At 44.3% G+C, this 144179-nt stretch overlaps 1 protein-coding gene, 1 long non-coding RNA gene and 1 pseudogene across 3 annotated transcripts in view; 2 read left to right on the forward strand and 1 right to left on the reverse strand.

Annotated features, from left to right (window-relative positions):
* The window catches only part of LOC122545590 (NACHT, LRR and PYD domains-containing protein 3-like), a 24144-nt gene extending 6142 nt beyond the window's left edge, over window positions 1–18002 (forward strand). The window contains 6 exon segments of the mRNA XM_087999166.1: window positions 270–441; window positions 541–606; window positions 2741–4487; window positions 9672–9758; window positions 11232–11399; window positions 16271–18002. Of these exon segments, the coding sequence (XP_087855292.1) occupies window positions 270–441; window positions 541–606; window positions 2741–4487; window positions 9672–9758; window positions 11232–11399; window positions 16271–16358 (2328 nt within the window). The 3' untranslated portion in view covers window positions 16359–18002.
* Window positions 18003–33673: 15671 nt separating this feature from the next.
* LOC148146034 (uncharacterized) lies at window positions 33674–90494 on the forward strand. The gene is made up of 4 exons (XR_015760976.1): window positions 33674–33871; window positions 72045–72224; window positions 84313–84601; window positions 90258–90494. It is a non-coding gene; the product is annotated as an uncharacterized LOC148146034 (long non-coding RNA).
* LOC148146035 (beta-1,3-galactosyl-O-glycosyl-glycoprotein beta-1,6-N-acetylglucosaminyltransferase 3-like) lies at window positions 54717–65916 on the reverse strand (annotated as a pseudogene). Its single transcript, XR_015761034.1, has 2 exons — window positions 64510–65916; window positions 54717–55259 (listed from the first exon to the last, which is right to left on the reverse strand). The product of XR_015761034.1 is annotated as a beta-1,3-galactosyl-O-glycosyl-glycoprotein beta-1,6-N-acetylglucosaminyltransferase 3-like (transcript).
* Window positions 90495–144179: the final 53685 nt, after the last annotated feature.

Consider the following 144179-nt stretch of genomic DNA (forward strand, 5'->3'; position numbering starts at 1 on the left):
ACCAATCGAATATCATTAATGTAACAGCTTTTCACAATTACGACACTGCTGTTTATCATTTTCTCTCTTTCATTGTTTTCCTTTCTATTTCTTCTTTTTCTTGTTTCTTTCTGGTTTATTTCATTGTTCTTCCTTTGTTTGTTTCTTTCCCATCTTTCTTTTTCCCTCATTTCCTCCATCAATTCATTCTTCCATTCCGTTCCTTCATCTATTGTTTCCCTTTTCCCATTTCCCTTTCTATTTTACCTGTTCTTCTCTTTATATTCCAGTATATCCGTAATCTTTCAGAGCATCAACAGAGAAAGGAAGCAACAAAACATCTTCTGAACACAGTAACCAAAACCAATGGCTGCAGAGAACGAATATTTTGGGAAACATTGGTGAAAATGCAAGAATCAAAGCCAAAACTGAAACTCACTCTGAAAGAAATTCAGAGCAGAGGTATTGTACAGTCCAAGTATTTCTAGCAATCAAACATGGTTGCCTCTTTAATGGATGAGGCTGCCACACACTACTAATGAAATGAAACATCTTTCCCAGGTTTTGACTTGCTTTATAATGCACACATCGGAGAGATGGAAGGAGAGCTATCAGATCACCTCAAAGGTAAGTCAAAATAAAAGTAATCGTTAATCATAAAAACGTACCGCATTAATTAAGTTCTAACATTTTATTTGTGTCTCACATTTCATCACTGAGAGGAAACAAACCCTCCAAATTATTACTATGAACTGTTTCTATAAAATGCAATTCAAGTTACAACACAAAGCAAATGAACTGGAACTTGGGCATGGACAGTGTTCCATCTGCCACAAATTATATGTCACAAGTATGATATTGAGCTTTGTTGGAAATTGCTGAATGCTCATTTTGATATTCCCAGCTGCTCTGGAGCAGACTGAGCCCAACCTTCCAGTTTTAGATGCTGAACCACAAAGTCACATTCAGTTTTGCAAGTCAGTTGGTTTCAAAATCTTCCCTGGTACTTTGTCAGGCCATTATTTCTTTTCCCTTCAGTCACATCAGGGTCTGAAAAGAAGTCTTGCTTTTACTGTCAATACAAGGCCGTCGGGTGCCTTTATGCAAATGTAAACCTCAATATCGCCAGAGTCTCGGAGTCTACAAAGTCTGTATTGGGCTGGAGTCACATAGAGCTCCAGACCCAGTTAAAGCTTAAATCAAATACATGACAGACTGAGTAAAGATGATGTCATTTATAGGATCACAATTGGTTCTAGACTAGTTACTGATGAAGTCAGATCTGATGAATACAGAAGTTAGAGTGTGGTCCCATAGTGTGGATAGACTGAACTGATATGTATGTGTTGGTTGAAGAAGGTCTTGATTCATATGTCGGCTCCGCCCTGGGCAATGACTTGAAACGCACATTGACCTAAAAAAGGTGAGGATATGGGTCACGTATAGAAACAGAATCTTTAAACATCCAAGTGTCATATTTCTACCGACTGCATATGTACTAGAGTTCAACATGTATCAGATGTTGTTTGGGCATTGAATGAAGGCACAAATAGGGCTACAATGATATTAGCTTGACCTAATTGATCAACCAGGACTAGATAAGGAATTGTTTTTCAATAAGTCACATATCCCAGAAACACATTTCTGCACACAGTGCTGAAACATTGGATTTGTGAAGAGCCCATATTTGCTGAAATTAGATTAGATTAGATTAGATTACTTAGTGTGGAAACAGGCCCTTCGGCCCAACAAGTCCACACCGCCCCGCCGAAGCGCAACCCACCCATATCCCTACATTTACCCCTTTTACCTAACACTACGGGCAATTTAGCATGGCCAATTCACCTGACCTGCACATCTTTGGACTGAAATCTTACTGACGTAGAGTGGCTGTGTCAAAGACTGTACTCAATTGTCAGGCCAGGCAATTAGTTGACTTGGAAACATATTTAGGCTCATATCGAGATAAGATTTGCTTTGTTTATGTCTCGGACTTGTTAAAACATGAAATCAAATATGGGGTCAAGCTGGGTATAGGTAGATTCATATGAAGATTCAGAATAGATAGGGAGTCCATTCACATACAATCTTAGACTGTACAATGAGAGGCTTCAGTTTTCGCACTGAAATGGACAATGAATTGATAAAATTGGTGGAAGATCCCAATGTGATCCGTATACATCGACAGTGTTATTTTATAATTATGGTTCACATAGCACATTTAATTGTATCACTGGTTTGTCATCCTGTTCCCAACATTAAGCATTGAAAAAGTGAGTATTATACACAGTCCCTATTCAGCCAGTGGGCCATATGTTTATATTAGGTATAAATTGTCTGAGATTGAAGCAGACATCAATCTTATAAACACTCTGATACTATCTCCACTGGGGACAACAGACAAAACAAAAATGAATACAGTAAGTAATAATAAGTGAACAATGTGATAATATTTGGCTTCTCACATGTTCCAATGTTAAATTCTCCTCAAATGGAGATGACGATAGAGTGGAGGGGCTTGTCTGTTATAATGTAAAATCTACTATAATCCATCTGATTCTCCCTGATTTATATTTAATTTAATTCAATATTTATTCGATAAGATTAATTACTAGCACAGCGTAGTAAAATTTGGATTCGACTCACATATTTTGTATTGCTACCCAACTCAAACTCCTCCTTGCTTCTCGTTAATTGTTTTAATGTAGTTAATTAACAAATAAGAACAATGCCAACATAATTTTGATCATTGTCATGAAAGGTATACAAGATCAACACAAGCAACACCTCCTCCACCAAACCGAGCATGTGGTCAAACACACCATCAAAGGAGACAGCAAAATAACGACCATTTCCCTCACTGATCGATATACAGAGCTTATCATTATTTCCACTCTGCGTGAACGGAGACTAGTGGAACATGAGCTCCTTTCTAGAGGCAGGGAACATGAAGAATGGCAGCGGAAGTACGTCACCAGCGAACTTGAAAAAATCCGGATTGATCAATTATTCAAGAGCAGTTTTGGCCACTCCAGCCTGTCTGGCACCACGGTGGTTAGCGGAGTGGCTGGCATTGGTAAGACAACAATGGTGCAGAGGATGGTCCATGAATGGGCAGCAGGAAACATCTATCCTCAGTTCCAATTTGTTCTACATTTCACATTTCGAAATCTTAATGCCATCAACAGAGCCATTTCTCTGACTGAAATGGTATTGGATCAGTACCCTTATTTAGAAAAGATAATTGAAGATATCTGGATGAAACCTGAATATCTTCTCTTGGTTTTTGATGGATTAGATGAGTACAAACACCAGATTGATTTCACTGGCCGCGTGGCTGGTGATGTCTCTGCGAATCACTGTGTTGCGCCTGACTGCAGATGTGAAGTTTTTGAAATGGTGTACTCCCTGGTACAGCAACAGCTGCTCAGAGGTTGTTCTGTGCTGGTTACCAGCCGGCCGACTGCCCTTGACTCATTGGAAAAGGCCAATGTCAACCTTTGGGCTGAGATCCTGGGCTTTCTTGCTGATGAAAGAAAATAATTTTTCAGAAAGTTTTTTGTCAGTGAGCAACTCGCTACCAATGTCTTCAAACACGTCGAGGAGAATGAGATCCTGTACACCATGTGCTACAACCCTTCATATTGCTGGATCATTTGCTCAACCTTAGGCCCGCTCTTTACACAGCTGAAGTGCAAGCAACCTCTTCCCAAAACCATCACTCAACTTTTCTCCATCTACCTTTCCAATCTCTTGGACAACCACAAGCGAGATGTTGAGGACCAGCGGATGGTTTTACAGCGACTCGGGGAGTTGGCTTACCAGGGAGTTTCGAAAAGGAGAATTGTTTTTAATGAGAATCACTTCATTCAGCATCAGCTGGAGTCCAGCAAATTCATTTCAGGATTCATGATGGAGATCTTGGAAAGGGATGACACAGCTAAAAACATTGTGTACACATTTCTCCACCTTACCATCCAGGAATTCTTGGCCGCCCTGGCTCAGTATTTGAGTCCAAAGCATCAGAACGTGGTGGAAATGCTACACTGTGCTTTTAAGAAGGATGATGGTCGGTTTGAGATTTTTATTCGATTTTTAGTTGGTCTTTCAACACCCACTTCATCCCGAAATCTGGAACCATTCCTGGGTCCGCTGTCTCATCACACGACCAGTCAGGTGATAGACTGGCTGCAGGCCAATGTTCAGGCAGAAATCAAAAACATGGACAGAGTCACTGGAAAGAGGAAACTGCTGAACATATTCCATTATTTGTCGGAGTCTCAGAATAGAGCTTTAGTTCAGAAGACCATTGGATCTGTGGAGCGTTTGAACTTTGGGGACTCCAATCCAAAGAATGCACTGAGATTGAACCCAATGGACTGTTTTGTAATGTCTCATGTTGTACAACTTTGTGAGTCAGTGATGGAGTTGAATTTGGAGAAATGTTATATTCAGGAGGAGGGGATCAAACGATTGGCCCCTGCAATCCACAAGTGCAAAGTTCTAAGGTATGTATTGATCCAGGTGAAATTAGATAAAATATCTGCAATGACCCATTGATTTTCTCTTATAAATTCCACCTGATATGAATTTCATAGGATCATAGAATCTCTACAGAGCAGAAAACGGTCATTTGGACCATCTAGTCTGCAACAACCCTCTGAAGTGCATCCCATCCAGACCCCTCCCCTATCCCTGCATTTTAAAGGGACATGAAAGGCTACAGAAAAGATTTAGAAGGATGTTGCCAGGGTTGGAGCGTTTGACCTATAGGGAGAGGCTGAATGGACTGGGACTGTTTTCCCTGGAGCATTGAAGGCTGAGGGTGACCTTATATATAGAGTTTATAAAGTCATGAGGAACATGTTTAGGGTAAATAGGCAAGGTCTTTTCCTTGGGATCTGGGAGTGAGAGGGGAAAGATTTAAAAGGTACTTAAGGGGCAACTTCTTCACACAAAGGATGGTGTGGGTATGGAATAAGCTGCCAGAGGAAGTGGTGGAGGCTGGTGCAATTACAACATTTAAAAGGCATTTGGATGGGTATATGAATAGGAATCATTTAGAGGGATATGGGCCAAATGCTGGCAAATGTGATTAGATTAATTAAGGATATCTGGTCGGCATGGACGAGTTGGACCAAAGGGTCTGTTTCCTTGTTGTACACCTCTATGACTCTATAACCCATCTAGTCTGCACATCCCTAGAAACTATGGGCAATTTAGCATCAGTCCATCTAACCTGCACATAGTTGACTGTGGGAGGAAACCGGAGTACCCAGAGGCAACCCCCGCAGACAGTGGGCGAATGTGCAAACTCCACACAGACAGTCACCCAGGGGTGGAATCAAACCCAGATCCCTGGTGCTGTGAGGAAACAATGCTAACTGTTGAGCCACTTGACACTATAGTAGCTGAATAACAATTACTATTCGTTTTTTTTTCTGAGAATCAAGGAGTTTTCCATGCTTTTTATTTATTTTTAACGCTACTACCGCATTGACCTTGATACTGAGTGCTCTAACTATAACAAAAAAAAAGCACCAGGCTAACTTGGTTGGTCTTACACTGTGAGACATTCAAAGCCACAAGGAGTCTGGCAGAGTCTTTAACTAGTGCTATGACAAGGAAACAAAGAACCGAGCCAAATCATCGTACCTCTGTGTTCACAACAGAGTAAAATTAAAACCTTCAAAGATTTTAACCTCAGCAATTCCTAACCAGACTTTATAACCAATCGCAGACTCCGTTGATAATGAAACCTAGACGGTAGGTTAATAACTGAAACAACAACAAAAAAGCAATTTATTACCAATATAGGAACTTTAGCACAGCAAACTTAAACAACAAAGTTTGAAACCAATAACCTTGTTTTCAGGGCAATTCACACAAAAGACAGACAAATAAACACAGTGAAGGGATAATTAAAATAAAGTAACAAAACTGGCCAGATTAAGTGGTTTTCGTATCTTACTCTCAATGTATATTTAATGGTTTCTTTGTTAATTTTCTGAAGATATCAATCTGTGCCACCTTTGAATTCACTCTGAGAACTGAAATTCTGAAGTAAAGTGGAAGGTTAGGCAGGGAGCATTTAAATCTTCATGCTGTAACGTCAATAGCTAAGTTCATTCTCTCAAAAGCACAGTCCCAAAAACCAACTTAAACTGTGATCTATGGCCTATGTTTGACCATCTCGTTCTCTCCCAGAAACAAATGGAAATTGCTGTTGTGAGGAAAGCTCATTGGACCGAAATATATCTATCCACAGATGCTGCCAGACCTGCTGCGCTTTTCCCTCAATTTTTGTTTTTGTTTCTTATGTCCAGTATCCACAGTTCTTTCGATTTTATGTTCTATCCCAGGCTTGTACACAATTCCCAGGTACTGGCCTGATCAATTCCCAAACATTTCTTATCTAGTTCAATGTGCTGCTCTCCCACTGTGCTGAAACATCTACAGGATCCTATTGATCAAGAGCTAACCTGCCATTAACTGTGAGGCCCCACCTCACGAACAAACAGCAGCTTGTTTGTTTGTTTTGTTGAAACACAAGTTGCTGTTCACAATCCAAAGATCATTTCCAGCTCATTGCAGTTCACAGCTACAAATCAAAATTGATAAAATAATAAATTAAACGAAAAGTTGGCGAAGGTTTGAACACTAATCCTAAGAGGCCCTCAATTAAATGAACAGACCTGGTGTGAGACTAAACACAGTTCACTGACAGAGAATAGCAATGGAGATCAGGTGGCAAATCAAACTGTTGAACCCAACCTCTGTCACCAATTGTGTGCCATTGCAGAGATGAATATCATCCTTTGTAGTTTACTTTTACAAACCAAAGCTAATCTGATATTGTATTTGACCCAACCATTCACTAGATAAATAGTAAGTGAATGCTGTACCTAGTTCAATGCAGAATACGTTGCTAACACAGCAAGGCTGCCATTCATGCATCTGAAACTGTTACGGGTGAGGGTCAGGGTGGGTTTGAAATAGAGGTTCAACAGTCTGTGATTTACAGGAGGCATGATTTGCCCTTTGTGGTAGCACCAAATTCACCATTCACCTCAGCAGCAGGGAGATTGGGCAGCTCATCACCACATATTTTACATGACTGTTGGGATGAACTATTATCCATTCTGCTTGAAACTGAAAACATGGCATGTGATTGTTAAATGCATCAGAGAAGCAGGAATTTATTGATTGATTGATGTCTATAAGTCTTTTTCTTTGTTGTGTTATCCAAGCAGGGCAATAATGCCTCACAATTAACCATTGCTTTTACTCTTTGCTGGATTACATATGGATTAGTTCAATGGAATATAATTGCACAAATGTTTTAAAAAATTGAATATAAGACAATCAATTTTTTGTTTTGCGTTCCACTTGTCATAGAGTCAAATAACATGGAAACAGACCCTTTGGTCCAACCAGTCCATGCTGAACGTAATCCCAACTAAACTAGTCCCACCTGCCTGCTCCAGGCCCATATCCCTCCGAACCTTTCCTTCTCATGTATTTATCGAAATATCTTTGAGAGTCGTAGAGATGTACAGCACGGAAACAGACCCTTCGGTCCAACCTGTCCACGCCAACCAGATATCCCAACCCAACCTAGTCCCACCTGCCAGCACCCAGCCCATATCCCTCCAAACCCTTGCTATTCATATACCCATCCAAATGCCTCTTAAATGTTGCAATTGTACCAGCCTCCACCACATCCTCTGGCAGCTCATTCCATACACATACCACCTTCTGTGTGAAAAAGTTGCCCCTTAGGTCTCTTTTATATCTTTCCGCTCTCACCCTAAACCTATGCCCTCTAGTTCTGGACTACTCAACCCCAGGGAAAAGACTTTGTCTATTTAGCCTATCCATGCCCCTCATAATTGTGTAAACCTCTATAAGGTCACCCACAGCCTCCGATGCTCCAGGGAAAACAGCCCCAGCCTGTTCAGCTTCTCCATATAGCTCAAATCCTCCAACCCTGGCAACATCTTTGTAAATCTTTTCTGAACCCTTTCAAGTTTCACAACGTCTTTCCAATAGAAAGGAGACCAGAATTGCACACACTATTCCAACAGTGGCCTAACCAATGTCTGGTACAGCCGCAACATGACCTCCCAACTCCTGTACTCAATACTCTGACCAATAAAGGAAAGCATACCAAACACCTTCTTTACTATCCTATCTACCTGCGACTCCATTTTCAAGGAGCTATGAACCTGCACTCCAAGGTCTCTTTGTTCAGCAACATTCCCTAGGACCTTACCATTAAGTGTATAAGTCCTGCTAAGATTTGCTTTCCCAAAATGCAGCAACTCGCATTTATCTGAATTAAACTCCATCTGCCACTAATTGCACCCATATCCATCACTTCCTCAGGAACTACCCTCTGAGTTTAAAATAATTTCTTCTTGTGACTTTTTTAACTCTGTGTCCTCTCACCTTAAAAATGTGCCCCTAGTCTTGAAATCCCCCATCCTCGGGAAAAGACACCTACCATTAAGCCTTTTTATACTGCTGATGATTTTATAACCCTCTGAGGTCACCTCTCAACCTCTTATGCTCCAGTGGGAAAAAATCCCAGTCTATCCAGCCTCTCCTTATAACTCAAACCTTCCAGATCAAAGCTTCCTGGTAAACTTTTTCTGAACCTCCTCCACCTTAACAATATTCTTCTTTTACCTAAGTGACTATAACTGGACACAGTATTCCAGAAGAGGCCTCACCAATGCAAACTTCAAGGAATTATGTACCTGAATCCTTAGCTCCCTCTGTTGTACAACACTGTCCAAAGCCCTCCCATTAACTGATTAACCTCTCCCCAAGTTTGTTGTATCAAAATGCATTTATCTAGATTGAACTCCATCTGCCATTTCTCAACCCATTGACCCATTTTGTCAAAATCCCTTAGAAAATCCTCTTCTTTACTATGCCACCAATTTTGATATCATTTGCAAACTTACTAACCATGCCTTCTGTATTTTCATTCAAATAGTTTCTATAAGTGACAAACAAAACACAAGCCAGAACCGATCCCCGTGGAACATCAGTGGTGACAGGCCTCCAAGTCTGAAAAACAACCCTCCATATTGTCTCCTGCTGATAAGCCAATTTTGTATCCAATTGGCAAGCTTTCCCTGAATCCCATGTGTCCAATTTTGGGTTAAATTATATATTCTATTTCCAGGTCATAAAATGGGTAGTACATAATAAGGCCATCTGGCCAATTATGTCTGCACTGGCTCCTTAAATGGCCTACACACTTCATCCTATTCCCCTCCTCTTCCCTCAAAGCTATCACATGTTTTCTCCTTCAGATATATATCAAATTCCTCTTTTCAGAGTTATGCTGGGTTGTACTGTCAATAGCCTTTCAGTCAGTGAATGAGTAACAGCAATTTACTGAGTAAAATATATGATAAGAACTGTACACCTCTCATTTTTCACCAAACAATTAATCTATTGTTTGAAATATGTGTTCACTGGTCACCAACTAATTCAGTGAGAATAGTTATGCAAGATTTCAATCTATTTTCTAATACTGCACAACACTGTTCTATCTGCCCATGCCTCAGTGTGTCAATGAGAAACAATTGGATGGAGTTTCTGTAAGGTGAAGTTTATGTTATGTTAATCGGAGAGATTTCCCATTCCTTGATTGTTTTTTTCTCCTTGGCTGTTAGGCTGAATGACAATAACATTGGAGATACAGGAGTCAACATTTTGTCTGCATCATTGGCGCATTCGGAATGCAAAACAAAGCGATTGGAGTAGGTAATCTTCCCAACATTAACCCCAAATTTTATGTGCAATGATTTGTGGCAAGTCGGGAATTTGCTGTATCTTTGGCATGACCACTGTTGAAAATATAGGGGAAGGTGAGGACTGCAGATGCTGGAGATCAGAGTCAAGAGTGTGGTGCTGGAAAAGCACAGCCAGTCAGGCAGCATCCGAAGAGCAGGAGAATCGATGCTTTGAACTTAAACCCTTCATTAGGACTCCTGATGAAGGGTTTATGTTCGAAATGTCGATTTTCCTGCTCCTCGGATGCTGCCTGACCGGCTATGCTTTTCTAGCACCACATTCTTCGATCTTGCTAGACTGCACCTGGAGTATTCTGTTCTGTTCTGCACAACAAGTATATATTAGACTGCAATCAAATTTCAACAGGAAGATATTAGGGAGAAATTGAATCAGAATCTTTTTGTGGAAATTATGGTCACATGGTAACCAATGGAGATGTTTAAAATGCTGAATGATGGGACAGGGTCGTTAGCTAAAAGATCAAGGAAAGAGCATTATTTTAAAGCTACAGTTAAGCCATTCATTCAGGAGCCAGTTCAAACCACACTTCTTCCAACTAGAGAAGCACAATTTTCAGATTCTCAACAAAAAGAGTTGTTAAGATTCAGACGAAAGTAAAAAAGTTAATTTTTTTGTTCAATTAATACAATTTGGGCTAAGCTGATGTGTTTACGTCCCACGTTGTTACAATGCTTGAGGAGAGATGCAGGGCATCGGAGAAAGGAAGAAATGACTCATGAAAAGGATTTCATGGATCATGAACATAAGGTCTGAAGATAGATTGCAAACATTGGATCTGTCTCCATTAAGGAAAGGAAGCTGTGATGTAATTTGAATGAAGTATTAAAAATGATAATGACAGTGGAAAGAGTCGGTAGCAATAAACTGTTCACTGCCATGAAATGATCAAGTATATCAGCACAAAAATTCAAGAAATTGCCAAAAGAAGCAAGAACAATGTGAGATAATCTTTTCTGCACAGTGACTGGTTAAGGTTGGAATGTTGTGCCTGACTGACATCATGGCAGAGGCCGGTTCAACTGAAGTGTTCAAAAAGGAATTAAACTTTGGTCTGGAAAGGCCCAGTGCACAGGGATACGGGATACAGAGTGGCAGGAAGTGAATTGCTCATTTGGAGCCTCGAATCACCTCCTCCTGCACTGTACCCTGTTTGATTCTGTGAGGCTGTAGGAACGCATATTCTTTTCAAAATTAAGAGTAATGTCTTTCAATTAAGGAATAATAGTGTTAAAGACTAAAAGCATTAAAGTTAGTTGATTATTAGTTCGTCATTACTGAGTCAAATAAAATGAAAAGGAAGCTGATGGTTCAAACGCTTTCTCACTTTGTTATGCTGATCCAATTATTGCTTTTCCTTCTCAGTGGAATTTCTTTTATCTTTTCGAGCTGTATTGAAATTTGTAATTATCAATCTTTAGTTTGCAGGATAACAATCTGACATTTGCTTGCATTGAAGACCTGAGGATGGCATTTAGTCAGAGCGAATCATTGTCAATGCTATACCTGGATGGAAATAAATTCACAGATGATTGCATTCCGAAAATGAGAAACTTCATCATCAACTGCAAGAATTTGGAGCTGATTCAGTGAGTGCATACGTTAAAACATTAAACATTTCCATTGTATTGTAAACAATAATTTCCTTAAGTCATGTCCACAGCAAGTTCTTCAGGGGTGCTTAACATATTAATTCACCGGAACATAGAAAATCAGAGCAGCAGCAGGCCATTCAGCCCATAGACCCTGATCTATCATTATATATACCATGGATGATTATCCAACTTGAACCCTGTTCCTGTTTTCTCCCTCATATCTTTGACCCCTTTAACCCTTAAGAACTTTATCTGCCTGGCGTTATAGAGATGTTCAGCACGGAAACAGGCTCTTTTGTCTAACTGTCCATGTCGAACAGATACCCCAAATTAATCTAGTTCAGATGGAGTTTAATTTAGATAAATGTGAGGTGCTACATTTTGGAAAGGCAAATCAGGGCATGACTTATACACTTAATGGGAAGGTCCTGGGGACTGTGCTGAACAAAGAGACCTTGAAGTGCAGGTTCATAGTTCCTTGCAAGTGGAGTCACAGGTAGATAGGATAGTGAAGGCGGCATTTGGTATGCTTTCCTTTATTGGTCAGAGGACTGAGTCTAGGAGTTGGGAGTTCATGTTGAAGCTGTACATGACATTGGTTAGGCCACTTTTGGATTATTCTGTGCAATTCTGCTCTCCTAGAGGGAGGATGTTGTGAAACTTGGAAGGGTTCAGAAAAGATTTACAAAGTTGTCAGTGTTGGAGGCTTTGAGCTGTACAGAGAGGCTGAATAAACTCTGTTTTCTCTGAAGCATCGGAGGTTGAGGGGTGACCTTATAGAGGTTTATAAAATAATGAGTCCCATGGTTAGGGTAAATAGACAAGTTCTTTCTCTGGGATGGGGGAGTCCAGAACTAGAGGGCGTAGGTTTAGGATGAGAGGGGAAACATTGAAAAGGGACCTAAGGGGCAACTTCTTCATGCAGAGGGTGGTGCGTGTATGGAATGAGCTGCCAGAGAAATGGTGGAGGCTGGTACAATTATGATGTTTAAAAGGCATCCGGGTGGGCACAAGAATAGAAAGGAAATGGGACAAGCGCTGGCAAATGGAACTAGATTAGGTTAGGATGTGGAGCTGCCAGTGTTGGACTGGGGTATACAGAGTTAAAAATCACTCAACGCTATGTTGTAGTCCAACAGGTTTAATTGGGAGCACTAGTTTTCGGAGCACTGTTCCGGACAACCGCCTGATGAAGGAGCAGTGCTCCGAAAGCTAGTGCTTCCAATTAAACCTGTTGGACTATAACCTGGTGTTGAATGATTTTTGGATTAGGTTCGGATATCTGGTCAGCATGGACGAGTTGGACTGAAGGATCTGTTTCTGTGCTGTACATGTCTCTGACTTGTTATGGACCAGGCCAGACCCCCTCAAAACATTTCAAAAAAGTAGCCCAGACCCTCACATTGCTCGTTGTTTTAAGAAGGTGTAAAGTGGATATTCCAGGAGAGGTGCCATTGGTCAAACCACTTCATTTTAAACAAAACCAAATTTATTTACAAGATTAGTCAATGAAATAGAAGCAAAAGAGAACCGAATGCAGAATTAGATTAGATTACAGATTAGATTACATGACAGTGTGGAAACAGGCCCTTCGGCCCAACAAGTCCACACCGACCCGCCGAAGCGCAACCCACCCATACCCCTACATTTACCCCCTTACCTAACACTACGGGCAATTTAGCATGGCCAATTCACCTGACCTGCACATCTTTTGGATTGTGGGAGGAAACCGGAGCACCCAGAGGAAACCCACGCAGACAAGGGGAAAATGTGCAAACTCCACACAGTCAGTCGCCTGAGGCCGGAATTGAACCCGGGTCTCAGGCGCTGTGAGGCAGCAGTGCTAACCACTGTGCCACCGTGCTGCCCACTAAATAACCTCACCTATCCAAAAACCAAACAGACTTTACCTGTTCCCTATACTTGCAACAATCCCCATAAACACCTCGTGGCGCAAAAGGTAGCATCAAACACAGGGTCTTACAGGAGAGAGATGTCAGACAGAGAGGATCAGCACGAACCTGCTTCACGTAACTGTTTCTTGGATCAGCAGCCTCAAAACACTACCTGCCTGCTTTCAGTGAATAGCCAGACGTCCAAAAACCAAATGAAACCAGAGAAAAGCTGAGCTGGCGGAAGTGACCATTCCCCTTTCATTGCACAAATTCTTTTAAAAATAAAACCTTGTTAAAGGAGCAGCATCATCACAGACTCTATTTGACAACATTTGGCCCTAATCCCCCTCAACCCTTCGCATTCATAAACCCATCCAGATGCCTTTTATATGCTGTAATTGTACCAGCCTCCACCACTTCCTCTGGCAGCTCACTCCAATCTCATACCATCCCTCTGTGTGAAAAAGTTGCCCCTTAGGACCCTTTTAAATCTTGCCCCCTCAACTTAACCCTATGCCCCCTAGTTTTGGTATCCCCTAACCCTGGGGAAAACATCTTGTCTATTTGCCCTACCCATGCCCCTCATTGTTTTATAAACCTCAATAAGGTCACCCCTCAGCCTCCCACACTTCAAGGGTAACAGCCCCAGCCTATTCAGCCTCTCCCTCTAGATCAAACCCTCCAACCCCAGCAACATCCTTGTAAATCCTTTCTGAACCATTTCAACTTTCACAACATCCTTCCTATAGCAAGAAGCCCAGAGCTGCATGCAGCATTTCAAAAGTGGCCAAAGCAATGGCCTGCACAGCCACAACATGACGTACTAAAGCAAAGAAATACAGATATTATAAACCTGAAACAAAAGCCAAAATTGCTGAAGAAACTCAACAAGCCTGACAGCATCTGTGGAGAGAAAATAAAGTTAATGTTTCGAGTCCAGTGATCCTTCTTCACAGCTGACTCTGTTTTTCTCTCTCTGTAAACCTGCTGAGTTTCACCAGAAATTTCTGTTCTTTTTGAGAACAATATTTAACTTTTTCTTTCCAACCATTCAGTGTTTTAGCCAACAAGCACTCTCTCTGACAGGGAATTTCACAGACTCACCTCAACCTGAGTGAAGAAATTTATCCTCAGCTCAGCTCGAAATAGCCTACCCCAGATCCTTAGACATTGACCCTTGGTTCTGGACCTTGGGAACATCCTTCCTGTGTTTACCCTGACCTTTCCTGTTAGAATTTTGTAGGTTTCTAAAAGGTGCCCCATATTATTCTAACCTACAGTGAAAATAGTCCTAACTGATCCAGTCTCTCTTCATTCATCAGTCCTGCTATCCCACGAGTCAGTCTGGAAAACCTTTGTTGTATTCCTTCTCTGCATGAATGTCCTTCCTTAGATAAGGGACAAAAACCATACACATGACTTCAGGTGTGGTCTCACCAAGGCACTGCATGTAGGCAACTAGACAGCCCTGCTCCTGTCGTTGAATCCTCTTCTCTCTTTTTTTTTCTCTTTTTCTGTCTCTCTGTCTGTCTGTCTGTCTGTCTCTCTCTCTCTCTCTGCCTCTCTCGAACCCAGACTCTCTTTGCCTCAGCATGCTACTCTCTAAGGGGTTGTGGGGGGGGGGGGAGAGAAACTGTCACACATCTTCTTCTGGAATTTGTCTTTGCAAAGGAAGTGTGGAGAAAGATGCAGTGGCCTTTGTCAAGGTTCGTCCCGAGCAGTTCCATCACACAAGACTCTGTGCTCTACAGTCTGTTCCCCGGGACGCACAACGAGACAAACATCAACTGCTCCTGGAGGACCATCACCTTGCTGAAAGACACTCTTTGCTCTGCCTTAAAGTTGTTGATTGTTAGTTCCCATCTGAATCACACACTGCTGTTCACCCTCCCTTTCCAGGAGTTAATCCAGCTGTTCTTTGACACTGAATACTCAGCAATCTCCTTCCCTGTTCTAGTGATTCAACTCCCAGAATTTTCCTCAGTCACTTCTCACTACCACCCTCTGGTGGATGCTCTTTCTCCTGCTGAGCCCCATGGCCTCCGCGATTCCCATCTCATTAAGTTGAAACAAGTTGTTATCTCTTATTGGTTCCCTTTACGCGAGTTTCAGGTCTAGTCTGGTTGACAGTGTCCTCACGAATTAACGAATTTGGTCCCTTGTGTTGCTACTGAGAATCTGATGCTCCCCAGCCGGAATCTATTCTCCGTCCTTGCCATTTGAAGCACTTCTTTGAGATGGTGTTCAAAGTGCAATCAACATTTCAGTGTGAAGTGATATAAAATCAGCAAAATAAAAATCCTTGCCCATATCTGTCTTGATACCAGTCATTAGGAAGGAGTCATTACTGTGTTAATTACATGTGTTGTAAGCTTCAGTGCCAAAGTTGAAACCAGATATCCATCCCATTTTCATTTCATATTCATATCTGAAACATACATCTTTAACCACACATTGTATATCAGTCAGAACTATTTAATGTCTTCTGAAAATACCTCTGGGCCAGACCAGGTAAGATTCCCAGATTCCCTTTGGTGATGGACATGAGTGAAGCAGATGTGTATTTACAGCAATCACTGATTAGGTTCTATGAAAATGGTGACTATGAAACTAACTTTCAATTCCAGATGGTTTAATTATTTGAGATAAAATTCAGCCAGTTGAGATAAAATTCAGCCTAGAGCCAGTACTCTAGGTCACTGCATTACAAGTCCAATGCGATTTCCCCCTCCAACTACATCCTCAATTTACATCATTCCCCAAATATCAACACCTTAGTTTCTTACAGCACTGTCTGTGTGTGCAGCAGCTCATTAGATTCTCTTTCCCCCACCACTTACACCCATTTGTTACTGTGTAGCTGCTCACAGTTTGATTTCAAAATGTGTGTTTCAATTGGAAAATTATGAATGATTCTGTCATTTTAACTTTATTAATTGGTTGGTTATTAATCATTAATTTCTTTCTTAGATTATGGAGGAATCAGTTCAGTTCAGATGGAAAGAAGCAGCTCCGATCACTGAGAGAATGCAGGGCCGGTGTCCGAGTATTTGTGTGATCAAAGGATCAAGAAATTACCAACTATTTGGACTTGATATTACTGAGAGGTGTAAATCTCTCACCTCCATCAAGTGAAACACATGAGATATTACATTGGCTCAAGTAAAACAATTCCTGGAATTCCGAAATAGAATGGGAACGATGTGGAGTATTCAGTAGAAACTTTCAGTAGCAGCTGGTGTGTGTTGGTATGTGGGTGATATTCACCGTCGAGCACAGGGAGATGGAGCTGTGATTGTGAAGCTTTTATAAAAGAATCCGAGAGATCGCCATCATAGAAACAGGCCTTTCGGCCAGCGTGCCTATGCTTTCCAGTTTTCACCGTTAAACTAGTCCCTTTTGCCTGTGTTTGGTCCATGTACCCCCATATCTAACCCATCCGTACACCTGTCTAAATGTTTCTTAAATGATAAAATTGTACTCACTTCCACCACCTCTGGCAGCCCATTCCAGACACTCACCATCCTCAGTGTGAAGAAAACTGCCTTTCTATGCCCTTTTGTATCTCTCTCCTCTCACCTTAAACATATGCCCCAGAGTTTTAGACTCCCTTGAGGAAAAGCTGCTGGCTACCTACCTTATCTACGCCGCTCATGATTTTATAGTTCTGTATAAGGTCACCCCTGAATCTCCTAAACTCCAGGGAAAAATGTCCCATCCTATCTCATCTCTTCTTGTAGCGCAAACCTTCCAGTCCAGGTAACATCCTAGTAAATCCTTTCTGCCCTCTTTCTAGTTTAATAGTTACTTTCTATAGTAGAGCGACTAGAACTGTGTACAGTATTCCAAATGTGACCTCACTCATGTCATAGAGTCATAGAGATGTACAGCATGGAAACAGACCCTTCAGTCCAACCCGTCCATGCCGAGCAGATATCCCAATCCAATCTAGCCCCACCTGCCAGCAACCGGCCCATATCCCTCCAAACCCTTCCTATTCATATACCTATCCAAATGTCTCTTAAACGTTGCAATTGTACTATCCTCTATCACTTCCTCTGGCAGCTCATTCCATACACGTACCACCCTCTGCGTGAAATAGTTGCCCCTTAGGTCTCTTTTATATCTTTCCCCTCTCATCCTAAATCTATGCCCTCTAGTTCTGGACTCCCCGACCCCAGGGAAAAGACTTTGCCTATTTACCCTATCCATGCCCCTCACAATTTTGTAAACCTCTATAAGGTCACCCCTCAGCCTCCGATGCTCCAAGGAAAACAGCCGGAGCCTGTTCAGTCTCTCCCTATAGCTCAAATCCTCCAACCCAGGCAACATCCTTGTAAATCTTTTCTTAATCCTTTCAAGTTTCACAACATCTTTCCAATAGGAAGGAGACTAGAATTGCATGCAATATTCCAACAGTGGCCTAATCAATGTCCTGCACAGCTGCAACATGACTTCCCAACTCCTATACTCAATACTCTGACCAATAAAGGAAAGCATACCAAACGCTGCCTTCACTATCCTATCTACCTGCGACTCCACTTTCAAGGAGCTATGAACCTGCACTCCAAGGTCTCCTTGTTCAGCAACACTCCCTGGGACCTTACCATTAAGTATATAAGTCCTGCTAAGATTTGCTTTCCCAAAATGTAGCACCTCGCATTTGTCTGAATTAAATTCCATCTGCCACTTCTCAGCCCATTAGCCCACCTGGTCCACATCCTGTTGTAATCTGAGGTAACCCTCTTCGCTGTCCACTGCACCTTCAATTTTGGTGTCATTTGCAAGCTTACTAACTATACCTCTTATGCTCACATCCAAATCATTTATGTAAATGACAAAAAGTAGAGGATCCTTGTGGCACTCCACTGGTCACAGGCCTCCAGTCTGAAAAACAACCGTCCACCACCACTCTCTGTCTTATACCTTTGAGCCAGTTCTGTATCCAAATGGCTAGTTCTTCCTGTATTCCATGAGATCTAACCTTGCTAATCAGTCTCCCATGGGGAACCTTGTCAAAGCCTTACTGAAGTGCATATAGATCACATCTACTGCTCTGTCCTCATCAATCCCCTTTGTTACTTCTTCAAAGAACTCTTGTACACCTGCAACAAGGCATTCCAACTCCTGTACTCCATGCTCTGCAATTTGTTCGATTGTACAATAAACCTGTTAGTTATTAATTATTTCTTATTATTATCTATCTTCAGTTGTACATAAAGCTATATTCAATTTGTCATAAACATATGGTTGTTTGTATAATAAACATATGTTCAAGTGTGTAATTATTCCCAGCGTTAGACTTTAGTGACAGTCTGTGTTTGATACTGGGTCAGAGATTGGTCAGCGCTGTAGCTGTTCCCCTGTGGGAATGACAGGGTCTGCATCAACAGTGTGTGTAAAATCAGTCAGGATCAGGTCGTAGTTTGGAACCAGTGACCATCTGCACAACGTGTGCCTGTCCCTCTCTCATCAAATACACTGGCGACCCCGACACTTGCAGAGATCCCGCTAACAAAACTCTGAAAGAAATCACGTTTGTAAGGGAAGATTAATTAAGTAATCTCCCTCCCAGTCCCTAAAAGGCCATTTTTTGATGCTCCCACTACATTCACTGTAATTTCACTTTGACCATCTCTGGTCCCTATCTCATATCGGGTTGCAGGGTCGGGTCAACTTGTCAGTGTCAATTTTGTCGATTTGTCTGTTAAATGTTTGCCTCTAACACAGATCTCCACAAGGCTCCATTCAGTCTTAGAGTTCAACAAATGGTGCATCGTCCAATGGTAAAGACTGGAAAGGACCCAGCACCTCATTGTGCACCCGTGTGTTCAATTCAGGCTGCACTCAGCTAAATATTCAAATATCAGTCTCCCACACTGTTGACTATGTATTACTGTAGACAATACAAACGTGCACTCTGCTAACTGTCCACATGTCATTGTCTCACACTGTAGACAGCAATCACTGTTGAAAGTTCACACTTTGCACACGACAGAGTGTCCGTATATTAGTTATCAAATATTATAGATGTTGCATTACTGTAGATATTGTATTACTGTAGACAGTAAATACATTGCACACTGTGGACTGTCCATATATCAGTTATCTCATACTGTAGACATTGTATTCCACGCCAGCACTGTAGCTGTACTGGCACACCTTTATTAGGCATGTGACAATTTTTAGAGACTGATGTTGTCAGGATGCACAACCTTTGCAGTATACAGTGCGACCAGTCAGGTGATGGCAGCTTAGTGGAACAGGGAGGGTTGAACCAAGACCAGAACCCAGCCCGTGCCATCCCCACATCCACATACAAACCTCTCTCTCTGTCAGACTGACTTGTTAGAACCAGCCGAGATTGCTGCAGATCTGTTCCAGTCCCAGAGTCACAGCTTCTTGATGCTGTTCAGACTGAGCTGGAGGGAAAGGAATTGCTGGACCCTTCCCTATTCCAGCAATTATTTCACACAATTCCCACGGGATCAACACAAGGTATGAATGAGACTGACATGAACTTGTAAAGTCAGCAAGTTTTACTTTTTGATTGAGGTTCTGAGGGTAAACATCAATCCTTTTCACAGACGGCCATCCAGTGATTACACAGATCTGTTATACAAGTCTGTTAATTGTACAAATGACCATGAGATTCAGCTCTTCCTTGACAACAAGCTAAGGGACACTGAGGTAATGCCAATGGTACTGCAACATTATACAATATTGGGGTGAAGATATAGCCACAACTACTCCTCTGTTTTCATTGATTTGGTTCCAGTTTCTTCCATCTGTGGGAAATTTGGCATGGTGGCTCAGTGATTAGCATCACTGCTTCACAGTGTCAGGGACCTGGGTTCAATTCCACCCCCTGTCTGTGTAGAGTTTGCATGTTCTCCCTGTGTCCATATGGGTTTCCTCCTTCAGTCCAAAGGTGTAGAGGTTAGGTGAATTCACTGTGCAGTAGTGTCCAGGGGTGTACAATGCTAGGTGAATTGACCATGGTAAATTGGGGTTACAGTGTTAAGGTGATGCACTGAGTTTAGGTGGGATGCTGTTTGAAGGATTAGGACAGACCCAATGGTCCACCTTCTGCATTGTAGGGATTCTATGATTTAGACAGATTGGGCAAAGAGAATGAATGAGCAATTGACTTCTGAAACAGGCTGCATAAGGATAATAACAGAGCACAATTTCACACAGAATTACCACCATCTGAAATAGTTTAAGAGAAAAGAAAAAAAAATAGGAAATTCAGTCTCCTCACTTCAGGGACTGATTCTGAGCTGGCTACCCACAGCCAGTGTACTGTGCACATGTACATAAAAGGTGACCTGATAATGGGATACCAGCTCTGTGCAGAATCACAATTATTGTACCATCTACAACACTACCTGCATCCCCCTACACACCCCATTCATCCACCCACAAAATCAGCCACTAGAGATATGCAAATGTCAAGTTAAGATATTAATAAATCTTCCATGCTTTGGAAACACTAGGATCTGTATTTGGACACTCTATGCTGTTCTATTTGTTCATTACAATGCTGATTTATGTAAAAGAACATTTCACTGCTTTCTTGATCTGGTGCCTGAATTTGGACTATGTTGCCCCACAAATAAATGCATTTGTGCAACCACTTCAATTCATCAAAATAACTCCGACTTGTTCAAATACGTGTAAAGAATGATTTCATTCGATGGGATCAGTTCGAGGAATAGTATTGCAAATGAAATTTATCACATATGTGGATCACAAAATAACAAAGCTGCCAGAAATGGTAGAGAGTAAAATTATAGACCTCCTTCTGCTCTCCATCTCTGGATCACTGTGATTCTCTTCTTTGTTCTGACCCCTCAGTCCCTTACGGACTCGACTGGCTACTATAATGTGTCTGACTGTCAGAGCGTTGAGCAGCAGAATTAGATCAAATGGCAACAATGGATTAAGAACTGTAAGGAACCATTTAAATCCCACCCAGCTGGGATTCACTATAATAGATCGGCTTTGAAATACAAAACCACGGTAGGTTGTTGTTAGAACTACAACAGCATTTCTCTTTGTGCAATATTTAGTTTTTCATTTTCTGGAAGCAAATAGTGACAAAACGATCAAAGCTGAAAGTGATAATGAACCAAACAGAGCAAGAAGTGGCTGTTATTGACAGGACATAGTTTATGCTTCACACAGGAGTTTTATCCAAGAAAGATAAAGGGAAATAATAAACATTGATCTGCCTCAGTATGACCTCAGTGATAACAACCATCAGATCAGATACTGCCATGGCCACCAGGTAGCAAGAGGTGCAGGAAGACAGGCTACACTTTTCAGAGACAAAATATTAAGTGCCACTAAATTAACTGTTGCTAGGAAGAGAAAAGAAAATAGACTAAAATAGTTTGAAGCAAACATACTGTCCGAGTCCAGGTTATCATATCTGTATTTTGGGTACAAAAAGACATGGACTTTGAATTAAGCAAATGGTTAAACATCACAACTGTGATCTCATTTAATCTCAGACATGCCTATTCCAAGGTTTAATACACAGAGAGTTTATGGGATAAACTTTAGTCCACTTCCTGAAAGCTGATTGACATCTTTGTAAGTTTCAATGAGATTTTTGAACCTTGATTTAACTGACTTTGCAGTTTGAGCATTTCCCAGCCTGGTGTGGGAATTCAGGAAGCTGAAAGGAGGTAAACCCAGAATCAGTGAAAATGTAAGCACACTTCTTATCAGGCTGGACAAATTGGAATGGTTTTCTTTGACTTAGCTCACCTATTTTAGAGTCACGAGAAGCTAAAGCTGCACAATGTTGAAGATCGGATCCCATTCCGGTTGTATCGTCAGATCGTACTGGAATTTTAGACATTCCTAATTTTAGACATTACCTGGACCAGAATTCCACTCCAGATTCCATCACGTTACCCCATTTCCCATCACACCTCTGGATGATGACTTGAGTGGCCTCTTGCAGATGAGTAACAGAAGGTCCAAATACGAGGATGAAGCCCTGTATGGAAGAGTTGTCTTCTGACCAAAGTTTAAACACGTTGCCAAAGAACCATATCATGAGCAGTGACCTCAGTCACCAAAGTGGACCAAATGCAGCTGGACCTCAGTTTGCTCTGGATTCCCCATTTGGGTAGGAGTGGGAGCAGGAGAGCAAGATGAGCTGGGATGATGAAGCAAATAGAAACAAAACCAAAGCTTTTGAAACAGATTCAATTCTGTAGAAGGGTCACCAGGCTCAAAACATTGACTTTGCTTTCTCTCCACAGATGCTGCCAGACCTGCAGAGTTTCTCCAGCAATTTCTGTTTCTGATTTGATAATATCAATTTTTCTTTTGCAGGCATCGCTGGTTTAGATATCACTGTACTAAACAGTCATGCCAACTACAATCAGAACCTCACTTGTATACGAGGCAGTAAATCAAAACTCTAGAGTTAATTGAGACGAACCGACCAGTTTGAAAATATATGATAAAAAGTGACCTGGTATCTGCAGAAAGACAGTCAGCAGTATCAGTCCCACAGTAAAACCAGCATATTTACACAGTTTCTGTACAAACCCACTTACCCGGAATACCAATGATGGCCAAGATATGTCATATATTTTGTTGACATTGCGAATAATTCTGTGCATTTTCTGACTGCATTACTCTGCCTCGAACAACCCGACTGAATTAAACTTGGAGTCAATGAAGCCAATTATCTATATTCTCTGGAAATCTCCACAGGGACATTCAGATTGCAGCATTTTCAAAGATTTTGTGTACAGTTTGGGTAAACAAATTCTGGCAGCTATCCATGTCAGAACACTGATGAGGTAGAATATGATGATACTGAATTGTTAAGTAATACAATTGGATAATTTATGTGAATCAATGATTTTTTTTGTTGCAAAAGTATGCAGCATTTTATGAAATAATATGTGCAATACACTCCATTAAAGTCCATTTCAAATCATACAGAACAGAAAAGGCAAAGTGACCATAGTCCTGATCTCTCATTAGACAGAGGTCACTGATGGTGGTTTAACCTGAAGATCATGACATCTCAGACAAAGGGAAAGGTTGAGAAGGAGAGTCCTTCTTGGTAACCTCAGCCAGGGTGCCATTTGAACTTCTGCTATTAGTATTACAAGCCAGCTGCCCTGCCAACTGACCTAAACCAATGGCTCATAGTATTCAGGGCTGTGCAAGTTAGGTGCATTAGACTGGGGTAAATGTAGAGTAGTAGGGTAGGGGAATGGGGCTGGATGGGTTACTCTTCAGAGGCTCAGCGTGGACTTGTTGGGCCGAAGGGTCTGTTTCCACATTGTAGGGATTCTGGAAAAAAAAGGCAATTGTGATTGTTGGCCCTTATTTCAAGGAGGTTGGAGTATAAGAGTAGGGAAGTCTTCCTGTAACTGTACAAGGTGCTGGTGAGACTACATCTGGAGTACTGTGAACAGTTTCAGTCCCTTTATTTAAGGAAAGGCATCATTCCATTGCAGGCAGTTCAGTGAAGATTCGCTCAGATGGTCCCAAGAATGGATGGATTGTCTTATGAACAAACATTAAACAGTTTGGGACTGTACTCACTGGGATTCAGAAGAATGAGCCGTGATCTCATTGAAACATAGGCTTTGACAGGGAAAATGCAGGGAGGATGTTTCCTCTCATGGGAGGCTTGGCCAGTTCACCGAACCTGCACATCTTTGGAATGTGGGAGGAAACTGGAGCATCCTGAAGAAACCCACACAGACACAAGGAGAACGTGCAAACTCCACACAAACAGTTACCAGTTTGTTGATGGTGTTTGGGGGTGGCAGAAATGGGGCTTATGCAGTGTAGAGATACCTAACTCAATTCTGGTTTTCTTCCATTGACCAGTCCCTTCCCACTTACATCTATAATTTCTCTAATACTTTACATCAGTTTCAGAATTTTCAGTTTGCAGGCTCTAGCCACCTCCCCTTTACTGTGGACAAGCAATCCTTTCCCCATCCATCCCCATCAGGGTGGTCTCAGGGCTCTCTGCATCTTCCTGGAAAAATAGCCTGATGGGCCCTACCCACCACCACCCTCCTCCACCTGGCTGAGCTTATCCTCACCTGAACAGCTTCTCTTAATGGCACTCACCTTCTTCAGGTCAGAGAGGTGGCCATGGATACCCACATAGAGCCCAGTTATGTTGTCTCTTTGAGGTGTATGTGGACAAAGGAAGAAAAGCAGAACTGAGTTAGGTCTCTCTACACTCCATAAGCCCCATTTCTGCCACCTCCAAATGTCATCAACAAATATGTCCTCCCATCTCCTCTCCTCCCGTGTCAGCCTTCTGCAAGGACCATTCTCTCTGGGAGACTCTGTGCACTCTTCCTTCATTCTGCAACCCCAGAAGGTGGAATATCTGCCCATTTACTTCCTCCATCATCAATATTTCAGCGGCTAAACACACCTTCTAGATGAAGTCATGCTTAATCTGTACTTCACTCGATTTAGTTTACTGCAATCCCTGCTCAAAATGTGGTCTCTACTAAACTGGGGAAACAAAGCATAGACTGGGTGACTGCTTTGCAGAACATCCATGTTCTGTGTGCAAAAAAATGTCCCTGAGCTTCCAGTTGCTTGAAACTTCAGCATCCCATCTTGCTCTCTGGCCTACATCACTGTGTCAGGCTTGCTGCATTGTTCCAGAACAGTGCCTCATTTTCTATTTGAGAGCTCTAGAGCCTTCTAGACTCTGAGTTCAACAATTTTAGAACTTAAAACACCTCCCATTCCTTGCCCCAACCCCAAGTCTTGCACTTGCATGGCCTGCTATTACATACAACCCATTATTAGCCATTAATTTATCCCCCTAATAGCTATTTGATTTCCCAGGCTGCTCCACTTCTCCACTTCTCTGTTTATCTCTCTCTATGGGCTCCATCTCCACTTTACTCCTTCCCTCCCCCACCCCCAACCCACTCTCTTTTCTGCATTAAAAAACAACGCTTTCCTAGTGACTAGCAGCTCTGTGGAAGAGTCATTGGACCCAAAATGTTAAATCTTGATTTCTCTCCACAGCCACTGCCAGACTTGCTAAAGTCTTCCAGCAAATTCTGTTTTTGTTGGTGATATTAGATTAGATTACTTAGTGTGGAAACGGGCCCTTCGGCCCAACAAGTCCACACCGACCCACCAAAGCGCAACCCACCCGGACCCATCCCCCCCCCACTTCACCTAACACTACGGGCAATTTAACATGGCCAATTCACCTAACCTGCACATTTTGGACTGTGGGAGGAAACCGAAGCACTCGGAGGAAACCCACGCAGACACGGGGAGAATGTGCAAACTCCACACAGAGAGTCGCCTGAGGCAGGAATTGAACCTGGGTCTCTGGCACTGTGAGGCAACAGTACTAACCACTGTGCCACCGTGCCACCCAGACTTGCTAAGTCTTCCAGCAAATTCTGTTTTTGTTGGTGATATGTTGTGATTTGTTTAATTAAATGCTGATTGGAAGTTGCTGCTGTTCCAGACCAATCATGTGATGCTGAGTGACCGAGGGGCATCGCAATTTGCTGAAACACTGGGGTTTCCCAAAGTCCCAATGGAGGCTTTGATTACAGAACGTTTAGGGGATTGATGGCAGCGAAACCTCCAAGCAGCTTCCACCCCAGTGGATTCACAAATGGAAGTGTATTTAATTCTATCTTATCTTGTTCATTAAACTATACCTTGTACAGAATCCTGTACAATGATTTTTATTGACCTCAGTATCATTATGGTTATGGGGTTTTAGTGTGGGCTCATTTAATATAATTAGCATTTCTTACAATATGGTACTTGTGTGAATCAAGTTTCCTGTTACCTTCCCTGTTTTACTATAGTGTTAGATGTGGAGCTGCAGTTGAGCATGATTTTCTGAATTCCCATATCTGCAGAATCTGAGCCAAAATGTAGAAAGAAGCACGAGCCTGGGTTATGGCCAGAGCTACTTTTACACTTGGATGTTATTCATTCACCCTCCATTTGCCTAAAATAGTCACATTCGCAATAGTGTTTATCACATTGTACACAGATCCTCAGAACACGGTCACCGGGCATGTGATATCAGAGTTAATCACTTATACTTGCAGTAACCAGCAGTTTCCTTCTGCTATGTTAAAGTTTTAGGTGAAAGTGAGGACTGCAGAGGCTGGAGATCACAGTCAAGCTTAGAGTGGTGCTGGAAAAGCACAGCAGGTCAGGCAGCATCCGAAGAGCAGGAAAATCGATGTTTCGGGTAGGAGCCCTTCATCGGGAATGAGGCTGGGAGCCTCCGAGGTGGAGAGATAAATGGGAGGGGTGTGGGGATGGGGAGAAGGTAGCTAAGTGTACAATAGGTCAGAGAGGAGGGTGGAGTGGATAGGCGGGAAGGAAGATTGGCAGGTGGGACAGGGCATGAGGAAGGTGCTGAGCTGGAAGGTTGGAACTGGGGTAAGGTGGGGGGAGGGGAAATGAGGAAATGGTGAAGCCCACATTGATGCCCTGGGATTGAAGTGTTCCGAGACGGAAGATGAGGCATTCTTCCTCCAGGCGTTGGGGGGTGAGGGAGTGGCGGTGGAGGAGGCCCAGGACCTGCATGACCTTGTCAGAGTGGGATGGGGGAGTTCAATTTCTGCCGTCACTCATAAAAGATTTTATCTTTGTGACTTAGGCTGTGCAGAAACGTGAGCATAACTTCAGTACAACATGCACTAACTTCATGTCCAGAAGTTTGACTATCTGCGAACAATATTATGTCATTATTGGAGCATTAACACTTGCTTCAGTTCAAGTGGACAAGTAGAGGTCATTTTAACCTAGTTGCTGTGCTTAATTGGTTAAAGTAGTTTAATACTGAAGGGCTGTGCACTGATACTTTAATTTTGATTTCCAATTTCTTAAGCTTCGTTTTTAGCTAACCTGTGCTATTGCATTAGACAGTTTTGGGAATGTGGCCTGTGCCACCTCCACTGGAGGCCTAACCAACACCTTGGTTGGCCGGATTGGTGATAGCCCCTGCAGAGGTAAGCAATTCCTCTTGTTGCTTGCATGGTATTCCTAACTTATCTGCTTTAACACGCTCTATCCATGCAGTCACAGAGCAAGAGAAACCAACTTCCATTCACTGAGGGTGGAGCAAAAGGGAAGTTGGAGGGCTTGAGGGAGACTGGGGGGAGATGTGGAGGTCAAGGAACTATAGGAAGCAGGGGAAATGGAAGGATTGGTGAATGGGGGGAGAATAGGGAACAGGGCTGAATTCTGCCTGGGGAAAAGGTAAATGGAGATGGAGAAGAGGGACACTTGGAGGGAAGTCCCATGTGGAACCAAACCACCTTTGATCAACTATCATTCCTCCATCAAATACATCCACTGGCCATTCATCCTGCTGTCAGTGGAGCCTGTTTCTTTTTCTATAAATAGCTTCTATCAAATCTTCCCTTCACCTACTCTGCTGTAAGAAGAATATTCCTAGCTTCTCTTGGTTCCAACTATTCTTGCTATCATCCTTTATCCTCAATACCATTTCAGAGAATCCCCTTTTTGTGCGTTGCCATTCGTCCTATATTATGTTACCCAGTGTTGAGCAGAGTTCTCTGACTGGGACTTAACTAATGATTTTTCAAAATCGGGAGAAAATCTTTTGCTTTATTGTAATCTTTGCATCTATTTGCTCCTTCATAATGTCAGAAGTGAGAATATTTACTGATGACCGTACAATGTTAAGCACCATGTGCAGCTCCTGTCCTTACTGTACCCTGCAGCCACTTGTCAAGCTGTTGCTTCCAATTCTGGAATCTCCATCATTGAAAAAGACAAAGTTGACAGGTGCATTCACATTCGTGTCCTACCTTAATTTGGAACTAGATTGGTATTCCTGCATTGTCACTGAATCAAAGTCATGGAAGTCCCTGCCTAACATCAGTATAGATGCATCTTCACCAGATAGACCAGTTATTCAAGTTGGCAACTCACCAGCACTGTCTCAATGGAAGTGAATGACAAGCCTTGCTAGTGTTGGCCCTGTTGCTAAACTGTAAGTTAAAAACAAGATTGCTGGAAAATAATGTATCCATAACCTCTCAACACAAATGGAGCTCCATTTCAGGTGCATTGTTTGTAGATATGTTCCATGTTCAAAGTTATTGCACAGCTCTGGAGCAGGTGGGATTTGATCCCAGGCCTCCTTGACAAGAGACACGGATTTTACCATAAGAGACCTTCAAATTATGGATTTATGAGGTGCAATTTTGGATTGATTGTCTAATCTATGTTATAACTCGGTCTGTAGATGCACTTTTTAGTTCCTGTAGAGGGAAGTAAATGTTTTGCCTTGGGAGCAGAGCATGATAATTGGAGCTGTTCTGGGAACGTCCTTAAAACAGGTAAACATCTTACAACTCCGACAACTTTTCATAAGCTACAACAGGTTTCAAAACTAAATTGGTTGGTCAGCTTGTCTGAAACATCCTACAAAAGCAATAAAAATCATACTAAATATGAAACCTTTCTGCCTTCTCCCCATGCTCAGTAATTGGACTGCATTTTGCAGCTGAGGATGATGTAAAAATGCTGAAATTGTGTTGCTGGAAAAGCGCAGCATTCAAGGAGCAGGAGAATTGACGTTTCGGGCATGAGCCCTTCTTCATTCCACTGATTGCCTGATTTTACAATATCATCTCAAAGGTCTCTTCTGTTTTGAGCAATTGACTATGCAGTGATTGGGAAAAAAAAAATGATGTTTTGCAGTGCCCTTCCTGAATGACTTCTGGATTCTCACCAGAAGTGAAATTCATTTTGAGTATATTCTGTCTTCATTTAGATCTCCATCTAACCTGCATCTTTATGTCCAAGGCCTTTCCAAATGCTTGTTTCTTTTCAAAAAACTTTGAGCAAAGAGAGTTTTAACTACTTCAAGTTAAAGTAACAGTGGTGCAATATAGTTCGTATTTTGAAATACTTCCATTGGAAGCTTTGACGAAAGAAAGAGTAACAGGGATTTTAAAGCTTGGCTTTTTTTTAAAACTAAAGACAATTCTTTGAGAAATCTAATCTTATCTAAAAATAAAGTGACAAAGCTGATTAATGAGGGAAGGGCTGAAGATGTCATACTCATGGACTTCAGTAAGGCATTTGATAAGGTTCGAGCTGAAAATATGTTGCTGGAAAAGCGCAGCAGGTCAGGCAGCATCCAAGGAGCAGGAGAATCGACGTTTCGGGCATGAGCCCTTCTTCAGGAATCTTCGGGCTCATTCTTCGGGCTCATGCCCGAAACGTCGATTCTCCCACTCTTTGGATGCTGCCTGACCGGCTGCGCTTTTCCAGCAACACATTTTCAGCTCTGATCTCCAGCATCTGCAGTCCTCACTTTTTCCCATTTGATAAGGTTCCCCATGGTAGGCTGATGGAGAAAGTGAAGTTGCTGGGGCTCCAGGGTGTATTAGCTAGATGGATGGAGATCTGGCTGGGCAACAGGAGACAGAAAGTAGCAATGAAGGAAGTTCCTCAAAATGGAGAACTGTGACCAGTGGTGTTCCACAGGGATCCGTGTTGAGACCACTGTTGTTTGTTATATACATCAATGATCTGGAGTGATGTACAGGTGGTCTGATTTGCAGATGACACTGAGATTGGTGGGTTAGCAGATGATGAAGGGGACTGTCAGAGAATGCAGCAGAATATAAATAGATTGGAGAGTTGGGCAGAGAAATGGCAGATGTAGTTCAATCCGGGCAAATGTGAGATGATGCATTTTGGAAGATCCAATTCGAGAGCGAACTACACGGTAAATGGAAATGCCCTTGGGAAAATTGACGTACAGAGTGTTCAGGCCCTGAAGGTGGCAATGCAGGTCGATCGAGTGATCAAGGCGGCGTACGGCATGCTTTCCTTCATCGGACGGTGTTGAAGAAAATCTCAGATGCAGACCTTGAATTGAACAAGCTTATTACATCTCATAATATGTCATGGGTAGCAGCCAGTCCATAAAACAAATGGATCGCGACTGCATCGAAAAGCTCCAGTTCAGTGGGGATTTATAAATGGCCCAACGACAATTTGCTTAACTAGACTCACTACCACAATTAGCCACTAGATGGCCGACTTACACTTGCATGCAGCAGAGTTGAGACCTTGCCAAAAGTGGGTATTAATGGTGCATTGTTCTCAGGACTTGGGTCAATACTCTGTCGCTAATCAGCATTTGAAAACAGTCTCCAGATAAGGCAGTTCATGAGTCATGCGAGAAAGCATACTATCTCATAGGTGAGACAAGTCTATTTCTAGAGCAAATTATACAATGATGGAAGAGAAAGTTAAAAATCAGACAACACCAGGTTATAGTCGAACAGGTTTATTTGGAAGCACTAGTTTTGGAGTGCTGCTCCTTCATCAGGTGGTTGTGGAGTATAAGATTATAAGACACAGGTCTTTTTCAATATATCATTTCAGTTACATCGCACTGTAAACTTTTGCTATAAATTCTGTGTCTTACGATCTTATATTCCACGATCATCGAAAACGCTGCGAAGGCTAGTGCTTCTAAATAAACCTGTTGGACTATTACCTGATGTTGTGTGATTTTTAACTTTGAACCGAATGCAATAGTCTAAGTATGCTTAACCAACATAATATAAAGCTGCAACATGACATCCTGACTCTTGGACTCAATGTCCTGACCAATACTGAAAGTACGACACACACCTTCTTAACACCCTATCTACATGCGTGGCCACTTTCAGGGAGCTACAAACTTGAACTCTAATATCCCGCTATACATCGATATGTTCAGGGTTCTGCCCTTAACTATATACTTTTCCTTAACATTTGATCTCCTAAAGAGTAGCACCTCACACTTAGACAGATTAAACGCCATGTACCATTTCTCCGCCCATATCTGCAACTGATCTATATGCCGCTGCGTCCTCTCACAACCTTCTACAATATCCACAACTCTACGGATCTTTGCATCATCTACAAACTTACTAACCCACCCATCTACAACTCCATCCAAGTCATTTATATCTGTTAAAAAGCAGAGGTCCCAGTATGATTCCCTGTGGAACACCACTAGTCACCATTCTCCAGCCAGAAAAACACCCTTCCACAACTACTCTCTGCCTTCTATGGGCAAACCAATTCTGAATCCATGCGGCCAAGTTACTGTGGATCCCATGCATTATACTCTTCTGGATGAGCCTACCATGAGGGACCTTGTCAAAAGTCTTACTAAAATCCATGGAGACAATATCCACCCGCTCTACCCTCATCGATCACCTCCTCAAAAAATTCAACCAAGTTAGTACGACACAACCTGCCCTACACAAAGCCATGCTCACTGGCCCTAATTAGGCAGTGCTTTTCCGAATGTGCTTAAATCCGATCCTGGAGAATTCTGTCAATAGCTTCCCAATGACTGACAAAAGACTCACCAGTTTATAATTTCCTGGATTATCCCTAATTGCAGTCTTGAACAGAGGAACAACATTAGCTACTTGCCAGTCCTCCGGTACCTCTCCAGTGGCTAGTGAAGATACAAATGTCTTGGTCAAAGTCCCAGTAATCTCTCTTGCCTCACTCAAAAACCTGGCGTAGATAGCATCAAGCCCTTGCGACTTATCAACCTTAATGCTCTTCAAAAAACCCAATACCACTACTTTCTTAATCTCAAAATGCCCTTGCATATTAGCTTGCTCCACACTAATCTCACTATCCTCTAAATCCTTCTTCTGGGTCAATACTGACACAAAGTACTCATTTAGGATTTTGCAAGCCTCCAAGCACAAGTTCCTCCTTTATTCTCAAATGGTCCTACCTTCTCCCTCATTATCCTCTTGTTTTTATTTTTAATGTATGCCTGGAATACCTTGGAATTCTCTTTAAACCTATTTGTCAATTTCGTGGTCCCTTCTTGCTCTACTAATTCCCTGCTTGAATTCTTTCCTGCTTTCTTTATATTCTTTACAGTCCTTGTCCAATTTTAGCTTCCTAAACCTTCCATTTGTTTTTTTTCTTTTTGAGTTAATTCACAACCTCCTTCTTTATCCAAGGTTCCCTTACCTTGCTATCCTTATCCTTTCTCCTTACTGGAACATGCCGGTCCCAATATTGACCCGTTGGGAACTCCACTCCAAATCTTCCTCCAGCCAGAAAAATATACACTGACCATTGACTCTCTCTTTTCTATCACTCAGTTAATGTTGTATCCATGTTGCCCGTGCCTCTTGTACCATGACTTATAATCTTCCGCACAATTTGTTGTATGCTATCTTCTGGAAATTCATGTTAATCACATCAGTAACATTGCCCTCATTGACCCTTTCTGTTAAGTCATCAGAAAACTTCAGCAAGATAGTTTTACACAATTTCCCCTTGACATTTTTTAACCAACCCACCTTTTTTGATGTGTGAGAAACAGAGCTCACAATATAATAAATTTCAGTCTGAGTCAAATTCTGAAGCAGCAAATTTTATTGAAACATTCTTGCAAGAAGGGGTGACTAGCAGATAGCCACCCCCATCCAAAAATTACTCCACAATTTATACAGTTTAATTCTCAGTACTTCCCCATTTACCTCATTGGCCTTCAAACCTATCAATATTCCTCATTGTGTTCTGCCCCTGCCCAGCTGTGCTCTGCCCTTGTTTACTCCCCTACTCCAAGCCGGGCGACCCTCCCCCTATCAGTGACTTGGCTTGCCTCAGTGCTGACATGAGGGAAGTTTGCTGAGCTTAGAATATCTTTATGTTCTTTTTCAACTTATCTATTTGTCTGGAACCTCTTCCAGTGTTTGCAGGCATGTTCCATTCTTGTATGCACATTTTAGCTTACTCAGCTCTTTGCTGAAACCATTATACACTGGTGTAGGTTAGTTCATTCACCTTGCATAAGCAATTAAGCTTGCAGAAGTAACACTACTTTACCAATATCCCACACACGTGATTATCAGTTTTATCACAATAGTTGTTTCCAGAAGCTCTCCCAACACCAGTGTTAAACTGACAAGGCTGTCAATTCCAGGATTAATTTACAAGTCTTCACAGAACAAGGTCATAATGTTGATAACCCTGCAGTCTCCTGACACCTCCTCTCAGTCCAGAGGAGACTGCAATGTTGTGGCCAGTGCCCCTCTCACTTCAATCAGAATCCTTGGATGTATCTCATCCTGATCTGGTGTCCTGTTAACCCCGAGCGCCAACATCATTTGGACAGGTAATTGGATAGAAAAACTTTCCTCCTCAGTGTATCCGCACATTAACAGTTTACTGATTAGTATCATAGATGTTTTCTTACCCTCACTGGGAACATTTGAAAATAAACTCTCCAAATTCCCAACCGCGAGCTCGCGCAGAGTCGGTTAAACGGCCGCGCCTCGAGACCCCGCGTGAGCCCTCAGGGCGGGCCTTTACTCTCATCCAGCTCTGATTGATCAGAACATCTGTCAATCTCGTGCTTATAGCCAATAGAAGTGCGGTCCCGCGTTGGGAACGTCATCTGGAAGTGAATGTGGATGAAAAGAGAAATCGCTGGAGAAACTCGGCAGGTTTGGCAGCTTCTGTGGAGTTAAAACAAAGGTAACGTTTCAGATTCAGTGACCCTTCATCAGTCCTGAAAGTAGCTCGGGAAAAAGTGCAGTTAGTGGCTCTCACTCCTGCAATAGGTGGAGATGGAGCCCAGAAAGAGAGAGAAGAGACGCAGATAAAGGGGATGGATAATTGTGAGGCAGGGAGAAATAAAAGCTGATACAGGAGAAAATGTAGGAGCAGATTACTGCAGATACTGGAATCTATTGAAAACAAGTCACATTCCTGATGAAGGGCTTATTTCCGAAATGTGGACAGCACATGATTTCTGCATTTTTGGGGGTTTCTCTTGAGGGAAGGAGAGGATTAATAAATCAATGGCTGAAAAGGTGGTGCAATGTGCAGGGATTCAGTTTCTTGGATCGTTGGGATCTCTTCTGGGACATAAAAGATCTATTCAAAAAGGATGGGTTTCACCTGAACTGGAAAGGGACCAATATCCGACTGGAGAGATTTGCTAGTTCTACTTTCGGATCCTGCCAACATTTTCAGAGTGGTGAGGTGGGAGCTTCTAAGTAACAGTGCATAGACAGAAATATGAGGATGGTTCTGAATCAGAAAAGAGCAAGTTAATTCGAAAAGACAGACATGAGCGGTCAGAGAATGATTTAACTCTCAGGTAAGGCTGATAAGCTCAGCGCATGTATGGGAATGTGGGTTTGGGATGTCAAAGCTACTACAGGAGCTTGGTTGAGGAATTGACAAGAGAGGCAGCTCAACATTTCAGGCTTTATGTGTTATAGGAGGGATAGTAAGAGAGGAGAGGGAATGGCATATTTAATTAAGGAATACATTACTACTGCAATTAGAATAGATATTTCTGAGGGACTGTCATAGTGTTAAAGTTTTGGTTGGTGAAGAATTTGTTAAATGTGTTCAAGAAAATTTTCTTTATCAATATATAAATGTTCCTGTAGAGAATGAGCAAAACTTGAATATCTTTTGCAAAATAAGGCAGAGCAAGTGACTGGAACTAGTGATTGTAATGCTGTTAGTTTTAAAATAGCTATGGAAAAGGATAAATCTTCCAAAAAAGTTAAAGCTCTTAATTGGAATAAGGCAAATTTTAAGGGAATGATGCAATAACTTTCAAAAGTTGATTAGAGCAGACTGTTTACAGGTAAAAGTATGACTGACAAGTGGGAGTCTTTAAAAGTGTGATAATGAGAATTCAGAAGCATATGGTCCTGTTGCTGGAAGGGTATAAAGAGGGTAGAAACATGCTTAAAAAGGAAATCAGAAAGGCAAAAATGGAAAATGAGATAGCTTTGGCAAGTAAGATTTAAGATAACCCAAAAAAGATTCTATAAACACTTCAAGAGCAGGAGAGCAATGAGAGAGAGAGAGAGCGCGAGAGTAGGACCCTTTAAAGATCAACAATGTTGTCTTTGTGTTGAACCTCAGGAGGTGGGAGAGATGGTAACTGAATATTTCACATCAATTTTTACTGTTGAAAAGAAATGGGGGCTTGAGAACTCCGGGAAATAAATATTGATATTTTAAAAACAGTTCACATTACATAAGAGGAAGAACTGGAGGATGATGGCATAGGCATTGATTACCGTGTTTAGCCGGTTCATCTTCAGCCATATCTTTCCATTTTTTCTTATTCTTAAATTATTCAAAATAGTGCTGTGTCATTGTGACAAATGAAATGTTTTCACTTTTTTATTGTATTTTTTATGTAAAATGCACATGCCAATAAAATAATAATCAAAATCAAATCACACCAAAATTGGTGGTGTAGTGGACAGTACAGATGGTTATGTCAGAGTACAATGGAATAGTCATCATATGGGCCAATGTGCCAAGGAGTGGCAAATGGAGTTTAATTCAGATAAGTATGTGGTTTTGCATTTTGGTATGGCAAATCAGGAAAGGACCAATACACTTAATGGGAAGTGTTGTCAAATAAAGAGACCTTGGGGTGCAGGTTCATTGTTCCTTGAAAGTGAAGTCGCAGGTAGACAGGGTAGTGAAGTAGACTTTTGGTGTGCTTGCCTTTATTGTTCAGCGTGTTGAGTATGAGAGTTAGAAAGTAATGTTGCGGCTATACAGGACATTGGTTAGACCTTCTGGAATGCTGTGCGCAATTCTGGTCTCCCTGTAGTAGGAAAGATGTTGTTAAACTCGAAAAGTTTCAGGAAAGATTTACAAGGATGTTGCCAGGGTTGGAAGGTTTGAACTGTAGGGGGAAGTTGAATAGGATGAGGCTATTTTTCCTGGAGTATTGGAGGCTGAGGGGTGACCTTTATAGAGGTTATTAAAATCATGAGGGGCATGGATAGGCTGAATCACCAAGGTCTTTTTCCCAGGGGAGAGGAGTGCAAAACTAGAGGGTATAGGTTTAGGAGACGGAGTTGGATAATCAGAAGGACTTAGAGAAGGAATCGAGAAGTTTGGACAGTGCAGTGACACAGGATTGTTCCCAATTGTTAAACTTACTGTTGTTTCTGGCATTCTTACCTGCATTTCATTTCACTTAATTTTATGAAATCGGTCATTTCTTTCACGATCACAGCAGCTGGTAACATTTATATCACAACAGAACAGCTAACACTTTCATAGAGATTTTACAAAACGTGATTCACACCTGTCCAAGAAAGCAAATAAATTTTGAATACAGGTAAACAGGTGAGAATGTAAATTCGAGAATTTAGAGGACAACATGCTCCATTATAAAGATTAAATCACATACTTTTTTAAAATTTGTGTCTTTTGATTGCAAATGCATTTTCAGCAATACTTTACTTGGTCTGTTTCCATTCAGTTCATCCTGGCCTGATGCTGATGTCACCCACTTTTATCATGACAGATTAAATGAAGTTAATTTTGACCCATCAAGCATGCACTTACAGCAGGCAGTGAAGAAAGCTAATAGCTTGCTGGCCTTCATAACAAGAGGAATTGAGTATAGAAGCAAAGAGGTTCTTCTGCAGCTGTGCAGGGCCCTGGTGAGACCGCACATGGAATATTGTGTACAGTTTTGGTCTCCAAATTTGAGGAAGGACATTCTGCCTATTGAGGGAGTGCAGCTTGGATTCACGAGGTCAATTCCCGGAATGGCGGGACTATCTTACTTGAAAGATTGGAGCGACTGGGCTTGTAAACCCTTGAGTTTAGAAGGCTGAGAGGGGATCTGATTGAGCCGTATAAGATTATTAAAGGATTGAACACTCTGGAGGCAGGAAGCATGTTTCCGCTGATGGGTGAGTCCCGAACCAGAGGACACAGTTTAAAAATAATGGGTAGCCCATTTAGAAAAGAGTTGAGGAGAACCGTCTTCATCCAGAGAGTGGTGAGTGTGTGGAATGCTCTGCCCCAGAAGGCTGTGGAGGCCAAGTCTCTGGATACTTTCAAGAAAGAGTTGGATAGAGCTCTTAAGGATAGTGGAATCAAGGGTTTTGGGGATAAGCAGGAACAGGATACTGATTGAGGATAATCAGCCATGATCATAATGAATGGTGGTGCTGGATCGACGGGCAGAATGGCCTACTCCTGCACCTATTGTCTATATTATGTCAGATGACAATAACTTATTAAAAGACATGAATTTTAAGGGGTATCTTAAACAGGAGAAGGACCTGTTTACTCGGAATTATGATACTGGGCCGAAGGAAAGTGCAGCCTCTCAACCTGCACTAGCCGTTACCTCATGGCTGTGGTGACAGCAGATCTATTTATTATAATCACATAGGTTATTCTGTGGCAGATTCAATGTATTAATTTCCCCTGTCTTTCCTGGATCTCACCACTATGTGTAGTGTTCACAATGCTCTGATTCATTCAGCCAAAAACTGTTCTGTCTGGTTGACAGTTACCTCCTCCTTTGATCGATGTAATTGTCATCTGTTTCTAGAACGTGGATACACAGTAATGCGCCAAGAAAAATGCAGCTGTCGTCCTCTGAATAACATGCATTCTGGTCTATTTTTAAAAACATCCCCTTCTACTATAGATACGAACTGACAGAGGTAATTGCCAATTGTTTCTGTTATCCAAAGCAGAATTATTTTTCTGTGCCCGTTGGGTGGGATTTGACTGTTTTGATTGGGTTTTAATGCCCTTGGTTCCATACACTTTAATTCTGTCGCTCAGTACTGACAGTGAGACATATTTTTGTGACAAGTCGGGCCCATCAGAGACTGAAGGGCCATAGCAAAGGAGAGAATCCCGGTGACCCAGAGGTGGAAAGCAGAAGAAAGTCTGTGATTTTACTTTTGTTGTTATCCGACATTTTCATCATTCTGTGGTCGGTGCAAGAATGATAGAATTCTTTTATTATAACATTCGGGGAACATACCTGAGACATTACAACAGTTCGGAATTTATATTTGCAATGGTTGGCGTTTCACTGGTGAATTTAAATTGCTGCATAAACACTCAGTTCAAGTTCAGACTGCAAGTCAAAGAAATGAAGTATCCTGTCATATTAATTATCCAATTAATAAATAAACAAAATATCGGAGAGTAGTCTAGAGAACCCAGTATATACATCGCATGAATGAAAAAAAACTCACGAAGGCTATTGCGAATAACTAGAACCCAAGCATTGAACCTTATACCCAGTGTCATTACCTTCCACTCCAAACAATATACGTTCTGTTTGCTATGAATTCTCAATTCAAGTCAGTGTATTATCCCGATCCCATTTGCTTTGATGTTGCAAACTAACTTTTCATGTGGGACTTTGTCAAAAGATTTCTGAAAATCTAAATACCCACGTCCACTAGATCTCCCGTATCTATTCTCTGAGATAATACCAACTTAACAAAATTATTTGAGGAAGTGACAAAGTTGATTGATGAGAGAAGGGCTGTAGATGTCATATACGTGGACTTCAATAAGGCGTTTGATAAGGTTCCCCAAGGCAGGCTGATGGAGAAAGTGAAGTTGCATGGGATCCAGGGTGTACTAGCTAGGTGGATAGAGAATTGGCTGGACAACAGGAGACTGTGAGTAATAGTGGAACGGAGTTTCTCAAAATGAAGAACTATGACCAGTGGTGGAGTAGCAGTTAGTGAAGGGGACTGTCAGAGAATGCAGCAGATTATGGATAGATTGGAGAGTTGGGCAGAGAAATGGCAGATGGAGTTCAGTTTAGGCAAATGCGAGGTGATGCATTTTGGAAGACCCAGTTCTCAAGCAAACTATACAGTAAATTAGAATCCCTACAGTGTAGAAACAGGCCATTTGGCCCAACAAGTCCACACCAACCCAGTCCCCTACACCAATTAGTCTAGACTTCCCCTATCTAATGCACCTTGCTTACATATCTCCAAACACGATGTGTAATTTAGCAAGGTCAATTCACCTAACCTGCACATCTTTGGACTTAAGCCCTGAGGAAATTTACATACGGAGAGATCTGCATGTTCAGGCCCATATTTCCCTGAAGGTGGCAATGCAGGTCAATAGAGTGGTCAAGAAGGCATACAGCATGCTTTCCTACATCAGATGGGGTATTGAGTACAAGATTTGTCAGGTCATGTTATAGTTGTATAGGACTTTGGTTTGGCCACATTTGGAATACAGCATACAGTTTTGGTTGCTACATTACCAGAAGGATGTGGATGCTTTGGAGAGGGTGCAGAGGAGATTCACCAGGATGTTGCCTGGTATGGAGGGTGCTAGCTATTAAGAGAGGTTGAGTAGAATAAGATTATTTTCATTAAAAAGATGGAGTTTGAGGGGGGGGATCCTGACTGAAGTCGACAAAACCATGAGAGGTATAGACAGGGTGGATAGCAAGAAGCTTTTTTTTACCAGGGTGGGGGACTTAATTACTAGGGGTCACAAGTTCAAGGTGAGATGGGAAAGGGTTAAGGGAAATATGCGTGGAAAGTTCTTTACGCAGGGAGGAGGTAGAGATGGAATTGATAGCGCTGCTTAAGATGTATCTAGACAGCTACAGAATGGCCAGGGGACAGAGGGATACAGATCATTGGAAAATAGGTGACGGGTTTTAATTGAGGATCTGGATCAGCAGAAGCTTGGAGGGCTGAAAGGCCTGTTCCTGTGCTGTAATTTTCTTTGTTCTTTTTTGTTAGCGTGGTTTTGTCAGAGGGGCAAAATGCATCACAAGTGTGGTGAAATTTTTCAAGGAAGTGACCAGGTCTTTGGAGGAGAGTAGGGCAATTAATGTAGTTTGTATGGATCTTAGCAAAGCCTTTGACAAGATTATATTCAATTCCCTACAGTATAGAAACAGGCCATGCAGGCCAACAAGTCCACACTCACCCTCCAAAGGTTAACCCCCCAGACCCATTCCCCTACCTTTACCCCTGCCTAATGCACCTATCTCTATGGGCAATTTAGCATGGCCAATTCACCTAACCTGCACACCTTTGGACTGTGGGAGGAAAACAAGCACCCAGAGGAAACCCACACAGACACAGGGAGAATGTGTAAACTCCACACAGACAGTCACCCAAGTCTGGAATCGAACCCAGGGCCCTGGTGCTGTGAGGCAGCAGTGCTAAGCACTGAGTCACTGAACTGTCCCAAAGCCACACATAGGAGATTAACAACTAAAGTAAAAACACATGGAATTCAGAATAAATTAGCAAATTGACTCAGTCAGAGGAAGCAGTGGGATCAATTTTGGATCTTTTATTGTTTGTGATATTCATAAATGATAATAAAGAGTGTGTGTGTGTATGTCTGCATATGGGAGGAGAAAGTGAGGGCTGCAGATGCTGGAGATCAGAGCTGAAAATGTGTTGCTGGAAAAGCGCAGCAGGTCAGGCAGCATCCAAGGAACAGGAGTATCGACGTTTCGGGCATAAGCCCTTCTTCAGGATTCCTGAAGAAGGGCTTATGCCCGAAACGTCGATTCTCCTGCTCCTTGGATGCTGCCTGACCTGCTGCTCTTTTCCAGCAACACATTTTCAGTTATGTCTGCATATGTGTGTGTTCATGTATGTGGGTGAATGTGTGTGGTGTTGGGGGTGGGGGTGGGGGTGGTTGGGGATATTAAGTAAGTTTGTGATGACACAAATATTGACTGGGTGGTTGGCAGTGAGGAAAATATTCTAAGGCTACAAACAAAAATAGGTAGATTGGTCAAACAGGCAGATCAACGGCAGATAAAATTTAATCCTGATAAACCTGACGTGATACATTTTGCCAGAAGTTGCAAGACAAGGCAGTACTCAGTGAATGGGAGGACACCAGGCTGCATAAAGCAACTAAAAGATCTTAAGGTGCTTGTTAACAGATCTCTGAAGGTGGCAGGACTGGCTAATAGGGTAGTTAAGAAGGCGTAGAGGATATAGTCAAGATGTAGGTTATAAGAGCAGGGAAGTGCTGTTGGACTTTGTTTAGGCCATAGTTGGATTATTGTGTTTAGTTCTGGTCACCGCAGCATGGGAAGGATGTGTTTGCATTGGAGGGAGTGCAAAGGAGGTTCAGCAGAATGTTGCTTAGGCTGTAGCAATTTAGCTGTGAAGAGGGAGGCTGGATAAGCTCGGGTTGCTTCACTAAGAACAGAGATTGGAGTATCTATGAAGACCATAGACAAGGTGAATAGAAAGCAGTTGTTCCCCTTCTTCAAAGGGCCTATAACAGGGTGGTATAATTTTAAGCTGAAAGGCAGGAGGTTCAGAGGGGACATGAGGAAAATTCTTCCCACCTAGAGGTTGGTAAGGGACCTGAAATTGAAATCGGAAACCTCAGAAAAGTACTTGGAAGAGCACTTGAAATGACATAACATTCAAGGCTATGGGCCAAGTGGTAGAAAATGGGACTGATGTAGATTTAGTGTCATTTTGGTGGGACAAAAATGATGGTCCAAAAGGCCTCTCCTGTTCGATGTGATTCTGTTATTTGAGAATTCTGAGGATAAGGATCTGAATTTGTTCCTGTTTTTCTTTGTATTTGTTTTAGGAAAGTATTACCTAGTGTGAGTTCGAGCAGTTGTTGTAGTCAGCATCAGCTTTTGATTCTGTACCAGAGTTCTTATTCACAGATAGAATTTCCTAAATGGGTTGCAAAACTGAATTTAAAAATGTGTTGCTGGAAAAGCGCAGCAGGTCAGGCAGCATCAAAGGAGAAGGAGATTCGACGTTTCGGGCATAAGCCCTTCTTCTGGAATGAGGAGGGTGTACCAAGCAGGCTAAGATAAAAGGTAGGGAGGAGGGCCTTGGGGGAGGGGCATTGGGAATGCGATAGGTGGAAGGAGGCTAAAGTGAGGGTGATAGGTTGGAAAGGGGGTGGGGGCGGAGAGATCGGGAAGATGATTGCAGGTCAAGAAGGCGGTGCTGAGTCTGAGGGTTGGGACTGAGAAAAGGTGGGGGGAGGGGAAATGAGGAAGCTGGAGAAATCTGCATTCATCCCTTGTGGTTGGAGGGTTTCTCCAGCTTCCTCATTTCCCCTCCCCCTTTTCTCAGTCCCACCCCCTCTCCGGCCTATCACCCTCACCTTAACCTCCTTCCACCTATCGCATTCCCAACACCCCTCCCCCAAGTCCCTCCTCCCTGCCTTTTATCTTAGCCTGCCTGGCACACCCTCCTCATTTCTGAAGAAGGACTTATGCCCGAAACGTCGATTTTCCTTCTCCTTTGATGCTGCCTGACCTGCTGCGCTTTTCCAGCAACACATTTTTAAGCTCTGATCTCCAGCATCTGCAGTCCTCACTTCCTCCTAGTGCAAAACTGAATTAACAAGAAAAGCAGTGGGATAACCGTACTGAGTAAAACAGCTTTCAGGGTGGTTCTACAACATGACGTATTGATTGGCTGACTAGCCTCAGCAAAGTGAAGGTCATCGCTGAAAAGAATATTGAAAGATATTTCAATATTGATGGGACTGATAGTGGGTGAAATCTGCAAGTCTTATTGTTTGAATACAAGTTGGAATTAGCATGTGAGACCTAATAGGATCAGATTAATCCAGTCTTTGGATATCACATCATTAAAATAAACCTGCTGTCATTCAATGATTTTAAAAATAATGAGATACCACACAAGATAAAATAGTCTCTGAAACTGTCTCTTCTTCAATTTTGAGATAATTCTCCAATTCTGAGACATTGCCAGCAGCAGGAAGGGAGAGGTTATTTCAGAAACAACAACATGTACTTTCGAAGGCTAGTTATCTTGAAAGTATGCTACATCATCCTTCACATTGTTAGTGTGCCTGGTAAATCTTGTAACAACTTAAGTTATATAAATCTCTACATTTCCACTGTACACCTGATATGCCAGATCACAGTATGCTCACTAACTGAGTTTAAAGTGAATAGTTTCAGATAGGAGGCTCCTCAGTAATATGCAGTATTGTGGGTTTCTCTATGCTGTACAGAATGTGTATACACTGAGGCCACATTGATGGAATTTGGCTGAGCACTGACCCTATCTGGTCAAGAAAGTGTTCAGCAAGATGGTCTTTCCCTGTAGTAGTTTAAAGCCTGCTATTTCTCAGATGGGTTTTGTAATGACCCACTTCTCAATGACACCTGGTGTTTCCCATTACTTGATGGAAAGAGATGTTGTTAGTGGATCTTGCTCAGGCAGCTTGCTCCACATGGGAGCCCAGCTACAATATTAGCAAAAGGTGAGTTGAGCAGGTCATTATGGAGTGATAACTGATGGTGAGCATGGATGGCATTGACTATCTGCGTGTTTTCATCAATCAGTGGATGTGTGGGGACACAGTATTTGTGAGGACAGCTCACTGGGAGCGGTGTTAAGCACAGGGTTCCATTTATGATGTGTATTGTTGAATTATTTGTTTGTCAAAAAGACGTGTGAGTTATGCTATTTGTAGAAAGAGGCATAGTGCTGTGGTGCACAGTTTAACAGGACAAACACTGAGATCTGGAGTGTTGTGGTAGCAGCTGTCCCACAGAGGATCAAACAACTTTGTCAAACAGGATGCTTCCCATCTTGCCCTTTGTTGCTGTTATCCTTTGATGTTCCCCAAACGATAATGGTCTATGTGAAGATACTCCCATGTACATTTCCTTGGGATTGTTATTTCATTTTAGGCTATTAATTTGCATAAGTATTTATTATTGTTATTATTATTTTGTTGGTACTGATATTTTAGAGATAAATGCCCGGATATATTTTTCGACCAATTCACTGTGAGGCCATAGTGTTACACCTTGATGCAGTACTCCATCAACTTTGTGAAATCTCTGTTATTGGACCTGGTCCAGAGGCCTCACCACTGTGGAAATTGGTTGGTCCAAAAGGATTTTTCACAGGTGAAAGCCAAGTTGGTTTATGGTGACTGACGTGTGATTTCGGATATTTGATATTTTTGTGCTGCTCCAAGGCTCCAATTAGGATCAAGAACATTTGGCCCGACAGAGTGAAAGTCGGTGCTGCTAGTGTGTATTCCTGATGAAGAGCTTATGCTCAAAATGTTGATTCTCCTGCTCCTCGGATGCTGCCTGACCTGCTGTGCTTTTCCAGCACCACACTCTTTAATTTTAATCTCCAGCATCTGCAGTGCTTTCTCTCTGTTGTGCCCTCCAGTTGAACTGAAATTAAACATTGAGAGACTCGTGAGTTGGAAACTGTAAATGGATCACCAGTTAATTCATAGTCCATCAGTAGCACACTGCTAAAAGAATATGAATCATCTGTCAACCGTGATTTACAAGATGCTCTTTGCATCATGGTGTGGGACATCATTGCACCGATTGTCACATGGGATGTCTGTCCAAGCAGTGATGGTGATTCACACCACAGAGGCAGATTACTATAGATATATAAATTCCAACCATTATAATTGCTGTAGTACAAGTCAGTTCAAGATCTTGCTGGGCAATTTTAGCCAATCTGCTTCTTAGAATTTTTATTGCATCTTCCTTGTATTCTGGGTGGTTGAAAAGGAGGTGAGTGGGAATGACTGCTCGCCTGTGTTCACTTTATGGGTAGTTGTTCATGACGAGACCCTTTGCTGGTTGGGGATGGCTATTCAGGGAACTGACCTCACATAGGGCAGTTTAGTATGTTCAGCTCCTGTTTGGATGACAGTTCTGAGGTAGGGCCACTTAAATTGAAACATCACCTCTGATTTCTCTCCACCAATGCTGCCAGACCTGCTGAGCTTTTCTAGCAACTTTTGTTTTTGTTTTTGATTTACAACATCCTCAGTTCTTTCAGTTTTTATTTGTCATTTTTCATGTTGTTTGAATCACTGTGTGAAAGTGAGGTGATTTATTGAAGATCACATTTAGGTGCTGAATAACCCCAGATTGCTTTGTGGTTATTGATGGTTGGAAAGTATATCAGGGTGGGAGTAAGGTAGTATTGAAAGGACTTGTTATTGCCAGCTAACAATTGAAAGTTTATAAATGTTTGCAGTAACAACAACACTGAGCTGAACATTCCCCCAGTACATTGTATATGACAGGGCAGCTGCTGGCACAGCATGTTTTACATCAAGGGAGTAATGCAGTGGATCAGACTTTTTGATGGAATAACAACCTGTTACTTCAATTCCAAAAAAGTTCACTCGAAGAAAATGCTGTTGATGCTTGTGCAATGGCTTGGGGTGTTCAGCAGAGGGTATCATTTTAAACACAAGAGAAAGAGAAAGAGGGAATTAACCCCCAAAACAAAAGACAGTCCATTGGACAGAGACACAGACACAGAGATTACTCACAAATATACAACACACTGATACATTCCCAAGATGAAGCAAACCTCATGGGAGAGAGGGAATATGAGACACCATCAAGAGAGCTGGGACTAACTGGAATATGAGTATCACCACTTCAGTCTGTCCATGTCTTAACTTCTGTTTGTCCCTGTCTGACTTTTCCTCTCTCTCTGTGTCCTTTTGTCTGCCTCCCTCTGTCTATCTCCCTCTCACTGTTCTTCTCTTTCTCTCTGTCTCCATCTTTCTATTTCTCTCTATCTTCCCTATCTCTCCCTCTGCCCTTCTCTCTCTCTCCCTCTCTGAGATTCTCTAGCTCTCTCTGTCTCTGTTCTTCGCTTGCTCTCCTCCTGCTCGATCTCTCTGTTCTCTCTCTGTTCCTGTTTCTTCATCCCCACTCTTCCTCTCTTCTCTCTGTCACTTATTCCCTCTGTCTCTTTTTCTCTCATTCTCTCTTTCACCCTGTCTTTTTCTCTTAGATCTGAAAGTGCCTACACAATATTGCATCCCCCTATTCTGTTCCCATTTTACTCCCCTCCCAAATGTTTGCCCTTCCACAATTATTTTGCCCTCCCAAATATATTCCTCATCAAATGTGTACCCTCACAAATATTTTGCTGTTCCCCCATATCATGCTGAACCCCACTCCCTGGTGTAGAGATTAATGAGTTTGTCTGGACTAACTGGCCTGTAGCTGACTGCTTTCGTGCACAGCAAGATCGCAGTCCTAGAATTATGGAAGCTTCACATCACACAGATAATCCTTTCAGCCTATCATGCCTCCCTACCACCACAACCACCAACAACCCCCCATCCTCCCACCACACCCCCCATTAAATAATCCTGGTGCTGTCCAGCTACTCAGGCCTTGCCCCGAATGGCATTGTTACTCCCCTACCTGGGGAGACCGCTCTTCCGCCCTGTCTCATACTCTGCCTCTTTGTCCTCTCACCCCTCCATCTCTCTCTCTCCTACAACAGCCCCTTCCCCCCCCCCTCAAGCCCCATCAAACACTCCCCCTCTCCCTGGTTCTCTCTCACCACCTCCTTGCTTCCCATTCCTCCGCTCAAGAACTCAGGGGCATGGCTACTCCGCCTCCCCTCACAGACTCACAACCCCTGGGCTGAAGAACATGGTGAGTATGTTCAGAGACTAACTGGTCTTTTGACTGACTGCTGTAATGCACAGCAAGATTCCAGTCTGCAGCCAACCGATCACACATTCAATGAGAAAGGTACTTTATGCCCCTTCCACTCATCCCTCCACCCCCTGGCCTGGTTTGGACAACAGTGAGGGTAAAACCTGGGAGAGACAGGGGAAATGTGTATCCTAGTGCATTAACTGCATTTGGGAAGTCCAAATCTTCCCAATCCCCCTTCCCTGCCACTGGGACAGAGCAGAGGGGCCAGGGAGAAAGAGGGAGAGAAAATGCATTGAGAGAAAAAGAGAAGAACCAACAGATAGAGAGAGGGAGAGAGAATGAGATAATGACAGTCAGAGGGAGGGAATGAGAGAAAGAGAGTTCAAGGGAGGAAGAGATCGCAAGTGAAAATCCCAAGGACAGAATCAAGATGTCAGGCTAATAAAAGCAAGTATATTATCTCCATTCTTTATCTATCTTCAGAGACTGGTGTACATTAACCACAAATCTCTCTAATTGTCAATGCTTCCTTGGGTCCTATTGTTCATCGTGTATTTCCTTGTCTTGTTTGTCCTGCTCATGTGCATTACATCACCTCACCTCATTACTGCTGTTTCCTCGACATGAAGGATTACTTTCTGTTTAGAGATTTATTGTTAAGTTTCACCATTTTATCATGAAATTCAGTGGCACTGCTGTTACTGAGTCCCCTTTATCCATATTCTCTGAGAGTGAGGGACAATGGGGGGGTATATGGGCCAAACACATGCAAATGGGACTATTTAACAGTGAAAACTGAGTGGCATCATCAAATTGGGCCGAAAAGCCTGTTTCCATGCTGTAGACCTCTAGCACTCTATAAATCCTTTACAATCACAGCTCCATCTCCCTCTGCTTGACAGTGACTATCACCCACACCCCAACGCTCACCAGCTGCTACTGAAGTTTTCCACTGAATCTTGTTGAAACAAGGAAGACTCCACATCACTCCCATTTTATTTCAGAATTCCAGGAATTGCTTTTCTTGAGTCAATGTGATGTCTCATGTATTTTGCTTTATCCTTTATAGAGGTGAGAGAAATACACCACACTGTAATATCGAGTCCAAATAGTTGGCAACTTCTTGATCCTTTGATCACACAAATACTCAGACACCAGCCCTGCATTATCTCAGTGATCAGAGCTACTTCTTTCCATCTGAAATGAACTGATTATCCATAATCTAAGAATGAAATAAATGATTAATAACCAACCAATTAATAAAGTTAAAATTTCAGAATCATTTGTATTTTTCCAACTGAAATGCACACATTTTGAGATCAAACTGTAGCAGCTTCACTGTAACAAATGGGTGTAAGTGGTGGGGGAGAGAGAATCAAATGAGCTGCTGCACACACAAACAGTACTGTAGGAAACTAAGGTGTTGATATTTGGGGAATAATTAAATTGTGATGTAGTTGGACTGGGGGAACCTCACTGGACTTGTAATGCAGTGACCCAGGATACAAATACCGCAATTGGCAGAATTTAATCTCAAATAATTAATCCATCTGGAATTGAAAGTTAGTTTCATAGTCCCATTGCAGAACCTAACACCAATTCTGTAAATACACATCTGCTTCACTCATGTCCTTCACCAAAGGGAATCTGGGAATCTTACCTGGTCTGGCCCAGAAGTGTTTTCAGAAGACATTAAATAGTTCTAACTGATATATAATGCATGGTTAAAGCTGTATGTTTCAGACATGAGTGAGCAATGAAAACAGGAATGCTATTCGGTTTCAGCTTCGACATTGAAATTGGCAACACACACAATGAACACAGTAAAGTACTTCTTCCTAACAACTGGTAGCAAGACAGACATGGTCTAGGTTGTTTTTGCTGATTATTACATCACTTCACTCCTAAATGTTGATTGTCCTTTAAACACCACCTCAAAGATGTGCTTCAAATGGCAAAGACGGAGAACAGATTCTGACTGGGGAGCATCAGATTCGCAGTAGCAACACTAGGGACCAAATTCGTCAATTTGTGAGGAGATGTCAACCAGACTAGACCTGAAAATCGCATGAAGGGAACCAGTAAGAGAGAACAACTTACTTGTGTCCCGCTCCTCCAATAGATGGAGCCTAGAAAGAGAGAGAGAAGAGCAGTCTGGCAGACAAAGGGATGAATAATTGTGAGGCAGGGAGAAAGACAAGCTGATCATGGAGCTACAGGTGAAAATGGAGTTGGCTGTGCCTGAAGCAGCCCGTGTCATGACCAGGACCTGGGTTGTGGAGGGTCGATACAAACTTGATGGGCCAAATGGTCTCTTTCTGCAGTGTAGGGATTCTATGATCTTTGATAAGTTGAGTGATGATCACAGATAAGTACCTAATGCAATTAATCATAAAAGCAAACATTAAAAGTTAGAGCTACATAAACCCTGTTAATTGAGCTAAACGTTGAACTGGGAACTGAACTGAACTGCATTGCCAAAGAATCATCAATCTTGGAGAGATGACACATGAAGATTACCAGGACGGTACCAGAGCTGGAGAACTTTATGTAAATTTGTTCACAAATGGGAACATCATTGGTTGGGCCGGCATTATTTTCCTTCCCCAGTTGCCTAGAGGGTAGTTAAAGGTCAAGCACATTGCTGTGGGTCTGGAGTCACATGTAAGCCAGACCAGGTCAAATGGCAAATTTCCTTACCTAAAGCACATGAGTGTATCAGACGGGTTTTCACAACAATGTTTTAATGGGGAAGACTCCTTCCTTTTCCACTGAAATTGAATTCAATTCCCACCATCTGCCACGATAGGATTCAAACTCATGTCCCCAGAATATTGACTCGATTTTTTTTCTGCCCTTGCCCAGTCCCTTCCCACTTCCACCTGTGATTCCTCTGATGCCTTACTTTGGTTCTGGATGCTGCCAGGTTTATAGTGTTGTCAATCACAGGGACCCTGTTTCCAAAACTCATTCAACTTTCACGACAGAATAATCATCTCAATCCTTGTGCTCCTCATGTTGTGGCTCAGACTGGGAACACTTCACAGTTCCCATCTTCATATCCCGCAGTTTGACCTACACAGCTGTCCCACAGCGACAAATCACCTTTGGGTGTAGAAGGTTGGACTGGGCAAGGAATGGGAATTTTAATCAGTCACTAAGTTAGCTTGGAAATATGTGCTGCACATTATATTCCATCTACTAATTCCTTCCTCACTCAATGAAGTTGCCCATATCTTTGGTCCACAGCTTTCTCTCCCACTCACTGTAGATCTTTTCAGTGAACCTGGAAACATTACATTTGTTCCCTTCAGCTACTCATTGCTATCAATTGTAAGTGCCTGTGCCTTTAGCAGTGACCCTTCAGGCACCCCCACTGGGTACTAACTCGAAGAAAGTGAGGACTGCAGATGCTGGAGACCAGAATTGAAAAGTGTGGTGCTGATAAAGCGCAGCAGGCCAGGCAGCATCTGTGGAGCAGAAGAATCGACCTTTCGGGCATAAGCCCTTCTTCAGGAATGAGGCTAGTGTGCCAAGTGGGCTGAGATAAAAGGTGGGGGGGGAATTTGGGGGAGGGGCGCTGGGAATACGATAGGTGGAAGGAGGTGAGGGCGAGGGTAATAGGCTGGAGAAGGGGTGGGGGCGGAGAGGTCGGGAAGAAGATTGCAGGTCAAGAGGGCGGTGCTGAATCCGGGGTTGGGACTGAGATAAGGTGCAGGGAGGGAAATGAGGAAGCTGGAGAAATCTACATTCATCCCATGTGGTTGGAGGGTTCCTAGGAGGAAGATGAGGCGCTCTTCCTCCAGGCGTCGTGTGGCCAAGGTCTGGCGATGGAGGAGGCCAAGGACCTGCATGTCCTTCGTGGAGTAGGAGGGGGAGTTAAAGTATTCAGTCACGGGGTGATTGGGTTGGTCGGTGCGGGTGTCCCAGAGGTGTTCCCTGAAACGTTCCGCCAGTAGGCGGCCTGTCTCCCCAATGTAGAGGAGACCACATCGGATGCAGCGGATACAGTAAATGGTGTGTGTGGAGGTGCAGGTGAATTTGCAATGGATATGGAAGGATCCATTGGGGCCTTGCAGGGAGGTGAGGGGGGAGGTGTGGGCGCAAGTTTTGCACTTTTTGTGGGTGCAGGGGAAGTGGAGTGGAGATTGGGCTCGTGGAGGGTGTGGACCTGACGAGGGAGTTGCGGAGGGAGTGGTCTCTCCGGAACGCTGATAGGGGTGGGGAGGGAAATATATCCCTGGTGGTGGGGTCTGTTTGGAGGTAGCGGAAATGACGGAGGATGGTACATGTATCTGGAGGTTGGTGGGGTGGAAGGTGAGGACCAGTGGGGTTCTGTCCTGGTGGTGATTGGAGGGGCAGGGTTCAAGGGCGGAGGTGCAGGAAGTGGAGGAGATGCGGTGGAGAGCATCGTCGACCACGTCGGAGGGGAAATTGCGGTCTTTGAAGAAGGAGGCCATTTGGGCTGTTCGGTAGTGGAATTGGTCCTCCTGGGAGCAGATGCGGCGGAGGCGAAGGAATTGGGAATATGGGAGGCGTTTTTACAGGGGGCATGGTGGGAGGAGGTGTAATCTAGGTAGCTGTGGGAGTCGGTCGGTTTGTAGTAAATGTCTGTGTTGAGTCGGTCACCCGAGATAGAAATGGAGAGGTCTAGGAAGGGGAGGGAGGAGTCTGAGACGGTCCAGGTAAATTTGAGGCTGGGGTGGTACTAGCTCATCAAGCTGGAAATGACCTTGTTTACTGCCCAGCTAGTCCTCCACCCTCCAGGGCACAGCAAACACTGTGACATTCATGGTACAGTCTCTTTTAACATCGCAATGGTGTCACGAACCCACAGAAAACCCACAGAAAGCAGAGATGAGGGAGGGAGGCAGAGAAGTGAAGGGCAAAGAGAGAGAGAGAGAGAGAGAGAGAGAGACACACGCAGGGAGAGAAATAGGGAGACAGAAGAGGAGAGACAGACACACTGTCTATGCCTATGAGGGAGAGAGAGCTGTGAGGGCTCACTGGGCTGAATACATCCCTAAATGATGAAACAAAATTCAGAGACAGATCTCTGGTCAATGACAGTGTGGGGATGGCATTTCAAACCCATGGCCAAAGGAACAATGATGGGAACAATGTCGAGGTGAGTACTTCCTCTGTACCTAACACCATTCTGTCCCTGTCCTGGGAGTGTTTGAATAGGATGGAGTGGAGGGAGATTTACTCTTCTCAATCCCAGGATTGTTCCTGCCCTGGATGTATACAGTTGGCATTACATGTGGCATTACAGAGGCAACATTTCTCTTTGTATAGCTTCTGCTGTCATTGCCCTGTCAAGTTTGGTGGGAGATGGATAAAATGGAGATGTCTGAGTCCTTGAAGTATGAAGCAAGCTCCATTAAACAATCCCTGGATGTTAGACTAACACGGGACATTCACACACATAGGTCAGCTTCCGTCATTTGTACAGAAACCACCCTGAACCCCTTGATTAGATTCCAGTCTGAAACTCACTCCCGCATATCTGGTATTCTTTATACAAACCACCCTGAGACCATCACTTAGATGTGGACATTATTGCAGTGTTCTGATTTCTGTTCATTAAACAGCCATAATCATTCTCACTCAGTCCCATTTAGTTCCCATTTCTACAAGTAGATTCTATCTCATTTGTTTTCTTTTTGACTGTTTTCATTTCTATCTGCATCCAAATGATATCCAATGTCACTATTTCCGGTGTTAGTGTCTATAGTTAAAACATCTGACATCGCAATGTCCAGCATTACACTGTCCAGTGTCACAGTCTGATCTCACAGTATCTAGTGACAGTGTCCAGAGTGACAGTGTTGTAACCAGGGTGACCGTGTCAAGCGTTGGAGTGTCCGGACTGACTGCCACTCCCTGTATGACAATGTCCAGAGTTATTGTGCTCGGAGGTATGGTGTCCGGAGTGACAGTGTCATACAGGGAGTGATAATGTCCAGAGTTATTGTGCCTGGAGATAGTCTCCGGAGTGACACAGGAAAATGAAGCTGAACCAAAACCAAACTCCCGATCACTGGATTTGCAACACAGTGACATTCAACCATTCAATGACCCTCAAAATCGTTCAATTGTTCCTTACCAGAATTTACAAATAACAGATCTTGGATATCAAGTTTATAACTTAATAAATTGTTAATTTCTGATTATGTCACTTTAGCAGAACACAGATTATCATGAACCCACGCACCCCTCCAATTCGCACACCAGCAGACAATTAAGAGATAAACTTGTTTAAAATTTTAATTTGCCAGTTGATAACAGTTTCAATGATAAATAGTAGGCCATCATGAAATCCTTTGATGCTGGGTTGTATTACAGGCACAAGAACTATACACCATGTTTGAACTTAAAGTCACCAGTCAATGCGAACAAATTCTGCAGACCTGTGGAGACTAATACTCATTCCCGAAGACTCACATTCTTATCTCAGACCTTTTAACAAGTTAACGACTGGGGAAATAACTAAACAAAGTCAAACCAAAAAGAAGACCAGACCAGTCCAGCAACTTCCAAAGAAGCACTTCCTCCAAGCCCAAAATCCAGTCAGAGCGAGGTCACTCATGGTTTTTACTTTCTTTCTCACCATTCTCTGTGGTTACCTGCCCGGCAGCATTCCTCTTACTGACTGACCCATTCAATATCCATCCAGCTGTCAGTACCTGAGCAGAACTACATCTCGGTGCTGAAACGTCTGCTGTGTTCAGAGAACAGTAATTCACCTGCATTATCTTTCCTGGCCAGATCCTAACAGCAAACATCAGTCTTTTGTCTCTCCAGTTTTTTTTTTAAAGAAGAACTAGCCACTGTTCAAACTTCAATTCTCAATTTGGACTCACAGTTCCTAACCAAAATGAGAAAAATAAAAAAATAGTGATGGTCACAACACTGATCTTACAGTGTCCAGCTGTTCAGTGCCCACTCGTGCAGTGTTCCAGTAATGCAGTGTCCACTCGTGCAGTGTTCCAGTAATGCAGTGCTCACTCGTGCAGTGTTCCAGAAATGTAGTGCCCACTAGTGCAGTGTTCCAGTAATGCACTGTTCCAGTAATGCAGTGCCCACTAGTGCAGTGTTCTAGTAATGCAGTGTTCCAGTAATGTAGTGCCCACTAGTGCAGTGTTCCAGTAATGCAGTGTTCCAGTAATGCAGTGTTCCAGTAATGCAGTGTTCCAGTAATGCAGTGTCCACTCGTGCAGTGTTCCAGTAATGCAGTGTCCACTCGTGCAGTGTTCCAGTAATGCAGTGCCCACTCGTGCAGTGTTGAGTATTATTGGTGGATGTGTCCCTGTGAGACTGGGCACAAATAACCCCATCGACCTGTGGCCAACCACTTCAACTCCCCCTCCCACTCCACAATGACACTTCCTGCACCACCAAATCCAAGCTATCTGATGACTGGAGGAAGAACACCTCATCTTCTGCCTTGGGACCCTCAACCACATGACATCAACATTGACATTACTAGTTTCCAAATCTCTCCTCTCCCCCCACATCATCCCAGATCCAACCCTCCAAGTCGGCTCTCCCCTCTTGACCTGACCATCTTCCTTCCTAACTATATGTTCGACCTTCCCCACCGACCAATCACAATCACCCCCCCAGCTGGATTTACCGAGCACCTTTTCAGCTACCTTCCCCAAAAGCCCCACCCTCACTCTATTTATCTCTCAACCCCCGTGGTCCTCCACATTCCTGATGAAGGGCTTATACCTGAAACATCGGTTCTCCTGCTCCTCGGATGCTGCCTGACCTGCCATGATTTTCCAGCACCACACATTTTGACTCTCACAGTAACTAATGTTACAGTGCTAAGTCTCACAGTGTTACAGTGGATAGTATTAAGGTATCCAATCTCCACAGTGCCCAACACTATAGTGCCCAGCCTCACACTGTCTAGTGTTACAGTGGCCATGTTACAGCATGCAGTCTCACTGTGCCTGGCCTCCACAGCAGCCAGTGTTATAGTATACAGTCTCACAGTGCCCAGTTTCACAGTGCCCAGTCTCTCAGTGTTTCCGATATCTCACCCACCACCCCTACCACCATCACTGAGGTTTAATCTGTCCCAACCTCCAACCCAGCCCCAGTTTTACCAAGTGTCCTGTTTCGGAGATATTCCTCCATGCACTGTACTGCAGTGTTGTCCATGTTGGGGTCAAACTTATTTGCAAAAAAAATCTCTGACGGACCACCCACTGTAGATCTCCTGCCCCATACACACAAACCAAGTGGCGATACCTTCCTGTGCAGGGAGGGTATAGGGTATAGGGCACCCCTCGCAACGTCACCAGCCTCAAAGGACCACTTTACTGCCCGGCCAAGTGTCCTGGTGGCTCCTTGGGTGTATGGGATGGAGCCGGGTACATTGGGTATTCTGTGCAGGGTAGCCCACACATGCTCGTCCGGGCTGTAGGTGTCCTCTGACCACTTGAGGAAGGCCTGGATCTCGGCACTGTCAAACACATGGCCAACAAACTCTCTGGAGGCCATGAAGTAGGCGCTGCCCACGAAGATGGAGGTGCTGATGTTCGGCTGGTCTTTCAGTTGCGCCGTCCAGACGACTTGGTCGAGGGTATCATGGTGGTATTGCCAACGTTTCTAAAAGGCAAGCACAAGAGAGAGTGAGAGAGACGAGAAAGTAGAAATGATAGCTTTTCAACTTCGCCTATGGCTTTTTCCCTCCCCAACTCCTCTGCACTCTCCTCGCCCCCAGCTCCAGCAAGATCCATGCACACTCCTTCTCTCAGTTACTCACCTTACAGTGGAGAACAAGGCCATTCAGCCCCTCAGGCCTTTCTCACTCCTATTGCCTATTGCCAGTCACCTGCCTATTTCCCCATATCCCTGCCTCCTAAACCATCTCCCAATGCTCATTCGCTGAGCAAACATAAAACTCATCCTCAAACACTCCCAGTGCATCTGGCTCCAAAAATATGCTTCAAGCTGTGCCCTCTGGTCATAAAGGTTGAGAGCACCAGAAAAATAAATCCTTCAGCCCATCATGTCTGCGCTGGCAAAACAGGCTCCTTGCTACTCCAGTCTCATTTTTCCAGCACTGGGAACATTGTCTTTCATGCCTCACCAGTGCAATGGAGACACTTTCCTGTGGTCATCAACTCCTGGAATGGAACTTGAACACAGAGCTTTTGCGTTAGAGAGAAGAACATGGTGTGCAGGGATATAGTTCTTTTAAAGTTGCATTGCAGATAGACAGGGTGGTGAAGTAGGTATTTGATACCTTTACCTTCATTGGTCAGTGCATTGAGTATAGGAGTTGGGATGAAATGTTGCAGCTGTAACAGAGATGGATAGAGCTCTGAAAGATAGTGGAATCAAGGGTTATGGGGATAAGGCAGGAACAGGATACTGATTGTGGATGATTAGCCATGATCATAATGAATGGTGGTGCTGGCTTGAAGGGCCGAATGGCCTACTCCTGCACCTATTGTCTATAAGTAGGAGTATCTTTGACTATCTCTGATATGCCTTTGCCATTAACAAGTGTGATCTATTGTCTGTAGAGGACATTGGTGAGGCCACTTTTAAAATACTGCATACAATTCTGGTCGCCCTTCGAAAGAAAGGATGTTGTTAAACTTGAGAGGGTGCAGAAATGATTTACCAGGATGTAGCTGAGATTGGAGGGTTTGAGCTACAGTAAGAGGTTGAATAGACTGGGGCTATTTTCCCTGGAGTGTCGGATGCTGAGGGGTATCCTTACAGAAGTTCATAAAATCTGGAGGAGCATGGATAGATGTTGAAATGATCAGCCGGATGATAGTACACTTCACACAGCTTCCTTTATCACATACATGCAAGAAGACTCAACCAGCCGGGTCAAAGCTCACCCTTGCCTGGAGAGTCTGAAACAGGCAGTTGCAATCACACTTTTACACACAAATCAGCGTTCCCTTTTCACGAATTACATTTTGATTTCAAGCCTTAGCAACACAACTGATCAATCAGATCCTGATCTAGGTATATGACGTTTAGCATTAGATCATTGACCTTAGACTTCTACAACACCTGTTGAGTGTTGTTTCGGTCTTCCTGCCTTCTCACTTAACTGGAGCCAGTTTCAGTAAGCTAGCTAGCTTGCATACATGCTTGGCTGCACTTTTCTGTTGCTGCTCAGAATTGTTTAGCTGACCTCTTTTTCTGTTCTTGCCCCATTTTGATTCCTTCCACGTCGGCTGTATAGCCAAAGGTCTTTTCCCAAGGATGGGGGAGTCCAAAACTAGAAGCATAGGTTTAAGGTGAGAGGGGAAAGACCTGAGGGGTTACGTTTTCACGCAGTGGGTGATGTGTGCCTGGAATGAGCTACCAAGAGGTGGTGGAGGCGGCTGGTACAATGACAATATTTAAAGGGCGTTTAGATGTGAACATTAATAGGAATAGGTGAGAGAGATATGTGCCAAAGGCTGGAAAATGGGACTAGGTCAGATTGGGATGACTGGTCAGCACAGACAGGTTGAACTGAAGGGTCTGTTCCATACTGTATGATGCTATGACTCCATGCTCTCTGGTTATTGAGGTTTAGAGCACCAAAATAATAAGTTGCCCTTCAGCCCATCGTGTCTGCACTGGTCAAAAAGACAAGCTCCGAGCTATTCTCATCCTATTTTGCAGCACTTGGCCCATACTCTTGAGTGTCTCACAATAGCAATGAAGACATCTTCCTATGGCCATCAGTTCCTGGAGTAGGACTTGAATCCAAAGCTCCTCCCACAGAGTGAAGGACACCACACATTAGATTCTCTACAGTATGGAAACAGCCCATTTGGCCCAACAAGTCCACACCAATCCTCTGAAGAGCAACCCATCCACACCCATTACCCTACCCGATATTTACCCCTGACTAATGCACCCGAACACTATGGGCAATTTAGCACGACAAATCTACCTGGCCTGCACATCTTTGTGGATTGTGGCAGGAAAACAGAGCACCCGGAGGAAACCCACGCAGACATGGGGAGAATGTGCAAACTCCACACAGACAGTCACCCAAGTCTGGAATCGAACCCAGGTCTATGGCTCTGTGAGGCAACAGTGCTAACCACTGAGCCACCGTGCCACCCCTTCCACAAGACACAAAACACTTTATTTACATTGTGTCAAAAGATATCTTTTATCCTCGGTCCTTGTGGCATCATGCATGGGAGATATGGATCCTTGAGGAGAAAGTGAGGACTGCAGATGCTGGAGATCAGAGCTGAAAATGTGTTGCTGGAAAAGCGCAGCAGGTCAGGCAGCATCCAAGGAACAGGAGAATCGACGTTTCGGGCATGAGCCCTTCTTCAGGAATGTCGAAACATTGATTCTCCTGTTCTTGGATGCTGCCTGACCTGCGCTTTTCCAGCAACACATTTTCAGATATGGATCCTTGGTTACCAAGGAAAGGATAGATTATCGATGGTATGCAGGAATGTGGATGGTGGAACAGGATCAAACAGGCCAATGGTCTACTCTTGTTCCTTGTATGTATGGGAGCAGATCTTTTTTTTTCATTCAACTTACATCGGAACTTGCCATCATCTCATACAAATGTAGTTTAGGCTTCATTTGCGTTTCAATTCCTCAGATCTCCCTACCAGGCCTTTAACCCAAAATCTTACATCTGCATTCCATTGCACTTGTACAATCGGTGAACAGTGAAGTATATTTCCTTGTCTTCATTAGCGAGTGCTCACCCTGTACCCATTGAATAAACCTCACCCCAATCTCCTTTGTTCCAATGGGAGCATCGTTGACCTTTCCAACTGAGCCATCCAACTTAAACCCTGGCACCATTCTGCGAAATCTCCTCCCTGTCCTGAGGGCCCTCACATCGTTTTAGTCACCGGAAATGACCACAACAATCCAACTGGGGCTAAACCAATTCGACATGCAGCATAACTCAACCATTTGTTGGCATCAATGCCTCTATTTATGAAGCCTTCTGCTTTTCTACCCTCTTATGGCCTCCCCCATCTTCTAATGTTGATGAATGTTTATCGCCAGATCCCTCTAATCCTTCGCACTCTTTACGATTGTGCCATTACATTTCTATTACCTCTCCACATCCTTCTCCCAAAACATATCACCTTACACTCTTCTGTATTCCCCTCTGACTGGATGCTATCTGTTCATTGTGGTGACTCTGGACAATTCACATCATCCTCACCATTTGCCAATCCTCCAGGTTTATCATTGCCCCGAATATGGGCATTTTGCCACATACTCCAAGATTGATATCACTGACATATTGAATAAAAGCAGTCGTCTATTTAGGGCTGAGATGCGGAAACATTTAACTTACAGGATAGTGAAGTTATGGAATTCTGTACCACAGAAAGCTGTGGAATTTGAGTCATTGAATATATCCAAGAATGCGATTAACAAATATTTAGGTTTCAAAAGCATCAAAGGCATGGGGAGAAAGTGGTAGTATGGCATTGAGATAGAGGGTTAGCCAGGATCATATAGTATGGTGGGCCTCATGGAGGGCCAAATAATCTTCTCCTGCTCCGGGTCTTGATGTTTATATGTCCCAGCTGTGTGGATCATTCCCATCTACCAACCTACCAACGTCTCGTCCAAAACAAGATCCATGAATCAGAGCTTGTATTGTCAATTTTGTTGTCCAGCCATTTTTATCTAGTGCCTAGTGAAACACTTCATTGAATCCAGTTCAGACAACATTCTCTGCATTCAAATTCTCACATCAATGCATGATACGAGGTTGGAGACTTACTTTTTGAAAACCTGCACTGGCTTCGCTTCATTACTTTGATCTAAGGCAGGTTGGTGCGAATTGCAGCCATAATACCAGCATGAATGACAAGTGCATGATATAAAGTAAACTAGGATCCATGCGGTGTGAGCCTTGGAGACACAGGTTCAAGTCGCTTCTGCTCCAGAGTTGTGCGATAACGTCTTTGAACAGTTTCATCAGTAAATGTAAGACCATTAACAAGTCGGGACAGGAGTCGGCCATTTGGTCCCTCAAGCCAGCTTCACTAGGATCGTGGCTGATTCAACATTCCTCAAGTCCATGTTCTTGCCCTATCCCCGTAACGCTTAATTCCCCAACTGAACAAGAATCTATCCATCTGAGCCTTAAATATATACAAGACAGCTCTCTGTGGCAAGGAATTCCAAAGATTCACAACCTTCTGAGAGAAGAAATTCCACCTCATCTCAGTCCTAAACTGGTGCCCCTTTATTCTGAGACAATACCCCCCTGGTCCTGGACTCTCCCATGAGGAGAAACATCCTTTCAGCATTTACCCAGTCAAGCCCCTTAATCCTGTCCATTTCAATGAGGTTACCTCTCATTCTTCTAAACTCCAGTGAGTAGAATCCTGTTTAGCCCTTTGTTTTAAGACAATCCCTCCATAATGGGGGCAATCCCACTGAACATTTTCTCTTAACTTCCTCCAATGAAACAACATGTTTTCTTAAATAAGGTGACCAGAAGTGCTCACAGTACTCCGGATGTGCTCTCACAAGCACTTTGCACAGTTGCAGTAAGACCTCCTGACTTTTATACTCCAACCCCCCTTCAAATAAGGGCAAACATTCCACTTCAGTTCTGAAGAAAGGTCACCAGACTCAAAACATTGACTCTGTTTTCTCTCCACGAATGCTACCCGACCTGCTGAGTCTCTCCAGAAATTTCTGTTTTCGTCCAATATTCCATTAGTCTTCCCAATTACCTGCTGCCCCCGTGTGCAAGCTTTCCATATTTCATTCACTAGTTCCCCCAAGTCCCTTTGTGTTGCAGCTTTCTGAAGCTTTCTCCATTTAAATAATATTCTATTCTTTTGATTTCCCTTCCAAATGAACAACTTCACATTTTCCCACATTGCACTCCATTTGCCAACATTTTTGCCAACTTAACATATCAATATCTGTCTGTAAAGCACATAAGACAACATTTTTTACTGTAACTCGATTATACATGACAGTAATATATCAGCAAGGTTTGAGAAGGTTTGTAGCTCAGGTTGAGGTTCTAGATGTAGGTTTGCTCGCTGAGCTGGAAGGTTCACTGAAGATGTTGCCTTGTATGGTGACAACACATCTGAAAATGAACCTTCCAGCTCAACGAGCAAACCTACATCCTGAGTAATATTTCGAATCAACCTCAGAGTACAACGGGATCTTGATCAGATGGGCTAATAGGCCGAGGAGTGCCAGATGGAGTTTAATGTCGATAAATGTGAGGCCATTTTGGTTTGGCAAATCAGGGCAGGAATAATACACTTCATGGTAAAGTCTGGGGAGTGATGATGAAACAAGAGATCTTGGAATGCAGATTCATAGTTTCTTGAAAATGGAGTCGCAGATAGACAGGGTAGTGAAGAAGGCATTTGCTACGCTTGCCATTATTGGTCAGTGCATTGTGTGTAGGAGTTGGGAGGTCATGCTGTGGCGGAACAGAACATTGGTTTGGCAATTTCTGGAATACAGCATGCAATTCTGGTCTTCCTGCTATAGGAAGGATGTTGTGAAACTTGAAAAGGTTCAGAAAAGATTTACAAGGATGTTGCCAGAGTTGAGTGTGGAAATGCAGGAGATTGGTACGAGATGTGGAATAATTACAGACATGATGGGCTGAAGGGCATCCTTCCGCAAGAATTCTTTAATTCTGTGACTGACGCAGAGGGAGATTAACTTCAAGGTTCATGTTATCAGGAGGGACACCAAAGCCCTTTCCTTAGCTGAGAGGTCAGAAAACTCTCTACTCTTTACATGAACTAAGGCATAACCTGTTTCCACCAATATCATAGCAAAAGTCAGCCATTCGTCCCTTCAAGTCTGCTCCACCATTCAAGAAGATCACTGCTCTTCTGGTTGCAATTTCAATTCCACATTTCTATCGGTTGCCCCGGGGTCCTTATCTTTTTTTAAAAAAAGGTCACCTTGCTCACCCTTTCATAACTTCATCAACTCAGCCTTCACAACTTTGTACAGAAGAGATTTACACAGTGCAACAGCCCTCTCAGGGGAAAATAATTCTGCAAGGCATTGGTGAGGTCACTTTTGGAGTACTGGGAAAATTTATGATCGCCCTGCTGTTGGAAGGGTGTTGTTAAACTGCAGAATAGATTTACAAAGATGTTGCCTGGACTGCAGGATTTTAGTTATAAGGAGAGGCTAGATAGGCTAGGACTTTTCTCACTGGAGTATTGGAGGGTGAAGGGTGACCATATAGAGGTTTATAAAATTGTGGGGGAAATCAATAAAAGTGAATAGCCCCAGGATGGGGGAGTCCAAACCCAGAGGGCATAGGTTTAAGGTGAGACCTGAGGGTGGTGCAAATACGGAGCAAGCTGCCAAAAAGAATTGTTGTAGTGGGTACAATCACAAGATTTAACAGACAACATAAATAGGACAAGTTTCGAGGGATATGGACCAAACACAGGATAATGGGACTAGTTCCAATTAGGATACCTGGTTGGCATGGATGAGTTGGACAAAAGGGTATGTTTCGGTGCTGTAGGACTCTGACGATATCTTATTCTACAAAACATCTTGTCAAACCTACAAGAGAAAGCAATGTCCCATCAACCACCTTATCATGTCCCCTCAGAGAAATTTATACATTTCAAAAAGATCTCTCAGATTTGCAAACTTAAATGTGTAAAAGCCAATTTGTTCAACCTTCCTTCATAAGATAAACCCTTCATTCCCAGGAAAAAGGCAGATGAAACTTGCTGTCAATGTAATTATTTTAAATGAGAGAAAAATGTACAGACTGCTCTGCCCTCATCAATCCTCTTTGTTACTTCTTCAAAAAACTCAATCAAGTTTGTGAGACTATTTCACTATCAACCTAAGAACAATCCTTTACATGCTCTGAACGAAACTTACATTCTTCTGTTCACTCTTAACTTTTAAGGGGTATCCATGGGCACCCGCATGGGCCCCAACTATGCCTGCCTCTACATCCATCGGCACCATTCTCCACCTTTTCCTCCACTACATTGATGACTGGATTGGCACTACCTCGTATATGCATGAGGTGGTTGAAAAGTTCATTAATTCTATCAACACCTTCCAACCTGACCTCAAATTTACCCGGACAATCTCGGACACTTCCTTCCCCTTCCTGGACCTCTCCATCTCTGGCAACCGACTAACCTCGGACATCTACTACAAATCCACCAACTCCCATAGCTACCTGAAATACACCTCCTCCCACCCTGCCCCTGTAAAAACACTATCCCTTATTCCCAATTTCTCTGCCTCTGCTGCATCTGTTCCCAGGAGGACCAATTCCACCACAGAACATCCCAGATGGCGTCCTACCTCAAAAACTACAATTTCCTCTCCCACATGGTTGACAATGACCTCCAGTGCATCTGCTCCATTTCCTGTACCTTCACCCTTGAACCACACCCCTCCCAACGCAACAGGGACAGAACCCCTTGGTACTCACCTTCTACCCCACCAACATCCGGATACATTGCATTATCCTCCACCACTTCTGCCACTTACAAACAGACTGCACCATTAGGGACATATTTCCCTCTGCACTCCATCTGCATTTCAGAGACCATTCCCTCTGCAACTCCCTTGTCATATTCACACCCCCTAAATACGCACCCTCCCCTCCTGGCACCTTCCCTGGCCTCTGAAAACCTGCACCCACACCTCCCACTCACCTCCGTCCAAGGCTCCAAAGGATCCTTCCACATCTGACAGAAATATACTTGTACCTCCACCAATGTCATCTACTGCATCCATTGCACCCGATTGTGGTCTCCTCTACATCGGGGAGACAGAACTCTGACTTGTGGATTGTTTCAGAGAACATCTCTGGCACACCCACACCCACCAACCAACCCCACTGCCCCGTGGCTGAACACTATAACTCACCGTCCCACCAAGGGCATGCAGATTCTGGGCCTCCTCAATCACCAAACCCTTACCAGCTGACACCTGGATATTCCACCTTGGAACCCTGCAACCAGGTGGATCAATGTCGATTTCAGTAGTTTCCTCATTTCCCCACCTCAACTTATCGCAGTCCCAAGCCTCCAACTCAGCACCACCCTCCTGACCAGTCCATCTTCCTTCCCACCTGTCCACTCAACCTTCCACAACCTCTTCCCCCCCCCCCCCGCATACCTTCATCTATCTATCACATTCCCAGCTACCTTCCATCCCCAGCCCCACACCCATCCCACTTATTTCTCAACCCCCTGGTCCACAAGCCTCATTCCTGATGAAGGGCTTATGTCCGAAACATTGATTCTTCTGCTCTTCAGATATTGCCTGACCCGCTGTGCTTTTCCAGTGCCACACTCTTGTCTCTGATCTCCAGCATCTGTAGTCCTCACTTTCTCCTACACTCTTAACCTAACTACATTCCTGTATATTCTCCTAATCAGTCTATATCCCTCCTTATCTCTATCCCAGGCCCAGCCCTCTCTTTCTACCCCATCCCTTTCACCTGACCATCTTCCTTTCCACCCATCTGCTCCACCCCACCCACTGTCCAATCACAGCCACCTCTCCCCTGCATCCACCAATCGCCATCCCACCCACCTTTCCTCAGCCCCACACCCCCATTTATTCTGCAGCCCCTTCCTCTCCCCGGGTTCTGATGAAAGTTCCGACCTGAAACGTCAATTGCTCTTCTACTCTGTTTTCAGCTCAACTCTCCAACTCCTCTATATTCCTTTGTACATTCTGAACCTCCCTCCATGCAATTGAACTGTTTTAACAACCCTGTCTCTCTTTGTACAGGCAGGAGTGAAGGACTGGAGGGGAGAGAGAGAGAGAGATGATGGAGGGAGGGAGGGAGGATGGAAAACACTTAGATGAAGAGAGGTCCAGCAGACAGGAAGGCGGTTACCTTTTTGAACCCTGGTGCAGGATCCGACTCAATCACGTTGGAGCCGTTCAGAGCTCTGAGGCTGCGGACTAACTCCCGGTTGGTCTTCAGGGGGAAGTCTTGGCCACACACATTGATGAAGTACCTCCAGGGGACAGGGCTCTCCAGCAGCTCCTTCATGCAGTTGAGATCCGCCTGAACTCTGCTCCAGCCAGCATAGGTGACCCACTCCAGCTTGGCTGCGACAAAGACATTGTGAAAACACGAAGCGATGGCCCGAACGGCCGCATGAAATTGACTCGGGGATTTGCGGTCCACGTGGATACAGTAGACATTCTGTGGGGCGTAAATGCTCCGTAGAAGCCTCTCGAACATCTCAATGCTCTGGTGGATGACCATGGAGTAAGCCAAGGGGAAGTGTTCCTCCTCAGGGCTCAGGGGGACAGTGATATACTTGCGGGCCCTCACAAACGATCTGCAATTTCGGGTCATGTTCAGATAATCTCCCTCAGTGACGGCTTGGTGCTTGAGGGAGACAGTAATGGAGTTGAGGAGGGCCCTTTCCACCTCCTGCCTGTCCCCATGGATGATCTGCCAGCAGGTGGAGTTCTCCTCGACCAGCAGAAGGTGTTCCTGCATTGGACTGGCGCCTGGTTTCACCAGCCTGAGGGTCAGCCGGCCCCCTCCTCTATGGACCAGCAGCCATTGGCACAACAAGACCACACTGAGCACACACAGTGCTGATCTGAGGCACAACCAGCGGGTACAACCCTGGCTCAGCTTGTGCATAGCACTTTCCAGAGGGCAGTGTCCTCAGCCTATAGGCGATAGGCAAATGCAGATTGGATGCTCTCTGTGCTGGGCAGCACTGCCTCCACCAGGCCGTGGGGAAGGAGTGACTGCAATTTGCTGGAGAGGTCGCAGCAGCCAGTCCCCTCTCCTTGTCTTTCCTTTTCCCAAGATTCAACGAATGACTCCGACTTTCACTCCCTCTCCCCCGGAACTGCTCTCCCTCTGGAATTCCTCTCTCACTTTAACACCTCTCCCTCTCTCTGTGACCCCTTTGTAACCCCTCTCCCTCTATAACCCCTCTCCCTTTGTAATCCCTCTCCTCCACTAACTCATCCCTCTCCCTCAGTAACTCCTCTCTCTCTTTCATCCTCTCTCTGTCCCTCTGTAACTCCTCTCTCTCTCTCACTAACTCCTCTCTTTCTCTGTCCCTCAGTAACTCCTCTCCTCCCTCTCCCTCTGTAACTCTCTCTCTCTCTCTCTCGGTAACTCCTCTCTGTCTCTCTCGGTAACTCCTCCCGCCCTCCTCTGGTTGAAACCCAGCCAATGTTCCGTTGTTTCTCTGTCGGAGTCCGGGCTCCTCTCGCTCCTGTCTGCCTGCCTGACTACAGGCGTTTCCTTCCCCGGTCTCTGCTTCTCTCCGGCCGTTCCTGGACCGGTGTTGCCCGGGTGAAGTAAACGAGAGGATCGCGATGGTGTGCAGTCTGGATCGGAGAACCTACAACCATAGAGACACAGAGCCAGCCAAGTCCTATTGGACCCACGCCCCAGCCTGAGCTGGGATGCTCTTTCAGGAAGGAACCTGCCATCGAGCCCACAACAATGTGGGAGGGGTAACCCTTGGATGAAGAGAGACCAGGAGACGGGAAGGTGGTTACCTGTTTGTATTGTGACTCTTAACTGCCGTCTGGGCAATTAGGGATGGCCAATAAACACTGGCCTGGCTAACGGTGCCCCCCACCCCATGAACTTATTTGAAAAAAAGTGGCAATAGTAAATCAAATTAAATCAAACTTCACCACCCGTCATCTCTCTCTCTCTCTGATGCGAAATTGGAATTATGGTGATTTGACCGTTCATAATAAAGCAGTGAACCTGAGCACAGCAAGTTGATATGAATCCAAAAAAAAAAATGCCCCTGGCTGAAAGTGGCTCAGAGGTTAGCATTGCTGGAACACAGTGCCAGGAACCAGAGTTTGATTCCAGCCTTGGGTGGCTGTGTGGAGTTTTGCATGTTGTCTGCTTGGGTACCCTTCGGGTGCTCTGATTTCAAAGATGTTCAAGTTAGGTGGATTGGCCATGCTGAATTGCCCATAATGTCCAGGCTAGGTGGGTTACCATATCCCCACACACACACATACACACACAGCAGAACACTCCTGCAGGTTTAGGCAATGCTCAATCTAATGCAACATCCTGGTGGATCTCCTTTGCCCCCCCCCCCCCCCCCCCCCCTCCAGTACAATCACATCCTTCCTATAATGCGGTGACCAGAACTGCACACAGTATTCCAGCTGTGGTCTCACCAAAATCCTGTAAAGCTCCAACACGACACCTCCCTGCTCATGTATTCAGTGGCTTTGATCCTTCTTAATTCCCTTACCTGCCTATCCTGCTGGCTTCACGGATGGCTGGACACACAAACCAGGATCCGTCTAATCTTCTGTGCTTGCCAGGGTCCTCCTATTTAACGTGTACTCCCTTGCCATTTTAGTCCTCCGGAAATGCATGTCACAGAAATTTGGGCATTCAGTAGCACAGAATGGAGAAAAAAAATGACTGGCATCAAGACCTGGCATCTTTTAAGCATTGTAACTGTGCCCACATACATTCCATCACAAACCACTCTGGGGAAAAAAGAGTTGCTCCTCAATCTTTAATTTTTTTTCCTCTGACCTTACAAACATGGCCCTGAGTCTGAACTCCCCCACACTAGGGAAAAGACCCTTGTCATTCACTGTCATGATTTTATAAACCTCAACAAGGTCACCCCTCAATTTCCTATGCTGCAGTGAAAAACACGTACAGTTCTGATGTGGATCCTTCAGAGAGGGGACAGAATATGTTTACCAGGACGTTGGCTGGAATGGGGGAATTTTACCTGTGAAGAAAGATTGGATAGACTGGGTTTGTTTCCACTAGAATGCAGGAGGTTGAGGGGTTTGTAAAATTGTGAATGGGCATGGATAGGGTGGAAAGTATGAGGCCTTTTCTCAGGGTGGAAGAGTCAGTTACTCGGGGACACAGGTTCAAGGTGCAGGGGTCAGGGGGGTGTTCAAAAGAGATATGTGAGGCATGTTTATCATGGAAAGGGTGGTGAGTTCATGGAACACACTGCCAGAACAAACAATGGAAGCAGACACAATTGTAGCTTTCAAGAAGCATCCAGCAGCAGGCATGAATAGGAAGGGAACGAGGGAATACGGATCCTGTAAGTGAAGACAATTTTAATATGGAAGGCAAAATGTGTCAGTGCAGGCTTGGATGGTTGAAGGGCCTGTTCCTGTGCTGTAATGTTCTTTGTAAAATGTCCCCAGCCTCTCCAGTCTATTTTTATATCTCAAACCCTGCACTCCTGGCAACATCCTGGTGAATCTTTTCTGAACCGTCTCCAGTTTAATAATATCCTTCCTACAGCAGCGTGAGCAGAACAGGACACAGTCTTCCAGAACTGGTCTTACCAACTTCCTGTCTAACCTCAGCACACCATCCCAACTCCAATATTCAGAGAGCTGAACAATGAAGGTCATCACTCTCCAGCAGGCATTGTTTCACCCTGACTCCCCTTGTAACTGTCCACATCTCGCTGGGACACTGATGTGAAACATCTTGGCTCTTTGACTGATTCGACCAAGTCTCATTTCCTACTGTTCCTGTGTATCCCTCAGAACACGAATGTAATGTGCATTCCCATGGCAACATCACAATGACATACTTGTTTGTGGATTCACATGAAGTGGGCATCACTGACTGGGACAGCCTTGTTATCCATCCCCCTAATCTCTACGGCATAAATGATAAGGAACTCTCCTCTTTAACTCCACTGTCCTTGTGTTTTAAGAACCCTGACCACAAATGCAAAGTCACATGGGGAGAGAGCTCCAGGATTCTGTCCCAGAAAAACTGAACGAAGGATGGTTAATTTCAAAGTTTGGATTAAGGGTGAAAGGGATAGTAACTGCAGAAGGAGTAGTGTCATATTGCTGGCCTTGTCTTCAAGGTGATATTCATGTTGGGTTTACAAGGTGCTGTTGAGGGACCCTTCCTGAATTACTCTAGTAAATCCATAGGTTTGTTTCCAGGAAAAATGGACAGGATTCATCAGAGAAGGGAAATGCAAATTGCTCAAAGTCTTATGAGATGATAACATGGAGGGCCCAAGCAGCTGAAGGCCGGTGGAGTGATGGAATTAGGGGATGGTCAAGAGGCTGGAATCGCAGGAGGGCTGACATCATGGAGTGATAATGAGCAATTGATGTTACAGCTAAGAGAGGGTTATTGGGACTGGAGGAGGTTTCAGAGATAGGGTGGGGTGTAGGGGGTGAAGGAGGTTCTGGAATTAGGGAAGGTGTCAGGGCTGGATGAGGTTACAGAGATAGGGAGGAGTGTACTGGGTGGAGGGGTTACAGAGTCATAGAGATGTACAATGCAGAAACAGTCCCATCAATCCAACTCATCCATGCCGACCAGTTCTCCTAACCTAATCTTGACTCAATTGCCCGCACTTGGCCCATATCCCTCTGCACCTTTCTCGTTATATATCAATCCAGATGCCTTTTAAATGCTGTAATTGTACCAGCCTCCACCACTTCCTCTGGCAGCTCATTCCATACACGCACCACTCCTGAGCCCATTGGCCCATCTCATCAAGATCCTGTTGTACTCTGAGGTAACCTTCTTTGCCATCCACTACACCTCTAGTTTTGGTGTCATCTGCAAACTTACTAACTGTATCCCCTGTGTTCACATCCAAATCATTATATAAATGATGAAAAGCAGTGGACCCAGCACCGATCCTTGTGGCACACCACTGTCACAGGCCTCGAGTCTGAAAAGCAACTCTCCGCCATCGCCCTCTGTCTTTTACCTTCAAAGTCAGTTCTGTATCCAAATGGCTAGTTCTGCTTGTACTCCATGAGATCTAACCTTGCTAACCAGTCTACCATGGGGATCCTTGTCGAACACCTTACTGAAGTCCACATAGATTGCGTCTACCGCTCTGCCCTTATCAATCCTCTTTGTTACTTCTCTGAACAAACTCAGTCAAGTTAGTGAGACATGATTTCCCACACACAAAGCCATGTTGACTATTCCTAATCAGTCCTTGCCTTTCCAAATACATGTAAATCCTATCCGTCAGGATTCCCTCTAACAACTTGCCCGCCACCAATGTCAGGCTTCCCGGTCTATAGCTTCTCTCAGCTTTAAAGCATCACCTTTTCATTCTGAGGCTATGTCCTCTGGTTCTAGTCTCTCCTACTCGTATCCATATCCAATCTACCACGGGGTCCCAGTATTCTGTAAGTTTCAATCAGATCTCCCTCACTCTTCTGAACTCCATTGAGTCCAGACCCAGAGTCCTCAGCCACTCCTCATGTGACAAGCTTTTCATTCCTGGGATCATTCTTATAAAATGCCTCAGGAATGCTCTTAACTTACTATTGTGAGAGATGACATTACATTGAATTACATGTTTTGACTGCAGGCTATAAAACGACCGAACTTTAGCAGCAAGCTATGTTAGTGTCCCTTTCTCACTGACTGCTGCTATCTCCTCAACAGTTTGAAGGGTCTATGATGTGTAGATACTAGACAGTACAAACTGAGCATACACATCTCTCTGTAATGAGAACAACCCATGGTCGACTCAGACTATGTGGACTTTACCTTTACCTTCACCAAGCATACATTAATATGATTAAGAAAACATTTACTCAGCAACAGGAATGTTGGATGATTACAAAAATAACTTGGTCCACATATATTTTGCCCGAACCATGGTTGCTACCATATAACCAAAAACAATTATACATGTGGAAGTCTAAACCCAGTTTATTCATCCTAGACGTGTGTTGCAATTCAGTTCTTTCTGTTTTCTTGTCTTTGACAGTGCATTACCCTACAATGTAGGTATGTCTGCTCTCATGTATGTTCACCCTGTTCAATGTCCTTGTCTTTGTCTTCATCTTCACTCTCAGAAGATTACTGCTGATCCCCTATTTCCTCTGCCGCCAGTCCACACCCTGTTTGTCAACTGCACTTGAGAAAGGCATAGTGCACCATTTCTGATCTATACTGCAATGCTCCACTGGAGCTTCCAACTCAGCTTGAAGTGGTTGAGTTATGATTGTTCAACTATGGCCCTTATGGAAACATGGGCAGTATTGTATCTTCATTTTGCCGTTGCCTCAGGGACGCACTAGCACCTTGATAACATTCATAGACCCTTATTTCAAGGAGGTTGGAGTGTAAGAGTAGGGAAGACTTGCTGCAACTGACAAAGGTACTGGTGAGACCACACAGAGTCATACAACATGGAAACAGACCGTCTGTTCCAACAAAGCCTTGCCGAACATTATCCCAAACTAAACACGTTCCACCTGCCCGCTCCTGGCCCATAGCCCTCCAACCCTTTCCCACTCATGTACTTATCCAAATGTCTTTTAAATCTTATAATTGTACCCACATCCTCCCTTTTCTCAGGAAGTTCATTCCACATGCGAACCACCCAATGCATAAAGAAAGTTCCTCATCTTTTTAAAATCTCTTTCCTCTCACTTTAAAAGTGTGTCCCCCTAGTCTTGAAACACCCACCCTTGGGAAAAGACAAGTAGCATCAACTCTATCCATACCCATCATTCTTTTATAAACTTCTATCAATCTCGAGTAATGTGGGCAGTTTTGGTCCCTTTGTTTGGGGAAATTTCATTGGAGGCAGTTGAGAGAAGGTCTACTAGGCTAATCCCCAGAGAGCAGGCATTGTCTAAATAGCAAATGCTAAACAGGCTGGGACTCTACTCACTGGAACTTAGAAGATCTAACTGAAAAATATGGGATTCTTAAGGGGTCTTACAGGGAAAATGCTGAGAGGAGGTTTCTTGTCATGGGGGAGTCTAGGACCAGAAAGCATGGTCTCAGAATCAAGGGGTGCCAGTTTAAGACTGAAATGAGGAAGAATATCTTCCCTTTGTGTCTTTGAAAGTCCTTGTCACAGTGCCCCCTGTCAGGGCTGAGTCCTTGTGTATAGTTAAGGCTGAGATGGATAGATTCTTGATCAGTCAGGGAATCAAGGCTTCCAGGGAAGGTGAAAGTGAGGAATGTTGGATCAGTCACGATCCTATAGAATGGTGGACCAGGATCAAGAACTTAAGGGCCTACTCCTGTTCCTGTTTCTTATGGCATTATTGTCATGTGGTCATGCTGAGCACTAACCCACTGTTCTGGAAATCATGGTGTCGAATACTACCACAGTAATGGTGAAATATGAATTCAATAAAATCTGGATTTAAAAACTACCCTGTGATGACCATATAACCATTGTTGATTCTCAGATTACAAGTTTATTAGTGAAATTCCAGATCCATGGCAATTCCGTTGGCTCTTAACTGACATCTGAAATAGTCAAGTAAGACACTCAGTTCAAAGGTAATAATGGATGGAAAACAAATGGCAGCCTTACCAAAAAAGCCACAACCCAGGAAAGAATAACAAGAAAAGAAACATGTTATAAACCAAATTTAGAGAATTTTTCATTTAATTCCCTGCAGCTCTTCTTCTGTGGCCCAAGGTCTTTGGAAGGAGGCAGGATCTCGGGACTTGTCTTCTACATCAACATCATGGCAGCTCCAAGACGGTCTGAAACAATCCTTCAAACTCTGGCATCGATGGTTCCATATAAGTTAAACATTGTTGAAGTGACAAAACCTTTCCACTCTCCAGCTCTGCAGGTTGGTGATAGGGCAGTCTGAAAGCAATATGGGTACAGGCTATGGCACCCTACAGCTGAGGGAAGGTAGTGATGGCAGAGAATCCCACTGCCCAGGTTGCTTGGCTCTCCTTGTTATGGGTGAATGATGTAATCAAGTGTAATCTGGAGAAAGAGGCATCAGTGACAGCTTGAATGCATTTGCAGGTCTGAAAATGTGTTGCTGGAAAAGCGCAGCAGGTCAGGCAGCATCCAGGGAACAGGAGAATCGATGTTTCGGGCATAAGCCTTCCTGAAGAAGGGCTTATGCCCGAAACATCGATTCTCCTGTTCCCTGGATGCTGCCTGACCTGCTGCGCTTTTCCAGCAACACATTTTCAGCTCTGATCTCCAGCATCTGCAGACCTCACTTTCTCCTGCATTTGCAGGTCGCCTCAACTGGGAGATGCTACAAAAGACTCGATGTAAAATATATGTGTGTGTAAAATGTATGGGATTTTGAACTAATGACAAATATGTTTTGTCCTAATTACTTGAAAGCACTTAATAATTATCTAGGTATGTTTTTCTGGAACCATGACTTAAAGGTGGAATGTGCCTCCTGGAATAATGATGGTTATTTGTTATATTGTGCTAGTTTGTAAGAAAAATCATTGACAGATTTTGTTCTGAGCAAGGATCACTGGACCCAAAACATTAACTCCTGATTTCTCTCCACAGATGCTGCCAGACCTGCTGAGTTTTTTTTTGTTTTTGGAATGACTGCAGTTTTTGAATAGGAAATGGGACTTTACTTTGTGTTTTGAAATATTTTATAATACATTGCAAATAGAAAGGAAAACAAAGAACTGCAGATGGAACTGGAGATCTGAAAGAACCAAATTCAAAACATGCCTGAGAAATTCAGAGGCTCTGGTAACATCTGTGGCAAGAGAAACACAGTTAACGCTGAGTCTAGTGTGGCTGTTCCTCAGAACTCTGTTTCTCTTTCCATGGATGCTGTCAGACCTGCTGAGTTTCTCCAGCATTTTCGATGTTTGTTTTGATTTCCAACATGCACAGTTTTTGCCTTTCGTCAGATCTGAAGATAAAGCTGTTCATATCTGTGTCTTAGGGGACACTGTTTGCAAGTAATCCATGGCTGATACATTAAACAATAAAGACATTTGAGAGTGCAGGTGGGAGACAATTTAAAACAAGGAAAAAGATTAAGTGCTGAGGGAATGCAGCAAGTTTGCAGCATCTGTGGAAAGAAAGACAGACAGAGTTAACATTTTGAGTTCAATGTTCAGATTTCATGACAATTTAAGGTCTCCTCTGAATGACAGAACCTCCCACTAGTTCTGTTCTGGTGGCTCAGGACTGATGTTCATGTTCAAGTTTTGTACAAGGGCCAGATCCTACTCAAATGGCTACAGTTTAAGCAGTTAAAGCCTGTGTAAATTTTGGGAATTAATATGAGGGTTTTGCAATTAAAGCCCAGCTACCAAGCCAAATCAAGCTACAATTGAAAATAATGCATTTCCATTGGCTCAGAACAAGGCAAACAAACAAAATAAATTAATTGCAAGAATGTTTCATCATTGAGTTTAGTCTGCCCTTCCCTCTGAACATAATAAAACTGCAATGAACAATGCACCTGTTTCTAGAATTTGTTTTATTTCAACAATAAATACTTTGTACAGTGAGCAATAAAATCTTGCTGAGGACACAGGACAGTGAATATTTTCTCTGTGCTGACATTTGAAACACAGATGGAAGTGATATGGGATATTTTGGAACTATCATGGTCCCTGAATCACTAAAGATTAGCTATGTAAGTAAGATACATATGGAAATGCTGATGATATGACTTGCACGTTTCAAATTCCCATGACCTTCTGTCGACCCCTCTCCCTGACCATCAAGAACACCCAAGGCTTAACACCCAGCTCCCTGTGTACCAGCTCCCCAGCCTGTGATATCCTACCTTGGTTTATTTAGACATTTCAAAGCAATCCTCTGCCTTCTGCACGGAGTTTCAGTCACAGACATTGCAAAGTCCTCGTTAGTTTCCTGGCAGCTGTTTGCTAAATCTAGGCTTCAACCACCTATTGGGTAACTAAACTCCTGATAGCATCATCACACACACTGAATCCCCTTTCCCATCTATCATCTGTTCCTTTGTCCATGTGATTACTATCCAAACCCACACATTACCTTCTGAATACTCAGTGACCGAGTGAGTAAGCTAACCTCCAGATCCAGTCCCACAAACCTCCAGACCCTCTGAACCCTGTCAGCTGAAACTACAAACATACATCATGGATCATCTGATTTCAGCCCCACCCCTTACCCTCCCCTTATCTGACCTGTCAAACACTTTGACTGTTAGAACCATCCTCCAAACCAGAACTGACCAGAAAACACCACCACCCACACATTCTAATTACTCCCACCAACTGGACTCTGCAATTCAACCTCAACCATCCAGCTTTTGCCCCCAAACAGACACAATTACCCCCATTGAAATGCATTGACACAATAGAGTCAGGCCCGATTATACTGCCCCTTTTCCCAACTATCCGGATACACTCAAGGCAGAATGACCAGCTCATCCTTGTACCAGCTCAGCAATCTGCATTATCCAATCTTCGTTTATTTATCAAAGCCATCCTCTGAAATGTGAAGGAAGGATGTGACTCAGGAAACACATAGATTTGACAACAATCTTCTGTGAAGATTGCAGCTCTGTATCAGCTGAGCGACAGAATTCCATGATTATGTGCGATGAATCTGTCACAGTCACATTCCATCAAGTTGCTCTGGAGGGTTTCAGAGATCAGAACTCTGGGTCGGGGACAGAATTGTCACATTTGATGGATTTGCAACCAGAATTCTTGAGACCAAAGTTTGGTTTCTGGTCACTGGATTCAAAACGTTAACTCTGATTTCTCTTCACAGATGCTGCCAGACCTGCTGAGCTTTTCCAGCAATTTCTGTTTTTGTTTCTGATTTACAGTATCTGCAGTTCCTTCCATTTTATTTGGTTATCAAGGACCTGAATGCTCAGCAATTGTCCAATATAAAATGTTCAAATAGCCAATCACTACGAGACAGAGACTAACACTTAATAAGTCTGTTGTCCACCTGTAAACTTGTGAAATACTGACTCTCTTTGTTGCTGTGCTGCGTAACTGACTTACTCAAGGGCTAATGCAACAGGCCAGACAGACAGTAAGTCAGGTGGCATGTGAGACAGTATTGAATGCCCATTGAATGCTCATTGGCATTTGGTGCTAAAAGTTTGGATTATGACGCAGTCTGGATAAATTAGATATTGCAAACAGGAGATAATCAAATGGACAGTCACTATTTTCAATAATATAAAAGAAAGAACTGTGGATGTTGGAAATCTGAGACACAAATAGAAATTGCTGGATATTTCTCTCTGCATTCTCTCTACAAATGCTGCCAGACCCATGGAGTTAACATTTTGACCCTTTTGCAGAATTGGACTTGAAATGTTAACACTACTTTCTCTCCACTGGCTTCAATAAGCAGCTCTTCCACCCCCATTTTGGAGCAGATATTTTAATCTTCATTTGCTGAGTAACATCAACTCAGACAGCTCAGTTTCCAGATATGAAAGTTTGTGTTTTGGAAATGTGCATGCAATTTAAATCCCTCTCATTTGCCCTGTTGAAAAGACTTTGGCTTCTTTTGATGAGCAACATAAAGACAGACCGTTTTCCCAAGATACAAATATAAATGGTTTCTGTTCATATGAGCCTGTCCAATATGTTTGTATTTAAACAAATCAAAATAATAGCTCTGTATCTGAGCTTTTGTGTCAACTTAAACAAATCCATAGCACACATTGATGTAAATAAATACAGCATGAGGACAGTTAGGGGAAAGCAGCCACTCAAGGGGCTGATCGATAGGCCCCCTGATGTGAGACATGAAGAGATATTGGCTGCTTGTGATAGTGAGATGGCAATCATCATTGCTGACTTGAATCTACACAAAGACTGTGTAAATCAGGTTGGCAGCAGTAACGTGGATGAGAGGTTATTGATGACCTTCGAGAAAGTATCTTAAAGCTGCATGTTCTGAAGCAACCAGACAGAAGGTTATGTTATTATCATCTTATTGATACTGTGTAATGTGACAGGATTTATGAAACAATCTCAGTGTAAAGGCTCTCCTACGTAGCAGCCATCACAATATAATTCAATTTTACATCCAATTTGAATGGACGAAGATTGACTCTGAGGTAAGTATTTCAAAATTAAACAAGGTCCAGTCTGCGGGCTTGTAAACGAAGCCAGCTGAAGTGAATGGCATAACTGGCTCAGAGAGAGATCAGTAGAGACAGTGATGGCAGAGATTTAAGAGGATACCTCAGAATATTCAAATGAAGTATATTCTGACTGAAACAAGAGACTTTAAAGGGAGGACTTGCTTTCTGTGGTTGACTGAAAAATTGAAGAAACCGTCCAACTTGAGGATATTGCAAAGATGGGTGGCAGGTCAGATGATTGATTAGAAAATAAAGCATGGCAGAGAAAACGGTTAATTAGAAGGAGGAAATTGGAATCTCAGAACCCAACTCAAAATCTTAAAAACAACAAAGCAAGACTTTCCATGGGTATTTAAAAACAAAACATGTACGGAATGTGAGTGTCACTCCTCTGGCGAGTGAGAATATGGAGTTATTGGTAGATGATAGGGGGCAAAAAGTGCAGAGCTGGAAAAACACATCAGGTCAGACAGCATCCAAGGAGCAGGTGAATCGATGTTTCAGGCATAAATCCTTCATCCATAGATGTTAAGGAAATGGCAAATTAAATGAATAAGTACTTTGCTTCTATCTTCACTATAGAAGATACAAAAAGCATTTCAGTAATAGTGGTAAGACACTGTTTTGCTGACATTGAAACTTCAGGCCAACTGTGTCTGCATGCTAACTCAGAACTGAGCACGTGCACAGTTCCAGATTGTCTGCATCATCATCCCAATCTCCCTCACCCTCTCCCCTCCTCTCTGAATCTGAACATCACCACCATTCTCCGCACCACCTCCACCAGCCCCAACCACTATCAGACTGCACATCAATCTCTCTCTTCTCCAGGTCACAATCTCTCTCTCACCCTCAGACTTTCTCTCCCACCCTCACTCTATCCCTCCAAATCTCAACATCCAGTGAAACTGAGCAGACATGGAAAGAAGATGCATGATTGAAACACTTCAACCAATCGCATTCACCCATGCATGAGCAAGCATCTCCCTGGAGAATACTGCATGTACTCCTCAGTGTCAACCCAACTGTAAGTCAGGAAGTAGGAGGGAGGGATGACCACAATGTAATTACAGTCACTAAGGAGGCTGGACTCAGTCAAATTGATAATAGGTCTCATCACCTTCTGTCTTCATCCCAGAGTCTTAAAAGAGGTTGTTAATTTGGTTGTAGATGCATTAATGCAAATTCTTTGAATTTCCCAAGATTCATTAGACTTCACTCAGTCAGAGATCATTTAGTAAATTAGATTAGATTATATTACATTACAGTGTGGAAACAGGCCCTTCGGCTCAACAAGTCCACACCGACCCGCCGAAGTGCAACCCACCCATACCCCTATATTTACCCATTACCTAACACTACGGGCAATTTAGCATGGCCAATTCACCTGACCTGCACATCTTTGGATTGTGGGAGGAAACCGGAGGACCGGGAGGAAACCCACGCAGAATGTGCAAACTCCACACAATCAGTCGCCTGAGGCGGGAATTGAAGCTGGGTCTCAGGCGCTGTGAGGCAGCAGTGCTAACCACTGTGCCACCGTGCCGCCCACCCTGTCTGTCAATGTTTTGCCCCATCCTTTGTCAGTGACCATCACCTCCCTGCCTCTAAACTTCTTCTGGCCCCAAGGCCTGTCTGGAATGACTTGATGGCACTAACTGCTGTTTGGAGACTCTTGCTGACACTAACCTCGAGGATGCATAAGGTTCACTTGGTACAAGGTTCATTAATTGAAACCTGCTGTTTTTCTATTACTACAGTATAATAATGTCTATTTAACCCTGACCGTATAATTCACTTCAACAGTCCCTTATTTTGAAAGAGGATGTAAATGCATTAAAGACAGTTCAGAGGAGGTTTACTCAATGAATACTTTGAATGAATGGCTTGTGCAATCGGGTTAAGTGCTCAGACTGGGTTTGTTTCTGCTGGAGTTTAGACGGGTTAAGAGTGATCTGATCAAACTGTATAAAGGCTCTTAATGATCTTGACACAGTGAATGTAGAATGGATGTTTCTTGTTGTGGGTGAGTTCAGAATTGGGGACCATGTTTATAAAATTAGTAGAGGTCACACATTTTGGATGGAGATGAAGAGAATTCTTTGTTTGGGTGTGTAACTTTGGAATTGTCTGTCCCAGAAAGTGGGAGAGGTGAGGACAGTGGATATTTTAAAGTCACAGGTAGATTTATTTCCTTGCATAACAAGAATCTAAGGTTACATTGGGTAGATGGGAACGCAAAACATAGACTTATCAGCCATAAACTTATGAAAGAGTGGAATAGGTTCAAGCGAGCAAATGAATTTGTTAAATGCATTCATGAAAGTTTCCTCAAGCAGTATACAGAGGATCCTACTCAGGAAGGGACGAAACCCGACCTACTCATGGGAAATAGGGCAGGACAGGTGATGGAGGTGATAGTGGGGGAGCACTTTGGGACCAGTCCTATTAATTTTAAAGTAGTTATGGAGAGCAACTGGTCCACAGGTTCAAGTTCTAAATTGGAGAAAGGTGAATTTTGATGGAATTAGACAGGAGCTTGCAGGGGTTGATTGGAGTAGTTTGTTTGCAGGTAAGGGGACCTCCTGCAAGTGGGAGGCCTTTAAAAGTGAGCTCGCTGGAGTTCAAGGTCTATATGTTCCTATGAAGGTGAAAGGCAAGGTTGACAGGAATAGGGAACCCTGAATGACAAGAGATATTGAGGCTTTGACCAGAAAACGAATGAGGTATGGCTGAGGTACCGGCAGCTGGGACCAAGGGAATCCCTGGATGTATACAGGGGATACAGAGGTTTACTAAAGAAGAAATCAGGAAAGCAAAAAGGGGGCATGGGATGGCCTTGGCTGAGAAGGTTAGGATGCATCCAAAGAGGTTCTTTAAGTAAAAAGGAGTAAGAACAACTAGCGAAAGAATAGTTATTTCTTATTTTCTAAAGGCAAGTGTAAGTCATTGTGTTCCAGAGGCAATTCAATTGGACAAATTGATAGGCTTGAAGCAACACGCACTTTATTCTTACACTGCAGTTAAACTAGTGATTTTAAAATAGTTCCAAGATAGAGGTGAAACAGGACACCTGAGATCGAGCTTGTCCACTCCGCCCATTTAGAGTCATCGGGTCATTGGGTCATAGAGATGTACAGCACAGAAACAGACCCTTCGGTCCAACTCATCCAGATATCGCAACCCAATCTAGCCCCATCTGCCAGCACCCGGCCCTCCAAACCTTTCCTATTCATATACCCATTCAGATGCCTTTTCAATGTTGCAATTGTATCAGCCTCCACCACACCCTGTGGCAGCTTATTCCATACATGTACCACCCTCTGTGTGAAAAGGTTGCCCCTTACGTCTCTTTTATATCTTTCCCCTCTTACCCTAAACCTATGGTGTCTAATTCTGGACTCCCCCACCCCATTTGTCTATTTATCCTATTCATGCCCCTCATGACTCTATAAACCTCTATGCAGTCATCCCACAGCCTCCAACACTCCAGGGAAAACAGCCCTAGCTTGTTCAACCTCTCCCTACAGCTCAAATCCTCCAATCCTGGCAACATTCTTGTGAATCTTTTCTGAACCCTTTCAAGTCTCTCAACATCCTTTTAAAAGGAAGGAGAGCTGAATTTCACACAATATTTGAAAAGTGGCCTAACCAATGTCCTGTACAACTGCAACTAACTCCTGTGTTCAATACTGTGATGAATAAAGGAACGCATACCAAACGCCTTCTTCACTATCATATCCTACCTGCAATTCTACGTTCAAGGTGCAAGGACCTGCACTCCAAGGTCTCTTTGTTCAGCAACACTCCCTAGGACCTTACCATTAAGTGTATAATTCCTGCTAATATTTGCTTTCCCAAAATGGCTCCTACCATCACTACTTTACAGTTGATAAACTTTTGCACAAACTCCCTGAAAATTTATTTTTACGTAGCTTTCCCATGAGTTTTTGGCCTATAGAATACAGGCCTAATGCACTTTATGGTCTCTTAAGAATGTCAACCCCTGTGTTGCAAATTCCCAACTGCAGCATTGCCATGTGCCCCTGCAGATTAGAGGGATAATTAGTGGGATTAGTTCAGCCTTGTTGAAAAGAAGAGAATTACTTGAATATCGAAGTAGTACATACTATTCAAGCTGAATGAAGGAGGAACAGAATATTGGTTTGCTTCAGCATTGTCTCATATGCTGCAGATGGGAGCTCTGTGAGTATTCCTTCATTTGAAAAGGGGATTTTCAGACTAAATGAGAGAGAATAATTGTATTAGATGAAATCAATCAAGTCCCATTCACCAGCACCTGGCCCACACCCCTCCAAACCTCTCCCACGCAAATACCCATCCAGATGCCCCTGAAATGTTGCAATTGTACCAGCCTCCACCACCTCCCCCGGCAGCCCAGTCCACACACACGTATCTTTCCTTTTCATTTTTCTCTTTTCCTTCTTCGCTTTTCCATTTTTGATCTTTCTCCTCTCTTCTTTCTTCTCCTGGCCTTGGGACTCCTGGCCTCAGACTGTGCACAAACCCAGCCTGACAGTCTCGCGGCCCAGCTGAGCAATCTCTCAGTGGCCCAAGGTGCCGCTCTCTCAATGGCTGAGCATGTGCTGTCTCTTGGCTAGGTGTGTTGATGTCACTGCCTGACGTGGTGATCTCTCGGCCGGCTGTGGTGATCTCTCGGCCGGGTGTGGGGATCTCGCAGCTCGCCAGCGTGATGATCTCTCAGCCCAGTTTGGTGATCTCTCAGTCCGGCATGGTCAACTCTCAGCTGGGGGGATGGTGATCTCTCAGCCTGGCATGGTGATCTCCCAGCCTGGCATGGTGATCTCTTGGTCTGGCATGGTGATCTCCCAGCCTGGCATGGTGATCTCCCAGCCTGGCATGGTGATCTCCCAGCCTGGCATGGTGATCTCTTGGTCTGGCATGGTGATCTCTCGGCCTGATGTGGCAAACTCTTAACCCAGCGTGTTGATCTCTCAGCCCGGCTTGGGGATCTCTCAGCCCGCTGTGGTGATCTCTCGGCCCAGTGTGATGATCTCTCAGCTCGGTGTGGTGATCTCTCAGCTCGGTGTGGTGATCTCCCAGCCCGGTGCGGTGATCTCTCAGCTCGGTGTGGTGATCTCTCGGCCCGCTGTGGTGATCTCTCGGCCCAGTGTGATGATCTCCCAGCCCGGTGTGGTGATCTCCCAGCCCGGTGTGGGGGTCTCTCAGCCCGGTGCGGTGATCTCTCAGTTCGGTGTGGTGATCTCCCAGCCCGGTGCGGTGATCTCTCAGCTCGGTGTGGTGATCTCTCGGCCCGCTGTGGTGATCTCTCGGCCCAGTGTGATGATCTCCCAGCCCGGTGTGGTGATCTCCCAGCCCGGTGTGGGGGTCTCTCAGCCCGGTGCGGTGATCTCTCAGTTCGGTGTGGTGATCTCCCAGCCCGGTGCGGTGATCTCTCAGCCCGGTGTGGTGATCTCCCAGCCCGGTGTGGGGGTCTCTCAGCCCGGTGCGGTGATCTCTCAGCCCGGTGTGGTGATCTCTCGGCCCGGTGCGGTGATCTCTCAGCCCGGTGCGGTGATCTCCCAGCCCGGTGTGGTGATCTCCCAGCCCGGTGCGGTGATCTCCCAGCCCGGTGCGGTGATCTCCCAGCCCGGTGTGGTGATCTCCCAGCCCGGTGTGGTGATCTCTCAGCCCGGTGTGGTGATCTCCTAGCCCGGTGTGGTGATCTCTCAGCCCGGTGTGGGGATCTCTCAGTTCGGTGCGGTGATCTCTCAGCCCGGTGTGGGGATCTCTCAGCCCGGTGTGGGGATCTCTCAGCCCGGTGCGGTGATCTCCCAGCCCGGTGCGGTGATCTCTCAGCCCGGTGTGGGGATCTCTCAGCCCGGTGCGGTGATCTCTCGGCCCAGTGTGGTGATCTCCCAGCCCGGTGTGGTGATCTCTCAGCTCGGTGTGGTGATCTCTCAGCCCGGTGCGGTGATCTCTCAGCCCGGTGCGGTGATCTCTCGGCCCGGTGCGGAGATCTCTCAGCCCGGTGCGGTGATCTCTCAGCCCGGTGCGGTGATCTCTCAGCCCGGTGTGGGGATCTCTCAGCCCGGTGCGGTGATCTCTCGGCCCGGTGCGGAGATCTCTCAGCCCGGTGCGGGGATCTCTCAGCCCGGTGCGGTGATCTCTCAGCTCGGTGTGGTGATCTCCCAGCCCGGTGTGGTGATCTCTCAGCCCGCTGTGGTGATCTCCCAGCTCGGTGTGGTGATCTCTCGGCCCGGTGTGGTGATCTCCCAGCCCGGTGTGGTGATCTCCCAGCCCGGTGTGGTGATCTCTCGGCCCAGTGTGATGATCTCTCAGCTCGGTGTGGTGATCTCCCAGCCCGGTGCGGAGATCTCTCGGCCCGGTGCGGTGATCTCTCAGTTCGGTGTGGTGATCTCCCAGCCCGGTGTGGGGATCTCTCAGTTCGGTGTGGTGATCTCTCGGCTCAGCATGATGATCTCTTGGCTCAGCGTGATGATCTCTCAGCCCAGTCTGATGATCTCTCGGCCTGGTGTCGTGATCTCTCGGCCCAGCATATGCAGTCTCTTGGCCAGCTGTCGCCTTAGCACGGACCTCTGATCTCAAGGTGATTCTTTGAAGTGCGGTCCAAATGAGATTAAGCACTTAAGAAAGACTGTAATGTTTGAACCTGCGTCTTTATTCCTTTATTTTCCACTTAAAAGTAAGAATGTCTGCAACGTGTAACTTTTAAACTTACATCGTGTGTTTTATGCTATAGTATATTTACTTTAAAAATAAAAATTGTTGAATTTTTAACATTGTTCTTTCTTCATACTGTGGGCGGCACAGTGGCACAGTGGTTAGCACTGCTGCCTCACAGCGCCAGAGACTCGGGTTCAGTTCCCTCCTCAGGCGACTCTCTGTGTGGAGCTTGCGCATTCTCCCCGTGTCTGCGTGGGTTTCCTCCGGGTCCTCCGGTTTCCTCCCACAATCCAAAAATGTGCAGGTTAGGTGAATTGGCCATGCTAAATTGCCCGTAGTGTTAGGTGAAGGGGTAAATGTAGGAGTATGGGTCTGGGTCGTATATGCTTCGGCGGGTCGGTGTGGACTTGTTGGGCCGAAGGGCCTGTTTCCACCAGGTAAGTAATCTAATCTAATCTAATACCTTCTTCTTAAGATTCTGTGCCGAAGTATTTGTCCCGAAGATGGTGCATTATACACTTCTCACTGTATTCCTGGACCTTTGTACTGAATACATGTGACAATAAAATCAAAATCAAATTACAGACAAAAAAAAGAAGAGTTGGAATAACTATTGGAAAACTTAGCAGGATAATGGGTTATTTATCTCATAAACAGCAACTGCTCCAATAGAGTAACACATCCTTGGCGCAGGCAAATTCAGTAAAATAGATTGTCTCACATGCAATTCTGGACAAGGACTGTAATAGAGTTGTTCAAGATTACATTTACTTTCAGTGTTCTGGAAACAGTTCAATATTTATTTATCCCTTTAAATCTTTCCTATTCATGTCCCTGTCCAAATGTCTTCGAGATGTTGTAATTGTACCTGCCTGGACCACTTTCTCTGGCAGCTCATTCCATACACACACCCCCCCTGCATGAAAATGTTACCCCTCAGGGAGGGAGTAGTGTAATACAGGAGGGAGGTCTTGTTACAACTGCACGGTCACTGTTTAGACCACATATTGCGCTCAGTTTTGGTTTCCTTTATGAAAATGATATACTTACATTGGAAGCAGTTCAGAGAAGTCTCAGTTCCTGGGAGGAAGGGATCCTTGTTTCAAAACTCCAATTAACCTGGATTAGAAACAGTAACTCTCTTATCCCTCCACAGATGCTGCCAGACCTGCTGCGGTTCTCCAGTGATTTCTTTTTGGTGTGCTCCAAGAGGTTTATATCTAGAATAATCAATACCCCGGAGTGAGTTACGGACTGGAATCTAATCAAGGGATTCGAAGTAGTGATCTGACTGGAAAGACACTGGAATTCTGAAAATGTGATTGCACTGAAATTTTTGTCTCAATAGTATCCAGCTGAGGTGTCTTTTTAAAAGTAAAACTCAATATTCAAACTTCCATGTGCACTAGTCTGGCAAAGCCACATCTGGGACTGTATCCTCCAAGGTCAGTCTGTATCTCAGCGACCTAGAGTTGTTTCATAGCATCCCTGTTGCAGTGTTTTAAATGCAGGAAGAGCTCACTGAACAGAGAAGAACAAAGAACAATGCAGCACAGGAACAGGCCCTTCGGCCCTCCAAGCCTGCGCTGCCTGCGCTTACCCTGTTACGGTGGCCCAGTGGTTAGCACTGGTGCCTCACAGCGCCAGAGACCCGGGTTCAATTCCCGCCTCAGGCGACTAACTGTGTGGAGTTTGCACGTTCTCCCTGTGTCAGTGTGGGTTTCCTCCGGGTGCTCCGGTTTCCTCCCACAGTCCAAAAGATGTGCAGGTCAGGTAAATTGGCCATGCTAAATTGCCCGTAGTGTTAGGTAAGGGGTAAATGCAGGGGTATGGGTGGGTTGCGCTTCGGCGGGGTGGTGTGGACTTGTTGGGCCGAAGGGCCTGTTTCCACACTGTAAGTAATCTAATCTAATCTAATCTAATCTAACCCTTCCATACTAAAACTGTCTTCATTTCCAGGATCCGTATCCCTCTATTCCCTTCCTATTTGTGTATTTGTCCAGGTATTCCCTTGAATGCTGCTAATGTGTCTGCTTCTATCACTACCTCTGGCAGTACATTCCAGGCACTCACCACCCTTTGTGTGAAAAACGGGCCTTCTACATCTCTTTTAAACTTCCCTCCTTGTGGTTTGAACCTGTGCCCCTCGTAATTGATGCCCCAACCTGTGGAAAAGCCTCATATTTCCACTTCATCCAATGCCATTCACAATCTTATAAACTTCTACATTCCAATGTAAACAAATCCAGTCTATCCAAACTTTCTTCATAGCTAAAACCACTCATACTAAGGCAACACCCTAGCAAACCTTTTCTGTATCCTGTCTAAAGCATCAACGTCCTTCTAGTAGTGTGGTGACCAGAACTAGACACAATATTCCAAGTGCAGCCAAACTAAAGTTCTACAAAGCTGAAGCATAACTTTCCTATCATAGAAACCATAGAATCCTTACAGTGTGGAAACAGGCCATTTGGCCCAACAAGTCCACACCGACCCTCTGAAGTTATCCCACGCAGATCCATTCCCCTCCCCTATTATTCCACATTTCCCCTAAATAATGCGCCTACCTTACACATCCCTGAACGCTATGGGCAATCTAGCTTGGCCAATTCACCTAACCCACACATCTTTGGACTACTGTTATACTCAATGCCCATTCCAATGAAGGCAAGCATGCCATAGGCCTTTTTACTCCCTTATCCACCAGCAAGAAAGGAAGCACATGTCAGGTAAAAACAGGAGAGATCGAGTGAATCCTTAGAAGAGTATACGTAAGAGAGAAATCAGGAGGGCAAAAAGGGGACATGAGATAGCTTTGGCAAATAGAGTTAAGGAGAATCCAAAGGACAAATAAATTAAGGACAAAAGGGTAACTGGGGAGAGAATAGGGCCCCTCAAAGATCAGCAAGGTGGCCTTTGTGTGGAGCTGCAGGAGATTAAACGAGTATTTTGCATCAGTATTTACTATGGAAAAGGACATGGAAGATATAGAATGTAGGGAAATAAATGGTGACATCTTGAAAAATTACAGAGGAGGAAGTGCTGGATGTCTTGAAATGCATAAAAGTGGATAAATCCCCGGGACCTGATCAGGTGTACCTGGGAAATCTGTGGGAAGTGATTGCTGGACCTCCTACTGAGATATTTGTATCAGCGATAGTCACAGGTGAGGTGCTGGAAGACTGGAGGTTGGCTAACATGGTGCCACTGTTTAAGAAGGGTAGTAAGGACAAGCCAGGGAACTATAGACCAGTGAGCCTGATGTCGGTGGGTGGGCATGTTGTTGGAGGGAATTCTGAGGGACAGGATGTACATGTGTTTGGAAAAGCAAGGACTGATTAAGGATAGTCAATATGGCTTTGTGCGTGGGAAATCATGTCTTACAAACTTGATTGACATTTTTGAAGAAGTAACAGAGGATTGATGAGGGCAGAGCAGTAGATGTGATCTATATGTACTTCAGTAAGCTTTCGACAGAGCAAGGTTAGATCACATGGAATGCAGGGAGAACTAGCCATTTGGATATAGAACTGGCTCAAAGGTAGAAGACAGGATGGTGGAGGAGGGTTGTTTTTCAGACTGGAGGCCTGTGACCAGTGGAGTGACACAAGGATCGGTGCTGGGTCCACTACTTTTCAACATTTATATAAATGATTAGGATGTGAGCATGTTAGTAAATTTGCTGAAGACATCAAAATTGGAGGTGTAGTGGACAGTGAAGATTACAATGGGATCTTGATCAGATAGGCTAATGGCCCAAGGAGTCGCAGATGGAGTTTAATTTAGATAAATGTGAGGTGCTGCATTTTGGGAAAACAAATCTTAGCAGGATAGACACATTCATGGTAAGGTCCTAGGGAGTGTTGCTGAACAAAGAGACCTTGGAGTGCAGGTTCATAGTTCTATGAAAGCGTAGTGTCAAGTAGATAGGTTAGTGAAGAAGGCATTTGTTATGCTTTCCTTTATTGGTCAGAGTATTGAGTATAGGAGTTGGGAGGTCATGATGTGGCAGTACAGGACATTGGTTAAGGCACTGCTGGAATATTGTGTGCAATTCCAGTCTCCTTTCTATTGGAACGATATTGTGAAACTTGAAAGGGTTTAGTAAAGATTTGAAGGGATGTTGCCAGGGTTGGAGAATTTGAACTATAGGGAGAGGTTGAATAGGCTGGGACTTCTTTCCCTGGAGTGTCGAAGGCTGAGGGGTGGAGGTTTATAAAATCATGAGATAAATAAACAAAGTCTTTTCCCTGGGGTGTGGGAGTACAGAACTAGAGGGCATAGGTTTCGGGTGAGAGGGGAAAGATATAAAAGAGACCTAGGGGGCAACTTTTTCATTCAGAGGGTTTTACGTAAATGGAATGAGCTGCCAGAGGAAGTGGTGGTGGCTAGTACAATTGCAACATTGAAAAGGCATCTGGATGGGTATGTGAATAGGAAGGGTTTGGAGGGATATATGCCAGGTGCTGGCAGGTGGGACGAGATTGTTTTGGGATGGCATGGATGAGTTGGATGAAAGGGTCTGTTTCCATGCTGCATATCTCTATGACTCTATGACACTGTGACACTGCCACCTTTAGTGATCTGTGGATGTGTCCACCCAGATCCCTCTGCATGTTAATGCTCCGAAGGGTTCTGCCATTCACTATATAATTGCCAGCTGTAGTTGACCTTTCAAAATGCATCACCTCACATTTGTTGAGATTAAACTCCATCTGCCATTTTTCTGCCCATGCCTCCAACTGATCTATGTTCTGTTGTATCCTCTGACAATTGTCCTCATTATCCGCAAGTCCACCAATCTTTGTATGGTCCCAATCTTTGTATCTTCCACAAACGTACTAATTAGACTCGTCACATTTTCCTCCAAATTATTTTTAAAGGCCATGAACAGTAGAGGTTCCAGCTCTGATCCCTGTGAACACCTCTAGTCATAGCCCTCCATTCTGAAAAGCATCCTCCATCATCCCCTCTGTCTCCTATGATTGAGTCAGTTCTAAATAGGAAAATCCATCTTGCCAGCTCACCCCCGATACCATGTGACTTCACCTTTTGTACCAGTCTGCCATGAGGGACCTTGTCAAAGGTTTTACTGAAGTCCATGGAGACAACATCGACTGGTTTTCCCTCATCAATCATCTTCATCATCTCCTCAAAAAACGTGGTCAAGTTAGTAAGGCACGACCTCTCCCTCACACAACCATGCTGTCTGTCACTAATAAATCCATTTTCTTCTAAATGCAAATAGATCTTGTCCGTGTGAATATTTTCCAATCATTTCCCTACACTGACACAAGGCTCACAGTTCTGTAATTCCCGGGATTATCCCTGCTACCCTTCTTCAACAATGGGACAACATCAGCTGTTCTCCAGGCCTCTGGGACCTCACCTGTGGCCAGAGAGAATACAAAGATGTCTGTCAATGCTGCAGCAATTTGTTCTCTTGTCTCCCTCAATATTCTGGGATCGATCCCATCAGGACCCAGGGACTTATTTACCTTAATACTTATTAAGACACACAGAATGTTTCTGTGTCCATGTTAACCTGATGTCATGAGGCTTCATGGGGTCTGGCATTAATGCTGAGCACTTCCAGAGCACAGCCCTCTTGACTGTATCCCACGGAGCTGTTCCCTCTGCTGGCTCTGTCCTGCCAGTGGGACAGGACCTGCCCTGAGATGGTCATTGTGTTGTCTGGGACATTGTCTGTAAAGTGGGATTCTGTGAGTGTGACCATGTTCGATTGTTGCTCGATTAGTTTGTGAGGAATATACTGCAGGTCAGTTTTAAGTGTTATACAAGAAAGAGTTAACACCTCTTGATTTCTTTCAATTTTAAAATCAAGCGGAACTAAATTTAGTTCTCGTTTGCTTCAATAATCAGAGTACACACCCGATTATTTCTCAATTCAGTAACTAAAGTAACCAGCTGAGTCACCTTCCCAACACACTACCCGACCAAATACATTGAAAACGGCTTCGGGAAAGGCCTGAATTCAAATATAGTGCTGCTGCACCTCACTGTCCCTCCAGTAAAGAGTGATTCACTGATGGGATCTGAAATCTGTCCAGAGAGCTTCCAAACTGGATCCAGGCAGTTATTCAAATATCCCCTCACTACAGACAATTCAGAACTATCTCAGAGAGGGTGCAGAATGTTCCCAAAGGGGAGAGGGACCAGCAGGATGTTGCTGTACACATTGGAACCCATGATACAGGATGGGAAAAGGACGAGGTTCTGAGGAGAGAAAATAGGAATTTAGGCAGGAACTTAAAAGTCGATCCCGGAGGGTAGTTGTAGGAGCGGGATGAGGGTGTGAGTCCTTTTAGGATAGAGAGTACGGGAAAGAATATCAGGCTTATATGATTTAACCAAATCAGAAATTATAGATGTACTTAATAAAAGCAGAGGGTTTAGTAAACGGATTCCCGCGGCTGGGTTTTGAGATTTCACTCCCTATTGCCGGTCTCCTCCCTCATTCATTCCATTTCACGGAGGCGCTATTTGACAGTAACTTTCTTAAAGGGGACAGGGACCCCATTCAATCTGTATCTAACAGGTCCGTGCTGATGGAGCAACTTGTTTGATGTCCTGCAAGCTGTTCAAGTCCCGGTAGATGGTTCTGAGGGGGATTAGTATTCTCATCTTTTCATAGTTTCGGGTGAGATAGTGCGCTGGGGAGTGGGGAGACCACAGTTTGATGAATGACTGAATGAAATGCGGAAGGAGTAAATACCGAGCGATTGTGAGTGGGTTGGCAAATAAAGGGCCTTAATATAAAAATAAAGAAATATATAGTACAATATCTCACACAACCATAAAATAAGATGTTTGAAGGTGATTGACTCTCTGCATCAGTAAAGACACGCCAGCTCGCCCACGGAGACATTGGGAATGATTAACTGATATGGGTGAGCAGGGCAGAACCTCAGCAGATCACAGGATATTCAGGGACAAAGGTTACAAGATAAACAAGTGACCACATCAGCGAACAGGCACCGTGTGTTTGAATCTGACCGGTAGATATGTAACAGACAGTGACCTGATGTCATCAAAATGCCGAGTTAATTGGATTGTAAATTTGATGTAATTAATTTACAGACCTGATGGAATTAACTGCCTGGCCAACTGATTTACAGACCTGATGTTATCATCGCCCAGTTGGTTGACTTGTGGACTTGATATGGTCAACTGCACACGAACAGTTAGTTTGTAGACTGACATAACTTTGATGTCAGAAAGTGTAAGAATGTTTTTGTGCGGGTGTTTGACGGAGAGAACTGGATTGTCCTGTGTGATGGTCTGGAGTTCCTCTCCTGGCTGTAATCGATTCCCGCTGGAATAAACTGCTGTTCCTGCTGAATTGCCCAGGCCTTCAGAGTCTTCTTGCCTCAGAGACAGCGGTCACTCCTACAGCAGTAATATCTGGATTACTCCCAGTGCCGTGTCCCAGTGGGAGTAGGAACAGGAGGGTAGAGCAGATGAATGTGTAGCTGAGGAGCTGGTGGAGGGGAAAAGGATTCACATTTTTGAATCATTGGAATCTCTTCTGGGGTAGAAGAGACCTGTATAAGAAGGAACAGTTGCACCTGAATTGCAAGGGGACTGATATCCTGATTGGGAGATTTGCTCGAGCTGCTTGGGTTGGGGGCGGAGGGATTTGGAATTGATACCCAGGGAGATAGTGGGGAAAGAGATCAGTCTGAGACTGGTATAGTTGGGAAGACGAGCTTGTCAATTACACCAGGGCAGGCAGGAACAGAGCAGAGAACGAGGTACGACTGAGAAATTAAACTGCATTTATTTCAATGCAAGTGGCATTACAAATCAGGGCATTGTTAGGAACATGGGACTGGGATATCATTGCAATTCCAGAGACGTGGCTCAGGGATGGACAGGACTGGCAGCCTTAATGTTCCAGGGTAATATATGCGAGAGGAAGGATTGAAAGGGGGCAAGAGAGGAGAAAGAGTGGCGTTTTTTTTGATTAGGGATAATATTACGGCTGTACTTAAGGTGATTATCCCTTTCTTATTTCTCGGTTCCACCCAAATTGCTTCTTTTTTATTCATTTATGGGACAATGGGTGTCTCTGGCTGGCCAGCACTGATAGCCCATCCCTATTTGTCCTTGAGAAGGTGGTGGTGAGCTGCCTTCCTGAATCACTGCAGTCCACTTGCTGTGGGTTGACCCACAATGCCGGGAGGGAGGGAATAATTTCCCTGGATGTACTCACAGGAATAATCACCTTATTAGGATTTTACTGTCGACGCCCAAAAGTCAGTGGAAAATAGAGAAGCAAACTTGTAAGGAGATCTCAGTTATCTGTAAGAATAATAGGGTGGTAATGGTAGGGGATTTTTAACTTTCCAAAGCTTAGACTGGGACTGCCATAGTGTTAAGGACTTGTTTGGAGAGGAATTTGTTAAGTGTGTACAAGATTTTTTTCTGATTCAGTATGTGGATGTACTTACTGAAAGAAGAGCAAAACTTGACCGACTCTTGGGAAATAAAGTAGGGCAGGTGACTGAGGTATCAGTGGGGGAGCACTTTGGGGCCAGGGACCATAATTCAATTAGTTTTAAAATAAAGTTAAAAATCACACAACACCAGGTTATAGTCCAACAGGTTTATTTGGAAGCACTAGCCTTCAGAGCAGCATTCCTTCATCAGGTGGTTATACCTAATAAAGGAGTGGTGCTCCGAAAGCTAGTGCTTCCAAATAAACCTGTTGGACTATAACCTGATGTTGTGTGATTTTTAACTTTGTCCACTCCAGTATAATACCAGCACCTCCAAATCAGGCAGTTTTAAAATATTGATGGAAAAAGACAGACCGGATCTAAAAGTTAATGTTCTAAATTTAGAAGAAGGCCAATTTTGATGACATTAGGCAAGAACTTTCAAAAGTTGATTGGAGGTGGGTATTCACAGGTAAAGGACGGCTGGAAAGTTGGAAGCCTTCAACAATGAGATAATGAGAATCCAGAGACAGTATGTTCCTGTTAGGGTGAAGGGCAAGGCTGGTAGGTGTATGGAATGCTGGATGACCAGAGAAAATGAGGTTTTGTTCAAGAATAAGGTTTTGTTCAAGCGTATGTCAGATATAGACAGCAGGGATCGAGAGAATCTCTAAAAGAATATAGAAGTATACATGAGGGAACTCAGGGAAATAAAAATGGGACATGAGATAGCTTTGGCAAATAGGGTGAGGGTGAATTCAATGGGATTTCTTTTTCTTTCTCCGCCCCCCCCACACTACCACCCAATCGTGGTCGTGCTTATTTTTCCCCAGCACCCCTGCGTGCAGGTGTCAGAACCTGTGTCGCACAACAATTGCTTCAATCTTTATTTATAATCCACCATCAGGAAGAAAGGAAACACTGAGTGACCAGTGACAAGCAGTGCCCTTCTCATCAAAGGGCAATGCTGCGTGATCAAACAGTGAAGGGGAGGGTAAGGATTAAATCAAAATAGAGTTGGAGGGGGAAATAATACACTCCACTCCCTGTGGTGCCCACCTCTCCCTGAAAATCTCGAGGGTGTTGGTGGACACCGTGTGCTCCTTCTCCAGGGACACCCGGGCTCTAACATACCCGAGGAAGAGGAGCAGGCAATCGGCCCTAACGCCCCCCTCCACGGCCCACTGCCTGGACCTACTTATGGCCAGGCCCAGGAGCAGACCCATGAGGAGGTCCTCTGACCCATCCTCCCCCCTCCACACCGGGTGCCCGAAGATCAGAAGTGTGGGGCTGAAGTGCAACCAGAAACAGAGGAGAAGGTTTTTAAGAAAATCAAAAAGGAAGTCCAAATGCCCACACCCCATATATACATGGTCTCTGGACTCTCTAGCACCACAGAACAAGCAGTTGGGCTGGGAGTCCATGAGCCACCGTAATGCGGTTGTTGGGGACAGCTGCGTGCAGCACCCTCCACTCCAGATCCCCGAGAGAAAGGGGGAGGACTCTCACCTCGAGAGCTCTCCATTGAGGATCCCCACCACCGAGTGGCAAAGGGGCACACCAAGGAGTGTCCGGGCGGTGAATGAGGGAACAGAGGTGGATGGTGTGCAGCAGCAGTCGGTACAGGGCCCACCATTCTATGTCCCTAAAAGGGGCAAAACTAAAACTCTGGAGGTGGCTCAGGTTGTGGGGCACAGGCTCCTGCAGGAAGTGCAGGACCTTGGGGACATTGTAAAATTCTGTCCGGGCAGGGTTTTTGCGATCTTTCTGGACAATCCAATATACAGATAATCAAATGTCGATTGTTGAACCGGACAACGATCAACCTACAGGAGTATTCCCTCCCAGTCGGAGAACACTTCAGCATTCCGGACCTTTGGATGACCATCCTCCAAGGCGGACTTCGGGACAGGCAACAACGCAAAGTGGCTGAGCTGAGGCTGATAGCCAAGTTCGGTTCCCACAGGGCTGGCCTCAACCAGGATCTTGGGTTCATGTTACACCACAGGTGACCCCACTGCACTACACACACACACACACACACACACACAGACACACACACACACACACAGACACACAAACACACACACACACACACACAGACACACACACAGACACACACACACAGACACACACACATACTCACATACACATACACACACACACATACATACACACACACATAGTTAGACACACACACACATATATATAGACACACACATGCCTACAGACCCATACATCATGCAGACCCTCTCTCATACGCTCACATGTACACTCCCATACTCACATGCGCCCTCTCACAGACCTATACCCCTTTACACTCACACTCACACATATACACACACTCTCTCACATACCCCCACCGCAGACACACACACCCACCTAGGCACGTACACATATAATTTTGTGGGGAGAATTTGTACTTTCATAATTACATTTTATTTTGCTCAAACACTGCACGAATCCATGTAAGATTCTGTCAATCTCATTTTTAGATTAGAATCATCTGAACATAGGGGCATAGACAGCAACACACAGGGCACTTCACACCTTCAGTGTATTACCTGGGCCAACATGACACCGATTGTTAAAGCTCACTTGAGAATGTAACTTTAAGGAAGTTCTGGGATTTACATATGAAAGAACTGAAAAACATGCCCATTCTAAAAGATGAGAGAATTAACAAACAATCCAGGTCTTTTTCAATATATAATTTCAGTTACATCACACTAAACTTTTGCTATAAATTGTGTCCTACGATCTTATACTCTAGAACCACAACTACCTGATGAAGGAGCAGTGCTCCAAAAGCTGGTGCTTCCAAATAAACCTGTTGGGCTCTCACCTGGTGTGGTGTGATTTTTAACCTGAAACAGATAAAGGTTGATAAACCTCCAGGACCTGTGCAGGTGTACCCTAGAATTCTGTGAGAAGTGTGGGAAATGATTACTGGGCCCCATGCTGAGATATTTGTATCATCGATAGTCACAGGTAAGGTGCCAGAAGGCTGGAAGTTGGCGAACGTGATTCCATTGTTCAAGAAATGTGGGAAGGAGAAGCCAGGGAACTCTAGATCAATGAGCCTGGCATTGGTGCTGGGCAACATGTTGAAGGGGGATCCTGAGGACACGTTTTGCATATATTTGGAAAGGTTCAGCATAAATTAGGTCCACATGGTGGGAAATTATTTTCCACTAACTTAATTGAGTTATTTTAAGATGTAATGAAGAGGATTGATGAAGAATGAATGGTGAACATGATCTATATGTACTTCAGTTCAGTTTTCAACAAAGATCTGGATGGTATATTGGTTAGGCACATTAGGTCATGTGGAATATAAGGAGAATTAGCCGTTTGGGTACTGGAAGGTTGCTTTCCAGACTGAAGACCTGTGGCCAGTGGTGTGACACATTGATTGGTGCTGGATCCACCACTTTTGTCATTTATATAAACAATTTGAATGTGAACACTGGAGGTATAGTTAGTAATTTTGACACCAAAATTGGAGATGTCGTGGACAATGGAGAAGATTCCCCCAGAGTACAATGGGACCTTGATCAGATGGATTACTGGGCTGAGAAGTGGCAGATGGAGTTTAATTCAGATAAATGTGAGGTGCTGCATTATGGAAAGGCAAGTCAGGGTGGGACATATGCACTTAATGGTAAAGGGCCTGGGGATAGTATCTGAACAAAGAGACCTTGAAGTGCTGGTTCATAGATGTTTGAAAGTGGAGTCAGGGATAGACAGGGGAGTGAAGAAGGTGTTTGGTATTTAGATATAGACTTAAACTTTATTGTCACGTGTGCACAAGTACAAACATTGTGCATCTCAGGTACAAAGGTACCTCAGCACAAAACGCAGGTCCACATAGTAACGCAAAATCTAAGTTAGAAGGAAGGAATTACTGTGTAGAAAAATAAAGTTAAATGTTAACATTACAGTCTACATCCACACCCCAGATGGCCATTCGACATGTTATTCAATTGGGTGCTATAGGTTACTCTTGAGAGATTAACACAATCCTTTTCAATTTTATCGTCAATGTGACTTGGAGATTGGGATTTGTTTCCAGACCAGTTTGGAGAGAAATATAAATCATTTCTTTATCTCTTGCTCTGTTTGAGTGTTAGAATAAAAACATATCATTGGAAGGTGGGATCAGAGTGGGATTGAACACTGTCTCTGTCTGAGCCTGTGGGAGTGATGACCCTTCTGTGTCTTTGTAGCTCTGTCAGTGATAATCTAAGTGTGTGTGAGAGGGAACTGCCTGCATTGTTACTTGTGTCTCAGCTGGAAGGTGGGAAGAAGAGCAGAAGGGAAAGGCTGTGATGGGCTGGAGGGCAGGAGAGGCTGAAATGACAGAGTAACAATATTGACCAAAATGGTGCAAGGAACAGGGTGGAGGCGAGGCAGGAGAATGGGAGAAGAGAAGAAACAAAAGATTGGGGTGTAATTGATCCTCACTAACTGTCATCTAAAAACAAACAAAGCGAAAGAAAATGGTGACAGAGATAAGAAGGTGAGGTACTCTGTCATGTCTCCCTTCACTGTTTACAGGATGCACATTTATTCTCAGATTCTGAATGAATGTGTGTTCTCATCATTAACTCTCGCATTGCCAGTTACTCTCAGTTTTAAAGGATCTTGTTTCAGCAAGTGGACCTGGAGTCAAGCAACCAATTCATTGGATTTACAGAAATTCTGTTCCAGCCCAGTTTCAGTGGGAAGACACAGGGAAATGTCCTCTGGCTGTTGATGTGATGGACCCTTCCTCTCAGATCCTGAGAACTTCACATGAAACAAAGAGTCTGTCACTGACGAGCAATCTTTGTGCACGTGACGTGTCTCCTACATGTGCACTGGACATGACAGATAGTTTGTGGTAAAGAGCCTGGAGGATAGAGAGAGAGGGAGGGGTGGAGGTATAGGAGGAGATTACAGAGATAAAGAAGGGGGGCAGGGTCTGCAGGTAGTTACAATGATAGGGTGGTGTTTCGGGGCAGGGTAATGTCACAGAAACTTGGAGGAGTGCAGGTCCTGGAGAAGGTTATATAGATAGGGAAGCATGTTATTATCTCTGATTATCCATCACTCCCTACACTTACAATCCTTGTCCTTCACCCTAACAGGAAATACTGTCCCTGAACTCTCTTGATCTCATTTTCAAAGGCTTCCCATTTTCCAACCATTCCCTTTACCTGTGAACATCTGCCCCAATCAACTTTTGAAATGTCTTTTCTAATACTATCAAAATTGGCCTTACTCCAATTTAGAACCTCAAACTGAGCTACAAGTCTTCTCAAAATTTGATATATCCCTGGTGGTGGGGTCTGTTTGTCGATGGCAGAAATGGCAGAGGATGAGGATGTTGTATCCGAGGATGGTGGAGTACAAGGTGAGGACCGAGGGGTTCTCTCCTTGTTGCGTTTGGAGACATGGAGTTCAAGGGCTGGGGTGTGGGAAGTGCAGGAGATACACTGGAGGGCATCATCGAGCATGTGGGAGGGGAAACTGTGGTTCTTAAAGAAGGAGGCCATCTGGGATGTTCAATGGTGGAATTGGTCCTCCTGGGAGCGGATGCGGCTGAGGCGGAGGAATTGGGAATCAGGGAAGGTGTTTTTATAGAAGTGGGGTGGGAGGAGGTGTAGTCCAGGTAGCTGTGGGAGTCACTGGGTTGGAGGTAGATGTCCGTGTTGAGTCTGTTGCCGGAAATGGAGATGGAGAGGCCCAGGAAGGAGAAAGGGGAAAGATCCCTTCCTAACATGGTGCCATTATTTAAGAAGGTGGTAGGGAAAAGCCAGGGAACTATAGACTGGTGAACCTGTTGTCAGTGGTGGGTGAGTTTTGTGGAAAAAAAACTCAGTTAGAAAAGTAGATGAAGAAGGACCGATTGTTTATACACGGAGCTTGTGGAGAGGCCCGAATAGGGACGGCTCGGGAGAGGTTTTTGTATCCGGACAGTGAAAGCTGAATGTTGGATTATTTGAGGAGGAATTGTTTTTTTCATTTGTTCAGTTAAGTTTTCGATTTCTTTTTAATATTTATGTTTTTAATTTTTCTTTGCATGCTTCATATTAAATAAAGAAGGAAAAATAGTATAATTTAATATATAAGGTGCTATTGAGAGCTTCTTCATTTTATAATAAATGTTACTGATGACCTGTAAGAGATAGTGAGTGTGATGATCCGTACGTATAGTGAAGTGATTACACAGCAGGATCATTCAGATCGATAACTGTCCATCAGGAAGGGTATAGAACATAGAACATAGAACAATACAGCGCAGTACAGGCCCTTTGGCCCTCGATGTTGCGCCGATCCAAGCCCACCTAACCTATACTAACCCACTATCCTCCATATACCTATCCAATGCCCGCTTAAATGCCCATAAAGAGGGAGAGTCCACCACTGCTGCTGGCAGGGCATTCCATGAACTTACGACTCGCTGAGTGAAGAACCTACCCCTAACATCAGTCCTATATCTACCCCCCCTTAATTTAAAGCTATGCCCCCTTGTAATACCCGACTCCATACGCGGGAAAAGGTTCACACTGTCAACCCTATCTAACCCCCTAATCATCTTGTACACCTCAATCAAGTCACCCCTAAACCTTCTTTTCTCTAATGAAAATAGCCCCAAGTGTCTCAGTCTATCCTCATACGATCTTCCTTCCATACCAGGCAACATCCTGGTAAACCTCCTCTGCACCCGTTCCAGTGCCTCCACATCCTTCCTATAGTATGGCGACCAAAACTGCACACAATATTCCAGATGCGGCCGCACCAGAGTTTTATACAACTGCATCATGACCTCAGGACTCCGGAACTCAATTCCTCTACCAATAAAAGCCAGTACGCCATATGCCTTCCTCACCGCACTATTTACCTGGGTGGCAACTTTCAGAGATCTGTGTACATGGACACCAAGATCCCTCTGCTCATCCACACTACCAAGTATCCGACCATTAGCCCAGTACCCCATCTTTTTGTTATTCTTCCCAAAGTGAATCACCTCACATTTAGCTACATTGAATTCCATTTGCCACCTTTCTGCCCAGCTCTGCAGCTTCTCTATATCCTGCTGTAACCTGCCACATCCTTCCTCACTGTCAACAACTCCTCCGACTTTCGTATCATCCGCAAACTTGCTCACCCAACCTTCTAACCCCTCTTCCAGGTCATTTATAAAAATGACAAACAGCAATGGTCCCAAAACAGATCCTTGCGGAACACCGCTAGTGACGGCACTCCATGAAGAAACTTTGCCATCAACTACTACCCTCTGTCTTCTTCCATCCAGCCAATTCCTAATCCAAACCTCCAACTCACCCTCAATGCCATATCTCCGTATTTTCTGCAGTAGCCTACCATGGGGAACCTTATCAAACGCCTTACTAAAATCCATATATACCACATCTACCGCTTTCCCCTCATCAACCTCCTTCGTCACCTTTTCAAAGAATTCAATAAGGTTTGTGAGGCACGACCTGCCCTTCACAAAACCATGCTGACTATCCTTGATCACATTATTCCTATCCAGATGTGCATAAATCCTATCCCTTACAATTCTCTCTAAGACTTTGCCCACAACAGAAGTGAGACTCACCGGCCTATAGTTACTAGGGTTATCCCTACTCCCCTTTTTGAACAAGGGAACCACATTTGCTATCCTCCAGTCTTCTGGCACTACTCCTGTAGACAAAGAGGACATAAAAATCAAGGCCAATGGCTCTGCAATCTCCTCCCTTGCTTCCCAGAGAATCCTAGGATAAATGCCATCAGGCCCAGGGGACTTATCTATTTTCACCCTTTCCAGAATTTCCAACACCTCTTCCCTACATACCTCAAAGCCATCCATTCTACTTATTTGTGACTCAGTATTCACATCGACGACAATGCCCTGTTCCTGAGTAAATACTGAAGAAAAGTATTCATTCAGTGTCTCCCCAATCTCTTCCGCCTCCACACGCAACTTCCCACTACTATCCTTGACTGGACCTATTCCTACCCTAGTCATTCTTTTATTCCTAACATACCTATAGAAAGCCTTAGGGTTTTCCCTAATCCTACCGACTAAGGACCTTTCATGTCCCCTCCTTGCTGCTCTTAACTCTCTCTTCAGGTCCTTCCTGGCTACCCTATAACTCTCAATCGCCCCAATTGAACCTTCACGTCTCATCTTGAGATAGGCCGCCCTCTTCCATTTAACAAGGGATTCCAATTCCTTATTAAACCACGGCTCCCTCGCACGACCCTTTCCTCCCTGCCTGACAGGTACATAATTATCAAGGACACTCAATAGTTGCTCCTTGAACAAGCTCCACATATCATTTACATGGGCCTGGGATGTCATTGCTATTACAGAAACATGGCTGAGGAATGGTATGAAGGTGGTTTAGAAGTCTCCTGTGGCTATTCCTCTCTCAGACAGATATTCCATTTTGGGGATTGTTGAATGAGAAAAATAGAAGTGGTCAACAGATCTTGGGCACTAACAATGAATTTTATGTTAAATGTGCTTGTCAAGATTGAAAAGAATAATTGTTTTCAGGAACTCTCCTGCGAGGGGCGCAGACAGGAGATTCTGCGGTAGTGAGTGTGAATCTAGGAGAGTACGTTGCTTTTCTGGTGCCAGGGTAAAAGATTCTCAAAACGTTTGAAGCAAATTGTCAAAGGGGAGAGTGAGAAGCTGGAAATTGTTGTATACATCGATAGGAATGACATAGTCAGGGAAAGGGTAAGGATTTACAGAGTGAGTATAACTGGTTAAGTATCAGGTTCATAAACAGAATATGAAAAGTAATAATTTCTGGTTTACTTCTGGTGCCAAGTTCTAATGAGGGAAGGAATAAAAGGACAGGGCAGATAAATCAATGGTTGACGAGGTGCTGCAATGTGCAGGGAGTCACTTTCTTGGAACATTGGGATTTCTTCTGGGACAGAAAAGACCTGTTCACCTGAACTAGACCAATATCCTGGTGGGGAGATTTGCTCACTCTATTTCAGGAGATTGTCAGATTTGAGAGAGGTGGGGCAGGGCTTTCTAAACAACAGTGAAAATAGAAAGAAAGATGACAATGATTCTGAATCAGAAAACAGCACGTTCTTTATAAAGGCCGGTCAAGAACAAGTCAGAGAACAAAGGGACACTGAACACTTAAACTGCATTTATTTCAATGCAAGAGGTCTCATGGATAAGGCTGATGAACTCAGGGCCTGTAAGGGAACATGGGCCTGGGATGTCATTGCTATCACAGAAACATGGCTGAGGAATGGAAAAGACTGGCAGCTCAGTGTTCTGGGTTTTAAATGGTATAGGAAGGACAGAAAGAGGCGAGGTGGGAGAAGGACTGGCATTTTTGATTAATGAAAATATTATGACTGTACTTAGGGAAGATATTTCTGAGGGATCATTTAGTGAAAATATATGGATTGAAATTAGAAATAAGAAAGGGATGATCACCTTGATGGGATTGTACTATTGGCTCCCCAATAGTCAGAGGGCAATTGAGAAGCAAAAATGTCGAGAGATCTCAAATATATGGAAGAATAATAAGTTTGTAATAGTATGGGATTTTAATTTTCCAAATGCTGTCTCAGACTGCCATGGTGTTAAAGGTTTTGATGGTGAAGAATTGTTCAATTGCAAGAAAATGTTCTTTTATCAATATATAAATCTTCCAATGAGACACAGATCAAAACTTGACCTTCTCTTGGGAAATAAGGCAGGGCAAGTGACTGAAGTGTGAGTCAGGGAACACTTTTGGATCACTCAGTGATCATTATCCTAGTAATTTTAAAATAGTTATGTAAAAGGATAAAAGGTAAAGCTCTTAATTGGGGTAAGGCAAATGGTTATGAAAGGATATGAAACAAGATCTTTCAAAAGTTGATTGGAGTAGACTAATCGCAGGGAAAAGGAGGACTGACAAGTGGGAGGCCTTCCAAAGTGTGACAACCAGAGTTCAGAAACATTCTGTTCCTGTTAGAGTGAAAGGCAAGGCTGGTAAGATTAGCGAACAATGGATGAATGAAGATGTTGTAGTTCAAGTCAAGAATAAAAAATAACCATCTATTAGAGAGACAATTGGGATCAACTGAATGTCTTGAAGAGTGTAAAGAGTGTAGGGGCATTCTTTAGAAGGAAATGAGGAAGGCAAAGAGGGGACAGGAGATAGCCTTGGCAGGTAAGGTTAAAGATAATCCAAAGAGATTCTGTAAATACATTGAGTGACGGAGAGAGGTTAGAATCCCTTTAAGACCAACGAGGTTGTCTTTGTGTTGAACCTCAAGAGATGGGAGAGATATAAATGAATATTTCGAATCAGTTTTTACTGTGAGAAAGAAATGGACGTGAGAGTAATCATAGAAATAGATATTGATGTTTTGGAAACAGTTCACAGAAAACAGAAGAGGAAGTGCTGGAGATCTTAAAAAATATAAAGGCAGATAAACCTCCAGGACCTGATCAAGTGTTTCCCAGGAACTTTTGGAAGTTAGGGAGAAAATTGCAGGGCCCCTAGCAGAAATATTTGTATCATCTACAAACATGGGTGAAGAATTGGAGGACTGGGGTGTGGCTAAAATGTCATTGTTTAAGAAGGGATGTGAGGAGAAGCCTGGGAACAATCGACCTGTGAGTCTGACTTCGGTTTTTAGAGATGATTCTGAAAGATAGAATTTACAGAGGTTGGAGAGGAAAGAATTGATTAGAGATGGTCAATATGGTTTAGTGTGAGGAAAGTCATGTCGCGCACACTTGACTGGGTTTGTTTTGAGAAGTAACCAAAATGATTGATGAGGACAGAGAGGTTGATACTGTTTGTTTAGCTTTGTGTAAAGCTTTTGATGAGGCTCTGCATGGTAGACTAATTAGTAAAGTTAGATGGGATTCAGGGTGGCCTTGCCTATTGGATATATAATTGGCTTTACAGTAGAAGACAGCAGGTGATGGTGGATCATTGTTTTTCAGATGTCGGCCTGTGATCGGCAGTGTTTCACAATGATCGGTACTGGCTCCACTTCGGTCTGTCATGTATATGAAGGATTTGGATGACAATATAGGAGGCATGGTTAGTAAGTTTGTGGATGACACCAAAATGGTCAAATGGCCAGTGAAGAAGGTTAGGAGAAAGTGAGGACTGCAGATGCTGGAGATCAGAGCTGAAAATGTGTTGCTGGAAAAGCGCAGCAGGTCAGGCAGCATCCAAGGAGCCGGAGAATCGACGTTTCGGGCATGAGCCATTCTTCAGGAAGAAGGTTACCCAAGATTGCAAAGAGATATTGATCGATTGGGTTAAAGGGTTGAGGATTGGCAGATGGATTTTAACTTGGATAAAGTTGAGGTATTGCATTGTGGTAATACAAATAAGGAAAGGACTTAATGGTAGGGCCCTGGGTAGCGTTGTAGCGCAGAGAGACCTCAGGGTTCAGGGACATAGTCCTTTGAAATTTGCATCATAGGCAGACAGGGTGGTGAAGAAGGTAATGAGCATGCTTGCCTTCATTGCTCAGAACTTTGAGGATCGGAGTTCTGACATTATATTGAATTTGTACAGGACAGTGATGAGGCCTCTTCTGGATTAATGTGTGCAATTCTCATCGCCCTGTTATAGGAAGGATATTATTAAAGTGGAGAGGGTTCAGTAAAGATTTACCAAGATGTTGCCAGGAATGAAGGGTTTGAGATATAAAAATTGGGCTGTTGCATTGGAGGGTGAGGGATGATCTTATTGATGTTTATAAAATCATGAGGGGTATAGATAAGGTGAATGACAGGGGTATTTACCTCAGGTGGGGGAGTTCAAACCTGGGGGGTGTATTTTTAAGGTGAGAGGAGAAAGATTGAAAAAGGAGATGAGGGGCAGGATTTTTAGTAGTTCATGTGTGGAATGCACTACCAGAGGAAGTGGTGGATGCAGGTACAGTTACAGTGTTTAAAATACATTTGGATAAATTCATGAATAGGAAAGGTTTAGAGGGATATGGGCCAAGCGCAGGCAGTTGGAAATAGTTTAGTTTTGGAACATGGTCGGTGTGGCCTGGTTGGTCCGAAGGGTCTGTCTCCGTGCTGCATGACTCTATGGCTCCATGACATTATGGTACGCAGTCAAAAGCCACGTCAGTCTCTTCACACGCTCACTTTGTCCACCAGACCAGGACCTGGGACACAGCAGGGGGAAGGGTATTGTTGATGAATGGAGATACCAAGGGACTTTTATATACAGTGGGTGTATAGTGGAGAAACTACAGAGATGCAGTTCGGGGTAGATGAAACTGCACAGGGGAGGGCAATTAGACAGGAGCCACGGAGGGGTCAGGGGCCATGGAGGGGGACAGGGGCTAAATTTGTGTTGGGGGAGGTTGTTCAAAATTGAAGTGGGTGCAGATTCAGGATTGAAAGGCAGAAATAGGGAAGGAAAGGAAGGGAAAGAAAGAGAGAGAAAAAAATGAGAAAGAAGAAAGAGCAAGAGAGTGAGAAAGAACACAGAAAAAGGTAGAAAGAAGAGGCAGGAGAGAAAACTACAAAAGAAGAGGCTATCAGTAAGATAGATAGATAGTGTTAGAGAGAAGGTTGAGAGGGAAAGAGTAATGTAGAGTGACACAGACAGAGGCAAAGAGAGAGACAGAGGCAAAGAGAGAGATCGAGAGAGAAAAAAAGAGGAAAAATCAGATAGATGCAAACAGGTGATAAGGAACGAGGTGATATTCACCATTCCGGTTGGTCTAAGCTCTCTGGATGGTCACTCTCACACTCACTCTCTCCCACTGAGGACTGAATCTGCTCCAGGGGCTTGCTTTCAAGATTCAACCATTCCCTACACTCTGTCACACAGAGACAGACAGAAACCCACAGATACACGCCCACTGCTCAGTGCACACGGTGAAAGGGACAATGGCTGCCAGAACCCATTTGACATATCCCCAAGTCTCTCACTCAAAGCCCCTCTCTGCCCAAGTCCCAGCCCATCCAGTCAGCTCCTATCTCCCTCTACCTGGGACATACCTCCCCCAGGGATGGAGCACAGCCAGAGTCACCTCAGTGGGATTAGACGGGCAAGGGAGGGAGGGAGGGAGGGAGGGAGGGAGGAGGTGTGAGAGTATGCAGCAGGTAAACAGTTTCATCCAATCTGCCTCTGAACAAGGAGACTAAAAGAAACATAATCCAATGAATAACCGACATTAAAGAAATATAAAATATACAACAACCAGAGAAGTATGAAGCTGGCAGATATGGCAAAGAGTACAATCACAGAACTCTTCCTGCTCTCTTCCTTTGGATCATTCTCTGTTTTTCTCTGACCTCTCAGTTCCTTCCGCATCTTAATGGCCTCGAAGATATGTCTGACAGTCAGAATGTTGATAAAAACAGTAAAAGAGAATGGGAACAGTGGTGTTAAAAAAGTCTGAAAATATTTAAAACTTATCTACTGAGAGTCATAAAGATAACTTTACGTGACACAACAGTGCCACCGAACATTGTTGATCCTCTTTCCAGGTTTGTGCATGAAGAAGTTGGGAATGTTCTTGAAACAAAAGAAGATGTAGATTGTCGCTAGAACCTTCATTGCAGTTTTCCCTGTGCAATACTTAGTTTTCATCTCAGGGAAACAAATGGCAACAAATCGATCAAAGGAAATAGCAATGGTGAACCACGCAGAACAATCAAAGGTCAAATGGATGAGGACAGAAAGAGCACCACAAACAGGAGTGATTTGTAGGAAACACAGTGGATAATAATAACGTTGAAACTGGTGAAGGATGAGATAAAAAAAACGATGAACAGTAGATCTGACACTGTCATGGCCACCAGATAGCGAGTGCTGCTTGGAGAAAGGCCACATTTGCCCTGAGCTAAGATTGTAATCACTGCTAGACCTACTGTAAGAGAAAGGAAAAAAAGAGTCTTGAAGTTATTACTCAAACATTCTCTGTGCCTGAGCCCAGACTGTAGGTAATGACACAAAGATAATTGTTATTCCATGTCATATGAAGTTTAAAGAATCTGAACCACAGCAGCTAACTCTCTCTAAATGAATCATTTGCACATTTAAAGGACATAGGGAAGAACATGAGCAGCAGATTACTCACAGAAACACGGTCATATACTCAAGGTGGTTTTGGGTCAGCAGCAGTTGATTTCACCTGCTTTCCAAGTTACTCTGACTAGCTGGCATTACCCATAAGCCCACAGCACCCACACAAACACACCTGGGATCATGAAAACAAGGAATAGGACACACCTAATATGGACATTGATCGCAAAATTTCTGTATTTGGTTTTGGAGTCTCCATAGTTCAATTTGCTACCAGACGTCTTTTCCCACACTGTATGAACTACAGTACAGGGCATTGAATCACCCCACAGTATCCAGGAAGGGATGGTCGCTACGATAACGATGAGCAAATGATAGGGCATTGAGTCCTTTTCTCATGAAGGTATTCAGCAGTGGATCCATCATCATGTGCCAGATTGGATATCCACCTCAATCAGAAAAACTTCAACGTTTGATACGACTCCTTCTACCTGTCCAAGATGGAACAGCACAGCCCTCACACAAATAAAATCTGAATCCCCACAACACTGGTCATGGTAACGCTCTGGTTTAGAAAGCAGACGTTTTATCTGGGTTGAAGCAAAGCTTGCTGCCTGATATCCAGGCTCACGCTCCCAAGCTCCTCTTCTCATCTCTCTCCTTGTGAATGGAGATTCCCTCTCCCAGATTGGGAGTGCATGCTGGGGCGAGACAACCCCACAGTTTACCCAGCATTCTCCATGGAGATCACTCGAATTGTACCACAGCTTGGCGTTGCAGCCTAATGAATATTGATCAAAATTGATAGCCAAAGACAAAATAATAATCCCAAATGAAAGCACTTTCATGCAGACCATTATTGTTTGGGGAACATCAAGGGATAACAGCACCTAAGGGCAACTTGGGAAACATCCTGTTGGACAAAATGTTTTATCCTTTTTTGACGAGCTGCTGCCACGATACTCCAGATCTCAGTGTTTGTCCGATGAGACACCGCACCACGGCACGCTGCATCATTTTACAAATGGCACATTGCACACGTCTTTCTGACAATTCAATAATTCAACAATACACATCATAGTTGGACCCCTGTGCTCAACATCCCTCCCAGTGATCTGTCCTCACAAATACTATGCCCCCAAACATCTACAGACTGACGAAAACACACAAGATGGTTAATGTAATCCATGCTGACCATTACTTATCCCCGCTAATGACCTGACCTGATAGAGCATGGCGCTGGAAAAGGTATAGCAGGTCAGGCAGCATCCCACGAACAAGAGAGTCGATGTTTCAGCCAGGAGTTCCTCCCCCCCCACCCCTCCCCCAGCCCCAGAACAGCCCTCAGACAAATAAAATCTGAATCCATGCAACATTAGTCACTGTAACTGTTCTGAAGAAGGGTCCTGCCTGAAACCTTGACTATCTTCCTCCTGAGATGCTGCCTGACCTGCTGTGCCTTTTCCAGGACCACGTTCTATCTGCAGCCCCCATTGTCTTCACATTCCTAATGACCTGCTGAACCCACCCATTGCCCTGTTGTATCTGGGCTCCCATTTGGAGCGAACTGCCTGAACAAGATCCACCAACACAATCCCTTTCCATCAAGGAATGGAAACACCAGGTGTCACTGCGAGGTGGGTTGTTACAAAACCCATCTGACCAATAGCAGGCTGTGAACTACCACAGAGAGAGGGTGGTCTTCCGAAACACTTTCTAGACCAGCCAGGGCCATCAATGTGACCTCAGTGTAAACCCATTCTGGAAGGACAAATCAGAGCAGGACTTAGACACTCATGGTAATGTCTTGGGGTTTTGTTGCTGAACAAAGAGACCTTGGAGTGCAGGTTCATAGTTCCTTGAAAGTCGAGTCACAGGCAGGTTGGATAGTGAAGAAGGCATTTGGTATACTTTCCTTTATTGGTCAGTGCATTGACTATAATAGTTGATAGGTCATGTGACATCTGTACAGGGCATTGTTTCAGCCACTTTTGGAATACTGTGTGCAATCTGTTCTCCCTCCTATTGGAAGGATGTTGTGAAACTTGAAAGGGTTCAGAAAAGATTTACAAGCATGTTGCCATGGTTCGAAGATTTGAGCTGTCGGCAGAGGCTGAACAGGCTGGGGCTGTTTTCCCTGAGTGTTGGAGGCTGAGGGGAGACCTTATCGAGGTTTATTAAATCATGAGGGGCAAGGATAGGACAAATAGACAAGGACTTTACCTGGGCTCGGGGGAGAAATTTAAAAGAGACCTAAGGGGCAACTTGTTCATGCAGAGAGTGGTGCAAGTATGGAATGAGCTAACAGAGGAAGTGGTGGCGGCTGGTACAATTGCAACATTTAAAAGGCATCCAGAAGGGTATACAAACAATAAGGGTTTAGTGCTGGGAAATGGGATGTGATTAACTGAGGATACCTGGATGAGTTGGACCAAAGGGACTGTTTCTGTATTGTACATCTCTATGATTCTAGATCTCTCTCTCCGACTCTCCCTCTCTCTCCCCCTCTCTCTCTCTCCCTCTCACACACGCTCTCACACACAGACAAGATATACATCACACACATGTAAATAATGTTTCCGCCTTTCTACGTGATACTTTCCTTTGCATGGGAAAATAATTTACTCTGCTCAGCTATATTTCCTTTAAACAATGTATTAAGCAAAGTCACAAACCCATCTCAATCAGGATCAGATTGATTTGGAGGTGCCGGTGTTGGACTGGGCGTACAAAGTTAAAAATCACACAACACCAGGTTATAGTCCAACAGGTTTAATTGGAAGCACACTAGCTTTCGGAGTGACGCTCCTTCATCAGGTGATTGTGGAGGGCTCGATCGTAACACAGAATTTACAGCAAAAATTTGCAGTGTGATGTAACTGAAATTATACATTGAAAAATTGATTGTCTGTTAAGCTTTTCATCTGTTAGAATACAGTGATAGTTTCACTTCTTTCATGTGTAAATCACAAAACCCTTTTTTCTAAAGTTGCATTCTCGGGTTAGCTGTTAACAATGGTGATAGCTCGACAATATGTTGAAGGTGTTAGCCCCCTGTGTTCTCTGTCTATGACCTGATGTTTAGATTGATTCTAATCTAAAAAGTGAGACAACAGATTGGGTGATCTCACAATCGTTCAGATAGGATTCAAGTACATGTCGTTGACAGCCCTCACTCAGTCTGTCTGTATTCCCATTTTCAAGGGACCAAATACAGACAAATTAATATGACACTCAATGATAAATAATATAACTTAAACTTTTATTTCATAATTGGGACAGAAATATCAAGTTGGATTCTAAATCAACCAGGAGGCCAGCCATCGAACTGGCTCATATTCAGATACTCCCCAACTCTTATCGTGGACCTGGGTCAAATCCGATCAATGACAGATGTCAGAACTTCAATTTAATAAACATGTGGAATTATGACTCTAATAGTGACCACAAAACCCTTGTCAATTGTTGTTAAAACCCATCTGGTTCTCTAATGCCCTTTAGGGATTAGGGCTGTCCTTGCCTTGTCTGGGCTACATGTGACTCCAGATCCACAGCAATTGGTGCTGTTGGTGGAAGTCAGCCATCTCAGCTCCAGGCCCTCACAGCAGGAGGTCCTCAAGATTGTGTCCTGGCCCTAACTATCTTTAGTATAACTGACCTTCCCTCAGGCAGAATGTCATGGGTCGGAGGGTTCGCTAATACTCACACAATGTACAGCAGCATTCTTCGCTCCTCAGATACTGAAGCACTCCATGTGGCTCTGCAGCAAGATCCGGGCAACTTCAGCTCCTTGGAAATGGCATTAGGGAACTGGGCATAGAGCTGGATGAACTTCGGATCATTCGGGAGGCTGAGGGAGAAATTGAGAGGAGTTACAGGGAGGGAGTCACATCTCAGGTACAGGGGAAAGGTAGATGGATGACAGTCAGGGGGCGGAAAGGGAACTGGCAGACAGTGCAGGGACCCCCTGTGGCCGTTCCCCTCAATAACAAGTATACTGTTATGGATACTGTTGCGGGGAAGCGATTTACCAGGGGTAAGCCATGGGGTACAGATCTCAGGCACAGAGTATGTCCCTGGTGCTCAGAAAGAAAGGGGAAAGAGGAGCAGAACATTTGTGACTGGTGACTCCATAGTTAGGGGGATAGATTGGAGATTCTGTGGGGACAGACAGACTCACAATTGCTGTGTTGCCTCCCAGGTGTCAGGGTCCGTGATGTCTCAGATCGTGTTTTTGGGATCCTTGAGGGGGAGGGGGAGCAGCCCCAAGTCATGGTCCACATAAGCACCAACGACATAGGTAGGAAAAGGGATGGGGATTTAAGGCTGAAATTCAGGGAGTTAGGTTGAAGCTTAGTGCTAGAACAAACAGAGATGTCATCTCCAGTTTGTTACCCATGCCACATGCTAGCAAAGGATAGAGAAGAGTTGAACATGTGACTACAGGGATGGTGCAGGAGAGAGGGATTTAGATACCTGGATAATTGGGGCTTATTCTGGGGTAGGTGGGTCCTGTACAAACAGGACGGTCGACACTTAAACCACAGGGGTACACTGTCCTGGGGAGGAGGCTTGCTAATGCTCTTCGGGAGGGTCTAACCTAATTCAGCAGGGAGATGGGAACCTGAATTGTAGCTCCAGTGTCCAGGAGGGCGAGAATAGTGAGGTCAGAAATAAGGTTTCAAGGTGGCAGGAATGCATCGGCAGGCAGGAAGGTGGTTTCAAGTGTGTCCACTTCAACGTCAGGAGCATCCAGAATAAGGTGGGTGACCTTGCAGCATGGGTTGGCATCTGGGGCTTCGATGTTTTGGCAATTTCAGAGACATGGATGGAGCAGGGACAGGAATTGTTGTTGCAGGTTCCGGGGTTTAGATGTTTCAGTAAGAACAGGGAAGGTGGTAACAGAGGGGGAGGTGTGGCTATGTTAGTCAAGGACAGTATTATGGTGGCAGAAAGGACATTTGATGAGGACTTGTGCACTGAGGTAGAATGGGCTGAGGTTAAAAACAGGAAAGGCGAGGTCCCCCAGTTGGGAGTTTTCCATAAGCTTCCAAAACGTTCCAGAGATGAAGAGGAAAGGATTGCAAAGATGATTTTGGATGGGGGAGAAAGTAACAGGGTCATTGCTATGGGGGCCTTTGACTTTCCAAATATTGACTGGAAACATTGTAGTTCGAGTACTTTAGATGGGTCAGTTTTTGTCCAATGTGTGATTAGATTAGATTAGATTAGATTAATTACAGTGTGGAAACAGGCCCTTCGGCCCAACAAGTCCACACCGACCCGCTGAAGCGCTCCCACCCATACCCATTCCCCTACATTTACCCCTGCATCTAACACTACGGGCAATTTACCGTGGCCAATTTACCTAACCTGCACATTTTTGGACTGTGGGAGGAAACCGGAGCACCCGGAGGAAACCCACGCAGACACGGGGAGAATGTGCAAACTCCAAAGGAAAGCATATTGCAGGAGCATTTCCTGACACAGTATATAGACAGGCCAACAAGGGGCGAGGCCACATTGGATTTGGTACTGGGTAATAAACCCGTCCAGGTTTTGATTTGGAGGTAGTTGAGCACCTTGGTGATAGTGACCACAATTAGGTTATGTTTACTTTAGTGATGGAAAGGGACAGGGATATATCGCAGGGAAAGTGATATCGTTGGGGGAAAGGCAATTACGATGTGATTCGTCAAGATTTAGGATGCATAGGATGGGAAGGAAACTGCAGAGGATGGACACAATTAAAATGTGGAGCTTTTTCAAGGAACAGCTACTGTGTGTCCTTGATAAGTATGTACCTGTCAGGCAGGGAGGAAGAGGTTGCGCAAGGGAACCGTGATTTACTAAAGAAGTTGTATCTGTTGTCAAGAGGAAGAAGGAGGCTTATGCAAAGATGAGACGTGAAGGGTCAGTTAAGGTGCTTGAGAGTTACAAGTTAGCCAGGAAGGACCAAAAGAGAGAGCTAAGAAGAGCCAGGAGGGGACATGAGTAATCTTTGGCAGGTAGGATCAAGCAAAACCTTAAAGCTTTCTATCGATATATCAGGAAAAGAAGAATGACTGCAGTAAGATTAGGACCAATCAAGGACATTAATAGGAAGATATGTGTGAAGTCTGAGGAGATAGGAGATGCACTAAATGAATATTTTTCATCAGTATTCATACTGGAAAAAGGCAATGTTGTTGAGGAGAATACTTAGGTACAAACTATTAGACTTGATGGGATTGAGGTTCAGAAGGAGGAAGTGTTAGCAATTCTGGTAAGTGTGAAAATAGATATGTCTCCTGGGTCAGACGGGATTTATCCTAGGACTCTCTGGAAAGCCAGTAAGGAGATCGCAGTGCCTTTGGCTTTGATTTTTATGCTGTCATTGTCTTCAGGAATAGTGCCAGAAGACTGAGGGATGGTAAATGTCCCCTTGTTCAAGAAGGGGAGTAGAGACAACCCTGGTAATTATAGACCAGTGAGCCTTACTTTGATTGTGGATAAAGTGATGGAAAAGGTGATAGGAGTTAGGATTTATAATCATCCAGAAAAGACAAAGTTGATTAGGGATAGTCAACATGGTTTTGTGAAGGGTAGGTCATGCCTCAAAAATCTTATTGAGTTTTTTGAGAAGATGAAAAACAGGTGGATGAGGGTAAGGTGGTTGATGTGGTGTATGTGGATTTCAGTCAGGTATTTGATAAGGTTCTCCACGGTATGTCATTGCATAAAATACAGAGACATGGGATTGTGGGTGATTCAGCCTTTCTGCCTCAGAAATTGGTGAGCTGTAAGAAGACAGAGGGTGGTGGTTGATGGGAAATGTTTATCGGGGAGTTACTAGTGGTGTACCGCAAGGATTTGTTTTGGGTCTACTGCTGTTTGTCATTTTTATAAATGACATGGATGAGGCTATAGAAGGATGTGTTTGTTAAATTTGCGGATGACACGAAGGTCAGTGGAGTTGTGGGTAGTGTGGAAAGATGCTGCAGGTTACAGAGGGACATAGGTGAGCTGCAGAGCTAGAAAATAGAGTTTAATGCAGAAAAGTATGAGGTGATTCACTTTGGAAGGAGGAACAGGAATACCGAGTACTGGGTTAATGGCAAGATTCTTGGTAGTGTGGTGAGCAGAGAGATCTCAGTGTCTTAGATTACTTACAGTGGAAACAGGCCCTTCAGCCCAACAAGTCCACACCGGGCCGTCGAAGCGCAACCCACCCAGACCCATTCCCCTACATTTATCACTTCACCTAACACTATGGGCAATTTAGCATGAAGAAACTGAGGACTGCCGATGCTGGAGATCAGAACTGACAAAGCGCAGCAGGTCAGGCAGCATCAAAATTGATGTTTCGGGCATAAGCCCTTCTTCAGGCAATTTAGCGTGGCCAATTCACCTAACCGGCACATTTTTGGACAATGGGAGGAAACCGGAGAAACCCAGGGAGAATGCGTACACAGTCAGTCGCCACAGGCGGGAATTGAACCCAGGTCTCTGGTGCTGTGAGGCAGCAGTGCTAACCACTACGCCATTGTGCCACCGTATCACCATGTCTATACACATAGATCCCAGAAAGTTGTGACCCAGGCTGACAGGGTTGGTAAGAAGGTGTACAGTGTGTTAGCTTCTATTAGTAGAGGGATTGAGCTTTGGAGCCATGAGGTCATGTTGCAGCTGTACAAAACACTGAAATGTGGTACAGTTCTGGTCGCCATATTATCGGAAGGATGTGGAAGCATTGGAAAGGGTGCAGAGGAGATTTCCCAGGATGTTGCCTGGTATGGAGGGAAGGACTTATGAGGAAAGGCTCAGGTACTTGAAGCTGTTTTTTGTTAGAGAGAAGAAGATTGAGAGGTGACTTTATAGAAACATACAAGATGATCAGAGGATTAGATATGGTGGACAGTGAGAGCCCTTTTCCTCAGATGGAGATGGCTAGCATGAGGGGACAGAGCTTTAAATTGAGGGGTGATAGATAGAGGACAGATGTCAGAGGTAGTTTCCTTACTCAGAGAGTAGTAAGGGCATGGAATGCCCGACCTGCAACAATAGTAGACTTACCAACTTTGACAGCATTTAAATGGTCATTGGATAAACATATGGATGATAATGAAGTCATGTAGGTTAGATGGGCTTGAGATTGGTTTCACAAGTCGACGCAACATCGAGGGCCGAAGGACCTGTACTGCACTGTCATGTTCTATGTTCTATGTTCCAGGCCTGGCTGACTAATGGCAATTAACATCCGTGCCACACAAACACTAAACAGTTATCACCTCCAAGAAGAGATCACATCGATACTGCCGTGTGACATTCAAGGCTTTGCTGTTGCTGAATCCCCCACAATCAACAAGCTGGGAGTTCCCATTGAGCTGAAAATGAAATGGGTTTACAATGTAAGTACTGTGGCTCCAAGAGCAGCTCAGGGGCAGGAACACTGCAGTGAGGGATGTACCTCATGGCTCCAAAAGCCTCTCCACCATCTCCAAGGCACACGTCAGGAGTGTGATGGAATACTCCCCACTTGCCTGGATGGAAATAACTCCAAGATCCCTCAAGAAATGGGATCCCAGCATGACCAAGCAGCCATATAAAAGCACAATGTTGCAGACACTCAAAATCCGCAATGAAATCAGAAAGTGCTGGAGAAATTCAGCAAATCTGGCAACACCTGTGGAGAGAAATAGAGAGTTAACCTTTTGAGTCCAATATAAGACTTCTTCAGAACAGTGCTGATCAGGAGTCATGTCAGACTAGAAACATTCATTCACTTTCTCTCTTCACAGGTACACCAGAGCTGGAAATGTGTTGCTGGAAAAGCGCAGCAGGTCAGGCAGCATCCAGGGAACAGGAGAATCGACGTTTCAAACATAAGCCCTTCTTCAGGAAGAAGGGCTTATGCCCAAAACGTCGATTCTCCTGTTCCCTGGATGCTGCCTGACCTGCTGCGCTTTTCCAGCAACACATTTCCAGCTCTGATCTCCAACATCTGCAGACCTCACTTTCTCCACAGGTACACCAGGCCTGCTGAGTTTCTCCGACATTTTCTCTTCTACGACAAAGTAACCAGTTTGATCGGCACCACATCTACAAACATTGTCTATCCACCACTGGTGCTCATTGGCACCACTGAGTGTCATTGACAATACACACTGCAGAGACTCACCAATGCTCAGTAGACATCATCTTCAACATCTATGACCACTACCTTCCTAAAGACAAAGACACATGAGAACACCATGACCTGGATGTTCCCTTCCAACCACTCACCATCCTGACTTGGATGTATATTCCTTCAGTAAAGTCCCTGAAGTCCCAGTGGACCATAGGACTGCTCTCTCATTAGTGAGAAACAACTGGCCGTGAGTTTAACCTGAGGGTCACCGTGCCTCAGGGGAACGGTGAGGTTGGGAAGGTAGGACCTTCATGATGATCTCAGCCAGTGTGGGGATTGAACCTGTGATGTTAACATAGAACATATTATAATACAGCATAGTACAGGCCCTTCAGCCCTCGGTGTTGTGCCGACCATTTATCTGACTCTATTGTTCTCTCCTCTATGTGCCTATCCAAGAGTCGCTTAAATTGCACAAAATACGGAGGCATGGGATTGAGGGTGTTTCAGCAGTTTGGATCAGACGGTGGCTGGTTGAAAGAAGACAGAGGGTGGTGGTTAATGGGAAATGTTCACCCTGGAGTTCGTTCCGAGTGGTGTATCACAAGGATTTGTTTTGGGTCCACTGCTGTTTATCATTTTTATAAATGACCTGGATGAGGGGTAGAAAGAGGGTTCGTAAATTTGCAGATGACACTAAGGTCGGTGGAGTTGTGAATAGTGCTGAAGGATATTGCAGCTAACAGAGGGACAAAGATAAGCTGCAGAGCTAGGCTGCAAAGTGGAAAATGAATTTTAATGTGGAAAAGTGTGAGGTGATTTACTTTGGAAGGAGGAACAGGAATACAGAGTACTGGGTTAATGATAAGGTTCTTGTTCGTGTAGATGAGCAGAGAGATCTTGATGTCCATGTACATAGATCCCTGAAAGTTGCCACCCAGGCTGTTGAAGTTGAGGCTGTTTCTGTTAGAGAGAAGAAGGCTGAGAGGTGACTTAATTGAGACATAAAAGATAATCAGAGGGTTAGATAGGGTGGACAGTGAGAGTGTTTTTCCTCAAATGGTGTTGGCTGGCACAAGGGGACATAGCTTTAAATTGAGGGGTGATATATATAGGACAGATGTCAGGGGTAGTTTCTTTACACAGACAGTAGTAAGGGCATGGAACACTCTGCCTGCAACATTAGTAGACTCGCCAACTTTAAGGGCATTAAATGGTCATTAGATAAACATGTGGATAAACATGGAATAGTGCAGGATAGATAGGCTTCAGATTGGTTCCACAGCCCAGCATAACATTAGCGGCCGAAGGGCCTGTACTGTGCTGTAATGTTCTATGTTCCATGATCTAAATGTCCCTAATGTATCTGACTCTACTCCCACTGCTGGGAGTACATTCCACACACTCACCACTGTCTGTGTTAAGAATCTGCCTCTGACATCTCACCTAAACCTCCCTTAAAATTATGGTCCCCCCATGATGACTATTTCCGCCCAAGGAAAAAGTCTCTGTCTATTCCTTCTATCTGTGCCTTTCATCATCCTGTACACTCCATGACTACCCAGTCAGGTCCACGCCCCCCTACGACCCACCCTCACATTCTGGCACTTTCCCCTGCCACCGCAGGAACTGTAAAACCTGTGCCCACACCTCCTCCCTCACCTCTATCCAAGGCCCTAAAGGAGCCTTCCATATCCATCAAAATTTTACCTGCACATCCACTAATATCATTTATTGTATCCGTTGCTCCCGATGTGGTCTCCTCTACATTGGGAGACTGGGCGCCTCCTAGCAGAGTGCTTTAGGGAACATCTCCGAGACACCCGCACCAATCAACCACACCGCCCCGTGGCCCAACATTTCAACTCCCCCTCCCACTCTGCCGAGGACATGGAGGTCCTGGGCTTCCTCCACCGCCATTCCCTCACCACCAGACGCCTGGAGGAAGAACGCCTCATCTTCCACCTCAGAACACTTCAACCCCAGGGCATCAATGTGGACTTCAACAGCTTCCTCATTTCCCCTTCCCCACCTCATCCTAGTTTCAAACTTCCAGTCCCCTTGACTTGTCCGGACTTGTCCGACCTGCCTAGCTCCTTTTCCACCTATCCACTCCACCCTCTCCTCCCTGACCTATCACCTTCATCTCCTTCCCCACTCTCCCATTGTACTCTATGCTACTCTCTCCCCACCCCCACCCTCCCCTAGCTTAGCTCTCCATGCTTCAGTCTCTCTGCCTTTATTTCTGATGAAGGGCTTTTGCCCGAAACGTCGATTTTGCTGAAGCTCCTCGATGCTGCCTGAATTGCTGTGCTCTTCCAGCACCATTGATCCAGAATCTGGTTTCCAGCATCTGCAGTCATTGTTTTTACATCATCCTGTACACCTCTACCAAGTCAGCTCTCATCGTTCTTCACTCCAGTGGGAAAAGCCTTAGCTCCCTCAACCTTTCTTCATAAACATGCCCTCCTGTCCAGGCAGCATCCTGGTAAATTTCATCTGCACCCTCTTGAAAGCTCCCACATCCTTCTTATAATGAGGCAGCCAGAACTGAACACAATATTCCAAGTATGGTCTAACCAGGGCTCTGTAGAGCTGCAGCATAACCTCATGGCTCTTAAACTCCATCCATCTGCTGATGAAAACAAACACACCATATGTCGTCTTAACAATTGTGGGTAGGGGTGGGGGGGTGACTTTGAGGGATCTATAGACATGGAAACCCAAGATCCCTCTGTCCCTCCACACTGCCAAGAATCCTGCCTTTAACCCTGTATACAGCATTCCAATTTGACCTTCCAAAATGAATCACTTCACAGTTTTCCAGGTTCAACTCCATTTGACAGTTCTGCGTCCTGAAAAATGTGTTGCTGGAAAAGCGCAGCAGGTCAGGCAGCATCCAACGAGCAGGAGAATCGACGTTTTGGGCATAAGCCCTTCATCAGGAATTGGCTTATGCCTGAAATGTCAATTCTCCTGCTCCTTGGATTCTGCCTGACCTGCTGCGCTTTTCCAGCAACACATTTTTCAGCTCTGATCTCCAGCATCTGCAGTCCTCACTTTCTCCCAGTTCTGCATCCTGTCAATGTCCCGTTGCAACCTACAGCAGTCCTCCACACTATCCACCACCCCACCAAACTTCATGTCATCGACAAACTTACTAAACAACCTTCCACTTCCTCATCCAGGTCATTTATAAAAATTACAAAGAGCAGAGGTCCCAGAACCGATCTCTGTACAACATCACTGATCACCAAGGTCCAGCCTGAATACTTTCCATCTATACCAGCCTCTGTCTTCGATGGACCAGCCTTTTCTGTATTCAGACAGCCAAATTTCCCTATATCCTATGCCTCCTTACTTTCTAAATGAGCCTACCATGGGGAACCTTATCAAATGCCTTGTTAAAATCCATGTGCACCACAACCACTGTTCGACTTTCCTCAATGTGTTTTGTCACATCTTCAAAGGATTCAATAAGGTTTGTGAGGCATGACAACCAAGCTCTAACCAAGCTATGGTTTTCTAATTAATCATAAATCCTGTCTCTCAGAATCCTCTCCAATAATTTGCCCAACACAAACATAAAACTGACTGGTCTGTAATTCCCAAGATTTCATGCTGTCCTCACAAACGTAAAGTTCCCTCTCAGTAGTGAATATTGAAGGAAATTATTCATTGAGGACCGACACTACCTCCTCCGACACCAGACACAAATTCCCTGCACTCTCCCTGATCGGCCCTACCCTCACTCTGGTCATCCTCTTTTTCCTCACATAAGTGTACAACACCTTGGGTTTTCCTACATCCCACCTCCTTAAGCCTTTTCATGCCCCCTCCTGGCTCTCATCAGTCCATTCTTCACCAAGGCCCACATCCTGCCTACAACAGTTAAAGACTCACCAGCCTTAAGGGCATTTGAATGGTGATTGGATAAACATATGGATGAAAATGGAATAGTGTAGGATCGATGGGCTTCAGATTGTTCCACAGGTCGGTGCAACATCGAGGGCCGAAGGGCCTGTACTGTGCTGTAATGTGTGATGTTCTATTTTAGTGACCAGTTGATCACTAAAAGGCTGAAGGGTGAGAACAAAGGAGAGACCCGCAGAGACCCAGAGATGGAGAGCAGAATGAAGGCTGTGATTCTGCTCTTCACCATCTCTGGGAGCTTCACCCTCCCGTGGTTCATCAATGTTGTAGATTTCTGAGATTATGTCATTCGAGGCATCAATCCTGATGATTACCCACCGTTTCTGTTAGTGTTCAGTGTTGTTGGTTACATGCTGCAGAGGTTACGTTGTTGTACAAACAGATTTATTTATGCAGCAACGCTGTCTACATTCAGAGGGAAGATCGGTATCACAGTAAAACCTCTGGCTACACAAATCCATTACCTTCTGAATAAATAAAACTCTTCATTGAAGCCAAAGGGATGGCCCCATTGTTCCCAAACTGTGGAATGATATTTTTCATTGACCTGTGGGATATGGGCAGCACTGGCTGGGCCAGTGTTTTTTGCCCGTCCCTAGTTGCCCCTTGAGAAGGTGATTGTGAGCTGTCTTCTCAAACTCACTGCACTCCATGTGATGTAGGTAGACCCACAATGTGCCCCTTAGGGAGGGAGTTCCAGGACTTTGACCCAATGACACTGAAGGAACGGTGATATGTTTTCAAGTCAGGATTGTGAATGGTTTGGAGGGGAACTTGTAGGGGGTGGTGTTCCCATGTATCTGCTGCCCTTGTCCTTCTAGATGGAAGTGGTTGGGGATTTGGAAGGTACTGGCTGAGGATCATAGGTGAATTTCTGGAGAAATCCTGTGGCTGGTACACACTGCTGTCATGGAGCGTCAGTGGTGGAGGGAGTGGATGCTTGTGGATGTGGTGCCAATCAAACCAAGGCCACTTTGTCCTGGCTGGTGTTGAGCTCTTGAGTGTTGTTGGAGCTGCCCCCATCCAGGCAAATGGGGGGCTATTCCATCACATTCCTGACAGAGAGTCCCTGTCCCAGTGCGGGATCCTGCTGATTCTCCATCGGAGCACAACCCAGTGGAATTGTCAGGGACAATGGCCTTTCCCACTGTGGAATTCTTGTAAGCTTGAAACCCTGTCTAAATCTCCATCAAAATCAAATCCTTTGAGGTGTTTCGCTGTAATTAGATAGAATAGTTCATCAGAAAATGTTTGACTATTAAACACATGGTCTCCCTTCTCAGCAACAATTTAACAGACCCCATACTCCTGCCACAAACAGCCACCTATGAGCTGTCTCAATGTGAGAAATTGTAGCAGGTGATCACATACATCATCAGACCCCACCCACCAAACATTTAATTATGCAGCAACTTTATCTCGGTTCAGAGTGAAGTTCAGGAACACAGTAAATACAGACAGACTTTACACCTATTGTTAGAAAAGCTGAGCTATTTTGAGAATGAAATTAAAAAGAACTTCTGGGGTTTAGATTTCAAAGAACAGAAACCAGCAAATCCCATTCTAAAAGTTGAAAGATTTAATTTAAAATTGTTGAATGTATCACATCCCCATGACACTGGACTCCTTTGTCTATAAATTCTGATATTAAAATCCACAACAACCTGATGAAGGAGCAACGCTCCGAAAGCTAGTGTTTCCAAATCGGCCTGTTGGACTATAACCTGGTGTTGTGTGATTTTTAACTGTGTCCTTTCTCGACAGACTGAGCCTTGGATTTGTATCTGGATACCTTCAGTTCACCGTTACCTGAGTGAAACGATCAGAAGTTATTGTGTTCCTGCTGAACCACAGCAAACACTGGGACAGAAAGAAATATCAGCCCATCTTTATGAATGAGTTTTGTTTCAGATGTCAAAGATTACACAGGAATTTAAAAATGATGTTGCAGAAGATCGACCCTCGGGCAAGAATCCAGTTGTATCCCTTGGACATGCACCAGTGTTTGTATCTGGTTTAGGTCAGGAGAAGCCAACGTGCTAGTACGAAGTAACAATCTCAGGCTCAGTCTGTCCAGAGAGGAGAAGGTAATAAACAGCTCACAGGAACAGGGGAAATGTACAGTGCAGGAGGAGGCCTTTCAGCCCAATGCCTTGGTACTAATGGAAAGCAGGGCTCCATGTCTCACCCACTTCCCAGCTGTTGGGATGGAGCCTGTAAAGTTGTGACTCTTAGGCTCCTATCCAAGATTTTATTTAAACTTAGTGAAGGTCTTGTTAGCTTTGAAGCAGTGAGTACCAAATACTTACTCCCTGTGAGGTGAATAATCATTTTCAACTGCCCTCTAATATTTACATCTCAGGCCCATTGTTATTGAGCCCCCTGTTAACAGAGATTAACCAACCGAGTCGCTCCGTGCTAAACTATTTCCCTTTAAATCCATTCTTCCTGAAGTAAAGATCCAAAACTCTGCAGTGTTTCCTCTGTGCCATTTCATCAAAGCACTGTTCAGTTGTAGGAACTCTCAACTCCAGCTAATCTCCAACCTCATCAAGCAAAGGCTTTTCTTTCTCCTTCCTAACCGTTTGCTGTGCCTGTGTGAGAACTATGTTTTATTTGTATAGATCACCCAGACTGCCCTGTATCACAACATTCACCAACCATCTTCAGTTAATGAATATTTCACTTTTCCATGCAGTATACCAGATGGACGATATACAGTCGTATACTCATACCATCTGCCATTTATTTTGTTCACTCACCTTAACATCGTGTTCCCTTTGCAGACTCTTACTGTCCAACTCATTCATTTCCTTTTTGACTTTGTATTAGTGTGAGTACAGTTTGTAAATATGAAGGGCCCAGCACTGATTTCTGACACTCTCCTTGTTATAGCTTGATGACCTGAAACTGACCCATTCTTTCCTGAATCTGTTTCTCGTCATGATTTAAGTCTCACTCTAAACTAAAGTAATAACCCCATCACCATGTGTTCTCATATTGGGTTGTAACATTATTTCTGGAATATTATACACTCCTTTAGAAATGTAAACCTGCTGCATCTGCTGACTGCCCTTTATCCATCCTGCTTGATTTATCCCCATAGGATACGGGCTAATGGTCATCATGCTGTATTTTTCATCAAACACTGATCACTTTGCTTCATTTCAACATATTCTGCCCCAACCTCCCTCAAAGGGCATTTCAGCAATGTTTTCCCCATGATAAATGTTAGACTAACACATGGATTATTTCCTGCTTTCTGTTTTCCATCGTTGGGTTGAGGAGGAAAGTTATCCACTGTAATCTCAGTCAGTGACAGGGATTGAACCTCAGTCAGTGACAGGGATTGAATCTCAGTCAGTGACAGGGATTGAACCTCAGTCAGTGACAGGGATTGACCTTCAGTCAGTGACAGGGATTGAATCTCAGTCAGTGACAGGGATTGAATCTCAGTCAGTGACAGGGATTGACCTTCAGTCAGTGACAGGAATTGAATCTCAGTCAGTGACAGGGATTGAATCTCAATCAGTGACAGGGATTGACCCTCAGTCAGTTACAGGGATTGACCCTCAGTCAGTGACAGGGACTGAATCTCAGTCAGTGACAGGGATTGAACCTCAGTCAGTGACAGGGATTGAACCTCAGTCAGTGACAGGGATTGAACCTCAGTCAGTGACAGGGATTGGATCTCAGTTAGTGACAGGGATTGAATCTCAGTCAGTGACTGGGATTGAACCCATGCTGTTGACATCACTGTGCATTTCAAAGCAGCTGTCCGCCAACCAACACACTCTCACAGTGAGAATGGAATCAGAAATTGGCATTCCCATCCAACTGGGAAATGGAGGTGAGGCTGGACTACTGCTCAAAGATTAAAGTGGAGATGCTGGTGAACAAAAAGAGGCTGTTGTGGTGTTAGCCCCTGGCAGGTTAAACCAAGAACAATTTGACTGGACGGAGGGTAACCACCATCAGGACTGTTACCCTCTGAGAAATGAGCAGATATCAAACAAAGCCGACAGTTTCAAAAATGTATTCCATTTTCATTTTCATTTTCACAAGTGGAATCCTTCTTATCTGTAATAGAACAGGCCATTCTGAGTGAGACCACAGGTTAGCATTTACTCAGTCTGGGAAGAAAGTTTCAGTTTAATGCGTTTTTTAACCAAAGCCAATATCAAAATGAAGGGAGATTTCATCACCTTCTTCATCTCTTCCCTGAATTTGGTTTTGGGTAGCTGCATAATTACATGTGTTTGTGCAGAAACTCAAATACATTAGAATGTCCCCAGTATCAGTGGCGATGTATGTTGGAGCTGTATAAGCACCTCGGTCATGTACTGTCACTGTCTTTTTACTGGTTAAAAAGTTAATGATGGCTGTAAGCCACAATAGGACAAAACTGCCTGATAGACTGAACAGTAAAACTATGGATTTCCTACTGAGTTTCATCTCTGTGTCAGTGCTGTTCTCATTGCTGAGATCCCATAATCCCCTGCAGACTCTGCTGTCCACTAAAATACACCGGATTGTTAAAGAGTTAAACAGTAATCTCAAACAAAAAGGCAGCCATGCAACTGAAATCCTTTTCACTCAGGAGGCTGCCTCACCTGCAGTTGATGTGTAAAAGATCACATTGGAGCGACTGCCTCAGGCAACGTTGGAAATTATTCAGCCAGGGTCATATGGAAACCAGCAGGATGTGTTCTGTAAAGCAATCAGGGCAGGGAATGCTGTCATCATCAGAGCAGCAGTTCACACTGTGCAATAGTCTGCTTTAAATATCTGACAACAGATAGTTACAAAACGGTTAATTGTAAAGAAACAGTCAACAAGACTGACATATCCAATGTGGCAGGAATAAAACACAGGATGACATTACAAACTGCAGCGTAGGACAGAAATTAATCTGGAACGTGATATCTCAAAACGTGATACAACACCGAAAAACAGGACCAGGAAATCTGCAGTTGCCATGGAGAAAATGTACACCGAGATACGTTTGGAATGTCCACACTTTCCATTGGAGAGAATGATGATGGTCAGCAGGTTTGTTGTAAGAGGGAGAGAGAAGAGATAGCAAGGAGGACCTTCATATAAAATAAAATCACTGAAATGTTTGGGGTGTATTGTGATGTGATGTTCCATAGAGTTCACCACAGATTTGTTCTCACACGACAGATCAATGCTCCTGACAATTTGACTGAGGAAAAGAAATCTTTGAAGATTTAATATATTTGTCCTTTCAACAAACTTGACTTCCTATATATTAGATATAACTTCTTGATAATTGCTGAATATGTGTAGATTCCAGTAAAATGTTCAGTTTCATCACAAACATTGCATTAAAGTCTTCAGACTTGAGTTTCTTTGCTGATCCTCATCCGAGGGGAGCTGCTCAGTAAATGAGGACTATTCCCAAAATCTGTTCCATGAACACCATGACGTTCACTGTCCATGAAGAAAATGCATTGCCTTTCTGCAAATGCCAAAGACTGCAATAACAGGGGAATGAATGATCTTTATCTGGAGAAGTGTTCCCCCTGTTCTTTTATGAAGAATGAGCAAATTCCCTCAAGTTTTCTGGTTCCAAGTGAAAACATCTGAGATCCTTAATTTCACCTCCTTGATAGATCCGGCCATGTCCCTGAGAGGAAATGAGGGGGTGGAAGGTGACATCACCAGAACAGCTGAAGATGGAGTCACAGGGAGAATGGAATGGAATCCTTCCAGGAGTCAGGATGTGAGGAAGTGTATTCCAGGTTACTGTGGGGGTGCGTGTGTTTGGAATGGATATTGATGTACAGCCTTTCCCCAGAAATGGAAACAGAGAGGCCAAGGAAGGGAAAAGTCAGAAATGTGGCCTTGAGGGAAAGACAGAAATTGGAAACAAGTTAATATATTTTTCCTCTAATTCTGGTGAGACCAGGAATAGCAGCAATTGCATCACCAACAGGTTGGAGAAAGAGCTAAATAGGACTGCGCCAAGAACTATTCCACCTTCCCCACAAAGACACAGATACACTGGGACCCGTGCAGGTAGTCAGAAGCAGCCCTTTGACTTGGAGAAAGTGAGGCCAGTGAAAGGGAAACGGTTCCAAATGAGCTGAGCCTGGTGGATGGGGATGGTGGGGGATGGGGACTGTTCAGGTCTCTTTCTGAGGCAGAAGGAGACAACCTCCAGGCCATCCTGATGGGAGATGGATGGACAGAGGGATCAGTTACCGCTCTCCCACCCCTTCCCCCCGCCCCACCCCGACATGGTGAACAGGAGGCAGCTCGGGCCAAAGGGAAACAAACCCAGCAACTGGCAAACTCACTTCAAGCCCCAGCACTATCGGATATGTAAGTGTTGCTTCAAACCCCAACACTATCGGATATGTAAGTGTTGCTCCAAGCCCCAACACTATCGGATATGTAAGTGTTGCTTCAAACCCCAACACTATCGGATATGTAAGTGTTGCTCCAAGCCCCAACACTATCGGATATGTAAGTGTTGCTTCAAGCTCCAACACTATCGGATATGTAAGAGCTGCTTCAAACCCCAACACTATCGGATATGTAAGTGTTGCTTCAAGCCCCAACACTATCAGATATGTAAGTGTTGCTTCAAGCCCCAGCACTATCGGATATGTAAGTGTTGCTTCAAGCCCCAACACTATCGGATATGTAAGTGTTGCTCCAAGCCCCAACACTATCGGATATGTAAGTGTTGCTCCAAGCCCCAGCACTATCGGATATGTAAGTGTTGCTCCAAGCCCCAACACTATCGGATATGTAAGTGTTGCTTCAAGCTCCAACACTATCGGATATGTAAGAGCTGCTTCAAACCCCAACACTATCGGATATGTAAGTGTTGCTTTAAACCCCAACACTATCGGATATGTAAGTGTTGCTTCAAACCCCAACACTATCGGATATGTAAGTGTTGCTTCAAACCCCAGCACTATCAGATATGTAAGTGTTGCTTCAAGCCCCAACACTATTGGATATGTAAGTGTTGCTTCAAGCCCCAACCCTATCGGATATGTAAGTGTTGCTTCAAGCCCCAACACTATCGGATATGTAAGTGTTGCTTCAAGCCCCAACACTATCGGATATGTAAGTACTGTTTCAAGCCCCCACCCTATCGGATATGTAAGTGTTGCTTCAAGCCCCAACACTATCGGATATGTAAGTGTTGCTTCAAGCCCCAACACTATCGGATATGTAAGTGCTGCTTCAATCCCCAACACTATCGGATATGTAAGTGTTGCTTCAAGCCCCAACACTATCGGATATGTAAGTGTTGCTTCAAACCCCAGCACTATCGGATATGTAAGTCTTGCTTCAAACCCCAACACTATCAGATATGTAAGTGTTGCTTCAAGCCCCAACACTATCGGATATGTAAGTCTTGCTTCAAACCCCAACACTATCAGATATGTAAGTGTTGCTTCAAGCCCCAACACTATCGGATATGTAAGTGCTGCTTCAATCCCCAACACTATCGGATATGTAAGTGTTGCTTCAAGCCCCAACACTATCGGATATGTAAGTGTTGCTTCAAACCCCAGCACTATCGGATATGTAAGTGTTGCTTCAAACCCCAACACTATCAGATATGTAAATGTTGCTTCAAGCCCCAACACTATCGGATATGTAAGTGCTGTTTCAAGCCCCAACACTATCGGATATGTAAGTGTTGCTTCAAGCCCCAACACTATTGGATATGCAAGTGTTGCTTCAAACCCCAGCACTATCGGATATGCAAGTGTTGCTTCAAACCCCAGCACTATCGGATATGTAAGTGCTACTTCAATCCCCAGCACTATCTGATCTGTCAGCACTATCTGATATGTAAGTGTTGCTTCAAACCCCAACACTATCGGATATGTAAGTGTTGCTTCAAACCCCAGCACTATCGGATATGTAAGTGCTACTTCAATCCCCAGCACTATCTGATCTGTCAGCACTATCTGATATGTAAGTGTTGCTTCAAGCCCCAGCGCTATCAGATATGTAAGTGTTGCTTCAAGCCCCAACACTATCGGATATGTAAGTGTTGCTTCAAGCCCCAACACTATCGGATATGTAAGTGTTGCTTCAAGCCCCAGCACTATCGGATATGTAAGTGTTGCTTCAAGCCCCAACACTATCGGATATGTAAGTGTTGCTTCAAACCCCAACACTATCGGATATGTAAGTGTTGCTTCAAGCCCCAACACTATCGGATATGTAAGTGTTGCTTCAAACCCCAACACTATCGGATATGTAAGTGTTGCTTCAAGCCCCAACACTATTGGATATGCAAGTGTTTCTTCAAACCCCAGCACTATCGGATATGTGGATCACTGGGGTAGGTTTAGCAGTAAGGATACATGATACAAGAGTGACGGATTGCACCTTAATTGGTGGGGAAACAGCATTCTGGCAGGCAGGTTTGCCACTACAATCCAGATGTGTTTAAACTAAGTAGTCGGGGGGTGGGGGGTGGAGGGGGGTGATCGGGGGTGGGGCTAAATTGGAAATTCTAATAGGAAGTTAATGGGAAAGTGAGAATAACAGAAGTTAAGAAAGACAACAGAATCAACGAAGCAGAAAACTCAAGAAGGGATCATACAGTATGGTCAAGTGAAATAGGGGTTGATAGGAAGGGTGAGGGGAGTAACAAATTAAAACTATTATATATGAATGCACGAAGCATAAGAAATAATGTGGGAGAGTTTGAGGCTCAGTTGGAAATTGGCAGGTACGATGTTGTGAGGATAGCTGAGATGTGGCTTCAAGAGGCCAGGGCCAGGGAAATGAATATTCAAGGCTATATGTGCTATCGAGAAGTCAGACTAATGGGCAGAGGGGATGGAGTGGTCCCATTGGTGAGGAATGATATTCAGCCCCTTGCGAGGGGGGGCATAGAATAAGGAGTTGTAGAGTCAGTCTGGATAGAGCTGAGGAATTGTCAGGGTAGAAAGACCCTAATGGGAGTTAGCTGCAGGCCCCCAAACAGTAGTCTGGATGTAGGGTGTAAGTTGAATAAGGATTGAAATTGACCTGTTGCAAAGTTATGTGGGGGATTTTGACATGCAAGTAGTCTGGGAGAATCAGGATGGTACTGGACACCAAGAAAGGGAGCTTGTGGAGTGCCTCCAAGATAGATTCTTAAAACAGCTTGTACTGGGGCCTACCAGGGAGAAGGCAATTCTGGATCTGGTGTTGTGCAACAAACTGGATTTGATCAGGGACCTCAAAGTAAAGGAGCCATTAAGAGGTAGTGACCATAATATGATAAGTTTTAATCTGCAATTTGAGAGGGAGAAGGGAGAATCGGAAGTGTCAGTATTGCAGTTGAACAAGCGGAACTATGGAGCTCTTAGGGAGGAGCTCAATGGTTCAATACCCTACCAGGAATGGCAGTGGAACAACAATGGCAGGTATTTCTGGATATAATGCAGGAGGTGCAGGATCAGTTCATTCCAAAGAGGAAGAAAGATCCTGACAGGAGGCAGGGGCGCCTGTGGCTGACGAGGGAAGTTAAGGACTGGGAAAAACAATAAAAGAAAAGAAATGTAGCATAGCAAAGATGAAAGGGAAGCCGGAGGACCGGGAAGCTTTTAAAGAGCAACAGAGGATAACTAAAAAGGCAATAGGCAGAGAAAAAATGAGGTACAAAGGCAACTGGCCAAAAATATAAAGGAGAATAGTAAAAGCTTTTTTAGGTATGTGAAAAGAAAAAAAAGGTTAAAACTAAAATTGGGCCCTTGAAGACAGAAACAGGCGAATTTATTATGGGGAACAAGGAAATAGCAGAAGAGTTGAATAGGTCCTTTAGATCTATCTTCACTGGGAAGACACAAGCAATCTCCCAGATGTAATAGTGGCTGAAGGACCTGGGGTAATGGATGAACTGAAGGGAATTTATATTCGACAGGAAATGGTGTTGGATAGACTGTTAGTTCTGAAGACTGTTTTGTCCCTGGGACCTGATGGTCTTAAGCAGATGGCTCGAGAAATCATGGATGCATTGGTAACCATTTTCTAATGTTCTATAGATTCAGGATCAGTTCCTGCGAATTGGAGGGTGGCTAATGTTGTCCAACTTTTCAAGAAAGAAGGGAGAGAGAAAACAGGGAATTATAGACCAGCTAGCCTGACATCAAGTGTGGTAAAGATGCTGGAGTCACTTATAAAAGATGAAATTATGACTCATTTGGATAGCAGTAACAGGAGAGGTCAGAGTCAGCATGGATTTACGAAGGGGAAATCATGCTTGACTAATCTTCTGGAATATTTTGAGGATGTAAAAATGAAGATTGACTGGTACAATAAGTCATAGTTTGAAGATATTAGGAGGAAGGTATAAAGGAGACATCAGAGGTAGGTTCTTTACACAGAGAGTTGTGAATGCATGGAGTGTGTTGCCAGCTGTGGTGGTGGAAGCAGAGTCATTGGGGACATTTAAGTGACTGCTGGGCATGCACATGGATAGCAGTGTGTTGAGAGGTGCGTAGGTTAAGGTGTCTTTGACATTAGGATTAAATGTCGGCACAACATCGTGGGCCAAAGGGCCTGTTCTATGTTGTACTTTCCTATGTTCTTTGTTCTTAAATGGACAAGGGAGAGCCAGTGGATGTCATGTACCTGGGCTTTGAGAAACCTTTGATAAAGTCCCACAGAGGAGATTAGTGAGCAAAATTAGGCTACATGGTATTGGGGGCAAAATACTGATTTGCACTGAAAATTGGCTGGCTGACAGGAAGCAAAGAGTAGTGGTAAACGGGTTCCTTTTCAAATGGCAGGCGGTGAGGTGACCAGTGGGGTACCACAAGGTTCAGTGCTGGGACCGCAGCCGTTTACAATAAACATTAATGATATAGATGAAGGTATTAAATGTAATATTCGCAAATTTGCTGATGACACAAAACTGGGTGGCAAGGTGAGTTGTGAGGAAGATGTTATGAGAATACAGGATGAGTTGGACAGGTGGATGGATGCTTGGCAGATGCAGTTTAACGTGGATAAATGTATGGTTATTCACTTTGGTGGCAAGAACAGGAAGGCAGATTACTATCTGAATGGAGTCAAGTTAGGTAAAGGGGATGTAAAACGAGATCTAGGTGTTCTTGTGCATCAGGAGAAAATGAGGACTGCAGACGCTGGAGATCAGAGCTTAAAAATGTGTTGCTAGAAAAGCGCAGCAGGTCAGGCAGCATGAAGGGCTTATGCCCAAAACATCGATTCTCCTGCTCCTTTGATGCTGCCTGACCTGCTTTTCCACCAACACATTTTTAAGTTCTTGTACATCAGTCAATGAAAGTAAGCATGCAGGTACAGCAGGCAGTGAAGAAAGCTAATAGCATACTGGCCTTCATAACAAGAGGGATTGAGTATTGGAGCAAAGAAGTCCTTCTGCAGGGGCCTTGTGAGACCACACCTGGAATATAGTGTGCAGTTTTGGTCTCCAGGTTTGAGGAAGGACATTCTGGCTATTGAGGGAGTGCAATGTAGGTTCACGAGGTCAATGCCTGGAATGGCGGGACGACCATATGTTGAAAAATTGGAGAGACTGGGCTTTTAAACATGAGTTGAGATGGTTGAGAAGGGATCTGATTGAGAAGCATAAGATTATTAAAGGATTGGACACTCTGGAGGCAGGAAGCAAGTTTATGGTGATGGGTGTGTCCAGATCCAGAGGACACAGTTTAAAAATAAGGAGTAGGCCATTGAGAACAGAGTTGAGGAGAAACTTCTTCACCCAGAGAGTGGTGGATATATGGAATGCTCTGCCCCAGAAGGCTGTGGAGGCCAAGTCTCTGGATACTTTCAAGAAAGAGATGGATAGTGCTGTTAAAGACAGTGGAATCAAGGGTTATGGGGATAAGGCAGGAACAGGACACTGACTGTGGATGATCAGCCATGATCATAATGAATGGTGTGCTGGCTCAAAGGGCTGAATGGCCTACTCCTGCACCTATTGTCTACTGTCTACTGTCTATTGTCTTTTATAAGTACGGCTTCCAATTGCTTTCCATTTCAATAAACCACAGTGCTCCCTTGTAATCATTACCCCACAACACCGTGAGCCTTTACCTCTTGTCATGACATTTGCTGGGTCATTTTATGGGATAAAAGCTAAGCTCAGGGAAGTCCCCTTTATCAATGACACATGTTACATCCTCAAAGAAATTCAATGGACACACACAACAATGTCGACTCTGCCAGATTATATTCAACAGATCAATGTGAGCTGCTGTATCTGGTTGAATAATACCTTCCAGCAGTTTCCCTGTGATATGTTAAGCTAACCGGCCTGTGCTTCCTGTTTTCTGCCTCCCTTTTTATTGCAGGGCTTCCACCCGCTACCTTCCAAAACACTGGGGCTGAACCATGAATCACCAGGAACAGCAACAGTTTCAGGAATTGGATAGTAAAGCTGTTTCACTCGCTAAATAGCAGTTGCCCCATTCTCCAGCAGAGTGGATGATTTCTTTAGGAGCTGACAGATTCTGACTGGGGTATGGCCAAGATAATTACAGTGAATCTATCTTGTTGCAGATGATGGTGGAGAATGGTCACCCTGTGCACTTTTCACTGTCCTCATTTGTTCCTATACGTGAACACACGTGACAATAGAATTCAATTCTAGTTCTAAACTCAAACCCCAGGGAATCAATTTGGTTAACTAAATAGTTAGAACATCGAACAATACAGCGCAGAACAGGCCCTTCGGCCCTCGATGTTGCACCGACCTGTGAACTATTCTCAGCTCGTCCCCCTACACTATCCCATCATCATCCATGTGCTTATCCAAAGATTGTTTAAATTTCCCTAATGTGGCTGAGTTAACTACATTGGCAGGCAGGACATTCCACACCATTACCACCCTCTGAGTAAAGAACCTGCCTCTGACACCTGTCTTAAATCTATCACCCCTCAATTTGTAGTTATGCCCCCTCATACAAGCTGATGTCACCATCCTAGGAAAAGACTTTCACTGTCTACCCTATCTAATCCTTTCATCATCTTGTATGTCTCTTTCAAATCCCCTCTGAGCCTTCTTCTTTCCAATGAGAATAGACTCAAGTCTCTCTGCCTTTCCTCATAAGACCATCCCTCCAGACCAAGCAACATCCTGGTAAATCTTCTCTGCATCTTTTCCAATGCTTCCACATCCTTTCTGAAATATGGCGACCAGAACTCTATGCAATACACACACAATCACACACACAATCTGAAATAAACTGTCTGAATTTTCTGGCAGCCAAAAGCTTGTCTGTCAACATGTTTTGTTCAGATGTGTTTCAGAATTAATCAAGGGGACTTTGACTCCGATGGCTGGGTCAGAATTTACTGCCCTTGAGATTATGGCGGTAGCTGCTTTCTTGTGCCACTACAGTCCTGATGATGTGGGAACAATTGGTCAGTGATGTGAAGGGAATGGGGGGAAAGGGATGTTCCAGGATTGTGACAGAGGGACACCGAAGGAATTGCCCTATTCAAATGGTTATTCTGTCTTGGAGAGAGGTAGAGAGACAACTGATGGTGAGTTTAACCAAAGTACCACTTCGCCTCTTTACATCTCACACCAGCTGTCCAGCCAACTGTGCTAACTTACACTCTGCAACGGTGGGGACTGGACGGCTGGTTTGTGATTGTGATGGCACTAACATCCTATTTTGGATTTGGTGCTTGGCAACGAACAGGTCAGGTGTCAGATCTCTCGGTGGGAGACCATTTAGGTGATAGTGATCACAACTCCCCCAGCTTGACAATACTCATGGAGAGGGATGGGAGCAGATGGTATAAGAGAGCATTTAATTGTGTGTGTGTGTGGGGGGAGGGGGGGGGGGGGAATTACAATGCTATTAGACATGAACTGGGGCATCTAAATTGGGAACAGATTTTCTCAGGGAAATGCACGACAGAAATGTGGAGTTTTTTTAGGGAGCACTTGCTGATAGTGCTGGATAGGTTTGTCCCACTGAGGCAAAGAAGGGATGGTAGGTTGAAAGACCCTTGGGTGACAAGGGTTGTTGAACATTTGGTCAAGATGAAGAAGGAAGCTTACTTAAGGTTGAGGATGGCAAGGATCAGACAGGGCTCGAGAGGGTTACAAGGTAGCCTGGAAGGAACTGAAGAATGGACTTAGGAGGGTGCATGAAATATCTTTAGCCGGTAGGATTAAGGAAAACCCTAAGGTGTTCTACACTTATGTGAGGAACAGGAGGATGGCCAGAGTGAGGGTAGGGCTAATCAAGGAAAGCAGAGGGGACTTGTGCCTGGAGTTGGAGGAGGGAGGGGAAGTCCTTTATCAATCATTATTCACAAGGGTGAGGGACCTTGGCATTTGTGAGGACAGTGTGAAATTGGCCGATCTACTCAAACAGGCTGATGTTAAGAAGGAGGATGTGTTGAAAAGTTTGAAAAACATAAGGATAGATAAAACCCCAGGGTCAGATGGAATATACACTGGGATACTACAGGAAGTGAGGGAAGAGGTTGCTGCACCCTTGATGATGATCTTTGTGTCCTCACTGTTCATTGGAGTAGTGCCAAATGATTAAAGCATGGCAAATGTTATTCCCTTGTTCAAAAAAGGGAATAGGGATAATCCTGGGAATTACAAACCAATCAGTCTTAAATTTGTGGTGAGAAAGTCAATGGAGAGGATTCTGAGAGACAGGATTTTTGATTACTTGGAAAACTGAAGCTTGATTAGAGATAGTCAGCATGGCTTTGTGAGGGGCAGGTGATGCCTCACAAACTTTATTGAATTCTTTGAGGATGTGGTGAAGTAAGAGCAGTGGATGTGGTGTAATTAGATTTTTGCAAGGCATTTGCAAGGTACCCCATGGTAGGCTCATTCAGAAAGTAAGCAGGTATGGGATACAGGGAAAGATGGCTGTCTGGATACAGAATTGACTGACCCATAGCAGTCAGAGGGTGGTAGTAGATATAAAGTATTCAGCTCAGTGACCAGTGGTGTTCCTCGGGGATCAGTTCTGGGACCTCTGCTCTTTGTGATTTTTATAAATGACCTGGATGAGGAATGGGAAGGGTGGGATACTAAGTTTGCCGATTGCATGAATGTTGGTGGAGTGGTGAATAGTGTGGAGGACTGCTGTAGGTTGCAACAGGACATTGACAGGATGCAGAACTGGGCTAATAAGTGTCAGATGTAGTTCAACCTGGAAAAGTGTGAAATGATTAATTTTGGAAGCTTGAATTTAAATGCAGAATACAGGGTTAAAGGCAAGATTCTTGGCAGTGTGGAGGAACAGAGGGATCTTGGGGTTCCATAGATCCCTCAAAGTTGTCACCCAAGTTGATAGGGCTGTTAAGAAGGTAGAGGGTGTGTTGGCTTTCATGAGCAGGGCAATTGAGTTTCAGAGCCATGAGGTTATGCAGCAGCTCTATAGAGTCCTAGTTAGACCACGGTTGATATTTTGTGTTCAGTTCTGGTCGCCTCATTATAGGAAGGACGTGGAAACTTCAGAGCTGGGGAAGAGGAGGTTTACACAGATGCTGCCTGGACTGGAGCACATGTCTTATGAAGATAGGTTGAGGAAACTCAGGGTTTTCTCATTTGAGTGAAGATAGATGTGAGGTGACTTGATAGACGTGTCCATGATGATGAGGTACAGAGATTATGGATACCCAGAGACCTTTTTCCTCAGCTGGAAATGGCTATCACGAGAGGGCATATATTTTAAGGTGATGGGAGGAAGATTTGAGGGGATGTCAGAGGTAGGTTCTTTACACAGCCAGTGGTGGGTGTGTGGAATGCAATGCCAGCAATGGGAGTAGAGTCAAATACATGAGGGATATTAAAGTGACTCTGGGATAGACACATGGAAGGTGGAACAATGAAGGGCATGTAGATTCCTTTGATCTTGGTGGAGGATAAAAGGTCAGCAGAACATCGAGGGCCGAAGGGCCTATATTGTGCTTTCCTGTTCAATGTCCTATGTTAACAGCACAGGTTCAATTCCCACATTGGTTAAAGTAAAAAATCACACAACATCAGGTTATAGTCTAACAGGTTTATTTGGAAGCACGAGCTTTGGAAGTGATGCCCCTTCATCAGTGCTTTGAAACCTAGTGCTTCCTTATAAACCTGTTGGACTATAACCGATTGTTGTGTGATTTTTAATTTGGTCCACCTCAGACCAACACCAGCTCCTCCAAATCACGCTGGTTGAGATCACCATGAAAGTCCCACCTTCTCAAACCCCGCTCCCCTGAGGCATGGTGACACTCAGGTTAAATACACGACCAGTCATGTCTCTGAGAGGTCAGCCCTAAGGTCCAATGGGACTATAGCGACTTTACTAAAGGAATATATATCAAAATCAGGATGGTGAGTGGCTTGAAGGTAACATGCAGGTTGTGGTGTTCTCAAGCATCTATTACCTGTTTCTTTAGGAAGGGAGTGGTCATAGATGTTGAAGATGCTGTCGACAGAGCACTGGTGGTGGATGGAGTGAATGTTTGTAGATGTGGTGCCAAAAAAACTGGTTACATCATCGTAAAAGAGAAAATGTTAGAGAAACTCAGCAGGCCTGGTGGTACTGTAAAAAGAGAATGGCAATTAATGTTTCTAGTCCGACATGACTCCTGATCAGCCTGTTCGGAAGAAGTGTTATATTGGACTCAAAAGGTTCACTTCATGTATCTCTCCAAAGGTGTTGACAGGTTTGCTGAATTTCTCCAGCACTTTCTGATTTCATTGCGGATTTTGAGTGTCTGTAACATTGTGCTTTTATATGGCTGCTTGGTCATGCTGGGATCCCATTTCATGAGGGATCTTGAAGATATTTCCGTCCAGGCAAGTGGGGAGTATTCCATCACACTCCTGACGTGTGCCTTGGAGATGGTGGAGAGGCTTTTGGAACCATGAGGTACATCCCTCACTGCAGTGTTCCTGCCCCCTGAGCTGCTCTTGTAGCCACAGTACTTACATTGTAAACCCATTTCAGTTTCAGCTCAATGGGAACTCCCAGCTTGTTGATTGTGGGGGATTCAGCAACAGCAAAGCCTTGAATGTCACATGGTGTTATCGATGTGATCTCTTCTAGGAGGTGATAATTGTTTCACATTTGTGTGGCACGGATGTTAATTGCCATTTATCAGCCTAGGCCTGGAACGTAGAACATAGAACATTTCAGCGCAGTACAGGCCCTTCGGCCCTCGATGTTGTGCCGAGCTGTGAATCCAATCTCAAGCCCATTGAACCTGCAGTATTCCATTATCATCCATATGTTTATCCAATGACTTTAACATTGGCAAGTCTACTACTGTTGCAGACAGGGCGTTCCATGTCCTTACTATTCTCTGAGTAAGGAAACTACCTCTGACATCTTCCTTTATCTATCACCCCTCAATTTAAAGCTCTGTCCCCTCGTGCTAGCCATCACCATCCAGGGAAAAAGGTTCTCACTGTCCTCCCGATTTAATCCTTTGATCATCTTGTGTGTCTCTTTCAAGTCACCTCTTAACCCTCTCTCCAACAAAAACAGCCTCAAGTCCCTGAACCTTTCCTCATAAGACCAGCTCCATACCAGGCAACATCCTGAGAAATCTCATCTGCATCCTTTCCAATGCTTCCATATCCTTCCCATAATAAGGTGACTGGAACTGTATGCAACACTTCAAGTGCGGCCTCACTAGAGTTTTGTACAGCTGCAACATGGCTGCATGGCTCCGAATCTCAATCCCTCTCCCAATAAAAGCTAAGGCACTGTCCACCTTCTTAACAACCCTGTTAGCCCAGGTGGCAACTTTCAGGGATCAAGGCACATGGACACTGAGATCTCTCTGCTCATCCATACTACCAAGAATCTTCCCATTGATCCAGTACTCTGTGTTCCTGTTGTTCCTTCCAAAGTGAATCACCTCACACTTTTCCGTATTAAACTCCATTTGCCACCTCTCAGCGAACACTTTATCGACAATCAAAGTAAGGCTCACTGGTCTATAATTACCAGGGTTGTCTCTACTCCCCTTCTTGAACAAGGGAACATTTACTATCCTCCAGCCTCTGGCACTATTCCTATAGACAATGACAAAATAAAGATCAAAGCCAAAGGCACTGCAATCTCCTCCCTGGCTTTCCAGAGAGTCCTCGGATAAATCCCATCTGGCCCAGGGGACATATCTATTTTCACACTTTCCAGAATTGCTAATAGTTTCTCCTTATGAACCTCAATCCCTTCTAGTCTAATCGTTTGTACCTCAGTATTCTCCTTAACAACATTATCTTTTTCCTGTGTGAATACTGATGAATAATATTAATTTATTGCCTCTCCCACCTCCTCGGACTCCATGCACAACTTCCTATTACTGTCCTTGACTGGTCCTAATCTTACTCCAGTATTTTTTTGTTCCTGACATCCCTCTGGAAAGCTTTCCGGTTGCCTCGTTCCCTCCTGCCAAAGCCTTCTCGTGCCCCATTCTGGCTCTTCTTAGCTTTCTCTTTAGATCTTTCTTGGCTAATTTGTAAATCTCAAGCACCCCAACTGAGCCTTCACATCTCATCTTAAGCGTTCTTCTTGTTCTGGACAAGAGACACAACTTCTTTAGTAAACCACGGTTCCCTACCCTCCCTGCCTGACAGGTACACACTTATCAAGGACATACAGTAGCTGTTCCTTGAACAAGCTCTTGCCCGGCAGGATATACTTTTTCATTTCCATCACTGAAGTGAATGTAACCGAATTGTGGTCACTATCACCAAAGTGCTCACCTACCTCTAAATCTAACACCTTACCCAGTTCATTAGCCAGTACCAAATCCAATTGTCCTTGCCTCTTGTTGACCTATTTGCATAATGTGTCAGGAAACCCTCCTGCAGACATTGGACAAAAACTGACCCATCTAAAGTACACAAACTATAGCGTTTCCAGTCAATATTTGGAAAGTGAAAGACCTCATAACAATTATCCTGTTACTTCCTCTCCTATCTAGAATTATTCTTGCAATCTTTTACTGTACATCTCTGGAACTTTTTGGAAGCCTATACAAAACTCCCAACAGGGTAACCTCTCCTTTCCTGTTTCTAAACTTTGCCTGTTCTACCTCAGGAGATGGGTCCTCATCAAACATCCTTTCTGCCACCTGTAATACTGTCCTTGACTAACAATGCCACACCTCCCCCTCTTTTACTCCCTTCTCTGTTCATACTGAAACATCTAAACCCCGGAACCTGCAACATCATTCCTGTCCCTGCTCTCTGCATGTCTCTGAAATGGCCAGAACATCGAAGTCTTAGGTACCAACCCATGCTGCAAGTTCACCCACCTTATTCCGGGTGCTCCTGGCATTGAAGTAGACACACTTCAAACCACCTTCTTGCCTGCCGCTGCACGCCTGTGACCTTGAAACCTTATTTTTGACCTCACTACTCTCAACCTTCTGCACACTGGAGCTTTAATTCAGGTTCCCATCTTTTGCTGAATTAGCTTCACCATTCCTGAAGAGCATAAACATATTGCCCCCCAAGGATATTGGTACCTCTCTGGTTCAAGTGTCGACCATCCTGTTTATAGAGGACCCATCTACCCCAGAATGAGCCCCAATTATCCAGGTATCTGAAACTGTCCCTCCTGCACCATTCCTGTAGCCATGTGTTCAACTGCTCTCTCTCCCTATTCCTCATCTTGCTAGCAAGTGACATGGGTAACAATCCTAAATTTCTGCCTTAAATCCCCAGCCCTTTTCCTACCTATCTAGTTGGTGCCTATTTGGAACATGACTTGGGGCTACACCCCTCCCCCTTAAGGATACCGAAAACACAATCAGAAACGTCATGAACCCTGGCACCTGGGTGGCAACACATCAACCGCGAGTCTCTCTCGTTACCACAGAACCTTCTATCTGTCCCCCTAACTATGGAGTCCCCAATGACTAATGCTCTGCTCCTCTTCCCCTTCTCGTCTGAGCACCAGGGACATACTCGGTGCCAGAGATCTGTATCCCATTGCTTACCCCTGGTAAGTCGCTCCCCCGCAACAGTATCCAAAACAGTATGCTTGTTATTGAGGGGAACGGCCACAGGGGGTCCCTGCACTGTTTGCCAGTTCCCTTTCCATCTCCTGACTGTAACCCTTTCCCCTGTACCTGAGGTGTGACTACCTCCCTGTAACTCCTCTCAATGAATCCGAAGTTCATCCAGCTCCGGCTCCACTTCCCTAACGCCGTTTCTGAGGAGCTGAAGTTGCCAGGATCTTGCTGCAGAGCCACATGGAGTGCTTCAGTATCTGAGGAGGGAAGAATGCTGCTGAACATTGTGTGAGTATTAGCGAACCCTCGGACCCATGACATTCTGCCTGAGGGAAGGTCAGTTATACAGTCACTGAAGATAGTTAGGGCTGGGACACAATCTTGAGGACCTCCTGCTGTGAGGGCCTGGAGCTTAGATGGCTGACCTCCACCAACCGCACCAATTGTTGTGGGTCTGGAGTCACATGTAGCCCAGACAAGACAAGGACAGCCCTAATCCCTAAAGGCCATTAGAGAACCAGATGGGTTTTAACAACAATTGACAAGGGTTTCATGGCCAGCGTTAGAGTTGTAATTCCACAGTCGTAATTCAGAAACGTCATGAACCCTGGCACCTGGGAGGCAACACATCAACCGTTCCACATCAATATTCTGCCATCTGTCATTGATAGGATTTGATCTGAGTCCAGGATAATAGTTGAGAAATATCTGAATATGAGTCAAATCAATGGCTGGCCTCCTGGCAGATTTAGAATCAAACTTGTTATTTCTGTCCCAATTACAAAAAAAAGTTTAAGTTTTATTATATCTCATTGAGTGTAATATTATTTTGTCTCTATTTGGTCCCTTGAAAATCAGAATTCAGACATACTGAGTGTGGGCTGTCAACAACATGAACTTGAATCCTATCTGACATCAGCCAAGTTGAGATTGAATAATGAATTTGCTCAGTACAAAGTTTAAATGAACAATAGATGAGCAGAGCAAGTTGGTTTTCCATGGAAAGGAAGGTCTTACATGATTGTGTGTGGTGTATATCGGGTGTGTGTGTGTGCATGAGAGAGAGAGAGAGAATCATAGAGATGTACAAAACAGGAACAGATCCTTTGGTCCATTTCAGCCAGATATCCTAAATTAATCTCATCCCATTTGCCAGAACTTAGCCAATATCCCTCTAAACCCTCATTGTTCACATACCCATACAGATGTCTTTCAAATGCAATTGTACCAGCCTCCAGCACTTCCTCTGTTTATTCCACACACGCACCACCCTCTGCATTGCCCCTTAGGTCCCTTTTAAATTTCTCCCCCACCCAGGGAAAAGTCCTTGTCTATTTATCCTATCCATGCCCCTCCATATAAACCTCTATAAAGTCACCCCTCAGCCTCCAACACTCCAGGAAAAACAACCTCAGCCTTTTCAGCCTCTCCCTGCAGCTCAAATCCTCCAACACTTGTAAATCTTTTCGGAACCCTTTCAAGTTTCACAACATCTTTTCGATAGGAGGGAGACCAGATTTGCACATGGTATTCCAAAAGTGGCCCCTAAACAATGTCCTGCAACAGGACCTCCCAACTACTTTACTCAATTCGCTGACTAATAAAGGAAAGTATACCAAATGCCTTCTTCACTATCCTATCTACCTGCGACTCGACTTTCAAGGAACTATGAACCTGCACTCCAAGGTCTCTTTGTTCAGCAACACTCCCCAAGATTTACCATTAGTGTATAAGTCCTGCTCTGATTTGATTTCCAAAATGCAGCACCTCACATTTATTTAAATTACACTCCATCTGCCACTCCTTGGCCCATTGGCCCATCTGAACATGATCCTGTGTATTTTCCTCATTCCTGAAGAAGGGCTAAGGCCCGAAACGTCGATTCTCCTGTTCATTGGATGCTGCCTGACTTGCTGTGCTTTTCCAGCAACACATTTTCAGTTCTATTCTGAGGTAACCTCCATTTTGATGTCATCTGAAAACCTCCAAACTATACCTCTGATGTTCACATCTAAAATATTTGGAGAAATGATGAAAAGAAATGGACCCAGCACCAATTCTTGTGGCACACCACTGATCAAAGGCCTCCAGTCTGAAAAGCAACTCTCTACCACTACCCTCTGTCTTCTACCTTTTGAGCCAATACTATATCCAAATGGCTGGTTTTCCCTGAATTCCATGAGATCTAACCTTGCTAACCAGCCAGCTATGAGGAACCTTGTTGAACGCCTCACTGAAGTTCATGTAGATCACACCCACTACTCTGCCCTCATCAATCTTCTTCATAAGCACAAAGTCATGCTGACTATCCCTAAACATTCCTTGTCTTTCCAAATATATTCCCTCCAACCACCTGCACACCATCGATGTCAGCCTCACCAGTCTATAGTTCCCTAGCTTTTCCTTACCATCTTTCTTAAATAGTGCCACGACATTAGCCAATCCTCAGTCTTCCAGCACTTCACCTGTGACTATCAATGACACAAATATCTCAGCACGGGGCCCAGCAATCACTTCCCGAGTTTCCCACAGAGTTCTAGGGTACACCTGATTGCGTCCTGGGCATTTATCCAATTTTATGTATTTTAAGCCCAGCTCCTCCTCCTTTGTAATATGAATATTATTAAGATGTCACTATTTCGTTCCCCACGTTGTATTATCTTTATGTCCTTCTCCACAGTAAACATTGATGCGAAATATTCATTTAGTATCTCCCCAGTCTCCTGTGGTTTTCAACATAGGTTGCCTTGCTGATCTTTGAGGGGCCCTATTCTCTCCCCAGTTACCCTTTTGTCCGTAATGTATTTATAAAATCCCTTTGGATTCTCCCTAATCTTATTTGCCAGTGTTACCTCATGTCCCCTTTCAGCCCTCCTGATTTCCCTTTTAAGTATACTCCTCCTGCATTTATGCTCTTCTCATGGTTTACTCGCTCTCTGCTGTCTGTACCTGGCATATGCTTTCTTCTTTTCCTTAACCAAAACCTGAATTTCTCCCGTCATCCAGCATTCCCTACACCTACCAGCCTTGCCTTTCACCCCAACAGGAATACATTCTCTCTGGACTCTCAATATCTCATGTTTGAAGGCTTCACATTGTCCAGCCCTGTGTAGCTTTGAGTGTGAGTTTAGAGATACAGACTCGATGGAGCGAAGGGCCATCTCTGTCCTGGATGATGCCATCATTCTATGGTTTTGAACTGAAGGGTCTGAGTATTTTTGTCTTTGTTTTGAGAAAATGTGACCAAGTGGAAGTTCCAGCTGTTGGTGTATCAGCTTCAGATTCTCTATTAGAGTGCTCATTCACAGAGAGAATTTCCCAAATCAGTTGTATTCCTCTCCCTATTCCTTGCTAGCAGGTGGCATAGGTAACAAACCAGAGTTGACATCTCTGTTTGTTCCAGCTCTAAACTTCCACCCTAACTCCCTGAATATCTGCTTTATAACCCCATCCATTGTCCTACCCATGTTATTGGTGCCTATGTGGACCATGAGTTGGGGCTGTTCCCCCTGCACCTCAAGAATCCCGAAAAAACGATCTGAGACATCATGAACCCTGGCACCTGGGAGACAGCACATCAACCCTGATTCTCTCTCGTTCCTACAGAATCTCCTATCTGTCCCCTCACTGTGAAGTCCCCAATGACTAATGCTCTGCTCCCCTTTCACTTCAAACTACAAAAAGCCAAGAAACTTTACAGCCCAAGAACAGGCCCTTCAGCCCTCCAAGCCTGAGCCAATTCAAACCTACTGTCTAAACCTGTCACCCCAATCCTATGTATCTGTATCCCTCTGTTCCCCACCTACTCATGGATCTGTCCAGTCACATCTGAAATGAATCTAACATACTTGCCTCTACTACCTTTGCTGGCAATGCATTCCAGACACCTACCATCTTCCGTGTAAAGTACTTGCCGTGTGTATCCCCCCTTAAACACTTCACCTTTCACCTTCAAAGTGTGACCTCTCATTACTGAATCCTTCACCCTGGGAAAAAGCTTACCTCTATCTACCCTGTCTATACCCTTCATACCCTCAATCAGGTCCCCTCTCAATCTTCTTTTTTCTAATCCTTCCTTTCTGAGCAACGTGGACAGATTCTGTGCCAGAGACCTGTGCCCCATTGCTTACCCCTGGTAAGTTGTCCCTCCCCAGCACTAACCAAAACAATATGCTTGTTATTGAGGGGAACGGCCACAAGGGAACTCTGCACTGACTGCCTGATCCTTTCTGTCTCCTGACTGTAATCTACCTTTCCCCGTACCTGAGGTGTGACTACCACCCTGTAACTCCTCTCAATTACTCCCTCCACCTCCCGAAAGATCCAAAGATCATCCAGCTCTGGCCCCAGTTCCCTAACACCATTTCTGAGGAGCTGAAGTTGCCAGGATCTTGCTGCAGAGCCACATGGAGTGCTTCAGTATCTGAGGAGGGACGAATGCTGCTGAACATTGTGCGAGTATTAGCAAGTGACATGGGTAACAATCCTAAATTTCTGCCTTAAATCCCCAGCCCTTTTCCTACCTATGTAGTTGGTGCCTATGTGGAACATGACCCCTCCCCCTTAAGGATACCAAAAACACAATCAGAAACGTCATGATCCCTGGCAGCTGGGAGGCAATACATCAACCGTGAGTCTCTCTCGTTACCACAGAACCTTCTATCTGTTCCCCTAACTATATAGTCCCCAATGACTAATGTTCTGCTCCTCTTCCCCTTCTCGTCTGAGCACCAGGGACATACTCTGTGCCAGAGATCTGTACCCCATGGCTTATCCCTGGTAAGTCGCTCCCCCGCAACAGCATCCAAAACAGTATGCTTGTTATTGAGGGGAACGGCCACAGGGGGTCCCTGCACTGTCTGTCGGTTCCATTTCCATCTCCTGACTGTAATCCATCTACCTTTCCCCTGTACCTGAGGTGTAACTACCTCCCTGTAACTCCTCTCAATTAATCCGAAGTTCATCGAGCTCCGGCTCCACTTTCCTAACGCCGTTTTTGAGGAGCTGAAGTTGCCAGGATCTTGCTGCAGAGCCACATGGAGTGCTTCAGTATCTGAGGAGGGAAGAATGCTGCTGAACATTGTGTGAGTATTAGTGAACCCTCGGACCCATGACATTCTGCCTGAGGGAAGGTCAGTTATACAGTCACTAAAGATAGTTAGGGCTAGGACACAATCTTGAGGACCTCCTGCTGTGAGGGCCTGGAGCTTAGATGGCTGACCTCCACCAACCGCACCAATTGCTGTGGGTCTGGAATCACATGTAGCCCAGACAAGACAAGGACAGCCCTAATCCCTAAAGGGCATTAGAGAACCAGTTCGGTTTCAACAACAATTGACAAGGATTTTATGGAGAGATAAGCTAGTGGAGGGTGAGGGTGGGGAGAAAGTACAATAGGTGAGTAGGGGAGGGGATGAAGGTGTCAGGTCGGGGGCGGGGGAGGGTGGAGTGGATAGGTGGAAAAGAAGATAGGCAGGTAGGACAAGTCATGGGGAGG

The sequence above is a fragment of the Chiloscyllium plagiosum genome, unplaced genomic scaffold, assembly GCF_037043375.1.
Source record: "Chiloscyllium plagiosum isolate Xiang-an unplaced genomic scaffold, Cpla_swu_hap1 HiC_scaffold_22, whole genome shotgun sequence".
Classification (NCBI taxonomy): Eukaryota; Metazoa; Chordata; class Chondrichthyes; order Orectolobiformes; family Hemiscylliidae; genus Chiloscyllium; species Chiloscyllium plagiosum.